This window comes from Prionailurus bengalensis, chromosome A2 (assembly GCF_016509475.1).
Source record: "Prionailurus bengalensis isolate Pbe53 chromosome A2, Fcat_Pben_1.1_paternal_pri, whole genome shotgun sequence".
NCBI classification, from domain to species: Eukaryota; Metazoa; Chordata; class Mammalia; order Carnivora; family Felidae; genus Prionailurus; species Prionailurus bengalensis.
The window spans coordinates 118,712,997-118,857,175 of NC_057348.1; the positions used below are offsets into that span (position 1 = coordinate 118,712,997).

At 40.1% G+C, this 144,179-nt stretch overlaps 2 protein-coding genes across 3 annotated transcripts; one reads left to right on the plus strand and one right to left on the minus strand.

Moving 5' to 3' along the window:
* Positions 1–3,525: 3,525 nt before the first annotated feature.
* HIBADH (3-hydroxyisobutyrate dehydrogenase) lies at positions 3,526–120,118 on the minus strand. Of its 2 annotated transcripts, none has more exons than XM_043589158.1 (8): positions 119,849–120,066; positions 107,091–107,251; positions 97,323–97,432; positions 94,394–94,515; positions 23,775–23,908; positions 21,641–21,717; positions 14,122–14,278; positions 3,526–3,863 (listed from the first exon to the last, which is right to left on the minus strand). In XM_043589158.1, the coding sequence occupies exons 1-8, from the start codon at positions 119,937–119,939 to the stop codon at positions 3,789–3,791; spliced, it is 927 nt and encodes a 308-aa protein (XP_043445093.1). In that variant the 5' UTR covers positions 119,940–120,066; the 3' UTR covers positions 3,526–3,788. The 2 variants fall into 2 exon arrangements, with proteins under 2 accessions (XP_043445093.1, XP_043445092.1); XM_043589157.1 differs by lacking the exon at positions 3,526–3,863 and adding an exon at positions 8,472–9,435 and having other exon boundaries at positions 119,849–120,118.
* Positions 120,119–129,924: 9,806 nt separating this feature from the next.
* On the plus strand, positions 129,925–130,486 carry LOC122488044 (peptidyl-prolyl cis-trans isomerase A). The gene has a single exon (XM_043589159.1). The coding sequence runs from the start codon at positions 129,966–129,968 to the stop codon at positions 130,458–130,460; it is 495 nt and encodes a 164-aa protein (XP_043445094.1). The 5' UTR covers positions 129,925–129,965; the 3' UTR covers positions 130,461–130,486.
* Positions 130,487–144,179: the final 13,693 nt, after the last annotated feature.

The window sequence follows — 144,179 nt, forward strand, 5'->3', positions numbered from 1 at the left end:
CCTGATGGCGTTTGTGAACGTTCACCGCTCGAATCTCCTTTGTCTAAAAACACGGACCTGGGACCTCTGAGACAAAGGGTCAGTTCTAGGCAAAAGTAAGAGCCAAATAAATGAGTTAGGACTTAACTAGGAGAGCATACTTATATTAGCACAAATAAGCTATCAGGCCTCCCTGGCCATCTTGGCTCATTAAAGGGACAAAACTAAATCAAGCAAGGAGAATGAATCATGTTTGGCACTTATAGAGAGCAGACCTGGGGTCAGGGTTCAGGTCATTGAGAGGAGGAGAGAGACACGGATTAAAGCTACATTCGCTCTTTAGGGTCTCTGAGATTGGAACTCTAAGGTGACATTTCTGGGAAAGGCCTCGCATAGTCTAAAATTACCGTAAGATATTTCAACTTTGATCCATAAATGGAATGAAAATGAAGTTCAACAGGCCCAAAACAAATGTAAAAGAAGAGTGAACTTGATATCATCTGAACTCTGCTTCGAGGGGCTGAAAAGCTCCGTCTGGAAGTGGATTAACTCTTTCGGGGCACAAGGCTATCTCTTAATGGTGGCAGGAAGAATAATTCACTTCCAAAAGGCCCAGACCGTTCCTTTTTATAAGCAGTACTGGTAACAATTATGCCCAATTTCACATGATCTGAAAGGAAAATCACGAAGGGTTTTTTTTTTGTTTTTTTGTTTTTTTTTTTTTAATTTTCTGGCTTGACAACATCAGCGAGAAGTTTTCGACTCTGAAGACACTGACGCAATATTTGTTCTAACCTACAACAATCGCAACTCTGAAGCATTTTAGGCATTTATCATTTTTAATGACTATGGCAAATGCCAAATTTTGTCCTTTGGAAGATAAAATGCTACACTCAAAAAGTCATGGGATTTGCATATACAGCCAGGGTTGGGAAATACACCCCAAACCTGCCCTTTGATTTTATGAGTCTGGCTGTGAGGAAGGTTTCCATCGTCTCTCCCTCTGCCAATGTCATTATTTCACAGAGAGGCCTGCCAAAATGCAGCTCGTAGCTAAGCTTGTGTGTCAGGTTTATTCAAGTGGCTCATTCTAGATGAGCTCTCTTGCTGTCTCTTTACCAGGCATGACGGACTATCATTAATAAAAATGTATTGATCTCTGAATCTATTCCGGCTATAAAGAAAAGAAAAAAAACCCTAATAGATGAGATGGCTATATGACCCATAAATAATACCTAAACAGAGAGAATCCAAAAACTGTCAGAAGCACATGCCTCCCATTTTCTTAAACCCTTAACTAAGAGGCATCAGAATTTTAGACCTAAAACAAACTTTGGAGAAGCCACCCACAATATTGCGCAGGTTAGTGTTGACCTAGGGCGGGTCTCCTGTCTCCTAACCAGGACAGATCCGGTAACCAAGACACCCGGAAGCACTCCCTGCCGGCTGGTTGCAAAATGCGTCTGCTTTATTGTATTTTCCTTTTCATGTGCTCAAAGAGGCTGATTCCAGCCTGAACGGAGAAGCCTACATCCCTTTTACGTGTTCCTGAATTATTACATGGTGACCACCATTAAACAGCAAACGGTGACATCTTCCGTCCCTTGGCCACCGACGAGAGACGATGCCACGCACGCGTTGGGTGCAATGGACACGCTGGTTTATGGGCCTGACGTCTTGCAAGGAACATTACAAATCCCTACGATGTCCTTAAGCTTCCTCTTCAACTGAACTGAAGGACGGCTAAGAACCCACTCGGGCACACAACTCCCCACCGGCCGGCCGTTTAAGAATGCTCGAGGGTGCGGTTAACTGAGGCTGAGGCTGAGGCTGAGGCCCGCAGGAACACGGGCTGTTTTCCCGAGCAGCAGCAGGCTTCTGACAGCAGCCTGGGTAGAACTGATGTGCATGGATAATGCTGCCCCGTGCCCTGCTCAGGCTTGCCTCTCCCCCTCGCCGCCCGCCCCCCCCTCCCCCAAGACGTGGACAGATCGCACGCATCCCTGACTGCCTGCAAGAAAAGTCAAGATCAAAATTCGCGCAGTGAGAAAAGTGGCCGAGGAGCAGGCCCGGCCCGCTTGGAGTCCACTTAAAGCTGGACTCAGCCGTGGCTGGGCATACGCTTCGTCGTCATGATATCGGGTCAACAGGATAGCAAAAGATTCTCCCAAACATCTAACGGTTCGCGGAATCCCTTGAATAAGCCCAACCCGTGTGGTCATGACATTCACTGCACGCCTCAGGGTCCAGGTAGCATGTTATCGAAGATGACGTTTGAAACTGCTGTGCTTCCTGAAGGGGAAGGTGTGCATGCTTTACGTGCAAGCAAGTCGGGGTTTAAAGCACATAGACAAAGATGGGCGCCTGGGTGGCTCCGTCTTGGTGAAGCATCTGACTTCAGCTCAGGTCACGATCTCACGGTTCCTGAGTTCAAGTCCTGCATCGGGTAAGCTCAAGCTCCGCTTCAGGTGAGCCCCACTTCTCTCTCTCTTCACCTCCCCCGACCCTCGCTTACTCGTGCCCTCTCTCTCTCTCAAAAAAAAAAAAAAGGTACATAAACCAAAAGACAAAATATTGCTACCAAAAGTGCGTATTTTTCCTCAGAAGTTTCTTCAAACAGTGTAAGCTAATCTTTTCTTTTTAATATTTATTTGTTTTTGAGAGAGAGAGAGACAGCATGAGCAGAGGAGGAACAGAGAGAGAGGGAGGCACAGAATCCGAAGCAGGCTCCGGGCTCTGAGCGGTCAGCACAGAGCCCGACGCGGGACTCGAACTCACAAACCGTGAGATCATGACCTGAGCCGAAGTCGGACGCTTAACTGACCGAGCCACCCCAAGCGCCCTAGTGTAAGCTAATCTTTCGACTAAGAAAACTTTTTCAAAGTTTCACATTCTGCAAAGACATCTTGGGCAACCATGTGTAACAAACTGCATCACTGATAACACAAAGTAAAACAAACCTGACATGCGGAGGAAGAATCTTATAAAAAAAAAATTTTTTTTAAGTTTATTTATTTAGAGAGGTGGAGGAGGCACAGAGAGAGACAGAGAGAGGGAGAGAGAATCCCAAGCGGGCTCCATGCTGTCAGCGCAGAGCCTGATTCAGGGCTCCATCTCACAAACTATGAGACCTTGACCTGAGCCGAAATCAAGAATCAGACGCTTAACCGACCGAGCCACCCAGGTGCTCCTGCTGAGGAAGAATCTTTAAGAAAAATGTCTACGCAGTTAGTTCACGAATGCAATGCCATAGCTTCCACGACTCAGTCATTCACACAGCCACACATTTACTCTGCTTTTACTCGATGCAAGGCGTTGAACTCAACACGGGGACTCAAAGCTGAATATGATACATTCTGTGCCCTCAAAGAGCTCATGGACTGGTATGGAAGACAGACAGGCAAACCGGCAAAGACAGTGTAACAGGGCAAGTCCTATGATACAAGCGATATCGTCAAATAGCTATGCAAACAGAGGGGAAGTGACTCAGCCTGAAGTGGATGAGGAAGATATGGAAGATATCTTTGGGAAGATATGACACAATTAGGGGTGGAGAAGGGCCTTTCTGGTGAAGGCAGTGGCATGTGCAAAGGTACTGGGGTGTGAGAAACGTGTCGTGCTTGAAAAATGGCGAGTGGTTCACAACCTTTGACACCCGGGATGCCATAAAGAAAGCCAAGGGCAATAATGCTGGTGAAGTAAAATAGGAGCCAGAGCATGAAGGGCCACGAATGCCACGCTGAAGAGTTCAGACTGCAACCGAGGCTAAAGGATTTCATGCAGGGGGATGACTGGACTAGATTTCAGTCTTAGAAAGATCTCTCTTGCAGTGTCGTGAAGGACGAATTGAAGAACCAAACGGGTGGCCCAGGAACAGCTGGAATCTATTGAGACAGAAAGATGAGAAGTTGCCTCTGGCTGGAGGGTGCGGGGTGAGAACAGTCAATGACAGTACATGGGCACAAGAAGAGCGGGCGGGGCGGTGATAGAAACGTTCTAAAATTGGATTGTGGCAATGCCTGTCCAACTCTGTAAGCTTACTGAAAGTCATCGAACTGTACATTTAAAACGAGCGAGTTCTGGGGCGCCTGGGTGGCGCAGTCGGTTAAGCGTCCGACTTCAGCCAGGTCACGATCTCGCGGTCCGTGAGTTCGAGCCCCGCGTCGGGCTCTGGGCTGATGGCTCAGAGCCTGGAGCCTGTTTCCGATTCTGTGTCTCCCTCTCTCTCTGCCCCTCCCCCGTTCATGCTCTGTCGCTCTCTGTCCCAAAAATAAATAAACGTTGAAAAAAAAATTTAAAAAAAACAAACAAACAAACAAAAAACGAGCGAGTTCTATTGTATATAAATTATACCTCAGGAAAGCTGTTAAAAACAAACAAAAAAAGGAACAATTGCAAAGATACTCAAGTATCCTAGACAAGAACCAATGAGGGCCTGACGTAGGCGCCAGAGGTATAGATAGACCTCACCGTGGAGAGCGGGTGGAGGGGACAGGGGAGTCAGGGATGCTTCCTGGGAACCTGGATGGGACAGGGACCCGGAGGAGAAGCAGGTCTGCTGGGTGGGAGAATGGGGGAGCTTAGGTCTCGATACACCAAGTTTGAGGTGCCTATGGAACACACACCTGAGCAGAGTTTCTCAAACCCTGCATTATGGACATTTGGGGCATATGTTGCGGGGGCTGTCCCGTGCACTGTGGGCTGTTTAGCAGTGTCCCCGACATACGCCCGCCCGCAGCCCCCACATGACAACCACACATACGCCCAGACATTGCCATACGTCCCCTCAGAGCAACATTGCCCCAGGCGAGAACCACTTGGGAAGAGAGGCTGTAACTCGTGACTTTTTCTCCTTAGTTTTTCTTTTGCCTAGAGATGCGATTCACACACCATAAACCTCACCATTTAGAAGCGTACGATTCAGTGGTTTTTAACACACTCACAAAGTCATGCAACCATGGCTATCTAATTCCAGAACGTTTTCGTCACCCCGAGAAAGCAACTCCACGCAGAACAGCAGCCACTCCCTACTTACCCCCTCCCCCGTTAGTCCCTGGAAACCACTCATCTACTTTGGGTCTGGGGATTTGCCTGGTCTGCCATTCTCCGCAGAATCACACGGCCTGTGGCCCCCGGGGTCTTGCGTCTTTCACCTGCCACGTTGCTTTTCGAGGTTCACCCAAGTTGTGGCCTGGGTCAGTACTCCATGCCTTTTGATGGCCACTCTTCCACGGCATGGATGTGCCACTCTGTTCGCGCAGTCATCAGTCAGGGGACATTTGGACCGTTCCTACTTTTTGGCTCTTACGAATAATGCCGCTACGAATATTCGTGTACAAGTTTCCGTGCGGACGCATTAACTTCGTTCCTCTCGAGTGTGTATGTATCTATCCTGCGGAAACGCTGTGTTTACTTTCTCGAGGAACTGCCACGCTCTTTTCCGCCACTGTATGGTCCCGGCAGTCGCGTATGAGGGTTTTAACGTCTCCACGTGCTCGCCAACACTTGGGATTGTCCCTGACTCAGATTTTTTGCTTTCAAGTTTCCGAGTAAGCATTTACTATTCAGCTACGTTGTTTATGCCAATGTGATTTGTTTTTACATTTCTTTGCGAAAGAGAGAGGCCGGGAGAGAGAATGAGAATCCCAAACAAAGTCTGCGCTGTCGGCATAGAGCCCAACCCGGGGCTCCAACTGATGAACCATGAGATCATGACCTGAGTCAAAATCGAGGGTCGGTTGCTTAACTCAGCCACCCAGGGGCCCCTGTTTATGACAACTTTATAGATGAGAAAACTTATGGTCAGAGGAGGGGGACTGCAACGTGCTGAGAGGTGGGTAAGATCCTTTCCAGCACTAATGTTATTTTATGCTGGAAACTACACAGGGGCGCCTGGGTGGCTCAGTCGGTTGAGTGTCCGACTTCGGCTCAAGTCATGGTCTCGCGGTTGGTGAGTTCGAGCCCCGCGTCGGGCTCTGTGCTGACAGCCCAGAGCCCGGAACCTGCTTCGGATTCTGCGTCTCCCTCTCTCTCTGCCCCTCCCCCACTCACTCACACTCTCTCTCTCTCAAAAATAAACACGCATACATAAACGATAGCCCTTGGCGAGCATCCTTTCTTCCATGCACCACTCCTTCTCCTTTACTGGACCATTCCACTTCCATCAGCATGATCCCATAGTATCTCCAATCTTAAAGACACACCAACAAATTTTCCCTTGACCCCACATCCCTGCCAGTATCTATCCCATGTTTTTTCCTCTTAACAGCAAAACGTCTTGAGAGCTGTCTCTACTCAACGTTTCCCATTTCTCTTCCCATTCCCTCGTGTCCAATGTCATTTCCCACGTGCCCCAGAACACCCGTCAGAGGCACTTATTTTGCCAAGGCAAATCACTAATTCTCAGCTCTCACATTTGCTACTCAGCTTCTCAGTAGCTTTTGATACAAACAATCATTCTTCCTTCCGACACAATCTGCATTTGGCTCCCACCGTCTTCTCCCCTTACCGTTACCCCTCATCTCATTTGCTGGCTCTTTTTCCCAGCCACTGAAAGTGAGAGTAACACAGGGTGTGGTCTTGGACCTTTGCCTTTCCTCCCCCTGGGTGGCTTCCAGGCCACCTAGGAGTTTTCTCCTCCTAAACTTCCCACATCTCCCCCAGAGTAAATGGTAAGCCTGCCCTCCACTTTCTTTTTTTTTTTTTTAATTTTTTTTTTTCAACGTTTATTTATTTTTGGGACAGAGAGAGACAGAGCATGAATGGGGGAGGGGCAGAGAGAGAGAGGGAGACACAGAATCGGAAACAGGCTCCAGGCTCTGAGCCATCAGCCCAGAGCCTGACGCGGGGCTCGAACTCCCAGACCGAGAGATCGTGACCTGGCTGAAGTCGGACACTTAACCGACTGCGCCACCCAGGCGCCCCTGCCCTCCACTTTCCCCACCAACCTTGGAATCGTCCCTGACTCCTCCCTTTCTCTTTCACCCAATCCATTAGTTAGTGCATCTGTCTTTATGTTCCAATCTGACCATTTCTTGCCCGAGGAGACAGAAACCTCTTCATTAACATCCTGGTCCCAGCCCTCACTGCTTCCCATCTGGATTATTACCATCCCCTCCTAACTGGTCTCCTTGCTTCCAGCCTCGCCCTACATTCTATTCTCCACACAGCGGCCACAGCGATCCCTTTAAAGGCTAGGTCAGACCACATCGACCCTCTTAACAAAATCCCTAATGGGCTGCCCGTGACAGGATATTTGCAAAATGGCCACCGTAATGCCTTGGCGTCCACTCTCTTATGTCATCCCCTCCAACACGGGCTCTGGGCTGGGCTATGTGACTTGCTTCGGCCAAGGGGGCAGTACAGCCACGAAGCAAGCAGAACCCAGCCAAGTGTCTGCTCGTTGGTCTTGTCCTGCGTTGCCGCTGAGAGCCCTTCCGCCGCCACGTGAAGAAGCTCAGATTCGCCTCCTGGACCCTGTGGAGAGAAGCCCCAACCGTGCCAGCTGTCCCAGCTGAGTGAGGCCAAACTAGACCCTCCAGCTCCAGAGGAGCCGGCCCAGGGGAGAAGAATAATATAACTGACCTGGAGAATCTTGAAAAATAATAAACACTTGTTATTTTGAGCCGCTGAATGTTGAGGTGGCAACGTATCATCGGTCAGCTTCCACTCTGGCTAACTGATACACAACCAATCCCACTTAGGATAAGAGCCAGTGTCCTAACAGGGCCCTACAAGATCTGGCCCCCCTCATCTTGGGGCTTCACTTACAGCCTCCTTGTGTTTCCTCATACCTAGCGTTTGTACTTTCTGCTCCCTGTTCCCGGGATGTTCTTTTCTCAGGTATCTGCATGGCGTGTTCCCTCACTTCCTTCTCTCTGCTCAGATGCCAACCTGACCACCATAACAAAATACCCCTGGGCACCTCCCATCCATCCCCCTCGTGCTGCTTTTTTTTCCTTATTATTACCTGACGTATGCAGTAAACATTTATTTTTTGTCTGTCACATCCCCTCACACACACACACACACACACACACGACACCAGGATCTATAGTCTACAAGGGCAAGACTTTGTCTATTCTGTTCGTCACCGTAGCCCCAGCACTTCTAATAGTGCCTGGGATGTTTTATCACCAGGAAACCGAGGGAAGTAGTTGTAGTTCCGCCAGGTTTGGCACCGAGGTCTATCACCAGGAAGACTTCTAGGCGCTGTGGTGGGGACAGGCCACACGGTGGCATATTCCATTTTGCGCAGGCTGAATTGCGATGGCGCCCACAACCGAAAACTTTCCAATGAACGCCCGTTAAGGATTCAGATGAACAGCAGGAAGCCGGCTTGCCACTGGCCAATTCAGACTCGGTTCCTTTTGACCTCCCCTCCCTTCCTCTTCTTCCCACCCGTTCCCCCCCCCATCAGTCTGGAACACCAGTCTGTCAGATCATTTAATTGCTCGCCAAATGGCTGCGGAGACACGAAAACTCCAAGAAAGTATTATCAGCATAGAAATTTATTTGATTTCAAAATAATGTGGTTATATTTAGAATAATGTAATAGTTATCTAAAGCAAATATCATCATTGGCTCTGAAACAGTTCTAAAGATGTCATTCTTTTGAAGTCAAAAAAATATGTCGTAAGAATGTAAAAGGAAGCAAAAATATAAAAAACAAGTTTGCTGAGTATTGGGAGTTGTAACAAGAAGGATACACAGTAAGATAATGTAACAGAGTCCAACTTATAAACATGCAGCAGGGAGTTCCGTCAGCTTTACCGACTCCCTGGAAAAGAAATCAGTAACCTCAGCAACCCAAGAATACCACCACTTGGCTAACAGGACAAACTTCCCGAGGGACACAGGTAATAATTCACTATGCTTCCCCTTTTTCTAACTCCTTTCCCCACACCAATTTCTTTAAGATAGGTTTCATTTGTAAAGTGACAATATTTGGTTTTATTTGTAAAGTGGAATAAATACTATCCTGATTGAAGTATGCCACGATTTCGTTGAAGATGCTCAGGAGTCAAACTTTTGAAAAAGGTCAATCAGCTACTTAGCAGAGACCATCAGTGGCTTACAGGGAAAAACAAAAAATGGAGAGAACACAGGTTTGCTAAAGAGATAAAAAAAAAAATAAGCAGTTAAAAATGGGTGAAAAATCCTAAGGTTTACTGGGACCTAGACAGTCAAAAGCAGACAGGTGACCTTTGATTAAGCCCATTTACTTGTGGAGTGAGCTATAAGGAGGCTCCAAGGTGGAGGTCGGTTTCCAACAGTGTCCACGGCCAAAGGGCAAACTCAGAAGGTCTCCTCTTCTCGGAGAAACTGGAAGACGGACGAGAAGTCTTTCTTTGAGTAACCCTTTGCACACATCATCCTGTAGATCTGATGGGCTAGGCTGCCCAGAAGGATCGGGCTCTTTGTGTTGGTGGCGGAGTCTTGGGCCAGCCCCAGATCCTAAATCAAACAAGGGCAGGAAGGAACACATTGAGACTGGTAGCGAGGGCTCACTTTGCAAATGTGGCTCCTAATGCTTTGCTTTCAAAGCAGGAGGAACGAAGTCTGAAAAAAATAAGATACTTACAAACACTGTGGCGGGTTATATATATTTTTGTGAGTACTTTCGCGTAGGGCAAAACTACTCTGGACAGAAACCTTAATTTCTGAGTCTCCTCCCCACTCCTCCACCCAGACCTGTCTGTTTTGACTGTGGACAAGGGTTACTAGATAAATGAGATCACACAGGGAAATGCTTTTTCAAATCTGCAGAAGCCTGTAAGCCTAAGACAAGCCCCCCATCATGGAATCACCGAATATCCATGCAATCTCTTTATTCAACAAGTATTTAGCACTGTCCCAAGCGCCAGTGGCACAGGCATGATGAAACCGAGGCACTGTTCTTGTGACGCTCGGGGAAGACAGACAACAAATACTACAATTTCAGATAGGGACAAGGACTATGAAGAAAAATAAAGCAGGGGAAGGGGCTGGGAAGTGGTGGACAGCAAGGGTGGAGTGGAAGGAAGGAGTTCTGATAGGGGAGATGTTTAGGGAAGGCTTCTCTGAGGTGAAGACACTTGACCTATGATCTGAATGTCAGAGAGCAGTGGGTTCTTTGGAGAGCTGGGGGAACAGAGACGCAGGCAGATGGAACCGCAAGGTGCTGGGACACGGCTTGAATATTCGAGAAACAGCAAGCAGGCCAGTGAGGTTGAATGAGAGTAAGCAAGGGGGCTAGGGAGAGAAATGAGCCGGGCACGGGCACACGTAAAACACGGAAGCTTTAGTATGTTTAGGAAGGAGTGTGGGTTTTATTGTAAGTGCAATGGGACATCCACCCTCATGACAACCCTTTAACATCTTGGCGAGCTAATGCTTCATCCTGAGAGCTTCAGAAAACGTTTAAATCTCCAGCCTCTTAAATATGTATGATGGTATAACTGCAAACATTATTTTGTGCTTATCTGTATAATTTCCACATGTAGACAACAGATCTGAAAAATCTGCTTAACCTTAAATTCTTCTATAGTTTTCTAAAAATAGAAAGCAAGCTGAATTGTGTCCTGCACAGTTAACAAACATACAGCTACACTATTGTTGATACCCAGACAAACCTCTCTGGTTGACATCATTTTGCAGCAAATCTGCAAGATATATTTATTTTCAAATGACAGAGAGAAAATCTACATAGACTGCATTTAACTTTTAACCTAGTTAATTGGAACACAAACTAGAACAGAAGAACTCAGAGTTAACATAACATACTAAAGAGAACACAGTACTATCGAGAAGAAAGGTCTAGAGTTTTTCAAAGGGGCAACTACACACCCAAATAAAATCTGTCCAAACCAAAAATCAGAAAGTGAAATTGCTTTGGTGGCCACTACCTTAAAGGGTGGACATTCTAAAAAAACGAACGGTGCTTAGTCTCCGAAAACCTGAGAGGCTTTTGTATCTTGAAATGTTAGAAAAAGAAGGCATCCCTTGAAGCTGATAATGTATAATTTAAAATAAATAGATTTTCCACATCATTCATCAAATAAAATATTTATGAATCCATGAGCTAAGTGGGTAGTTCAGGAAAAAAATAACACAACAATGGCAATAAGGTTCAACGAGTTAACGGAGGACCAAGCTGTTATGTTTTATGAGGAAATGGGTACACTGAGGGAGTACCAAGAATCATCGTGATTTTCCATATGCTGTTCTGTAGCGGCCATCACAAGTAGACATCTAGGTTGGAGAGCTCAGAAGAATGATCTAGTTTTCCTATTGACTATGTTCTGATTATATACACACAACATATTAGAATTTTATGATGTCAAGACCTAGAAACAAATGCACAAGCCTCTACTTCGATGACATCCCCTAGCACAATAAAATTTAATGGCAATTGAACAAAACCTCTCTTAGCAGCTAAGCCTTGATCTGTCCAAGCAGAATCACAATGCTAAGACTGCTTTAATCAACGCTGCATCGATGGGGAGTTCTTTAATCTCCATCAGTTTCTCTACACAAACCTAATTAGCTATGGTGTGTTTTTGTTAACAGCAATCTGAGGTGATGAAAGATTTTTTTAAGTTCCTTTCTAAGTACTCTCATTCCAAGCAAAATTAAGAAGTCTTCCTCTTTGTAAGGGAGACCACGACTGCATTTCACTGAGGGAAGGACACCGGTAACACCCATATGTTTGACTCCTGCACTGTCTCACACTGTTAGTTGAAAACACTGTGATTCATGATCAAGAAAATCATTTGATCTATTTTTGAAGTTCACTTATTTAATTTTGAGAGAGTGAGAGAGAGAGAAAAAGCACGAGCGGAGGGAGGGGCGGACAGAGAGGTGAGAGAGAGAATCCCAATCCCACTTTGAGTGCAGGGCCTGACACGGGGCTTGAACTCACCAACCGTGAGATCATGTCCTGAGCCGAAGTTGGATGCTCAACCGACTGAGCCATCCAGGCGTCCCAAGAAAATCCTGTCAAAGGAAGGACTCTGACAGTGGGCAGGGCCACTGCAGAAAATGGCTAAAGCACAGGTGTACCACAGAGTGAAGGGCAGCTAGGGCGGAGTCCCCAGACAAAGCCAGCACTACAAAAAGACAAATCCATCTGATCCTTTTGATCAGAAGCCTCCGACTTCTTATTACACTCTTCTGTTTGAGCCATTAGCCGTATTAGTGGAACCGAATAAGCTAACAGCTCACAACCCACTTCACACAGACACAGAATGGAAACTGAGCATAAATGTGATTCTTTCATGTTTCCGTGTGCCCTAATAAATCACCTGCGGCTTCGATGAAAACAATACACTTAAGGAGCTACTTCCTGTTTCTAGCAACAGCCACACAGCACAATTGCAAAATCCTAAATTATATGCAAACCTAAATACAGGATACGGATTCGCATAAAAATAAATATTTTCTTAAACGAAACATGAGGAGAAATCAAACTGCAAAATAAGAAATGTAGTTTCAAACACTGCTTTATCCAATAAATATTTAACGTGTGCTGGCAATATGCCAGGTACTGTGCCGGAAGCTGGGATGGAGGGGGGCGGCGGGAGGCAAGGACAGACGACGCAGGCAGAGGGAATAGTGTGCGTGGAGGTTTGCAAGTAAGAGACAACGAGGGGCGCCTGGGTGGCTCAGTCGGTTGAGCGTCTGACTTCAGCTCAGGTCATGATCTCACGCTCCGTGAGTTCGAGCCTCGCGTCGGGCTCTGTGCTGATAACTCAGAGCCTGGAGCCCTCTTCAGATTCTGTGTCTCTCCCTCTCTCTGCCCCTCCCCTGCTCATGCTCTGTCTCTCTCTGTCTCAAAAATAAATAAATAAATAAATAAATAAATAAATAAATAAATAAATAAATAAAAAAGAGAGACAACAACGGGCAGAAAGGAGTTCACTATGGTGGAAGCAAAAGATGAGCTGGGAAGGCTGAAACGAGCTGGTGGGACGAGCCAAGGCCAAATCATGGAGGGCTTCGTGAGACAACTTGCAGAGATAGACTTTATTTATTTATTCTTTTCAACATTTATTTATTTTTGGGCAGAGAGAGACAGAGCATGAACGGGGGAGGGGCAGAGAGAGAGGGAGACACAGAATCGGAAATAGGCTCCAGGCTCTGAGCCATCAGCCCAGAGCCCGACGCGGGGCTCGAACTCACGGGCCGCGAGATCGTGACCCGGCTGAAGTCGGACGCTTAACCGACTGCGCCACCCAGGCGCCCCTGCAGAGATAGACTTTCAACTACAAGTAACAGGAACCGGTGAAAGAGACTTAGTAGGGGAAATGGCACACTCCGGTTTCTACGTGTCCAGAAGCCCGCTCCCTCCCCCGGGGTAGAAAATGAACCAGAGAGGATTATGAAAGGATAGGACACCAGTTAAGGACTGATTTGGTATGATCCAGGGGAGGCTCAGCCAAGGTACTGGTGGTGGCAGAGAAGGGAAATGCATGGATTCAAGGCACAGTCAAGAAGTAGAATGGACAGAACGCCATGGGGAATGAAGGAAAGTAAACCGAGTATGGTGTCCAGGTGTATGTTTTTATTACTTTTGTAATCAGGAAAAAAGTCAACTATGGGGGCAGAGTGGGATGGGAAATAGCTCAAAGTCTGTTCCTCTTAACAGTATTTTCTAAAGTTGAGATCACAAATAGGAGGAGGCCAACAATTTGCTTTTCAGATGACTTTGCGCATAAGTACGTACGTACTCTTAAAGCGGGAAGGCGTATTTAGAAATCTAGTATCGTGAGAAAGATATTCTCTTCTTCTGTGATAGGTGTACCCAATGTCAATGTATTATCCAGAAAATTCTTACTCCTTCCATTCTAAGGACTTGGTAAAATAATGAAAATTTCTATGAAGAACAAAATCTTGCCCATCTCATAGTACAAACAAACCCAAGCACAAAATAAAACTCCCAGCCTATTCTTCTCATCTGAAAGGGCAGGAATATAAACGAACAAAATAAGGATTTTTATCTAAGCTAAGTTTTAACTCACTTCCAATGAGTAAGTGAATCGCTATTTTAGTAATCTTGCCATCTAGGGTAGACATATGCTTTGTTAAAGGGGAGTGGGGGATTAGGCCATTAAACATCTGTTCCCCTCTGTCTTGGGGAGGGAGTCTCTGCATTTACCATACCTTGGCCATGAGTGTTGCTCCAAATCCACCCTGATAGTTATTAGCCGACGGCACTCCATCCATCACCCCGGGTACGGGATTGTAAGTGTCACTTGACCAACACCGTCCTGAGCTCATGTTTAGGATTTTAGCCAATAGTTTTGGGTCAAGCCCTAACCTGTCAAAGGTCAAAGAAAAGCAGTGTTAAATGTCAAAATGTACAAGTCATGCGTGACTTATTTACGTATGAGGATGCTCTATCTTCCTTCTCCATTTATTGTATGTCTTCAAAAATCAAAGCAGATTGATGAGGGCAAAGAACCCAGTCTTAAATTACAGGGTATTAAAAGCTCGTGATTAAACACTTCTGAGCCAGGACATTCTGCAGTGGGAGAAAATCCCCTGTGCTATACCCTACTTTTAAGAAATAACACATAATTGTGTAGTTGTTGGTTTATCACACACATGGGTTTTCTAGTCTTTTGGATATCGTTGCATTTATGTGTCACATAAGAACCTTAAACCAATACGATAACCTGAATTCTACATCCTTTATTCACAAATGATATATTTCAGAAAGAAATACTGACAGATAAACCATGCATCATGGAAGTCCGTGTGGATGCATTTATATGTATGTTTATTCTTTTAGCTTTTATGAGAATGAATACAAGAGATGAGCCACGAGCAGTAAAACGAGCTTAAGAGAAGTTATCATTATAAAAGAAGACATTTCTTGCTGCAAACTTTTCCTTATTTATTAAATCTTCATTAGACGGTCTTGCTTATGAAGCAAGTCTGCACAGAGCTGTGACATATGCTATCTATTCAGAGACATGCATTATAGTTCTGGGTCAACTGCTGATAAGGTTACTGATCCTGATAAAACAAAGCTTGCCCAAGCGGAAACATCATTTGTTCTATCACTGAGCTGAGGGCATCAACGGCTGTGCAGTGTGGACCCAGAAAAAAAATAGAATCAAAATGCTATATTATTTTGATTCTGAGAATCTGAATGCAGTTTGGGAAGCACAGTTTGGCTAAGTTGCACTGAACCAAGTTTCAAATAAAACTTTCTACCCAGCAATTGACTCGTTTCTTTCATACAAAGAGACATTATAAAATAATTGTCATAAAAGCTTTCTGCGTTTCCTTAGAACCAATCTCTTCCAGAGAAGAAAAAAAAAAAAAAAACAACTGAAAAGAGACACGTATCAGTGTGAAACAAATTACGCATTTTGCCTTGCTTAAGCTCTTGTTTCCTCTGTGTTTGAAACCTATGTCTGTTTATTTCCCAATGTGAGTATCATGACCCAGTACACATTTTTCCAGTACTGGGGTAGGGGGCGAAGGCTGACAGCCAGCGTATGTCTGGACATAGCACATAATACAACTGTTACGTAATCAGGTTTTCAAGAAGTAGCTGTGGTGCGAGGAATATATATGGCATGCCACATGTGTGAAATCAAGTGGTGGCCCATGTTACAATGGGGAGTCTTCTTAAGGATTATAACAGACAGAGAAGATTCACTCTAATCGGCTGTCATACATTCCGTTCAATGGTAGACTGCCCGAAAGAAATCCAACAGTTTCATTCATTCCTTTACAAAATTCCAAGTTTGTTACGGGTGTAGTTTAGTACTGATGCTTTCTTTCCACTTTTAAATAATAAGAGGCTATCAGTATGCTGTTAGAGCAGATGACTTGGGAAAGAGAAAGCCAATGTACATACTATGAAAAGTAAAAATCACACATTAACAATTAATCTGCTATAACTGCAAATATATTCCCTAAGCACAAAGGTTCAAGAATGTCTATGTCTAATGTACTCCATGAGTAGGGAATATTTTTAAGACCCCCAAATATCGCTCTTCCCTTCCATTTGAAATATAATTCAAGGGCTTCTGAATTTAGATTTTTCTTTTACAATGGTTCATCACATTTAAAGCAGCAGAGTTACTGTTCTCTTTATAACCTACCTGGTTATACTCAAGAGAACCTCACAACAGCCTTTACTGCTAAAGCGGTTCGTGCTCTATGTACAGTACTCACCAAAATGGCGGGCAAAGCTTATTATCCTTTGTAAAACCCTACATTTCATTTTTCTTGAGTGTTCAAGGAAAAATACTGGCACTGATTTATGGAACCCTGTTTGGTGAACATATTACTATTTAGAAGCATCCTGAGGGGCACGCAAAAAAGCGAGGTGGCAGTTGTTACGTGCTCACTTTTCAAATCTGATGCTTCCCCGCTGTGCTGACTCCCCTTTAGGAGATGGCTACTCCCTCACCACTTTTCCTCTCCCGACTCCCCACCCTACAGCAAAGTGTATCATTAAAAAGAGCAAGTTAGAAGTGTTTTGCATTTCATCTTTCTGAGGATTCTTTCACTGGCACATATATAACTGACAGTTAAAATTAGACATAATATTAAAATCAGTTACTGAAGTCCTCTGTCTTCCACTGTGCCTAAGGCTTGTAATGGTCTGAAACCAGCTAGAATACACAGTAATTGTCATTCAGAGAGTCTATCCTAGAACGTCATGCTTCACTGGAGAAGACTGAGTTTCCATTTGAAATCAACAAATTAATCCAAGACAGGTATCTGAAAGGGCAAGTTTAATAGGAAGCAGCTACTGGGCTCTCAACCATGATAAAATGTTATTGCTGTTTCCCTGTAAATTGGCTGGGAACATATGATACTTTCTGCATAAGAGCCCCATCGCTGTTCAGGAGATATACAGCTCAAGCCATCAAAAGGATGACAGTCTGTCAGTCCCCATAATAACTTGCCACTGGACGTGGTTCGAGAGTGTGCGCGTGCATGCATGTGGCTTTACAATTGCTGGAATGTTCTCTGATATAAACAGAGAATGAATTCATTGCTCCGACCGCATATATAATGCAACTCAAATAAACGTCACTGTGTCAAATCTACTCACCTTTAAAACACAAGAATTTTAAATGAACTTTTGAGAGAAGTAAAAATGATGCATACACCGTGAAAAAAATTAAACAGAATCCAAATGTTTGCCTTCACTGTAACCAAGGCTGTTAAGGGCCAAAAAAGTTTTTTCACTTTATATTCTATAGAAGTATCTATACTGTCTTTTTTTACGTAAGAACAAAGCAGATTATGTCACTAAACTGAGATGTTTGTATCACAGGATGTGAAAATCAAATACCTAAGACTATGTCAGTTTTTTTCAAGTTTATTTATTTTTGAGAGAGAGTGTGCGCACGAGCAGGGGAGGAGCAGAAAGAGGGAGAGAAAGAATCCCAAGCAGACCCCACACTGCCAGCGCAGAGCCCAACGTGGGGCTTGAACTCACGAACCCGTTCGTGAGCCGGGATCAAGAGCTGGATGCTTAACTGACTGAGCCACCCAGGTACCCTAAGACTATGTCAGTTTTAACAGACCGTCCACTTATTCATCAATGTTTAACAGATTTGCCACGCGCAGGTGCTGTGCCTGGAGCCAAGGAGACATAGTAAAAATCTAAGAAAAGGCTGTGCCTGCCATCCAGGAATGAGCCAGTTAAGACACACACACACACACACACACACACACACACACACGTACGTTAACTTTTACCTGAGGCAGGAGAAGTGCCTCCCTCCCCCTTCTCGCCCCTTTATCCATTTGACAAGTCTTCACTGAGCGCCTACTATGTGCTAGGTATGTTCTTAAGACACAGCAATGAGCAGACAAAGCCAATCCCCTTCAGGGAGCTTGCGTTCTAGTTGGGGAGACAGGCAATAGACAAACACATACATACACACGCCAGCTGGTGAGAAGTGTTATAAAGAAACCACTTTTAACGTTACAATTCAATTCAAATACTAACCACCGCCACCATCAATAACTACCACGCTGAGCCTGTACAATGTGCCGGGAACTGTTTTAAAAGATTTACACAGATTAACTCATTTCGTTTTCACAAAAAACTCTGTGGACAGATACTATTATTTTTGTCATGTTATAAACGAGAAAAACTGAAGTCTATGGCAGAGCTACGACACCAAACTCCCACCACGCTGAGTCTCACTGGATCACGTGGGTGGGCAACTTAACAGTCAATAAGCCAGAATGACAGTGCTTTACCAATCTAGTAAGAAATTTGGTCAGGGCGCCTGGGTAAGCATCCGGCTCTTGATTTTGGCTCAGGTCACGATCTCGTGGTTTGTGGGTTCGAACCCCGCACTGGGCTCTGGACTGACAGCACGGAGCCTGCGTGGAATTCTCTCTTTCCTCTCTGTCCTTCTCCCTGACACACATGTGTGTGCTCTCTTTCTCTCGAAATAAATAAATAAACTCAAAAAAAAAAAAAAAGAAATGTGGTCAAATTTTTATTACAAACCTTCTGCCACTTGTTATCTATCGCATATGTATCAGGGTTTACATCATCTATTCCATATGTATTAAGTTTACATCTATTGCATATGTATTAGGTTTACAGCTAAGGGGACTCAAGTCATCACCTAAATGAAAACGCACCACCGTCTCAGGGCAGTAGCCAAGAAACTAAAATGACACTTGTGGGAAAGTTCTCATCTTGAACAGCCTGCCAGAAAAGTTCAACTGTCCGAAGTTTCTTTTAAGGTGGAAGAAGACAAGACGGTCATTGCTAGGGGCCTAGGTGCTGACTGGTGATGCAAATGACCTGTTACAACCACCAGTACTGAAAAAGAAGACAAGACAATTCCCAGTGGAGCAAAATTTTATGAAAACTAAACAACAAAGCTTCCACTATCAGCACCGTTCCTTTGTGACACACGGGAGCAAAACGTCTCTAATGGAAGCAGGACACCTTCGGTGCCAATAAAACTATGTTCCGAGTCCTAATTAGAACCCAATTAGAAGGTACAAAGGTCTGATAAAAAAAGAATTTCAAAAATATGTTGTATACCCATATTCTTTATGCTTTACTTTTTTTTTGTAGCGTTTAAAATTTCCCTCATATCCATCTTGACTGTAAAAGAGCATAGGGTCAATAAGAGTTCTAAACTGTAGGATTTTATTCTTCCATTTTTAAAAAAAAATGGGAAACACTGTTCTAGAAAAAACACTGACTTATGAGAATGAAATTAATCAGAAATGATCACTTCATAGGAATAGGTGACTCAATTTGTAAATGTTGACATTAATGCTTTAAAAAAAATTCACTTCAGAGTGAACAGAATATAAATGTGGCTGAGCCACTTTGATGCTGTACTACTTTGTGGGAATTTACTACTTGGGAATTTATGCTTGCTGATGCCAATTTTCTCTTTCACCTTGCAAAGCTCAATAAATCGTGGTCGCTCTCTATACTCTATTAGAGAACAATCCTGTCACTTTAAACCATGTCTGTAAACCATGGAGAAAAGACAATAGCAGAGGCAATCATTTTTAGGACTTTCAAGCCACTGAGAATCTTTGTCAAGATAAACTAATAAAATCCTAATGTTATGAAAATAAGCAATTCATTAGTATAATCTGAAGCACCAGAAAGTTGTAAATTATTACCAGTTAAGTAAAATTAGGGAGTTCCTACCCTGTGTTCATTTTTCATATATGATATATGCAAATATTATATATGTGATAGCAATATATGTATGTAGAGTTTCAGAAAAATTAAACATTTAAAGTTTCATCTTTCTAAACATTATTTTTATCATAGTGGATCAAGACCAATAATAAGGGAAGTTATTGCTTTTCCTCTTAACATTTCTATTTGGAATTCTATCACTTTTCATCTTCTCTTTGATCACAAACTCTCTGTAGTAGTCCATGTACGTATTTCATTGTATATATTTTATTCCATTCACTTGATTCAAGTGACTTTCATACTATTCTTTATTAGCTGGTGTTTGGAGTTAGACTTCTATCAGCACTAACCACACAAAAAGTTCATTTTAGAATAGCAAATGATCATCTGGTAGGAGGTTTGCTAGGAAAATTAGCTGAGGAAGGCCAGAGGATACATCGCTAGGCCTAAGGAATATCTCAAACCACTGATGCTCAGCGTAAGAAGCAGGATATAAAACAAACTAGTAAAGATGAAGAGGGAAATTTCAGTAGAACATAGCCTAGATTATCTAGGCTTTTGCTTTTTTGTTTTTATTATTATTCATTTATATCCAGAAGAATGGAGATAAAATTCTAAAGATGCATATGCACACTAATGCTCCAATCCTATTGTCAACACCAATTAATTTTGTATGCAATTTTGGCTCCAGAAATTTACATCTTCCTCTTCCGTGAAATTAGTCTAGAGGATGGACATGAAAACGAGTCACTAGTAACACGTTTTTCATTTATGATTAAGTGACCCATAGCCTAAAACTGGCTACAGTACAGACATACCACTCTGAACAGCTCCCTGTATACTACCGGTTTTATTAAGGCTTTGTACAGATATGCCTTAGCATCTTACAGACATTCAATTTTAAAATGTAAATGGTACAGGATATTGATAAACCAATTAGCACTGATGCAAAGCAAATTCCTCTTTTATCTCAATTACAACATGACAACTTAATAGGTCAAGATAGTTTAACATCTGAGACAAGGGCAATTCAATAAACAACAGCATCTTGATATGGTAATTAAGAGGAAATGTGAATCCATTACTGTGTTTTAAAAAATATCTCAAGCACTTTGGCTCTTTTATTGCTGTTATCAAAAGCTGTGAGATGAAACACTACTCTGATTTGTGATATCCCTGGTAAGCAGTTTGGGGAAATGTGAAGAAAACACCTGAATAAAGCATCTTGCTAATTGAGCATTTTCTAAAGTAAGAAATGTCTATTTATTATATTCATGAAATACCGAACATTCAAACAATTAATTAGGTGATTAATCATATGTAACATTCCTAACCCAAAAGATTAAAGGCTAAACTTAAGACATTAACCTTAAGCATTCTAAAAGATGATCCTTATCATAGGAGAAACAAAATTCCTGCATCACTTTCAGCAGAGGATGGATGCATTTTATTTTAATGGAAAGACATATCCTTAATGTAAAGTAACAAAACCACAAGCCAGTTAAAATGAAAGAGTTATGTACATGAGTTGCAGCTTTATGAATGCCATCCAGTTTATCCCAAGACTAAACAACCAAGAGCCCTTGCAGTGAACAGATACATAAAACCAGTCATGTGGTAGCAGAACACTTGAATTCGCCATACATTAAAACGGCGTTTTACAAAAATTTGTCCTACACTGCCAAAGTATGTTTAAATTTTACAGTAAAAGTGTTTCTTGCATTTCAATACAACAGAAGAAATGGAGCTCCCATATAAAAAGGATAATGCAACTTCGAATATACAGCACAACACATTTTATGGCTATGGCAAAGAATATTCATGCTCTCCAGGGCCCAGTGGTCGTCAAATAAGCAAAGTCTATTAAAGTTCAATAATGAAGTACTTTCAAAATGTTCCTAGATCAACTCGTTCATCTCTCACGGACCCTTTTTTTTTTTTCAACATCAGAAAATCAAATAGAAAAGCTCATAAAAATTGTTAGTACATGAAAATATATATTCGACAAACCTGATTCCAAGATTCATAGCTTCAGCAGTCCCAATCATACTAATGGCTAACAGCATGTTGTTGCAGATCTTTGCAGCCTGAAAATAAATGGAGTACATATTAAATATCTTTATTTTCAAGCTGTAACTCACGGGAAGTTGTTCTTCACCCACCCCACAGGCTTCTTTCTAGAAGAGTGTGTAACTACTGATTCTCTCAAATGGGGAAAGGAACATGGTGCTGCATGCCTCCTCCTGAGTCTGCCAGGCTATCTGGGAGCAGACTGGGGAGTCTCTTCCATTGGGTAAGAAACCTACAGTGGTGCCTGAGCTCCTCCTGTGGGCACAGTCTATAGGGAATACTGACCTGTGTGGCATGACTGCTTTTTCCCCCCCAGTTTCACTGAGGTATATTTGACCTACAGCACTGTATAACTTTAGGCCGTAGAGCACAATGATCTGACTTACACATATCATGCAATAATTATTGTAAGTTTAGTTAAAATCCATCATTTCATATAGATACCAAAATATATACGTTTTTTCCTTGTGATGAGAATTCTTAGGATTTGCTCTCTTAACAGCTTTCATATACATCATATGGCAGTGTTGGCTCCAGTCATCATGTTGTACATAACATCTCTAACACGCCTGCTCCTTATAGAATGGTGCTTACATTCTAACTGGGGCAATGGAGTAACACACTGAAGATAAACGCAACAAATAAACAAAAACAATTAAGTGGAAAACTGTACGGCCCTAAGACAGAGACAGTGAGAATTGAGAGAAACAAGATCACTGGGGAGAGGAAGTAGAACCTGAAACCACCTCTTGGAAGGCCAGGCAGGAATTTAAATAGGCAAGAGGAGAAAGGAGAGCATAGGAAAAGGTAAATATGTAAGAGGGATTAAATATATCAAAGCATGGGAGAACAGTAAGAAAACTGACTCATGCGCCTATGTTTTAAGGAATGGTAAGAAATGTGGTAGTTAAGACTGGGGTAGGAGCTATGAAAGCTAGGGTGGAGAGGTAAAATTTGACACGGCCGGAAACAGGCATCTCTTCCAAGTTTCAGAGTTGGGAAGTGTATGATGATGCAAATATCTTGATGGAGTTGGTTTTGGTTACAGTGTTGGCAGAGTGGTAAACCTGGCATCCAGGCTTTCTAGCAGTACGCAAGGTAGGAGACAAGCGGAGAAGAATGGATCAGGTAATGTGAGGGATGGACAAGACTGCCAACAAGGAGAGACAGTGAAGCAAAAATCAGTAGAACCTGGAGACTGGATAAGAGAATGGAGACAATAGGTATATCTGAGACAATACCAAAGTCTCGAATAAGATAAAGAGGGTGCCAGCGACCAGGACCAAGCATTAAGAGGAGGGGAGATTGAGGGAGAATGCGTGTGGTGGTGGTGATAGGGGGATAACTAGTTTGATTTCTGAGTTCAGGGTTGCCATTCACCTCTCTCTGATTAGAGAACTGATATATTTCTAAATGAAAATATTTGCTTTTCTTTAAAAAAAAAAATTAACGTTTATTCAGTGTTGAGAGACAGAGAGAGACAGAGCAGGAGCAGGGGAGGGGCAGAGAGAGAGGGAGACACAGAATCGGAAGCAGGCTCCAGGCTCTGAGCTGTCAGCACAGAGCCCGACACAGGGCTGGAACCCACAGACCGTGAGATCGTGACCTGAGCCAAAGTCAGACACTTAACCCACTGAGCCACCCAGGTGCCCCGAAAATGATTCGTTTTTCAAGAAAAAGATAAAAGTGCACAGATTACTTCTTCCTGACTATATTACAAACAGAGCTGCAGTACATAATTAGATGGAGGAAAACAGCAACTGAGACACCATGAGCACTTCCTATGGAAGCACTTTTAAGGATGATTTCTGTGGTCAGTAGGATGATATATCAGAATGTGAATGATGAAATTTTCAGTATCTTTTTTAATAAGTTAATTGGTTGATGTCTGCTTAATTCCAGCAGGAATGATGGAAAACTAATTTATCCCAAATTAATTTGAGAAAATCTGAGCAAACAAAGAATCCACAGATTGAACAGAGTGGGGTTGGAATAATAGTATGGTCAGGAAAGACAAATGAACCTTAGCCAATTTTATATCATCAAGTCAGGGTCATTAATGTGAAAATGTTACCTGCCCGGTCCCAACAGCTCCACAATACACCACATTGGAGCCCATGCACCCCAGCAACTCCTGGGCAGCAGCAAATTCATCTTCGACTCCTCCCACCATAAATGTGAGGTTCCTAGACCGAGCAGCTCCCACACCTGAATAGGTTGGGGGTAAAGGGACAGAACAAAAGGAGACATTTCTTCAAGTGTTTAGGTAGATAGTAAAACTAGAGAAAAGCCCCAAAACAAATGAAAACACCTTGCCTCCAAACTGTATTTATGTCAGGCGTATATAAGATGCCCTAAATCTCTCCTGGAATGTGTGTGTGCGTGCGTGTGTGTGTGTGTGTGTGTGTGTGTTATCATATACATATACACATTTTTTTTTTTAAGTAAGCTCTACACCGAATGTGGGGCTTTGACTCATGACCCTGAGATCATGAGTTGCATGTTCTACTGGCCGAGCTAGCCCCTCTCCTGGAATATTTTAAAAATCAAGTATTGTGGAGTTTAATAATAACCCAAAAGAACACACAGATTCAAACTCTTATTCTCAATTCATCTCAAGTATCTGGCATAATCATAGCACGAGACATATTGTAATTTGAAATGTGCATTTTATTATTCACATGCATCTTTTATTCTTTTTTTATAATTATTTTTCTTTTTCTTTTTTTTTTATTATGAAATTTATTGTCAAATTGGTTTCCATACAACACCCAGTGCTCATCCCAACAGGTGCCCTCCTCAATACCCAGCACCCACCCACCCCACCCTCCCACCCCCCATAAACTCTCAGTTTGTTCTCAGTTTTTAGGAGTCTCTTATGTTTTGGCTCCCTCCCTCTCTAACCATTTTTTTTCTTCCCCTCACCCACGGTTTTCTGTTAAGTTTCTCAGGATCCACATAGGAGTGAAAACATATGGAATCTGTCCTTCTCATGTATCTTTTATTCTAAGAAACCTATTCAAGCAATAGAAAGTATATGAAAAAGGCCCTTGTGCCCTGACCAGCACAAGAGCCAGAGGGATCTGCTATTCTGGGGATTTGGGTGTCTTTAGTCCATTTGCTTGCTCCCCACATGCTATCTACCGATGAGATCTACAAAGAGGAAGACCTGGCTCTTTCTCCCGCACACAAGTAGGCATTTCAGATGGTAAGAGTCTTTTTTTAAGTTAAAACAGTCGCTTATTTAGACCGGTAATTCTGATGTGCACTTTCCAGTATTATTTGATTTTTCTTTTCCCTCCTCCTATACACCGTTTGGGCAATTCATTCCTAGTGATATGAGCAGGGAGAAGAAATGAGCTGTGGCTGGGCTACTCCTTCCTAGCTCTTTAGAAAGGTCTGATGTTGGGGCGCCTGGGTGGCGCAGTCGGTAAAGCGTCCAACTTCAGCCAGGTCACGATCTCGCGTTCCGTGAGTTCGAGCCCCACTTCAGGCTCTGGGCTGATGGCTCAGAGCCTGGAGCCTGTTTCCGATTCTGTGTCTCCCTCTCTCTCTGCCCTTCCCCCATTCATGCTCTGTCTCTCTCTGTCCCCCAAAAAATAAATAAACGTTGAAAAAAAAATTAAAAAAAAAAAAAAAAGAAAGAAAGGTCTGATGCATGGTCATTGATTGAAATGATTGGTTAGCACACAAAACATGCCCTAGACTTGTCCCTAAAAAAAAGGAGGGGAAGCTTCATTCATCTAACGTTTTATCAGCTATAAAAGAAAACCAAGAGTATTATTGCTGCTTTTAGTATTAAAAAAATTTTAATTCATAATTTTCAAGTTGGGTTTTATTGGCCAAAACCAGGAAAGTGTGTGGAAGAAAGCTAGTACAGTTTTTGCCTTTACACTTGATTTTACAGTGTGGCTAGGAATAAAGAAACCATCATTGTCTATTTATCAAATCTGGCCATTAGAATCGATAACTACAAATAATGGTCTACTTTTTAGTTTAATTTAGTCAATGAAATACACCGTTTTTATATATAAAAACCCCAAGTGAAGAGATTCCTCTTTCACTGAAATTGTGAATATTTTGCTATTGCCAGATCAAGCAGCCTTTCTATTACAGTTTATGCTATTTTAACTAATTATCAAAAGCGAAAGAGGTCAGCATTATGTTAGCCAAATAACTGTGGAAGAGGAAGTGCCCACATGTTAGGAAAGCCGAGGATACTCACACATAAGGTTAAATTACATTGTTTCACAGTATTTTCAGACACACTTCGGAAATGATTATGTACAAAAACCCAATTATAACAAATGCTTTTAATTAGCCAGTCTGTGTCCTTTGAACATTCTGATAATGTTGAAGTTTAAGTGATTGTCACTTTGTTAGTTTCTAATTTACTTCACCAAGGTGGTAGATCATTACTCTTTTACAATTATTTTGCTCAATTTCTATAGCCATTTTTATTCAAACCACATAACCATCTTGATTCCTAATCCTGTTGATCTGACCTAGGAAAATTAAGTAGACGATTTAAGTCAAAGCTTACAAACAAATCCAGCACTATCCATCATAGGTCAATAGCTTTGTATCTAGATTACGGATTGCTAAATAGCTTCAGAGAGTCATTTATTAAAGGAAAATTAATGCTGACAATGGTTCTCAGCTGGTTAATCTTTTGACAGGTGTACTTTCTCACTTGTTCAAACACATATTTCAAAAAGAAGAAATAAGTTACTTAAGCACGAGAAGATCACACACACAAAAGAATAATTCATCTTCTAACTCAGATGTCTGTGGTATTTCTGCTCTCATCTCATTGTGGTGGCATAATTGTTAGGACTTTTGCATAACCTACATGCCAATGTAAGGGTCTAACCTGGGCAATTCTAAAGCTTTGGCATTCCTTGGGACCAAACCCTGTCTTTCCTTACATATTCCGTTAAGCGTGTGACACTATGAAGCCTAGTCCCATCGTGAAGGCAAAAAATTAAGACCTAAGTAATCCTAAAATAAACGTAACCATTTTAAGCTTAGGAAATAATATCTAGGAAGGTGGAACTCTAAAGGATGTAAGACATCCTACAGATTTCAGAAGACATTGTACAGCATTTGAGGTCTATCAATAATAAACAATAAATTTATTACAGTGCCATGCCATTTTAATTCAAATCCACTTCCCCGAATAGGAAAAACCTAGAACACACACTCAGGCAGTTTCTAGAATACTGGGAGAGGGATTTATTTTAACCCTACATTTTACTAATTATGTATACGAAATCAAAACATATCCTGTGCTTAATTCTATTACAGCATTTATAACACCTTATTACAACGTTTGATTTTCTTACCTGATGCCTCCATTACACTACAAGCTCCCACAAGATCAGCACTGAGGTCTTGTTTCTGTCAGCATTCCCATTATCTACCACAGTGCATGATACATTCAATAGATGGCTGTTTGATAAATAAATTCATAAGAAATTCATACAAATTCATAGAAAGAGTAATTCGCAAGTTCATAGAAAGAGTAAAAATCTGGAGATGGAATATGTGGTTTAGGGGATGTACCATTCACTGACTGTGTGATTCTCAGCATATAACGTGGGAAAAGCATTAATAACTTCTTCACAGAGTGGCTGTGAATATATGAACACATACATGCTGTAAAATACGGCATGCTACTTGAATGTCAGGCCTCACTACTTTATGCCATGGGTTTGTGGAGTGGGAGTTTTATCTTTACCTACACGATACCTCAAGTCCTTTCCTATCTGGTCGTCTTAGTCGCTGTCTTCTCTAGGAGAATTTTAGCCTCTCTGGCTAAACATGAGTGGGTTTGGACAACACCTATGAACACTGGAAGGAGGCTGGCCCAGGTTAGGAAGTACTAAAGTGGTCCACGGACAGTGATGTTAAAATTACAGCGCAGACCTCTAGTAAAACCTTTCAGCGGCAGCAGGGTATATGGGAAGGTGACAAAAATGCCGCATTTGTTTCACTCGTTCAACAAAACTGAGAACCTATTAAGAATCAGGTCCTGGGGCGCCTGGGTGGCTCAGTCGGTTAAGTGTCCGACTTCAGCTCAGGTCATGATCTTGTGGTTCACGAGTTCGAGCCCCGCGTCGGGCTCTGTGCTGACAGCTCGGAGCCTGGAGCCTGCTTCCGATTCTGTGTCTCCCTCTCTCTCTGACCCTCCCCCCATTCACGTTCTGTCTCTCTCTGTCTCAAAAAGAAATAAACGTTAAAAAAAAAAAATTAAAAAAAAAAAGAATCAGGTCCTGTGATAAGTCCTAGAATTACACATGAGTGTATGCATACACATGAGTGTATGTGCCTTGCTCCTAAGAATTTACACCCATCACTGGGTGATCCAGCCACTTGTCTCCTCACCCATCACCGCCACCCTAGACTGAGCCATCATCATGTCTCACCTGGATTACTGCAACAGCTTCCCACTTGCTCTCCCTTCGGCTCTTGCCTCCATAGTCTACCCTCCATAGGGCAGCCAGAGGGAACCATTTTTTTTTAATGTTTATTTATTTTGAGAGAGAGAAACAGTGCGTGCGCATGCAAGTGGGCAAGGGGCAGAGAGACAGAGAGGGAGAGAGAGAATCCCAAGCAGGCCCCGTGCTGTCAGCACACAATCTGATGCAAGGATCGATCTCACGAACTGTGAGATCATGACCTGAGCCGAAATCCAGAGCTGGATGCTTAACCAACTGAGCCACCCAGGTGCCCCCAAGGGAACCTTTTAAAACATAAGTCTAGTTCACGTTTCTTTCCTACTCTCAAGCCTCCTAATGCTTCCCATCACTCTCGGTATAAAATTCAAAGTCCTACAAAGCCCTACAAGGCCCTCTAGGATGCAGCCCTTGGCCACCTCTCCCATCTCATCTCATACCATTGTCTACATCGCTCAGTGCTTTCCCACCATCCTGAACTCCTACTGTTCCTGAAACAAGTCAAATACACTCCCATCTCAAAGACATGCACTTTGCCTAAAATGCTCTTCCCCTAGATATTCATCACTTGTTCCCTTCACCGCATCCAGATTTTTTTCTCAAAATTTACCTCTTCAGAGAGGCCTTACCTGACCACTTAATCTGACAATCGAAAAAGGCACCCCACCATTCTCGATCCCCTTTTCTGCTTTAATTTCATTCACACTATTTATTACCACCTATTTATTTTAACTCTTCTATTTATCTGGTTTTGGTCCATATTCCCCACATGAACATTGGCTCCATGAGGGCAGTAGCTCTACTGGCTTATTCACCCCATATGCACGGTGTCTGGTCCATCACCAAACAGAGCATTTGTTCAAAAAGAGAGACAGGAGGAGGCAATGACAGAGGGGAGAGCAAGGAAACAACTGAGCGCAGTACTGGGTGGTAACTGTTCTCCCAGAGACACAGAAGAGGCTAGCGACTACAGACCAAGCAGCTGCCATTCTAGCAAGTCATTAAATGCTCCTAAGTTGTTTCATCTAGAAAGGGAGATGATGAGATAAAATTATCACTGAATTGCTTTTAAGCTTTTGAAATTCCATCATTTGAACTTGCCAAGTTCACAAAATATCTACCCTCCCACCACATTTATCATGTTAATGCATAAAACCAAGGCACGTGTCATTTTATACGCTATATGAATGGTTCCGAATTAGAAAATGAGTTTTCTCGTGTAACCACATTAATTAAATCTAATAAGCCTACATATTTGTGGTTGTCTTTAATGCTTTTATCTGACACTTTCCTGTGATGATGCCTCTTTCCTGTGATGATGCCCCTCGTGCTTTTTTCCCATGACTCCAGAATCAGAAAGACTGAACTCATCTGTACAGATGAAAAGGCAAAGGCCCAAACCATTCAAAATAGGTGCCCGGACCACCCTGTTTTTAAAGGGACAGGCGTCTACCACTTCTCTTGGAAACTGTTTTAATTTCGATCAACCTTAGAGCGGAGAAACACTTTAAATCTAATCAAAGTCTCAAAGTCAGCCTCTCTTTTTCTCTCTCTCAAAGGCATCACAGGAAGTCTCCATTATCGAAACTATCTGCTTTCTTTCCTTCCACTCCTACTTATGGTTGACATAAAAAAATCTGACCACTGGAGACCCATTTGTCTGTGGGGAACAAGAGGAAACCCTGGGGAATAAGAGGAAACAATCCTTGTCCTCAAGGAGTTTGAAACCTAGTGTTTGTGGTGGTGGAGGTGAGTGTGTACGTGTATATGGAGATGGGAGAAGAGAGAAGGCAAACAATTATAAATAGTAAAAGACAGATGCATACTACAGGAGAGGTCTACACATAGGCACGTGGAGGTGCAAAGAAGAAAAGTATCATCAGCAGTTAACTGTTCGGTGCCTTTAACAATTTCCTCGATCCCATGGGCTTAGGAGAATATCTGAAATACAACTATTCCAGAAAGTCCAGAATATAAGGTCACAGTAGGTATGAAACACCGTCTTTGCCCTCAAAAGGTCGAAACCATAATTTGGGAAAAGGGACATATACTCAGAAATAAATGCCAAAAGGTAGCATCATATACCAAGTGTCATGGATGAGGACAATCGCCACCAAATCCTGATTCCCTCTTTTCTTCCATTTTTTGACCTCTGTCATTGAAAGAATAATGAGTTCTCAGAAAGAGAAAGGGTGGAAAAAGAAACAAATTGTTCTCAAAGAGTAACGGTCTTGCCATCAACTGTGGGTAGGCTTTGAAAGCTTTGATAAGAATACAGGTATCCTGAATCTGTTTGCAAATCAAACAGAGCAGTTTAAAACATGAGCTGAGCGGGGCGCCTGGGTGGCTCAGCCGGTTAAGCGTCCGACTTCAGCTCAGGTCACGATCTTGCGGTCCGTGAGTTCGAGCCCCGAGTCAGGCTCTGGGCTGATGGCTCAGAGCCTGGAGCCTGCTTCCGATTCTGTGTCTCCCTCTCTCCCTGCCCCTCCCCCATTCATGCTCTGTCTCTCTCTGTCTCAAAAATAAATAAACGTTAAAAAAAAATTTTAAAAAAAACAACAAAAAAACATGAGCTGAGCAAATAATTTTGTATGTTTTATACACGGACACTGAGTTCTGCCTACTATCTAATTAAATACACACACATAAAAGCCTATCTCTCTTCACAACCAATGTGAGTTTGCTTATTAGAAGAAAACAATCAGAAAACTGAGAATCAGAATTAAGAATACAAAAATGAAACCATAAGATTTCACAATAAATTTCAAATATGGGTCTGAGTTTCTTCGAGGTCTTGGCAAACACTATTTGGGAGAGGAATAAAGGAGCCTCATCAAGTTACGTGTTTTAAAAAATTCACATTTGGAACTTCAATCAGGAGACAGTAAGTGAAACAATAGACGATGTTCGTCACATTTTCACAACAAAAGAGGTGGTAATTTTTTCAAAGGAATTCAATTCTTGTTTTATATCTCTTTCTAATCTTAGCCCACCTGCAACAGAGCTCATTAACAATAATCACCTCAGCCTAATATTTACGTTTACCTGTGTCCCAATGTCTGGCAGTTTTGTTATGAGAACCAAAACAGGCTTAAGTTTCAAATTATGCATCAACATGAACATAACCAGCAGCTGAAGACATTATTCACTATCACTCAGCATTTCTACATAGCGCCTCACTGTTGTTTTCTGCTAAGTAAAAGTTCTTCTTTCTGAAATATTCGCATGTTCATGTTCACCAAAAAGAACTACATAACTCACTGTATCTGTCCTGAGTCCTGGGAAGCAATGAACTTTCTCTTTTTTGTCCTTAAATGGTTTCTGATTTTTTGAAGTTTTACTTCTCTTGTCAATGGACTCTAACTGGACTCTTCTCTGGTTTCCTATCTACTCCCCGCAACAAAAACCATCATGCTATGCATACTGAACTATTTACAGTAGCTGGCATGTGCAATGATTTTTTCCTTTTATGCATCCACATCTTTCCTAGGTGACTCCCTTGTATGAGATTCCCTTGCCTCCCTTTGCCTGGCTAACTCCTGTTTATCTTTCAAGACTCAACTCATGTGCACTCTAAGAAGCAATGCATGACCATAATCCCCTTTCTCTATTTTTTTTTATAACATTTCTAGTGATGTTTGTAAAAAAGCATGTAGACTACTCTCATCAGTGATTTTTCTGGTATGTCTTGTAAGGATTCTCATGGGCAAGCGCTGTTTGAATCTTAGCACCCAGCATATATCACATGTGTGATAAATGTTCATTGTCTGTTTAGGAGGTAGGCAGAGAAGAAATCAATGGCTACTAAAATAACCGAGAATACTAATTAAGACTAAGTAAGACAATGTTCTCTAGCTTATCAAAAAAGCTCAACTTTGGAGAACCGTTCTCCACATGTGGCAATGGTACGTTCACTTACTGCTGCACAAACGTGCAGAAGCATAATAAGGGTACATGCATACAGACATTATTAGGAAGGCACAAAAAAACTGAAGAACATGTATTCTGAGTTAAGAGACCTGGAGCGAGGTCACAATTGAAGGCTGCCCCACTTGGAGAAGTTAGAACACCTCTCAATCTTGGTTCCTCCATCTGAAATTGCTGATAAAACCACCTGCCACACTTACCTTGAAGCTCAAATGGAAGAATACTTTGGAAAGGTATTTTACACGGTTATCACACAAATGCTATAAAAATTTTAAATATAACAACAAGTAAATCTACTCAGCTTGAATACCGCGAGGTCTTTGGCCTAAACAGCAAAGAAGTGAAATTTGGAATTTAGCCTTACTGAGAAGCTGAACCAAGGATTATGATAGAAAGTCCATTACTCAAGTGCTGATAACTTAGAATAACCATTTACAAGTCACAAATAAGGAGATCATTTTCAATTCTAGAACTACCAGAAAGAGGCCGTCAAATCTAGAGAGGGAAGAAATCTAAAAAAGTACATTCAAATTATATTTGTTTATGATACTGCAAAAATCCTGCCACCAAGGCGCTCTCATTGATATATAGCAAAACGTAGTAAATCACTTAATTTACTCAAAAGAACTTAAATGTTTTAACCAGTCTGCCATCAAAAGAGATCAAGAAGAGGACCAATGGGACTTGGGCTGCAATGTGAGCCGTCTTTAAAATGCAATTGTTCTAATCATTTTCTACAGATGCAGCCTCACAAGGGGCTGCTGTCACAGGGACCATTTACGACTTGTTATGGTGTCTCTATTGTTTACCAGCGACATTCGCTGAAAAAGGCGACAGCTGGGACAGAAAGCTGCTACTCAACGAACAATATAATCCCGTGAAAGTAATCAACAAATTTAAGGGTGTTAATTAACTTTACACTTTATCATGTTCAATTAGTTGTCCTTTCTAGAAAAGATTGCCGTGCACAATCAGTTTAGAGCGTGCCATGTTTGATTTGTAAGTGATCACTGTTTCTGTTTCAGAGTCCATGTCAGATGTTCTCTTGGGTTTTGGTGACACAGATGAATGGCTCTGCACATGTTAGGGGGTGATCTGGTTTAACATAAGCCAGCATAACATAACCCCTTGTTAACACTATTTCTGGCATCATCCATGCTGGAAACAGAAAAGCAAAAACACTCTCAACACTATTCTAGAGTCAGATAAACAAAGTTTAGTTAGTTTTTCCTGAAATAAACACAGACACAAATACATGGGAGAAATAAGCAATTTTTCATCATTATTTTTCAAAGTAAGACTTGTCTTTCAGGGGCATGTTTGGGATCATTTCCTCCCAGCAAGATCTCGAAGCTCTGCTGCATTATGCACAAAGCGCCACCGTGTCCTCGTGCTTTACATAATGCAGATAGCCTTTTCCGTGGCAGGTGAACAAATGCTACAGATGTGTCATTAAGTACTGGCTGGTGTTAAATTCTAGAATGTGACTTTGAAATCCAGAAGCTATATTTTACAAGTGTGGGAAATCTGCAGTAAAGTGTATTAATCTATGAATACAAGGTGCCCTTTCTCTTACTTTTAATGCACCTGTCCCTACTTGCTAACAGGACACGGAAAAGCTCATGATGGAGTGACGATACATTCAATATCGCATGGTAATGAAAGTCACTGAGGTTTCTCCATATTGATAGAGCTTTGCACCAAAGTATTTCAGAAGTCAGTGGTGAGGTGAACAAAACGCAAAACTGAGGTGTGGCAGCAGGTGTCTATCTTTAAGAAAATAAAGCAAGGGACGTGCATCTAGCTCCTAAAGACAAAAAACAAAAACAAAACATCTACACAGGATTTTGAAACGTCTTCATAAAGCTATACCTTGTTCTTCTAAGACTAGCTGTTTCCTGCATAATATAAATGAAACACACATAAATAAACCACAGCTGGTTAGCTAGTGATAGCATGCGTAAGGACAAAGCTGAACTTCTTCAAAATAGAAAAGTTGTTAACTCTGAAAGCTAATAATGTCCTAAGTTAAATATTAAAGAAGGAAATTATAGGCTATATCTGAAACAGCTGAAACCACAATACACAGCAGCAGAAAACATTAGTTTTCTGCAGAAGATCTGCAGGGAGAAGGGAAGCGGTCGATAGATCCTTAAATTGGAAGCAATAGCCGTTCTTCTATCCCAAGTTGGCAGCTGCTACATTTGCAGGCCTGGTTCATTATTTACCCATAATGACCATCAAGCTGCAGTCAAAGTCAGATCACAACAACTGTCAGCAGCTCTTTTAATTAGCCTTGTTTGAATTCAGATAAATATCACAATAGACCTGCTTATGCTGAAAGAGCAACAGAACGTTCCGCATGGAGCTGGGCTGGCTTGAGAAGGACCAGTGAGTGCAGTACGGAAGCCATCAGACAGAAACAGTGGGGTTTTTAAAGGGTGGGGTAAACAGAACAAAATGGTTTGCTTTCATTTTGAAAATCGCTGTAAAAACCAGCTCCCCGACATTCACCCCAGACGAAGACGGTGCACGGTGTTGGAGCGCAATGAAACTCTGGGCTTCTGAAAGCTTGATGCCTGGTGTCCAAGGAGAAAGTTAACTTAATGCCTTTGGAGAATGTGATTTTAAAAACTCCATTTTGTAGACAATGTATCTTTCAGCTTTCAAAATCATTTCTAAAAGCCAAGTAAAAAAGTCCGTTCGTTAGATAAGCTCGTAACTTTAATGTCCTTCTATTTTACCTTCTTGAGGAGTTGCGTAATTTGCAACATTTTTCTCTGACAGGAATCTGCTATTTTCCATCCCCTCCTTGCATTCAGCATTAACAGTCACAAAGTAAAACAAGGCCAACAACCAAATTCTGCGTAATTCAACGGCTGCCACATCCCACACCACGACTCTGGGGTTGTCTCCCTCCAGCCTGCTTGAGAGGAAAAACAAGCGCCAAGATCAGCTGCCCTCTATTTACAGAGGGCTGACTGTCCGCATAGACTATATACTGTTGCAACTTTGGGGGTAGGTAAAAAGAAGTGATGGCCGAGAGAGAAGGAGGGTAGAGAATAAGAAGGAGTAAGAAAAGGCAAGATGATAACCTCACGGCAAACTGGAGTAAACTGCGGATAGCAAGAAACTAAAGAGAAGCTAAAAAGCTCCACTCAGCTAACAAGGAATTATTATCTTTGGGAACCACGCGGGAGTCCCTGTGAGAATCTGGACTCGAACTGTGGAGTGGGCATCGTTGAAGAAGTGGCACTTCTAAATGTAAGCTGGACTTAGTCCACTCTCATTCTTTCTAAGTCCTCAGCTATTACATATCTTGGTGCAACCATTTCTGATGCTGCACAACATAACATTAAGGAAAAGTAACTAACTAGATTTGCATAAGGATCAAGGACATGTTGCTGTTTACACAGGGTTTGGACCTATTTCCTTATTGAGTAGGAAAACACTCCTATAGGAAGTAATAAAGACTCATTATATTTGTGGTCGACTTCAAGTACTAAAACCTGCATAATAAAACTCTTACAAAGTGTTGTGAGACCAAGTATGTGATAAAGGCAACTACTGAATGTTGACAATATAAGCAGGGAGAACTCTTCATCTGGTTTCATGAGAACGAATCATAGCAAAAAGGAATATTTCTTGCCCCTTGTTTTTTAAATAAAAAATAAGCCACGTGCATCACCCTATCCTAGATGACGGCCTTCCCTCCTTACCCTTTAATACATCCTATCTCCTGTCTACATGAACAGCCAACGGCTGTAACTTGTTCAGTGTGTCAAGTACAAAGACAACAGTCAACTTGCCATTCCAAGTCTAGACTCAGGCTCAATATATATGAATCAGAATTTATTGTGTAAGAATACCAAAGAAAACTTCATACCCATTACGATGACTACTCTAAAGCAAAACCAATCATATAACAAGTATTGGCGAGAATGTGAGAAATTAGAATGCTTGAGCACTGCTGCTGGGAATATAAAATGATGCAGCTTCTATGGAAAACAGTACGGTAGCTCCTCAAAAAAATAAAAACAGAATCATCATATGGTCTAGCAATTCCATTTCTGGATATATATATCCCAAAGAACTAAAAGCAGGGTCTCGAAGAGATATTTATATACCAATTTTCATAGCCACAATATTCACAACAGCCAAAAGGTAGAGACAATCCAAATGTCCATCAAAGGATGAATGGGTAAACAAAATGTGGTGTATACATAGAATGGGGTATTATTCAGCCTTAAAAAGGAAAGACATTCTCACACATGCTAAACGTGGATGAACCTTGAGGACATCATGCTAAGTGACATAAGCCAGTCAAAAAAGGACAAATACTGCACGATTCCATTTATATGAGGTACCCAGATGGTCAAATTCACATAAAGACAGAAAGTTGGGGCTCCTGGGTGGCTCAGTCAGTAGAGCATCTGACTGTTGATTTCACCTCAGGTCATGATCCCAAGGTCATGAGATCAAGTCTTGCACTGGACTCCATGTGGAACATGAAGCCTGCTTAGAATTCTCTCTCTCTCTCTCTCTCTCTCTCTCTCTCTCTCTCTCTCTCCCTCTTTCTCTAAGATGAAATAGAAAAAAAAGTAAAATTAGAAAGTAAAATAGTGATTGTCAGGGGCTGGGGGGGAGAGAAATATGGAGTTGCTATCTAATGAGTACATAATTTCAGTTTTGCAAGATAAAAAGAGCTCCGGAGATAGATGGTCGTTAATTGTTGCACAAAAAATGTGAATGTACTTAATACTACTGAACTGTATACTAAAAATGGTTAAGATGGTAACTTTTTTTACTGTTTATTTATTTACTTTGAGAGAGAGAATGTGCGCGTGCAAGTTGAGGCAGGGGCAGAGAGAAAAGGAGAGAATCCCAAACAAGCTCCGTGCTGTAAGCACAGAGCCCGACGTGGGGCTTGAACTCACAAACCATGAGATCATGACCTGAGCCTAAGGTGGACACTTAGCCAACTGAGCCACCCAGGCACCCCTAATTATAATGATTTTTATGAACCCTTAATGTAGTTATCTAGAGAAAATTGAGGAAAGCCATACTAGTCTTATAACCTCCATTTAAAAAATAACAGTTCATACACAATAAGCAAATATACCCAGTTTAGGCAAATTGGTAAAATTAAGATCCTCCAATTCCCAATAGTATGCTCACTGCACTAGGCCAGGTTGCTTCCCCAAAGGCAGGAAGGATGCACAAATTCTGCGGACAGATCATCTAGGAGTTAAGTTGAAAAAAAACACGAGACTAAACAAAGCACAAGACCTACAATCAAGAATTGGTTAAACCAAAAGCTTAGGCTAAAAAAAGAAGCAAATGATGATAAAGCCATAATAAATGGTATTTAAACTTAAGCCACAAACATGGTAGTAGCAAAAAAAACCCCACATGTTATATGTGCCACATACACACATGCCAACGTTCATAAAAATGAGACACCGCCTAGGGTCCTGGCATCGGTTGGGGTGAAAGGTGGGAGTGTAAAACGAGAGGATGTAAAGCGAAGTGAAATGGCTCAAAGATATAAGAGAAGGCAATAATCCCAAGATAATACTTGGGAACAAAGTGAGGGCTGCTGGTCTGCCTAATTACAAAGCCAAATTTAGGCCAAGAGGCTACGGTTATTTAATTTCCTCTTTCCCTTACAGTCATGAGAAATGGTGGTGCCTTTGTATGAACTGTAGAATGTCACAATTCAAGGCAGACCAACCACAAAAAGGCAGCCCCTTGCATATAAGCAGATCAGAAAAAGGCTCTACCCTAAGCAGGCAAGTAGCCTCGAGGAGGTAAGAAGACCAAGTCTGACATATGGAGGTCAAGCTGAACTTCACCCTCAATTCAGGTCTCTTCAGAGAGGCATGGCCTGCACAGGTGAACACAGTAGACCTCAGTTCAAGCTCCGGTTCTGACACGAACAGTATTATTTTGTGCAAATCAGTGGCTTGGAGCCTCAGGGCCGTCACCTATAAAATAAATCTCATCTCCAATTCCACTCATTGGTAAATCAATACACTTATCTCAGCTAATTCATATATCCATTCCACCTTCCTGAACTCCTACTACAGCACACAGCACCAGGCCAGGCACTTCAAGGCAGCACTGTAATAGTCTCTAGGCTCAAAAGTCTCCCAAACCAAGACAAAACAAACAAAATACACCGGTCTAATGAGCTCCACATGTTCCAACAACTTCTATCTTCCCATTCTCTCCTCACGCAGACCCCAAACTGGTTCTTCCTCCTGCATTTCCTATCTCAGTTAAGATAGTAATTACTATTATCCACAGACACTACGAATCCCGTGGCGGCATTTCTCAAGGTCAGTTCCCCAGAATATGACTGCCACAAGATGTCTGACTTCGGCTTAGGTCATGATTTCATGGTTCACGGGTTTGAGCCCCCCAGTGGGTTCTGTGCAGACAGCTAAGAGCCTGGAGCCTGCTTCAGATTCTGTGTCTCCCTCTCTCTCTGCCCCTCCCCTGCTCTGTCTCTATCAAAAAATGAATAAACATTTAAAAATTTTCCTAAAAAGGTGAATTTGCTTACATTTATTGTGATTAGACATATTTCTAGCATTTTTGGTATTTACTTTCATTTTCCCTTGAATTTATTTTTCCTCCTCCCTTACCTTCTGCTGAACTGATAAAAGTTTTCTAAGTTCCTTTTTATTTTCCTGTGGGCTTTGGAATCTATCGATCACTTTTCTATTCTTCTAAATGATAATCCTTAAAAACTTTAAACATGTATCACTAACTATAAGTTCCTCCAGTAACATCTAAAGTTTTTCAGGATTCCATTCTCCTCTCAAACATGATGTGAACCTTAACATGCATTAAGCCAGAGGATACCACAAGACTCCCCCCTACGCTGTAAATCTTATTGTCCAGAGTTTTCGTTTTGTCTTTTTAACACACAAAACAGGTTTTTTAAATAGTCAGTACTTAAAGTTTTTAATTTTATTTTACAAATCATTTTGTGCTCATGATTATTTCTGATATTCTTTGCCTTTCTCCTTAGATTGAATCTTTCTCCTCACTAAAGTATATCATTTAATAATTCCTCAGGTAGGGTTATTTTTTAACTATCTTTTATGTGTGTAGAATTTCAGGATGCAAGCTCATTGTAAATGGAGAAATTTTGTTTACTCCCTACCCCCTACCCTAGCCATCTGTGCTCACTTCTCCCTGTATATGATTTTACAGTTGTCTATTCTGGCTTCCCGGGCCCCAGTTTAGGATCGGTTCTTACAGTGGCCGGGGGTTCGGTGCCCGCTCTTAAGGGATTTTAGGGAAGCCACAGATCCAGACATGGAGCCAACAGATGGCTTGGTTCAGGGCTTGGTCTTAACCACTGTAATGTCTTTCCGTGTCCTAGGTTCAAAGCTTACTAAAAACCGTAGCCCTGGGCCATGGTCAGCTGGGGATTTGAGCTTCCCAGTCTGCCAGCTGTGTGCCTGGGACCAGCCCCCATTACTCACATGGAGTACTTTTTACCCCGGAACAGAACTCCCAGCCACTACCGGACCCACAGTTTAGCTAGCTGATGGCTTTAGTATCACTCGATGTACTATATTTCCACTCTGGTTTTGGTGCATGGAGACAGGTGTCTTACCTTGGAGCACAACTGTGTCCTATTTATTTTCTTATGTATTCGATTGCTATATTCTATGATTTTCATGCACTTAGAACAGAAAAGGTGCATCAAAACATGAATTTACTATCTTAACAAAACATATTTTTCTCCAATTTTTCTTTTCTTTCCATATCCAGCTATTGGCTCTGGTTGTGGCTCTGCTCGTCCTTCACCTAAAATATTGCAATACCTCGGTTGGTTCTCCTCTCTCTGCACACTCTCCCTTGAACCCAATTCTCACCAAGGCCATGAAAACCATTCATCTTATCTGTCTCCTTGAAATCTTTCAAGATCTCGACCTTACCCCAAGATTAGAAGTTTTTCAGCATGGCATGCAAGGTTCTTCCAAGCTTGATCTCAGCTCGCCTTTCTAGATTAATTTCTCAGCCCCTGACACCCAACACCTGGCACTCTAGCCAAACAAGATGACCCCTTCTTTTCCCCGCATGCAAAACATGAACTTCATCTTTCTTGCTTTCCTACACTCATGCTGTGTCTTTCTGGTATGCTTATCCACATTTACTCCCTACTCCAGCACCCATCTCAGGCTCTGCTTAGCTAGCAAAAATCCACTTATTCTTCAAAAATTCGGCTCAGGGGCGCCTGGGTGGCGCAGTCGGTTAAGCGTCCGACTTCAGCCAGGTCACGATCTCGCAGTCCGTGAGTTCGAGCCCCGCGTCAGGCTCTGGGCTGATGGCTCAGAGCCTGGAGCCTGTTTCTGATTCTGTGTCTCCCTCTCTTTCTGCCCCTCCCCCGTTCATGCTCTGTCTCTCTCTGTCCCAAAAATAAATAAACGTTGAAAAAAAAAAAAAAATTCGGCTCAAATGTCATTTCCAATCTCCATCCCACATTCTGTGCATCCTCCATACACATTTTATCTGTATCCCTGTTACTGATCACATCACTATCATAGCTGTTTGCCTGTTTGCTTCCCCTAGACCCTGAGTTCATTGCATAATAGCCATATAATAAATTGATAGTAAGAAATTTCCAGCAAAAAGAGAAGTAGAGGAAGTCTAATAGTGGAGAAAACGAACAGCATTTTGTTAAAAAATTTTTTTCCTGATTTGTTAATGAAAACAGAGGGTGCAGAAAATCAGAGAAATCTGTACAGTATGACTTACAAAATTCTATATAAAGAACTTCTACAACTCAACACCAAAAAACCAAATACCCCAATTTAAAAATTGGCAGAGGACCTGAAAAGACATTTTCCAAAGACAAAATACAGACAGCCAACAGACACATAAAAAGATGCTCAACATCACTAATCACCAGGCAAAAGCAAATCAGAACCACAATGAGTTATCACCTTACACTTGGTAGAACGGCTAAATAATAAAAAAGATAAGAAATAAGTATGGGTGAGGATGTGGAGAAAAAGGAACCCTCATGCACTGTTGGTAGGAATGTAAATTGGTGTAGCCACTGTGGAAAACATATGGAGATTCATCAAAAAGTTTAAAAAAAGAAATACCAATATGATCCAATAATTCCACTACTGTGTATTTAACCAAAGAAAATGAAAACACACATCTGAAGTTATAGACACCTCTACGTTTACTGCAGCATTATTTACAATAACCAAGACAGGGAAGCAGCTAAGTGTCCACTAATAGACAAATGGATAAAGGAGATGTGTGTGTGTGTGTATGTAAATACACACACACACACACACACACACACACACACACACACACACACACACAATATGGAATATTATGAAGCCATAAAAAAAGTCCAGATCTTACAACTTGGGACAACAGGGATGGACCAAAAAAGTATTATGCTAAGTGAAATACATCAGACACAGAAAGACTAATACCATATGATTTCATTCATATGTGGGAACTAAAAAACAAATGAATAAACAAAAAGCACAATGAGACCTATAAATACAGAGGACAGACTGATGATTGCCAAGGGAGTGGGTGGTGGTGGGGAGAAATCATACAATTATTTTATCCTTTTATGTCTGGCTTATTTCACTTAGCATAACATCCTCAAGGTTCATCCATGTTATAGCATGTATCAGAATTTCACTCCATCTTAAGTCTGAATAACTTTTGATTGCATGTATACAGATTTTGTTTACCCATTCATCCATCAATGAACATTTGAGTTGTTTCTACTTTCTGGCTGCTATGAAACTTGTTGCTATTAACACTGGTATACAAATATCTTTTCAAGTCCCTTCTTTCAATTATTTTGGGTATATACCCAGAAGTAAAACTGCTAGATCATATGGTACTTCTATGTTTTTTTGATGAACCACCACACCATTTTCCACATGGGTGCACCATTTTACTTCCCACGAGCACTGCACAAGCATTCCAGTTTCTCCACATCCTCACCAATACTTGTTGTTTTCTGTTGTCTTTTCATAATAGCCTAGATTCTTTTTTTTTTTAATGTTTATTTCTTTCTGAAGGAGAGAGAAAGAGTGTGATCGGGGGAGGGGCAGAGAGAGAAGGAAACACAGAATTTGAAGCAGGCTCCAGGCTCTATCAGCCCAGAGCCCGACATGGGGCTCAAACCCAAGAGCCGTAAGATCATGACCTGAGCCTAAGTTGGACACTTAACTGACTGAGCCACCCAGGTGCCCCATAATAGCCTAGATTCTAATGAGAGCAAAGTGGTATCTCATTGTGGTTTTGATATGCATTTCTATATGATGAGTGATGTTGATCATCTTTTCATTGTTTTATTGGTATTTGTATACTTCTTTGGAGAAGTGTCTACTCAAGTCCTTTGCCCATTATTTTATTTATTTTATTTATTTTATTTTTTTAATTCACATCCAAGTTAGCATATAATGCAACAATGATTTCAGGAGTAGATTCCTTAATGTCCCTTACCCATTTAGCCCATCCCTCCTCCCACAACCCCTCCAGTAACCCTGTTTGTTCTCCATACTTAAGAGTCTCTTACGTCTTGTCCCCCTCCCTGTTTTTATATTATTTTTGCTCCTCTTCCCTTCTGTTCATCTGTTTTGTATCTTAAAGTCCTCATATGAATGAAGCCATATGATATTTGTCTTTCTCTGACTAATTTCGCTTAGCATAATACCCTCTAGTTCCATCCATGTAGTTGCAAATGCCAAGATCTCATTCTTTTTTATTTCCTTTGCCTATTTAAAAAAAATTTTTTTAACGTTTATTTATTATTGAGAGACAGAGAGAGACAGAGCATGAGCATGGGAGGGAGCAGAGAGAGGAGACACAGAATACAAAGCAGGCTCCAGTCTCTGGGCTGTCAGCACAGAGCCCAATGCAGGGCTCAAACTCACAAACCTCAAGATCATGATCTGAGTTGAAGTCAGACGCTTAACCGACTGAGACACGCAGGCGCCCCTTTGCCCGTTTTTTAATTGGGTTATTTGGGTTTGGTTGCTGATATTGTTTGATATTATCCTTCAACATGTATTTTATTTTTATTTAGGAAACCTTAATTTTTAGAAGTTTTTTGTTATACTCCACTTGCTTCCTTGTAATATACTTTCAACTTCCATTCAAAACTTGGATTTACTTTTTCCTAAAAGTCCTGTGTGAGGTGTATCCCCATTTAATATATATATTTTATTAAGTTCTAAGTATTTTTTCTTATTTAACTTCTTTGAGTAAACAACATGAATTCTTTAGAAATGTGATTTTTAATTTCAAATATATTGAAGGTTTTATTTATTTTTGCTATTGGTATCTAATTAAATTGTATTGTGGTTAGAGAATGCAATCTATAAAATATAGATTGGTATTGAAGACTTGCTTTGTGGTATACTGTGTGGTTAATTTTTAATAATTTTTCTGAGACTTTTTTTTTTTTTTTAGTAATTTCTACACCCAATATGCAGCTTGAACTCATAACCCCTAGATCAAGAGTCACATGCTCTTCTGAGCCAGCCAGGTGCCCCTAATTTTTCCAACTCTTGAGAAATATATTTCTTCTTCGATGGCTGGGTAAGAGGTTCTATATACGTCCTCCTGACCAACTTCTTCGTGTTATTCAAAGCTATCTCCTTATTGTGTTGTTGTTTGATCAATTGCTCAAGAGAGATATACCAAACTGTCCCACCATGACAGTGTCCCACATTTGTCAATTTCTCCTTGTGGTTCTACACTTTTTTGCTTTATACGTTTTGAGGTGATTCTATTAGATGCAGTACCTAATGTTTTTAGAGCAGGTCTTCAGGAGATAAATTCTTGTAGTTTTCCTTTAGCTGAGAATATCCCTATTTCACCTTCAATCTTGAAGACTATTTCGCCATATATAGAATTCTGATTTCAACACTATAAAGTGTTGTTCCACTGCCTTCTGGGCTTCATGGTTTCTCTGAAGTCATTCCAATCATCGTTCCCCTGTAATGCATCACTTTTCTCTGACTGCTTTCAAGAGTTTTTTTTTCTTTTTCTCTGGTTTTCAGCAATTTGATTATGATATATCTGGGCACGGGTTTCTTTGAGTTTATCCTTTTTCAGGCTCACTGAGTTTGTTGGATTTATAAGTTTGTCTTTTGTCAAATTTGGTGAGCTTTCAGTCATTTTTTTCCTTCAAATAACTTGTTCTACACCACACTCTCATAACCTTTTAGAACTTCAATGGCACAAATATTAGACTTTTTGATATTATCCCATAGGATCCTGAAGCTCTGCTAATTTTTTTTTAAGTTTTTCTCCTCTGTATTGTTCAGAATGGATAATTTCTATTCACGTCATTTCTGCCTCCAAATTCACGGACTCTTTCCTTTGTCATATTCACTCTACTTTTATACACAACCAGTGGTTTTTTCCAAATTTCTAGTTAACTGTATTTCTCAGTTATAAAATTTCTACTTGGTTCTTGTTTATTGCTTCTATTTCTTTGCTTCTTAGAACACATTTATAATAGCTGTTTTATTTTTTATTTAATTTTTTTTAACGTTTATTTTTGAGACAGAGAGAGACAGAGCATGAATGGGGGAGGGGCAGAGAGAGAGGGAGACACAGAATTGGAAGCAGGCTTCAGGCTCTAAGCCATCAGCCCAGAGCCCGACGTGGGGCTTGAACTCACGGACTCACGGACCATGAGATCGTGACCTGAGCCGAAGTCGGATGCTTAACCGACTGAGCCACCCAGGCGCCCCTATAATAGCTGTTTTAAAGTCACTGCCTGGTAATCTCAGGATTGGCATCTTGATTGTCTTTTCACTTGAGAATTTATCAGACTTTCCTTGTTCTTCCTATGTCAAGTAATTTTTCATCATAGACGTTTGGAATAGTATGTGTTATGAGACTCTGGGTCTTGTCCAAATTCTATGAAGAATATCGTGTTTGCGGTTTTGTCTGTTCGTTTCACCAGGCAATTGACCAGATTAGGGTCAAACAAATTGCAACATGCCTTTTGTGGGCTGTGGTCCCAATGTCAGTTCAGTTTTCAAAGTCTTAGCAATACTATTTGAGTATGTTCTACATGCGCATCAGTCAGGGGCCGGTCTGATACTCAGAAGGCTGTCTAACCCGCAGTTAAGTTCTTACCTCCCTTGGTATGCTGTTTAGAATGAAATCCATGCTGCCCAGCGCTGGGAGATCCCAACAGTTGATACAACATACGGGATCCCTTTCTTGAGTTCCCTCCTATGAACTGCCCCCTACTAACACTCCAGTACATCCACTTCCAATCCTCCCTTTATGGCCCTCTGACTCTAAAGTCCTACAATTCCTGAAACCACGTATGTACCTGGGGCCAAGGAAAAGAAGAATAAAAAAAGTAAAAAGCAATTGGGATTCCTCCCCACTCTTTGAACCACAGTTCTTTTAGTCAGAGAGGATTCCCCTGCTCAGAATATTAAGCGCATGCCTGCCACACTTGTAAAACCACAGCTTTGCAAGTAAGGCTTGTCAGTGTGGCAATGCTGGGAGTGAAAACGGTGAATTTCCATAGGGCCCCTCTTACTGCTTCTCACACTGGAAAGATCCTTTCTCTTAGAACTTTGTTTGCTTGTACCCATGCACGGTTCCAGAACTCACAACTGCCCTTGAATCCAGGCTGGGAGACACAAAGGTTAGGGGAAGGGTTTCAGGGAGTTTGCTAGCAGAGCTTTTGTACCTTCTCCAATCCACCTGCTACCACCTACTTTTCGGAGGTCTCAAATAGCTGCTTCATGCATTGTGTCCAAGGTTTTCAAACACTTTCAGTAGGAGAGAAAGGGCAGTGTTTTTTATTTTGTTTGTTTGGTTTTTAACTCCATCTTAACCAGAACTGTAACCTACCCCTCATTCTTGAAGAATAGTTTTGCTGGATGCAAATTCTAAGTTGACAAGTTATCTGTCAGTACTTTGACAATACTATTCCAGTCTTCTGGCTTCCCTTGTTGCTCTTAAGAAGTCTGCTATTTAGGGCCACCTGGGTGGCTCAGTCAGTTAAATGTCCAACTGTTGATTTCGGCTCAGGTCATCATCTTGCAGTTTGTGAGTTCAAGCCCCGTGTCAGGCACCGCACAGCCTGCTTAGGATTCTGTCTCCCTCTCTCTCTGCTCCTCCCCTGCTCTCTTTCTCTTAAAAAAAAACAAAACAAAACAAAAAAACATTAAAAAAAAAGGCTGCCATTCACACATAACCCTACATATTGTATGAATCCCTCTTACTTTATATTGTTACATATTATGGAATAGACAAAAACTTAGTGAAAGAAAGGCATTAAATGATTTCCTAAAGCTGGGAGGAGTGACTACACAGGGGCATGAGGGAGGGGGCACCAGACTGGCTCAATCAGTGGAATGAGGGAAGGGGCACTAGGTTGGCTCAGTCAGTGGAACAGGCAACTCTTAATCTTAGGGATGTAAGTTCAAGCCCCATACTGGGTGTAGAGGCATGAGGGAACTTTCTGGGATGATAGAAATATTCTATATTTCACTGTGATGATGATTGCATGACTATGTGTAATTGTCTAAGCTTATCAATCTCTAAAATTTAAAATAGGTGAATTTTATTATACACAAATTATACCTCAATAATGCTGGGAGGAAGTCTGGTATCAGACTCTTGTTCTTTTGTAGGTGACCTGTCTTTTCTTTCTAGCTGTTTTAAATCTTTTTGCCTTCATTATTGGTATTTTATACTTTTACAACGATGTAGTAAGATTTCTTAAAAAAAAAAAAAAAAAACCACTCCTATTTGTTGTATCTTGTGCTTCCTGTTTCTGTGGATTTATGTCAATTCTGGAAACTTCTCAGACATTACCATGTTGACCATTTCTCCCCATCATTCCATCTGGAAGTCTCCTCAGATGCATGTTTGACTTTTTCTTTCTAGCCATGTATACCTGTTTCTTAACTTTCATTCATATTTTCCATCTCCAAATCTTTCTGTATTAAATTTGGGTTATTTCTTTAGAGCTTTCTTCCTATTCACTAATTTTCTCTTTAGTTCCCATGTACCATTAAACTTATCTATTGATATTTAATTTCAATGTTTTTGTTTTCCAAATTTGATTAGTCTTTTCTGATATTCTTTCCTTCTTTGTTCATTTATTTTTGATTCCATCTTTTATTTCTTCCAATTTTTTTTGTATTGTTTGTAGAATTTCAGTATCTGTGGTTCTCAGGGATTAAATTCGTTCCTGTTGACACTTGTTCTGGTGACTTATCTTCTTATGTGTCTTGGTTTTTTGTTTTTGTTTTTTTCATTTTTTTCCTTTCTCTCCGCCCTCCCCCCTTCTTGGTGAGCTCATATTTACTGTGCTTAATATTTGTGAATTCTGAGAGTCCTGGATTGAGGATGATTTTCTCCAGAAAGGGTTTTTATTCTTTCTGTGGGTGACAGGGCCTACCAACTCAAAAGCCCTTAAATTTATTGGTTGGGTGTTCTCCCAATTAGATGCACTGTTTAAATCTTAACTCTATACCCACAAGATCCGACTTACTGTTACAAAGATTCAGGGGAGACTGATGTATTTTATTTCCTACAACCTAAAACCAGCATAGACAGATTTACCAATTAGTCCCCTTTACCGGCAGGCAGATTATCTGCAGGCCACCCTTTTCCCTGAGGGAACAGCCTCTGGGGATTTTGGCTTTGTGGAGGGAGAGAATAGGATGCAGGGATCAGCCTACTCACTTCGTCTGAGCACAAGGCCCAGTTTTCCATTAAACCCATGATTCTTCGCCCATGAACATTAATACCCAAGCCCCTGGTTCCTGGAATCGACACTGCCCCCAGAGCAGCCAGAGCTTCTGGGTTTATCACCCTGATTTCAGGTTACTATTCAATTATTTGGTCATTGAGGATTTCCCTTATTTTTTGAGGAATCCAAAATCCATTTAAGAGTATGCTTTTCATACTTTATCCAGCACCTGGGTGTTTTATGATAGGAAGGTATTTTAACATATCTAAACCACCATACTGCCAGAAGCAGTAGATGGTTATGTAAAGAAACAAAATGGGTCTTTAAATGTCAAAAGAAAGATTGATTTCCACCTTATTTTTATGCCAGGATATCTTTAACTCTTTCTGATAATAAAACAGGTTTCATCTTTACCATTAGTACCTGTATTACACTAAAAATTTACAACAGAATGTTGCTTTTATGGCATCTACTTTTACAAGTAAAATCAAGAAATTTCATCCCACTAGATATAGCAGTCAATCAAGTTTATGAATACTTTCTGTGAAAGTAATCTAAAAGGAACATTAGGGACTGGGAATCTCTAGATCACTTTAATTTTGTGCTTTACTTATTCATTTTTGTTTTAAACATCTCATAAAAAATATTTACTATACACAAATCAACATATTTACTGAGTATCTTCTATATAGAAGGGACCCATTCTTGGTTCTTTGGGTGTACAAAAATAATTAAGACAGGATTCCCATTCAAATTAAGTTTTGTGATCCAAACAAGAGTTACGGCACTATAAAATTAACTTTAATACTAAGAAAATTAATTCCATAAAAAGTGTTCAAAACTCAGAGGAGGAAAACATCACAGTCATTTGTGGGTTGAAACTAGTAAAAATGAGTAGGCAAAACTTTACTAAAAAGACCAGATAAATATGGGCCATGAAAGATGATTAAGATCATGACAAGGTGACAAGGAGTGGCTTGGGGCAGAAAGAGAAATTCCAGGCAAAGTGAATCAAAAAGGTATAAAAGTATGAGACCTGTTTAGAAAATATTAAGCAACTTGGGGCACCTGGATGGCTTAGTTAGTTGAGTGTCCGACTTCAGCTCAGGTCATGATCTCACGGTTTGTGAGTCTGAGACCCTCATCAGGCTCACGGCTGTCAGCATAGAGCGCACTTCGGATCCTCTGTCCCTCTCTTTCTCTTCCCCTCCCCTGCTCATGCTCTCTCTCTCAAAAATAAACAAACATTTGAAAGCAATTTTTTTAGTTAAAATAAAATAGTAAGAGCTGAATTAGGAACAATTAAAACTCCAGATATACTGACTCTAACTTAATCTTCTTCAAATACGCCATGTGCTTTTCTAATTCTAAGCCTTGAAAACTACCTCTTTTTCTTGGAACATCCTCACCCAACTCCACAATGCATGAGGTTCACCTCTCAGTCCTTCAGGTAAGCAACTGGCCTAGAAGTCAGATGCGATAAATGCAAATAACCCAAACTATATCATCAGTTTATTGTGGAACTCATTTATGCCTCTCCTATGGCAATTATCAATCTGCATTGTAATGCAGCATCTTTTTCCATGTTCACCTCACTTACCAGAGTATGAGCTCCTAAGGTCAAGGACTATGACTTAGTATGTAAGAAATATATAGCACAGTATATAAAAAATCCTCACAACAGGAATAGAAGAAGCATAGAAGAAGGGAAGGATGACAAGCCTGTAAATTGGTAAATTTCCATGCCAGCGCTGAAAGAACTATGGCAGACAACGAAGAACCACAACGCGCCCCTGGCTGATAAGAAGTCTATGGAACAGGCTCTAAGGCTATATAGTGTCCAGTATGGTAGTTACTAGCCACCTGTGACTGTTGAGAACTTGAAATACAGTTAGTTCAAAATAAGATGTACCTTAGATATAAAATACACACCAGATTTCAAAGACTCATTATGGACAAAAAGGATCGAAAATATCTCAATCATTTGTATATTGATTACATAAGGAAATTATAATAAATTAGATATATTGGGTTAAATGAAATATATTACTAAAGTGATGTTCAGGGTACCTGGCTGGCTCAGAGGGTAGAGCATGTGACTCTCGATTTCGAGGTTGTGAGTTCAGGCCCCACATGAGGTACAGAGACTACTTAAACATAAAATCTTTAAATAAATAAATAAATAAATAAATAAATAAATAAATAAATAAACAAACAAATAAATAAATAAAATTATGTTCAGCTGTGCTTCTTACTACTTTTTAGTGTTGCTACTGGAAAATTTTAATTTACCCACGTGGCTTACATTACATTTCTCTTGAATAGTGCTGATTTCAGAGTTCGAACCAAAAAGATCAGAACATTTGAAACTGTAGTACGTTATAATAAGAGAATCAAAAAGGAAGAACTGGTTTCATAGAAAAGATGAGATTGCTTAGAGAATGAGTTTAACTTAAGGGGTCCAAGAGATAAAATGCAGGTCTAGGGGGCACCTGGGTGGCTCAGTCGGTTAAGCGTCCAACTGTCTTGATTTCAAGCTCAGGTTGTGATCTCGCAGTTCGTGAGATCGAGCCCTGTGTCAGGCTGTGCGTGGACAGCATGGAGCCTACTTTGGCTTCTCTCTCTGCCCCTCCCTGGCTCTCTCTCTCTCTCTTTCTCTCTCAAAATAAATAAACATTTTTTTTAATTAAAAAAATGCAGGTCTAGAAAGTAGAACAGTCTATGATGGGACTATAGTATGAGGAAAACTATACAGGGATGAGACGGTTGAAATTTTCAAAGAGTAGGTGAGTCCCCACAGGAAATTTTACAGCGTAGAAGAGGAAAAAAGAGGGTATGCAGGTTTTCTCAAAGGGTAGGGAGGGCCAGCAACCTAGCTGGAATCCCAAGTTGGAGCTCTGAAATGATTACCTGCAGCAACATAATGTTAATAGCATCATCATTTCGGGATATTCGGAGTTGAATATATTTGAGGTTGAAAACAGGGACCTAAATATATTAGAAAATGTTGCCAAGGAAAAGTACATTCTGAATTCAAACAGGTAACTCTCTCTGTGTTTGATTTATAAACAAACACAACCACTGCAAGTTAGTTTCTATTAGAATAAAGTGCACACATAGGTTTAGGCACGGGGCACTCTTTACTTATTACTCTGCCACGACAGATACTTCTCTAATATTACGGAATTTACATACCACATTCAGCCACTGGAAATAATAATTGAAAAAGAGCTGGAAAAAATGGTTCAAGTTCAAAATCCATATGTTCTCCCCATTTTTTTGTTTTCATAGAAACACAAGAAATTTGTAGCATTTATAAGCAAAAGGTTATTGTTAATTAAACTCTCAATTTCTTCAAAACAGAATTATGCAAATGTAAGGAGCATCATTTCAAAGTATAAAACATATTTTTCTCCCAGGAGATTTAATAAAGAACTACTGTAGTCCCAGTGATATTATAAAGTGGGTAATCAAGAAAGGCAAGTTGATTATTAGTTTACATGAGTTCAGAAAGAACTCACTTTAATGGACAAAGGCCTGTGTTTTGTGAAAAAAAAATTTCCAGCGAAGGATATCTCACAACTTACAAACCTTATAAAAGCTAGACACCCTGCCAAATGGGTTTTTTGGTTGGGAATTGTAGTATTTTTAATTTAGTTGCCAAGAATCCCTGGAGTTAATGGATATACAATGTAGCTGAAGAGACAATACAGGTGCACATATCATTACCATCCGAGTGGGGTGGTAAGTGCCTTACACGTAATGGTGATTCATAAGAAGGATCACCTCTGCCTCAAGAGGAAATCACAGGAAGTGGCATCTGTGTGGGCTGAGTTTGGCAGATAAAAAATGAGGAAGAGATTAAAATCCTAATAGAAGAAAAGCATAAACAAGAACCAGAGACTTGAGTGAATGAGAGATGCATTTCAGAAATCGTGAATGGTCTAGTTTCGCTAGAAGTTAAGGCATGAGGAGAAAAGCGGTAAAAAATAACAACAGAAAACTAAGTCGGATCCAGACTGTGGAGGGCCTTGGCTGGCAGGCTGAGGAGACTGGGCAGGCCTGGGGAAACAATGCATCAGCTATGTGTCTGATGCAGAGAGTGACATAAGCACACAGCACAGGCCTAGCAGCAGGCGTGGTAAAGGCAGCAAGAAGCGGTGGAAACCCGAGCAGCAATGTGCTGATGTGCCTGCTTTCTCAACAGAATGCATAATTGTGTCCGCAAGAAAAGGAAACACATGTGCACGTGTTCAGTTTCTCCCTAGGTTTCAGAGGCCTCCTCTTGGGCAACCAGCCTAACCTTTAAGGAAGAAAACAAATTTTTATCACATGAGTAGGGAAATCTGCCTTTTCCTGAATGAATTCCAGGCGGCACAGGCTGAGGAGAGCCATCTGCTCACGGCGGCGGCGGCGGCAGCGGCGGCGGCGGCGGCGGCGGCAGCAGCAGCGGCGAGAACGAGGGCAGCGCACTTGATTGCAAGCATCCAATCTTCCCTTGCTGGCTCGCTCGGCCCAAGCTGCCTGCCCTGGGATTCCTTTAAGGTGTGCAGTAAGAGTCACATTCTACTACTCACTGAATCAAGGCTGGGAAACTTGAAAAGAAACATTCAGTCTCTGAGAAAACAAGGCAGCTGATTCACACTAAAGTGGAAAAAGAACCCAAAGGAGGGAGGAAAGAAATCGGGTGAAACACAGCAAAGAGCAAGAGAAGCCAATCAATATGAAGACTTTAGACGAGGGAAAAAGGGAGGAATGGACCAGAACCATTACACCTGTGATCGTGAAAACGTAAATTTCATTTATAGTGAGACTTTATTTTTAAAAGAACTTTTGGCCCATGAAAGGGGTGGAGGTGGTAACAAAGTTAATTACGTCTCATAATTAGTCATTAGGACTAGATAACAAAGCCTTAGGCAATGTACTACTCTAATGATGGAGGACCAGCCTCCGAGAAATGTAATAGTATATTAGCATAACCACATATGCAAAATACATAGAACCACTGCCACAGTTAACTTGTCATTGAATGATTAAATATGAATTCATAATTAGAAAAATCCACAGTGTAATTTATTGGCTTTCCCGACTGTTCTGGTTCATTAAAAGTTGATTACTAAACAGTGACCTCTAGTGGCCCATAATTTTCTAATGCTATATTGTTTCTCTTAAAGAATCAGTTCAGCATACATTCCAAGAACCTGTTTACCCTAAATAAGGCTGTTACTTTGAAGATGTTAATATCCCTTTCCTCTATAAAAGGAAATAATGCATTCACTCAATCTTCTCTCTTTAAAATAACATCCTGTGTCACAAAAATGGAAGTGCTAAAAAAGCTCTCTTGCTTCCGGAAACACATTCGTTAACAAATCATGACTGAGCCCCTATGTGTAGGGCCCCAACCTGGATGTTCGGGTATTTTATTAATCTTTGGACACTGGCTTCATTCATTATATATTATCTAATTAGAAACTAAATCAAAATTACCAGGGCAGTCATGCTACTATCTACTTACTGCCTATACATGGGACATGCTGAAAACACGTTTTAATTTCAAATTCAAAGATACTGGTAATTCTAGATCACCACATACCATACTACTCAGGTTTATCTTGAAAGGAAATTGCCTAATAATTTAAAAAAAAGAAAAACCTAGCTCATTTCTTAAGTTTTTCTTAGAGTTTTAAAAAAAATTTTTTTTAATGTTCATTTATTTGTGAGACAGAGCACGAGTGGGGGAGGGGCAGAGAGAGAGGGAGACACAAAATCTGAAGCAGGCTCCAGGCTCTGAGCCGTCAGCACAGAGCCCAATGTGAGGCTCGAACCCATGAACTGTAAGATCACGACCTGAGCCAAAGGCAGACGCTTAACTGACTGCACCACCCAGGTGCCCCTAGAGTTTTTAAAATAATGACGTTTCTCAAGAAATCTACCTCTATAACACAAAGCAAACTTTCCAAGCATCAACTCTCTCTTAGAGTGATTATCTTTTTAAATTATTCAAATGCCTATACTAGTACTTTAAGTTAAACCCAACTTAGAATGCTGTACACATATCTGATTTTATTACTTGCTACCCACGTATACTCATTGTTAAAACAAGGTTTCAGAAAGGCTTACAATATGAAAAAGAAGACTTTGGGTATGTTATTAAAAGCATTGTATGTATATACCTTCATCCCCCCCAAATAAGTCATGGTGATGATCCTAGTTCTCTAAAATAGTGGCAATGCCATAGCTTCCTTAGATAATGTGATTAAGCCTCCAATAAGTTTCAGATGTAAACAAAAGAAACATATATACTGCTTCATGTACTATTTCTGCAGAACACATGGGTGAGGAGTGCCCGTTGTTTCCTGTGATGATTTAAGATAGTAGCTGGATAATGAGTTATTATACCTTCTGGAAGAACCGAATCACCATTTAAGGCTATTATCAACAGTTCATGACCCACCAGTAAGAAATGTCAACCTGATTAATATAAACACTGCTGACCTCAAAAGAAAAAAAAAAAAAGAAAGAAAACTCACTCCTAAATGTTATTAACATCCACTGTTCTTTAGTATGAAAATATAAAAACCAAATCTTTAAGTAAAAACAATATTTTTAGAAATTTCAGTATGCAAAATTTGCTAAGAGAGGTGGTAAGGTTCTGAAAAGGTAGAACCGAAGACAATACATTTAAATACACACACTGGTCATAACTAAGGAAAACATTTTTTCTTTTGGAGATACATGATTTTATAAGTTCACTGCGCCATTTAAAATATTTACTTTATCTTTTTAAACAGACAGCATTAACTAAGGTTAGAGTAAGATATCATTTTGGTTACAAAGCTCACTGGTAAACTTACTTCTTAAACACGAGTTTCAAAAATAACCAGAGATAAGATCAGAAGGATCTAAAAACAGATTTCGGAATGTCCATACTTCCTTCCATGAGCACTCGTATAAGGATGTTAGTATGAAAGATTCCTTTTTCTCGGTGCAACTGTAGTGTATCACTTGTAATTCAGCCTGTTTCTGTTTTACACAATGAGCCATTCCTGACTGTATGTGACCCTGAAAACCTGGAATTTCAGAAGAGATTATTTAATGCTGTCATTCTAAGATTCCTGTAAGGCAAGAGAAGAGAAAAGCACACATTCTATTAATCAGGTTTCAGGAAAACTCATCAGATTGTACAATGGACAGCTGATTTTTACTAAGAACAGGACCAAATTTTCCTCATTACAATAGGCTAGGTTTTCGGCATCTACAAAAAGTAAATCAACTCTTGCTTCTTTGTACCTGGTTGAAAGGTTGGGACTATAAGAAAAGCATCTGACAACAGGCAGAAGAAGTCAAGATTCTCTACAACTGAATGTCAGCCTTTCAAAATTTTTATTTAAGTCAGGCTACGGTAACCAAAAGAGTTTAACCTGAGACTAATATTAAGGAAATTACTTGGCAAATCCAGAATAAGGAAGATTCCATAAGATAATTGATAATTGACTCCAAAAGTGTCAGCATCAAAGATTTTTTTAAAAGGGAGCATATGGGAATTGCTCTAGATTAAAGAACATTGAAGAAACATGACCACGAAATGTAATGCATGAACATTTACTAGACACTGGATCAAAGAAATGAAAAAAAGCCCACTTATTTGGAGGATAATTGAGAAAATATGAATATGGATTCTTTATTAGATGACACTGAATCACTGTCAAATTTCTTGGCTAATGATAGTAGTCTTGGAGTTACATAAGGAGCATGTCCCTGTTCTCTGGAGACTTATTAAAAGTATTTGGGTGTGGGTGAATGTTTCAGCCAAAAAGAAAAAGTTTGAGGAGTTGAGGGGAGAGCCTATAAATTGAAATTAGAAACAGAACAATTAATTAGATAGCAGAGCACTGATCCACATATAAATGGAATCTCTATATATTGGTTATTTAGAAATGTTCCATGAACTCTACTTCCACGGTCTTTTATAAAGGCAGGAGGTAAGGGAGGAAAAAGTCTCACCCCAAGACCAATGTAGATAAATACATACAGCTTGACTTACAGAAGATACTTTCTTAAGAAATCTGAGTCAAAGTCCTCTACATTGAATAAGCCTTCATTAACTTACATTATTGTATTGCTGAGCTATTCTGTATCTCCCTTTTTACAGTCAGGTTTATATATACGCTTTCTGTCTCTAGTAGCTCTGAGTTTTCCCTGGCAAGAGCTGCCCAAGCAAATGAGTAACCACACTAATGGTATTTGTTCTTGGGTTATCTACCAGGGCATTATGTACGGAAATGACCTAGCTGAGTTCCATCTAATAAAAACTCAACCACCAAAAAAAGAAGCTAGGTATTTTTATCCTACTACTATCTGAGTCACATTAGTAAGAAAAACTGGAAGGCTGACAGACTGTTTCTATGACACACGGCAAGCTACTGAGTTACAGCTCATGTAAATCCATAATGCTCACTTCCATACTAAAACTACACTGCGTGTGTACATTTTCAAAATACACAGAAGTCTGTTTGAATAGCCACATTTCTATAAATTAGGGTTTGGTGACAAGTGATAGAAAACCAAATTAGAATACATGGGGTTGCTTTTCCCGTGACTTTTCCTCAGTAGGTTAAGCATCTGACTTCAGCTCAGGGGGTGATCTCACAGTTCGTGAGTTCAAACTATCAGTGCTTGGGATTCTCTCTCCCTTTCTCTCTGTCCCTCCCCCACTTGCACTCTGCTCTGTCTCAAAATAAATAAAAATAAAACTTTAAGAATAAAAAAACCCTAAACTCTTCCCCAGATTTTAAGAAATGCAATGCAATCGATTATACTAAGACCACAATAGACATAACTCAATGTAAGAATCATCATCCCTTGCCTCCTTAATAGATGAGATAAAGGGATAGAGCAGGCAGTTGCATCCATTCTGAGCAGCAGTGCTGGGTAAAAAGAACATTGGGATTTCTACAGATCCACTCATTTGTGAAACTGCCACCAATGAAATCCATCTGAAGAACTTGCATCTTCGTTCCCAGTAACCAGAAACTATGCGGATAACTAGAATTATGTGCCTTAAAAATTCTGGGAAAAACTCTCAGAGAGGCATGTTTGTAGGAATTCAGTAGAAAAGTCTTTAAACCAGATTTTTGGTGAAGAGATTTTGGCTTCCAATTTGGCAAAATACAGGAAAAGTGATTTATTAGGCATGTTTTGGGTTCTTCAGAGTTCATACTGTAATTTATATCTTTTCTTTTCAGAAAGATTCATTTATCCATTCACTCATCTAGTCGACCCAAGTCTGCCTACTATCTTTTAGGTACTGATCTAGGCACCGGGAATACGGCAGTGAACAAAACAGAACCAATCTCTACTTCTGTAGAGCTTGTAGTCTAGTAGAGTGGTTACTGATTCAAACTGCATTTGAGACACAACTTTTAGACATTCTGATTTAAGTGGGGAGAAGGCAAGAGGGGTAGAAAACACGAGTGAAAGAGGTTAGCTCTAGATAAACCCCAGATAAATCCTGGTTCATGCAGGAACGGGAAGGAAGGCAGAGTGAGTACATGCAGGCTAGTATTGTGGTGATAGGATCATGTGGACGTTCTTTGAGGACTCTTTTCTCGGTGAAAGTAAGAAGGAAGACCATCAACTGACAGTGGCGAAGGGTACCAGCGGTTTGAGGAGAGAAGAGAAGGCGTGAATGAACAAGGACATGAAGAGCTGTCCAGAGCCTTAAGGGCCCACTTGAGATCAGTGATCATTAATTTACAAGGGAAACCAGGCCAACACGGTCACCCACTTACTCCACCATGTTCAGTTACTCAAGGGCAGGTACAGGACAAATGAATGGCTGGATTCGGTCAGGGATGGGGTCAAATTCAACAAGGGGAAAGAGGAACACGAGAGCTAAGTATTTATAATCGCATCACGGGACATAAAATGGATAGGAAAGGAAATGGGGAAGACAGGGATAAAGAAGAGGTGTTTTCTCCTTCTCCCTCAGGCACTGATGTTAACTATATTGCTTATCCTTCTAACATCCGAAATCCCCTCCTTTCAAAATCACTCCATTCTTTTTCTTTTACAAAAGGTGCCGTGGCTGCTTTTGTTCAGGAATGACTGAGGACAGCCTGCAGTCCTATTTTGCCTTTCCTCGTTCAGGACAAGTTAGCATGTGTGGGGCTCTCAGCATGTAAAGACCAAGACACGCAGTATCATTTTTCCACTTTCGCCACGAAGGAAGAAAAGTCTATTCTTAGTAGAAATCTGGAGAAACAGGCCAAGTCAAACAAATTTGGCCTCGTCTGGTTTCTTTGATAAAGGTATAATCCTTTACAAGAAAAAAAAAAAAAAAAAAAGGTACTTGATTTTGTCCCCAGCTTTATTTAAAGTGAAGCATATTCATTTGAGAGAAGATGAAAGAACAGGTACTTGTCTCCTCTCTTTGGGTACAATTAGTAATTGAGATTAGGGGCCAGAAAGACTTACCGCTATGATTTAGGATTTAGAGTCTCTCTTGAACAGAACTATCACTTGACTCTCTGTTCCTCGACTGGCAGGTAATCTGTGCCTTACTTTCCTTGAAACATTACCGTACACCTTATGAGTCCACAACCCCTTCCCTACAACTGTTATATGAAAACCTCCAGAAGCAAAAGCTTTTTCTATACTCTACAGCAAAACCTCACCTGAACTGTTGTGAAGCTATTTTTATTTTTTTAATGTTTTATTTTTTATTTTTGACAGAGAGAGAGACACAGAGCATGAGCAGGGGAGGGGCAGAGAGAGAGGGAGACACAGAATCCGAAACAGGCTCCAGGCTCTGAGCGGTCAGCACAGAGCCCGACGCGGGGCTCGAACTCACAGACTGCGAGATCATGACCTGAGCCGAAGTCGGACACTCAACCAACAGAGCCACCCAGGTGCCCCTGTTGTGAAGCTATCTACAGGCTCCACTTATTCTTAGTTAGAACATTCATTTATTTCACTGTAGAAATCATTAATATGTCTGATTACAGGGGGCTGTCCTGGACCCTACTGTTAGGGATGTTACATGATATATGGTAAATAGAAGGTTGGTATCTTTCCTAAGAAATCAAAAAATTCACGTGGCTCTAAGAGTTTTAAGTAAGGGATCATAGACTGATGGTGATTTTTTTTTTTTTTCTTATTTTAGGAACAAGAACCCAAACTTCTGGCTTTGTCACAGAATTAATAATAATTCACCTCCATTTACTGAGTGATTTTGATGTACCAGGCACTGTTTTATATAAGTTATTTTAATTTAATTGAACATGGAGGAACGAGTCTTTAAGTCCTAGAGATCTTAGAATTTATGAACCTTAATCCAGGCTTTTCCCCACCTCAGACTCCATCCAGCTGGTCTGCCAGAGTGAGGAGCTGGGCCAGCCATTCCTTGTGCCTGTGTGGTGGTTTTCATTTCTCTTTAATCAGAGGTAGCGTATTATTACATGGGTAAAAAGCACAAACCTTACAGTCAGCCAAGCTTGGGTTTGAATTTGCCCACCTCCACAAATGCCTAGGGCATGTTCCCCAACCTCTTTGTTTAGTCTTTACGTTAGCAAAATGGGGGGGAAAAACAGTACTTACCTCACAGGATTGTGAGAATTAAATGACAGGATGTCAGTAAAGCACCCAGCTATTTTATAAAAGTACCTGGCTGAGGACTTATCATGTAACTGCAGCTCATGAAATTAGTTTCCCTTAACCTATCTCGACCAGAAGGCAGGTATAAGATGTTACTTACTTCCTGTCTTACAGCTGTTGTTCCATAAAACTTTTTTTCACCAAGATAAAGTGATATTCACGTAATATATGCTTTTCTTGTTTTCAAAGGACCCTTATTATGACTTCAAGAGGAGCTTTACTGACCACTGAATGTCACAGACACACTGCTGGCATACAGAATTTAGAGCTGAGACAGATGTTAGAGCCAAGTGTGTATACTGATCGACTTTTACATCCCGGACATAGTACACCTCAATTCTTTTAACAAGCCTGACAGGTAGCTATTGTTGTCTCAGTTTTTAAAATAAGGGGAGGGGCGCTTGGGTGGCTCCGTTAGTTAACCATCTGATTCTTGCTTTCAACTCAGGTCATGATCCCAGGGTCGTGGGATCGAGCCCCATGTTGGGCTCTGTGCTGAGCATGGAGCCTGCTTAAGATTCTCTCTCTCTTTCTCCCTCTGCTTGTGCCTCTGCTTGTCCCTCCCCTGCTTGTGCATGCTCCCTTTCTCTCCAATAAATAAACAAATAAATGAGGGGAGAATTTTCAGTTTAAGCAATTTGGACAATGTCACAAACCTAGTAAAGAACTAGATGTCTTCATCAAGAGCCAGGAGGAAAACAGTATCTTGTGATACAGCCTAAGCTTCCAACAACAGTCTTAAAACCTTTTCTACCTTCTTCCCCAGAGAAAACTACTTAATACCTTAGTGTCGTAGAATACATTCATAATAAATACGGTATCTATAATAATTTTTTACAAAAATTGAATCATATTGCATATATTGTTTTATAACCCCCTCTTCCTAACAAAACACTGTAAAAGTTTTTCATGTCAAGTGTTTATCATTTTGGTTCTCATCATGTAATTGAATCCCTAATTATTAATTCCCTCCTCTTGGGCATCAGGTTTTTCCAAGTTGCCATTACTTTAAATCAGTGGTTCTTAAACTTTTGGGTCTTAAATATTATTGAGGACCCCAAAGGTTTTGCTTATGTGGATTATATCTGTCAGTATTTACTGTATTAGAAAACGTAGAAAATTTCAAAATATTTCTTAATCAAAAATAATAAACCACTACATGTTAACATACTTTTATGAAAAAATAACAAGCATTTCCAAAGCAAAAGAATAATTACCGAGAAGAGTATCTTTGTCTTACAAGTTTGGAGATCTTTTTAATTCTGGCTTAACAGAAAACAGCTGGATTTTCATAGCAGCTTGAATGCAGCAGCAGATCTATGTTGTTTTGGCTGAAGTATATACAGTAAAAGCTGGCTTCATATGGAGATGAATGGAGGAGTATTTCCATAATGTTTTCAGATAATTTGGGATAGCTTTGACATTAAACCAAAGCTTGACATGTGGTGGTTTATTAAAGACAAGTGCAGTGGGCAATCTCAAATGGTTATCAATGAACTTTTTTTTAGTCTGTTACATCTAAATAGATCTATTTTGCACTTTGAGTGCATCTTTTGTTCAAGCATAATTCTGTGACATAGTCCAATGGTCTTTTGGCAAATAGTGGTTCAGTGAGTTACACAGATCTTCCAGACTCCTAATTTGTAATATTAGGAATTCACATTCTTTAACAGCACACACAACAAATCTCATCATAAGTCTTTACCATTAGGAAGCCATCAGGCTTAAAGCATCAGATGCAAGTTGTCAAAAATTCTGATTTTTGCTTAAAACGTCCAATTTTATCATTGGCAACCAATACTCTCGGCTGCTTCCCTTGAAGTAAGAGGCTCACTTTGTTCTTTTTGTATAAAATGCCTTGTCAGTTATTCTTTTAAAAATAAAAACGGAGTTCCACAAAAAAGTGATGCTTCCACTGGCAAGTCGATCACAAAGTACTTTCTCAAGACAACCACAGTACCTACTGCAGCAGAAGTGTTTGGTGCATACTTTACTTTCCATTTCTCATGAGAAAAGTAAAAAAAAAAAAAACCACGTATATGCCAAAGTCAAAGGCCCAGATTTAATAAAATTAGTACATTTTATGGCTTCATCAAGGACATTCTTAAGTGCAACTACATGCGTGTGACGGTGAAGAATACGCTGACACTGTCTTGATTCATGCTAAGGGCCTGTAGTTTTGCCCAGCATCCCGTTTGTCCTGTGCGTAATGTTAGTAGGTTGACCTCACGGCCCCCTGGAGGTCCACGAGAACACAGGAGAACCAGAGAACACATGGAGAACCAGTGTTCTCAACAATGCTAAAAGGACATTCATAGAGCTACCTCTTGATACACATTCTTAACTTGGGGGGTGAAGTCTTAGAAGCAGAATTATTAGAGGAGTTATTTTTTTTTTATATATATAGTATATGTTTTTAAGTTTTGATGCACACAGCCGAACTGTTCTCTGCATTGGCTGAAATAATTTATATCCCCAATAGCAGTCTATGCAGCTATATATTTCCCCTACCTTTGCTAAAAACAGACTTCTGTACCTTTGCCAATTTGAAAGTTAAAAATGGTAACTCTTCTGGACTGTTCTTGCTGCCACGAAGTCCAAGTTGCTCCAGTGTGCACTATTGTGTTTCACCAGAATTTGGCTGTACTAAAAGTGAGCTTGGCGCTTGTAACAGCAAGTTTCTCGCTTAATTGGAAAACGCTTCTAAGTAGTGTTTTTTCCTGCCCTTAAAAACAGTTGTCCAGTTACATGATTTTTTAGAGTAGCAATGTTATCAGATGGCAAAATTCTCATTTTAAGAATACAGATGTAAACTTTTTAATAGCAATCACAAAGCTGGCCTCCCTCCATGTTTATTCCAATCTGGGAAGACGGGGTGGTTACAGAATTCCTCCACATAAATTCAGTCCACCTGGCCACAGGAGAGAGGGTAACCTGGACACATTGACTTCATACCAGTTCACTTATTTTCTTTGCAGTTTATTCTTTAAACAAGTCGTTTTTTTTCCTGTGAGCAATAAATCTGAGATAAATTATTAAGTGATGACCCATGTTTCCCAAAAAACAAACATGCCCTTGTTGCAAATATGCAAAGACCCGGGGAAAACATGAAAAGCAATCTTCTTTTCCATCTCAACTGATGGATAACATGGGCTCTCGGGAAGGTGGCCAACTTGGTTTCGAGGTTTAAGAATCCAACATGATCCAGAATGACTGCAGTCTAGAGCAAACGTGTAAAAACAGGCCCACCGGCTCTCAAAAGGAGCGGGATCACTCTGGGTTAGCTTTGTGGATGTCACGGTGGGTGACCACCCCTACTTCCCCGGGGCAGGTTTTTCCAGCTTAACAACCCTCGCTGGTGACTCGTGACATTCTCCTGCCAGTCCCCGCAGGTCCAGTACCCTGACAGGCCATTATGAAAAGGCTCTCTAACAGGGCCACTGGCTGTCAGAAGCCACCAGCTGGCCTGCCACAGCCCTGCAGTCGCCAGGGTCCAGCTGCCAGTCTGGGCGGTGCTGTCCATGCTGACGAACGTGCCACCCAGCTGCTGCGTGGTCACGTCCATCTGGAGCTCTCTAGCTAGACAAATCTCTATGCCTGTCAGATCTCTTCAGCAAGCCTTGTTATGCAAATTCAATTACTCAAGTGTGCCCTATTACCGCTGGCTAACTGCTCCTAGAACCAATCTCACACTGACAGTCAGTTCACATTTTTTGCTCACCAAAAAGTACCTCATTTATTCTTGCTTTGCTATTCCCTTGTATCATTAAGCTGAACAGCCAAAGTCCACAGCATTCTAACCTCTCTGCAGTGGGCTACTGTTCTCCACAAAGAGCGCAGAGGAAAATTAATTGCAAAGGAAAACCTTCTAATCAGACATGAGGTGGTGTTAAAGCTGCAGCCTCCCCACGCTTGACAGAGATGGTTTTACTAGCAGAAAGAGGAAATTTAAATCTTAATGACTGAAAGGAAAATCTGGTATTACAAGTTATACTGGACCAAAAAAAAAAAAAAAAAAAAAAAAAAGAATCATTAGGAGAAAAGTGCTGTAGTAGTACTTTTACTAATACCCACTTTTAAATAAAAAGGAAAGAAGCGACAAGAAATTTCAGGTAAAGTTCATGTTGGTGGCGCACTGCCTTGCCTACGTTCCCCACTCCCTTCCGCCCTCCCCAGCCATGCACCCCCCACATACACTCCCTCCAGGCACTTTTCCGCCCTTTTTTCCAGGTACCCTCTTCACCTCCACCCTACAATTGGGTTTCTTTCTCTTTCAATAATTCATCTTAACCAACGAATAATTTGGAGATTGTTTGGACAGGAGTATTCAAAGGCATTTAACTATTTCTAAATGCAGCTTAGGAGGAAAAGAGTCTAAGTAAATGTTTGCTTATGAATCATGCAATGATACAAATACCAACACAAATTTAGCTAAAACAGGTATTACAGAGTGGCAGAATGATATCTGGACCCCAGTCCCCAAGGAATGTTTCTAGCACAGGAATGTTTAGAATCGTTACTGTGAAAATAACAACTCATCGTTGACTGCAAAAGTGAAAGAATGAAGACAGCTGGCCAGGCAAAAGCCAAATTTGAACATATTTCAGGTTTAAAGTCTGTAAGACAAGGGAAGGAGGATTAGTGGTTTTTTGGTTTCCTTCATTTTCTAACTAAACCTGGAAAGAAATAAGGAAAGGAAGTCCAAGATAAATACAAGGCAAAGAATTTTGTTAAGTCAATATATATACATAATATTTTTAATATCAGTGCATACAGTATCTTCGTATCTATATATAGCATTTTAGATACCTATGGTAAAATATATAGCATATGCAAACATATCACAAAATCATCTTGTTACCTGGTAATTTACTAGTTCATATTTCTTTCATTTTGCTTCTAGAAATTACTAACATTTCCTCAATTACATCCAAGGAATCAACACTCTAAAAGCATAAGGTGTTATATTCTCTAATTACTTTTACTTTTTTACCCTGATCTTGATCAAATAAGAAAAAGTGTAGTGCCTATATGCTTACCCTTATACCCCTAAAATCAAATTTTTTTAAAAACTGCTTCTCAAATGCTTCACTTGTAATGATTTTAAAAACCAAGTATCTTTTAATTTTGGGGAGATGAAGGTTTAACTATAATTTACACAAGTTTTAAAATTGAAATAGAAAGTAAATTATTCCACTCAAGTATGTAAAAGTATAAATATACTATGTATACAAATCAGGAACCATTCATATTTGTAAGAAAAAATAGCTATCTCACAGTAACACATTTTTTTTATTAAATTTTTTTTTTTTAATATTTATTTATTTTTTGAGACAGAGAGAGACACAGCATGAACGGGGGAGGGGCAGAGAGAGAGGGAGACACAGAATCGGAAGCAGGCTCCAGGCTCTGAGCCATCAGCCCAGAGCCCGACGCGGGGCTCGAACTCGCGGACCGCGAGATTGTGACCTGAGCTGAAGTCGGACACTTAACCGACTGAGCCACCCAGGCGCCCCAGTAAGACATTTTTTTAACGTGGGAATGACAATATTAGGAAATGAGGTAATATTGAAAACGTGTTTTTAGCTAATGAAATATTTTCATCAGCATGGCATATTTCTATATACTTCTACTTCTAAATTCAAATTAACAAAAAAAGGGTAAGTGAAGTATACTTCTGTTACATTTAGAAATCACTAAGATGCTTATATTTTAATTAGGAGAAACTGAAGATTTATTTTAATTGTTTAATTTTTATGGTGGTGATAGAGCTCAAAACACACTCTCCCAAAATATGGCACCTTGACATAGGACGAAATTGGAGAACCCGCAGATGCAGGGAGAACTCTCTGGCCTTCCCCTTCTCCCCTGAGGTAGGTTATAAGACCCTCATGTGAGAGGTACCCTCCCTATACCTAGACAAACGGAACATCCTTATCTCCAAAGACAGAGGGACTCTGAGAGGAATCCCAATGAACAGGCCTTGTGAAGTTTCGCCCAGTTTACTACCCTCACGTGATACCGTTTGTCCTATCATGTTTTTCCACTTCCCACTTTTTGCCAAACGTGGTCTAAAAACAGCTTTAACCATGCAGGGGGAGGGGGGGTTGTCTTCCTTATGAAGTCTCCCTATTATATAAAACTCGTATTAAATAAACTTGTACGCTTTTCTCTTGTTAATCTGTCCTTTGTCAGTCTCCTTTACAGGGCCCCAGCCCCAGGAGAGCGGAAGGAAAAAAAAATTTTTTCTTTCTCCCCTACAGTGAATAAAACCTTTCTCCCAAATCTTTTTATATAAAGTAGAAAATCAGTAACTAGGACTCATCCTTAAACTACTCTGCTAGATTCTCAAATTCTTGTCAACTGAGAAATTCATTTTTTTCTCCTTCATAATTCCAACAGTGATCTAAATAATAAGAGTAGGGGCGCCTGGGTGACGCAGTCGGTTAAGCGTCCGACTTCAACCAGGTCACGATCTCGCGGTCCGTGAGTTCGAGCCCCGCGTCAGGCTCTGGGCTGATGGCTCGGAGCCTGGAGCCTGTTTCCGATTCTGTGTCTCCCTCTCTCTCTGCCCCTCCCCCGTTCATGCTCTGTCTCTCTCTGTCCCAAAAATAAATAAAAAACGTTGAAAAAAAAAATTTAAAAGAAATGACACCTGTAAAAAAAATAAAAATTAAAAAATAAATAAATAAATAAATAAATAAATAATAAGAGTAATTAACACTATTGAAACCATACTATGGATCAGATAGATACCTTTCTCTAAAGGCAATCCTATGAAGTAGGTCTTATTTATAATGTCCATTTTACAGATGAAGAATCTGAGGAACTGAAATATTAAATAACTTGCTCAAGGTCATATGGACAGTTTGCAGCAGGGAAACTAACTTGAACTCCTCTGCCTCCATTTTATTACAGAAACTAAGAGAAAACTAGAAATCAACCAGTTGGTGTAAGACCATCACCAGATTTTTTTTTTTTTTTAAACCACTAAGCAGCTGCCATTGACAACCTATGCTGACACAATAGTAGGCTTTTTTTTTTTTCAACGTTTTTTATTTATTTTTGGGACAGAGAGAGACAGAGCATGAACGGGGGAGGGGCAGAGAGAGAGGGAGACACAGAATCGGAAACAGGCTCCAGGCTCTGAGCCATCAGCCCAGAGCCCGACGCGGGGCTCGGACGCGGGGCTCGAACTCACGGACCGCGAGATCGTGACCTGGCTGAAGTCGGACGCTTAACCGACTGCGCCACCCAGGCGCCCCAAGACCATCACCAGATTATAAATGTAGTCTTGGGAAATATGCCTCTGAATACAAATTAAACTGAGGACAGTTATGACAGCGGCTTTTCCATGGCAGGGATTCTACAGTTCATTTCTGGAAATGAGTGAACTTGCCCACCTCTATACATGTAGTCAGCAACGTAAACTTGAGTCCTGACTCCAAATCCCATGACCCTTTCGCATCACACCGCACTGCCTCACGTCAAAGCTCTAAAAGTCCTGTTTTGCGAATCAGAGTGCTGATTTGGGTTTCCACATTCCTAAGTAATGTATATTTTTCCACTCCGATTATATTCTGATTACCAGAACATTCTGGTAAAGTCAACCCTGAAGGTGCGGTTTTGGTGAAAAATAGAAAAGGAAAGCTAGAAATCCCATTATTTGATTTTCACAAAAAGGAAAGGCCTTAAAAATGGCATCACAGTAAGGAATGTGCTCACTAGGGAGATTCAATGGTCGTCTTTTTACAGATCAGTAAGAGTTTTCATCTTATAGGTTACTTCATTTAAGCCTCAAAATAACACAGATAGACTCGGTATTGATATTCTAACCATCTTTAGCTACACCTAGAAAAGTCAAGGCTCAGAGAAGTTAAATAATTTACCCTAAGCCACACAACAGGTAGTGGGAACAATGAACTCAAATCTGTCTTCAGATTCCTACTATAAAGTGCTCTTTTGACTATACCCAATTTGCTTTCACTCTGTAATTACTTTGCTGCCCCATTAGTTAATCAGAACTTCCTTCCTATGTAAATGTGCCCACTTTACAAAGCACCAAATACCGTTTGCCAGATTCTAAATCATCTGGATAGTTTCCTCTTGATTCTTTCAGAAGCATAAAGCACAAACGCACAGGTTCCCCACGCAACAAAGTCAGCCCAAAACAAGCACAGCACTTCACAGATTTGAAAAGGAACATCTGCTATCACTTAGCCACCACCCACCTGATCCCTTTAGAGCGCCACACCCACACCTCAGCTGTTTAGTTCTGAAGGTTATCTGTGAATTCCTTCAGAGTCCTAGGTAAGGATCTCACGTAATTCTGTACACCAGAGCGATCACTTTCTTCAAAGGCTGGTTGTAATACTAGCACCTGGAATTAGAACAGCACTTTCTTACCATAGTTAAAACACACTACCAGGAATGGCCAAGTGAAATTATATTTCCAGCCTTTCGGTGAGGCAGCCTGGTGGTTTCAGTCCTTGAATCATCTCCCTCAAGGAACAGAGAAATGGTTAACGGAAGGAGAAAATAGCTCAGGGAAAATGCTATTACTGCAAGGGAGCCGAATTAGTTTTTCTTTTCAGGGGACTAAAATGATAACACCATCGTATTTTGGTACCAAGTGGTCTCACTGAAGTCTTCTATTTTCAATTTTAAGCTTAGCTTTCAGCTTTTCTAATCTGAGACAGTATATAAATTCTACTGAGTACAAATCACAATTATCATTTGAACACTTCTTGAATCTCAGGTCTCTCCCTGGAAGTAAATTATAAGTTTGGTGAGGACCTGGGCCCTGTCAACTCATTTCTGTGTCACTGAGCTGCCTGCAAGTTCTGGCTGCCTCCGTGAGCAACACAGGTGCTTTCATCATTTACTTTTATTACCTGCAAGTATTTGCATAAGACACAATGGAAGGCATTTACAAAGATGGCATTTTTCTAAAAAAGTACAACTAAATCTGCCTTCTTGAAACAGTCTAACAATTTGCTTGTTAGCCTAGGAAGAGAGACATTACCTTTTTAACATGCAGTTAGGGGCTTCCAAATACTAAACATATTACTCCCTTAATTTCTCATACGATCCTTTTCTACCCACTCCCCCCAATCTATGTAAATGCTTTTGTGAATACAGTGATTCTGGAAGAAACTTCCCGCGTCTCGCCAATCTGGCCCATCTCATTCTTGCCACTTCCCCCTCCCCTTGCAACCAGAAATGTCAAAATTCAGAAGTATCAAACTGCCACAGTTAAGCAAAAACATCATGTTACTGCATGCTTCTGTGTCCTTGCACATGCTGTATTCCTGCGGCCTGAAAACAGGCCTCCTTTTCTCCCCTTAGCAAATTTCTATTTATCTTTTAAAATGTAATTTAGACCTCATCTATTCCAAAAAGTCAATCATGAGATGTCCCTAACTAGATCAATAACTTCATTTTGAATGTTGTGTATGTTACATTTAATACAATGCGTTGCTTTATGAATATGCATCTGCCTCGTCTAATACATTATGATGACCTTGAGGGCCCATTCATATCTTTCCCAGCACCCAGCAGAGTATAGGACATACACAGGAACTGCTCAATAAATGCTTGCTGGATGAAGGGACATGGAAGAATAAAGAACAGAAATATGATGAAAAGGGAGTGGATTTTTAGTCAGGAAACAAAAAGAGAAAAGATGGGAAGAAATGGCGGACAGGAGTAAAAACAATAAAGCAAACTATTGGCACCAACTTGTATATTTTTTATCCCAAAAGCTGCACCTCTACCTGGCTCCGTCCAAGCTAGGAGTTACTCTTAGTGTAGTGAATTTCATAGGCTGACCTTGTAATGCCTAAATCTAAAGTACTTGGAGGAAAACAACCGAATACACAATCATATTACCACTTTTCCCGAAGCCATGACTCTAGCTCAAGCTACCATCCTCCTGTGCCTGGCCTATCGTAACAGACTCCCAGTTAGTCTCCCAGCTTTTACTCTCTTTTAGAAAATCCAAATCTGATTACGTTGCCTCCCTGCTTAACGTGTTCAAGGTTTCCCAGTGTTGTTAGTGTAAAGAACAAAATGAGTAGCAAGACTCAAGGCCAGCCCAACTCTTGAGCAGCGACAACACCACGCTTCCCTGCAAATGTGCCACCCTCTGTTTGGAATATTCTCCTGTGCCTAATTCATTCCCCCTTGAAGGCCACAAATCAATGGTTACTTTGTCCAACAAGACCTTCCTGACCCCCAAGAGAATCTCCCTATCTATATACTCTTTAGCCCAATGTATCCCCACTGTATCACAGTAACAAAAATACTGTACAGTTTTTCATGATAAAATCAGTATCTGTCTCCCCTCAACTAGATTATAAATCCCATTAGGGCAGGGACCGTGCCTGTGCTGATTGTTCACTTTCCAGTGCCAAGGTAGTGTCTACCCATACTAGAAACATAGTAAGTATCTGTTGAGGAAATGAATAATGAAAACACCCATGAAGTAAAAATCATGGCATACTTCCTTAACATATTTTTTTAAATCTCCCTCAAACCAAATGCTACCATTGTGTTTTGATCAAAGCTATAAAAGCATTCTTATTAATATCGGGAACATGACAAACATTATTATCACTACTATTATTCAACATTGTTCTGGAAGTATCAACCAGTGTAATTAGTTATGTGAGAAATAAGATCTAAAATTTAGAAAACAAGCAAAATTATCATTTTTAGAACTGGAAAATCCAAGAGAACCAACTGAACAACTACTAAAACGTAAGAGAATTCAAAAAGGAATTTGAGTTCAAATTAATATGTAGAAATCAATACTTCTCATATTTGCAAACAACAGTTGGAAATATTTTTTAAAAAAGGGAAAAGAGAGGGCTCCGTGTATACCAACAACAATAATAAAGATAAAAGACTTTGGAATAAACTGCACAAGAAATGTTTAGGATACACATGAAGAAAACTTTAAAATCCTAGTAAGAGACATAAAAGATACCAGTAATGAATAAATGTTACTCTTAGACTTGCTTGTGTAGATATATCAATTTTCCATAAGTTAATCCATAAATTCAATGCAATCCCAATCAAGATATTAATAGAATGTTTTGGGAAGACCATGATAAAATGACTCTCATGTCTATTTAGAATACACAAGCAAAAATAGTCAGAGAATTCTGAAAAGGAGAAACGACCAATAAAAGACTACCCTCCCAGGTAGGGTAAACAGGAAAAGAAAGCGACACAAAGTAAAAAATGTCCTGCTTATGAAAGAATCAACAAGGAGATATAAATATGAGTAGAGAGACCTTAGAATAGGCCCAAATATATGTGGGAGTTGAGTATATGAAATTAATGGAGTTTCTAAAATTAATGGTGAAAGATGGGTTTTTCAATACATTTATTTTTTTTTATTAAAAAAAAAATTTTTTTTAACGTTTATTTATTTTTGAGACAGAGAGAGACAGAGCATGAATGGGGGAGGGTCAGAGAGAGGGAGACACAGAATCTGAAACAGGCTCCAGGCTCTGAGCTGTCAGCTCAGAGCCTGACGCGGGGCTCGAACTCACGGACCGCGAGATCATGACCTGAGCCGAAGTCGGCCGCTTAACCGACTGAGCCACCCAGGCGCCTCTCAATACATTGATTTAAAAAAGAAAAAATAATCTGAGGGTGCTTAGGTGGCTCAGTTGGTTAAGCTGCCAGCTCTTGGCTTCGGCTCAGGTCATGATCTTGCGGTTTGTGGGATGAAGCTCCACATCGGGCTCTGCACTGACAAGTGCTAAGCCTGCTTGGGATCCTCTCTCTCCCTCTCTCTCTGGCCTTCCCCCACTAGCTCTCTCTAACTCTTTCTCCCAAAATAAATAAATATTTTTAAAAGATAGAAAAAAGAAAAAGTAAGCTAGATCTTCACCCCATTCCTTCCACCATAATAAATCCCAAATGAATCAAAAATTTAAATTTTTAAAAATAAAAACATAAAGCAAAAGAAAAATGTGTAAATCTTTTTTTAATTTTACAATCTTGGCGAGGATAAGGCCTTTCGAAACAAGTCATAAAAGTCAGAAGCCCTTACGCTGAAAACTATAGAAAGCTAACGAAAGAAACTGAAGAAGACACAAAAAAAAATGGAAAAAGATTCCATGCTCTTGGACAGGAAGAACAAATATTGTTAAAATGTCGATACTACCCAAAGCAATCTACATATTCAATGCAATCCCTATCAAAGTAACACCAGCATTCTTCACAGAGCTAGAACAAATAATCCTAAAATTTGTATGGAACCAGAAAAGACCCCAAACAGCCAAAGCAATCTTGAAAAAGAAAACCAAAGCAGGAGGCATCACAATCCCAGACTTCAAGCTATACTACAAAGCTGTAATCATCAAGACAGTATGGTACTGGCACAAGAACAGACACTCAGATCAATGGAACAGAATAGAGAACCCAGAAATGGACCCACAAACGTATGGCCAACTCATCTTTGACAAAGCAGGAAAGAATATCCAATGGAATAAAGACAGTCTCTTCAGCAAGTGGTGCTGGAAAACTGGACAGCGACATGCAGAAGAATGAACGTGGACCCCTTTCTTACACAATACACAAAAATAAACTCAAAACGGATGAAAGACCTGAACATAAGACAGGAAGCCATCAAAATCCTCGAGGAGAAAGCAGGCAAAACCTCTTTGATCTTGGCCGCAGCAACTTCTTACTCAACAGATCTCCAGAGGCAAGGGAAACAAAAGCAAAAATGAACTACTGGCACCTCATCAAAATAAAAAGCTTCTGGGGCGCCTGGGTGGCTCAGTTGGTTGACCATCTGACTTTGGCTCAGATCATGATCTCACAGTTCGTGAGTTCGAGCCCCGCGTCGGGCTCTGTGCTAACAGCTCGGAGCCTGGAGCCTGCTTCCGATTCTGGGTCTCCCTCTCTCTCTGCCCCTCCCCTGCTCATGCTCTGTCTCTCTCTCTGTCTCAAAAATAAATAAAACATTAAAAAAAATTTTTTTTAATTAAAAAAAATAAAAAGCTTCCGCACAGCGAAGGAAACAATCAGCAAAACTAAAAGGCAACCGACAGAATGGGAGAAGATATTTGCAAATGACATATAAGATAAAGGGTTAGTATCCAAAATCGATAACACCAACTCAACACCCAAAAAACAAATAATCCAGTGAAGAAATGGGCAAAAGACATGAATAGACACTTCTCCAAGGAAGACAACCCATCATGTGCCAACCGACACATGAAAAAATGCTCCACATCACTCATCATCAGGGAAATACAAACCAAAATCACAATGACATACCACCTTACACCTATCAGAATGGCTAACATGAACAACTCAGGCAACGACAGATGTTGACGAGGATGCGGAGAAAGAGGATCTCTTTTGCACTGTCGGTGGGAATGCAAGCTGGTGTAGCCACTCTGGAAAACAGTATGGAGGTTCCTCAAAAAAACTAAAAATAGAACTACCCTACAACCCAGCAATTGCACTACTAGGCATTTACCACAGGACACAGGTATGCTGTTTCGAAGGGACCCATGCACCCCCATGTTTATAGCAGCACTATCAACAATAGCCAAAGTATGGAAAGAGCCCAAATGTCCATCGATGGATGAATGGATAAAGAAAATATATATACATACATACACACAATGGAGTATTACTCGGCAATCAAAAAGAATGAAATCTTGCCATTTGCAACCATATGGATGGAACTGGAGGGTATTATGCTAAGTGAAATTAGTCAGAGAAAGACAAAAATCATATGACTTAATTCATATGAGGACCATAAGAGACAAAACAGATGAACATAAGGGAAGGGAAACAAAAATAATATAAAAACAGGGAGGGGGACAAAACAGAAGAGACTCATAAATATGGAGAACTGAGGGTTATGGGAGGGGTTTTAGGAGGGGGAGGGGCTAAATGGGTAAGGGGCATTAAGGAATCTACTCCTGGAATCATTGTTTCACTATATGCTAACTAATTTGGATATAAATTTTAAAAAATTAAAAATTAAATTAAAAACAATGACATGGTAACTCCATAAACAAGCAAAACAATATAAAAGAAAAGCTCTTTAAAAAAAAAAGGTCAGAAGCCCTAAAAAGACTGACAAATTCAATGACATAAATATTCAAGACTTCTGGGGCGCCTGGGTGGCTCAGTCGGTTAAGCGTCCGACTTCGGCTCAGGTCATGATCTTGTGGTTCACGAGTTCGAGCCCCGCGTCGGGCTCTGGGCTGACAGCTCGGAGCCTGGAGCCTGCTTCCGATTCTGTGTCTCCCTCTCTCTCTGACCCTCCCCCCATTCATGCTCTGTCTCTCTCTGTCTCAAAAATAAATAAACGTTAAAAAAAATTTTTTTTTAAAATTCAAGACTTCTGTATTTCAAAAAGTACTATAAACAAAATGAATACAGAAAAAAGAACTGGCTGAATAGATTTGTAACATATATATTTCCCTACACATATTTTCATTAAAATATAAACTCCCTAAGAGCAGGAATGTGTATGTGAGTGTTGGGGGGTTACTTCTCTTTGGTGTTTTCCCAGGCTTTGACTAATAGTAAGTACATGGTAGATAGTTGATAAATACTTGTTGAATAAATGAATGAGCATTTGACACTCATACACATCAACTGGAAGCAATCAATGCCTAGCACAGTGCCCAGCACACCTAAGTACTCAACAAATATCTGCTGAATGAATAAATCCAATAAAAACATATTCAAAGGATAAGAAGACACAATCGCTGAAAAAAAAACAACAAATGGTCAGGAAACATTCTTAAAAAGGTCAAACTCATAATTTGGAATTAAAAAAAGGAAAGAAAGAAAATCAAAACCACGCTGTACCATTTTTTCACTATCAGACTGGAAGAGAAATGTAAAGACAGTGTCGACAAGAACATTAATAAATAGCTTCCTATGCTGTTAATAGATTAAACTTTGGTGAAAAAATTGGCAACATCAACCAAAACTTAAGATACACAAGCTTTTAACCCAGTAATTCCATTTCTTAGAATTTCTCTTACTGATAAATTCATACATATACTGTACATGAAAAGATGTATGTTCAAGAATATTCAGGGTAGCCTTTTCACAATAGCAGAAGTCTGTCCACTTAATAGAATGCTTCAGAATAATTAAAAAGCATCAAATAAATCTTTTATACATGATGACGCATTAAGCTACATTAAATGAAAAACAAGTTGCAAACAAAGAATCCCATTTTTGTCTTTTAAAAGTGTGCATACGCAGAATCACATAATGAAATATTTTTAAAATACAAAGATGCGGTATTCAACTAGAATATAGAAAAGTTTTAGGAAGAAATGGGAGATAAGAGTATTCATTTCATGAAAAAATTCTGAAGGGAAAAACAAGCAAAGAACATGAAAACAAAAGCAGGAGGAATACAAGCATACAGAGGAAGATTTTTTTAAATAGAGAGAAGTGTGACAAGAAAAGCTGATGGCCCTGGGAACCCATATTAATTAATATTAATCCATATTAATGCATATCCTTTCCTCCAAAGAGGATGCTGAGATAGTTTATGACACAAACACGTGGACTGTAAGCACTAAGCGGAAGGAAAGCGGGTCCTTCACACTCACCATGTATCCCAGTGTCTGGCAGACAGTAAGAACTAAATAAATACACGATAAGTGAAAGCTACGAGTGAGGATGGAAACCATACAGTAGGAGGGAAGGCTGGGAAGATGATGATTATTACTGGGTGCCAAAATCTACCTTTGATTTCCTAGCGACCTCAGTAAAAGGAAAAACTTGATACTGCAAGCCAATCATCTTCCAACAGGTACACATGCTACTAACCCCCCACTGTGGGAAGCGTTGCCAGAATAAACCAGATTCATTCGCATCCTCTACCTCAGGTGTTGTAACCACAAAGACCTGAGTGCGCTTCAGACACCACTGAGACTACCCAGTATTCCAAATATGGTTCACCACTTTTCCTCACCACTAGTGAAAAGAAGGGGCTCAAGACTGTGGACACTCCTACTATCCTTCACTATGTTGCTTCTATAAAAGCAAAGCTAGAACATGAAAGATAAAGGAGTTAGAAAAGGAAGTTTCAGATACAAAAACGAGTCAGCTTTTAATTCCCTAAGTTAACACTTCATTAATGCAAATAACTGAAATCGAGGATGATAATTATCTACAAATCACCCCACAGATTCAGTTCAGGTTACAACTTTATACCCAGATTGCATCCAGTTGATCTAGAATGAGAATCCCTCAAGAAAGGGGAAAAAAAAAAGTCTTCAAAAGCCAGGTAGTTAGGTTAGGATTTCCTATGTTTTTAGAGACAAGTTTATTTGTCAAAAGGATTGGAGCAAGCATTTGTTTTAATACAATATCTAAGTGGTGGCTAATACCTCTCAACTCCAGTGTGGATAAACCACAGATCTGCGTAAAAGCTATTAGAAGTAGATATCATAAAAGTTGTACTAGTCAAATTAATCAGAATTAAACTAAAAAAAAGTATGGCCAAAGAGAGACACGCCTCTTAGAATATTAGAAATGTGCACAAAGAAGTCTCTTTAGCAATAAAACTAAGGACACCATATCCCTTGAATAATCTTTCTGGAAACACAAGAGAACTGCATAACCTCTTTGCTTCCATTCTTATTTTGCACACTAGGAACAATTCTTCATCATGTAGACATCTTTCCCTGTACGCTCTGAGGGGAAAGGCTTGATAATTTCTGCCATTTATATTATTTCAGACCAAACTGATCATTTCTCATTTTTACTCCTAAACCCTTTTAAAAGAAGAGGAAAAAATCACAAGCATCAATGAAAAGTACATGTTATCATTGCTGATCTGTTGATGGGCTTGTTGCCCTCCAACAGTCTGAGTACTAGGATTCCATTTTCTTCAGGAAACTGAAACAAAACAAAACAAAAAAAAACCCAGTAATCTTTCCAGATCAAACTTCCACCAAGCAGTTTTAGTACAACATTTATCATACCTAGCAAAACCACCAGAGGACAACTCCATCTGCTACAACAAAACAGAGAAAGATAAAGGTCTCCAAACGCTTAATAGCACTTTCCAAAAAAAGGGCCATAAACCTAACACCACTGCAAGAGAAATGCAATCTGCACTTTGCAGACCTCGACAGGAATTGCTTCAATACTATCTTTTTCCCTCTTCCTTGCCATAAAAACTACCCACCCCTAGTTGTGATGTACAGATCTACATCCCAAGACTCTTAGGAGATTAAGGACCCACAGTGCCAACAAAGACAGGAAACGAGGACTTCTTTCCCACACAGGCTTTATCGCCATTTCATTTCAATAATTATGTACTGGGTGAACACTGAAAAGTAAAGCAAAGAGTATGCCCACTCAGAAACACAATCAAGAAAAAGTAAGTACAACTCAAACTAGACATACAACAACACAGTCACCCCTGTCAAACCAAGATCAGATACAGAACACCTTAACAGAATATGAGAATGAGCCCGTTCATTCATTTTAAATCATCACTGGGAAAGATTAAGGAGCCCATCATAAAGCAAACACAATATCAAAGACATGAGTTCACATCTGAGTAGATGACCTTAAGAGTCCATCAAAGCTGTGGTTTGGGGTCCAGGAAAAAAAGTTTACTAAATGCCTTCCTTGAGTCCAATTTAAAGAAGGGTTGAAAGGAAGGAATTTCAGTAGGAAACACAGAAAACAAACAAACAAGCAAGCAAACAAACAAAACACAGAAGCAATTAGATAAAATTTTTCATCCTAAACTTCATTTTGAATCCTTTACATTTCCTTTTTTTTTAGTTTTTAAAATTATGACTAAAATGCAGCAGGGAAAAGTAAAATAATGCAAATAAAAATTAAGTACCAATGACTCAAAAACTGGGGGGTGGATTCAGAAAGGTTTTTTTCTCCCTTCAAAAAAAATGTTTGCATGAAAAACAAAAGATTTGCCTGAAAAATTGTAAGTAGGTATCTGTTGGTCCTCTCTTTGTAACTGTGCATACTGTGGTATCATATAAAAAATTCAAGAACATTTAATATCAGACATAAGTAAAAGGTTAAGTCTATCAACCTTCATTTTTGTTAACGATTGGAAAAAAATTCAACTGAAGTTACTATGGGATGTGAAGGAAAATACCAGAAAAATAACCTCCCGTTTCTTACATGCTAACATTTTGTCCGGCAGGGTAGAGGAGAAGTGCCAGGTGAAGATTCACACCCACACAGATGCACGTCTATGATTCTCAATGGAAAATAAGTAGGAAATACTAAATGGTTAGAGCGTGAAACCACAAACAGCTCATTTCCACAGCACCTTCTCCCAAAACTCATTCCCCAGTTGTGAACCTCATATCCACAGGACACATACTGCAAATTAAAATAAAAACCAGCAACTCCTTACTTGGGAATTTATTTCGAGTTGCTTTTGGGGTTCAACTGTTTTGTAAATATACTTCATAAGGATGTTCAGCATGGACATCAAAATTAGCATTCTAAAGCGCTTTCTTTCCCCATTTTTTTAAACTTTACATCCACATATAATTGAGAGTACTTATAAATTCTCTAGTTCTCTCCCTTAAACAACAAAAACAAAATGGGTATTTTTCTTTTGGGGTCCTTACTTTTCTTCACCCTCATTACTACAGATTCCCCATTATCATCGGAAGAACACAAGAACACTGCTGTATGCTCACATTAGCATGCTTCTTGAAATATCACAGTTCATCCTTTTAAAAATTACAACCTCAATCTTCAAAAACCACATCACCATTTAAAACTGATACACAGATAAAGAGCAAGAATTGCTCTTTTTTTTTTTTTTCTGATGAAGAATCTCATTATCATTGGCCACTTTGGTTAGAAAGATAACATCACTGAGGTTAAGCAAAACTAAATCTGAACTTCATCCTGTCATAATCAGATGACCCACAACCAAAAGCAGGAAAAAAGGAAAACCACACAAAAATACATTTGGCTAAACTCCAGTTTTCATCACTATCCAGTTGGATGATTTGCTGACCAGTAATAATCCTTACTCTCTTGGAACTTTACCCCAGTAAGGGCCAGAGTCAGAATAGCGCTTTTTTTCTTGCCAGAAATTTCTTGCCACTATTCTCTGCTCTGCCTTTTCTACCCTTTCCTTTCACAACAATCTATCTAGTAAGCATTTCTAGAAACAATTTGGATATAACAAGTGGGAAATATTAAGAATAAAGACAGCAAGGGGTGCCTGGATGGCTCAGTAGGTTGAGCATCCGGCTTTGGCTTAGGTCATGATCTCACAGTTTGTGGGTTCGAGCCTCGCATGGGGCTCTGTGCTGACAGCTCAGAGCCTGGAGCTTGCTTCGAATTCTGTGTCTCCCTCTCTCTCTGCTCCTCCCCCTGCTCATGCTCTGCCTCTCTCTCTCCTTCAAAAATAAATAAAAACATTAAAAACAAATTAAAAAGAAAAAAAAAAGAAGAAAGAGAGCAAAGTGAAATAAAAGAAGCTTCACACAGGACTACCAAAAAAAAAAAAAACCCCTGAGAATTGGTATGAGGCTCTTCTTCACTGCTGTAAGCTACAGTAACAAGAGTAGTGGTTTGTTTTTCCCTGTTGAACATGCCACTATGAGGGAAAGGGCTCCACCTCTTCATTCATCTTTCCAAACTACCGCCAATCATGTTTGGAGCTAGAAATCTGTAAGGATGAAACCAGACGTATCAGACCATTTAAACACCTAAAATTCTCAGGGTTCCGTTTATTCTCCAAATACGCACTAGCATTTCAGACTTCGGCAAACTTGATTTTTTTTAAAATTCAGAGAAAAAGTGGCAAAGCAAAATGTCATAAACCTCAGATCTCCTTACAGCCTTCAGTGAAACCTGTGTCGTATAGTTAAGACTATGATGAGTATGGGTTTGTTCACTGTTTTTAACATAATCTGAACTAGGTGCAGAAAGTATCTTTCAGAGTTACCTTCAGGATAAAACTGCTAAAACACACACAATACAAACACACACACACACCCGCACTATTGTTAAAGGTTTTTTGTTAAAAGCTGTTGAGAGGGATTTCTTTAGTAATATGACTGAAGAACTGTGCATATTGAGAAAGGTAAAAATATTGAGAAGATAAAAATCATCAATTCCCAACACATTATAATTCAGTAAAACACCAAATGGTAGGTGTAATGTCAAATAAGACTAAACAGTATACTTCATTATTATTATTATTATTGCACAATAAGCTTTATACACTACCGGTCTTAAGTCTTAATGTTGAATACTATAAATATACCAAAAAAGGTTACAAGCACACTGAAAATGGATATTTTACAAAGGCCAATTTCTGGTATTTAAAAAGTTGTGACTAAATAATTTATTTTGGAAAATAACAAATTTAAAACACAAGTTAAAAGAGAAAGCATATGTGAAACTGTCCTGAATAAGATACCCTTTGGCTCTTTTTAACACCCAACTTCTAAAAGACCTTCCAAGGAAGTTATTTTAGGTTTAAAACTTAATGGCTTTTACTTCCGGTTCCACATTTTCTTGTCTCTTATTCCTGTGGTTGACTAGATTCAAGCATATGAGACCAAAAACAAAACTGCTTTCAATTACTTGCATGGACTTTTTTAGTCGACTACTAATTCCTTCTATATTTTGATTTGAGACGGAGTATGTCACTCAATGGTGCTATCAATGGAGCATGAAAAAGCATTTCTACTGATTCCATTTTTAAATAAACAAATCAAAGCCTAGCTACCTAAACAAGTGCCACACTTGAAGTTATCAGTCCTATCACAATATTCTAAAATCTTCTACCTAAAATGCCTTCTTTTTGCTACATCAGGCTAATTCTTACAGTAAGTACATGTTGTCATGTGGTCCCTTCCTAAAAAAGCCTCAACTTCCTCACTAAAAAATAAGGATAATCTGCATTTCACGAGGCTGCTATAAGGATTAAATGGTATAAAATACATAAACGACCCAGCATCATAGCCTGAAACACCAAAGGTACTTAATAATAAATTATCAGTTGCTTTCTCCTAGAAAATTCTATATTATGAAACTTTTTTAAGGTGTTAAATTAAAGTAATGCTATTTTGAATCCATTTATTGATAAGGCCATGTACAATTTTACGCTTTCCACTCTAAAACGGTCAGATTTTTTTTCTCAAGGAAGCTGGAGGATGGGGGCGGGGCTGGGGGGGCAGGAGACAAAAACTGAAAAACAACACAGATGTGTTTGCTGTTACTTTCATTCTCTTATTTTGTTGATAAGCTTGACTTTTTATCACTTTTATTATCTATTTTTCCAAGAAATGTATTTTTCTTGTTTTGTTTTAAGAAGTCTAAAACTAAGCAGATACCCGATGCCAAAGCACACCTCAGAGTGGGTATCTTGGTTGCTGAACACTTTGCAGATTAAGGTCTCAGTCTCTTTAAAAGATTATTGACAACTAAGCATTCTCTCACAGTTATGAATTATTTCATACCTCTTGAAGGTTAAACTGGGTTAACTTTATATGCAAACATACTTTTTCATTCTTTGCGCTCAACCCTGTTGTTTTCTATGCCATAGAATCCCCTGATGACTAAACTCGTCGCCACCTCTTACTCTCAACTTCTCAACACCCTCGGGTCCACGCCAACACCCACGCCTCTGGAAGAGATGCCCGGCATTGTTTGCAGAGTTGGAAACAATACACTTCCACTGGGGTTAATTTACATCAGATGCTGCCTGGCCTGGGGAGCGGAGTGCTGTCTTTTTTAGCCTCTTTCTTCTCCGGCTCCCGCCTCCCTTTTTTAATTTAAATTACTCTTTTTATTTTAAAAACTTCTGGATGTTTTATTACCTTGGCAGCTTCACTTTTTCTCTGGACTGACTAAAAAGGTAAGTTTAAACAGTTTTTCCCAGGTTAATGTCTTTTCTTTTTTTACACGTGTATCTGACAACCAGAATCCATAGTGTTAAAAGTACAATGATTATGGTGCGTTTTTACCACGCTAACTCATGTTGGGCACAATTTCACTGTTCTTTGTAACCTAAATATACAAAAAACAAAAATGTTATTTTATATGCAGTTAAATTGGCTGTTCTCTAACCATCTTGATTAATAGCAACACATGCGCTGCTAAAAGGATAGGAAAGGATTTGATGCTTGCTTTTGCTGGTTCCATCCTTTTTTTTTTTTTTTCCAGAAAACCATACATTATACATGCAAATACAGTAAGTCATTGTTTCCTTGAGTAATATTTAAAAGTATTTAAATGTTGAAATCTAATATTAAAAATATCCTAAAGCCAGCTTTCCTTTGAAAGCCAAACGTCTCCAAAAATTGTAGATTTAAGAAATTGTTCAGATATCTGAAAAAGAACAAAGTATGATAATTATCTTTAATAAAGTTACAATTAAAACCATCTCAGAGACTAGAATCCTAACCTTCCAACCAAATTTCACTTTATTAAATATTTTATCTAAAATCACGTTAAGTTAAACACGTTTAGTCAACACAGTTTAAAAATAAGGTATGCAAAGACTCCCAGCACACGCAAATGACACAAATCATTAAGAATCACATTTCAAATTTACAACACTTCCAACTGTGCGATTCCATAAGTATGAGTACATGATTTTAACTTTTAACATTTACTTTCTGCACCACTTTTTCTTCTCTTCTCCAACTAGCTCCCCCTACACCCCCCAACATACATATAAAATAGATCATTTAGGCCGGTGGTATTTTAGTACATCGCCCCTCCTCCTCCACTTAGACAGTCTTGCCTTTTATATCTATGTGGAGGTTCCCATGGCAACACTCACTTACACCAATACTATTTCCAACTGAAATGAAAGAAGCCAAAATCTAAATGCTCCATTACCAAATTACACACACCCTGAAACGAGTAAGGATTTTTTTCCTATTATTTTTTAATGAAAAAGTAGGTTTCTGGAATTTCTGCAAAAAAAAGTCATTTAATATTACAGAAATAACTAGAAAAACAGAGACATTGTAGGCAATTTTATATATGCATATTATTACATGAGATTTGCATGGGCTTTCATTACATAAAACTGATATGCTGATCCAAGAGGTTTACTCAGTTACCATTATGAATAGTAAGTATAATTTTTACTAATCCAGTCTACTGTATCAAATTCTTTTTTTTTTTTAATGTTGGCTACATAGCTCACAAAAACCCTGGTGAGAAATTCTAACAAAACAAGCCAAGAAGCAATTCATGGGCAGCAGGAGGCAATTCCAGAACACAGGCACAATCTATAAAGAGAAACCACTACAGCTTTTTGATGTTAAATAAGTAGGAATATCAGCATACAACAAAGCTAAGAAACAGACTGTTGTATCAAGTTTAAAAGTAAAATATTCAGGGTCAAATGTCTTGAGTACCTTTGTCTAGACTATTTTCAAATGTGCCACTTTTAAATTTTTATAATTGTTAAAACACAATTCTCTTTTTGTAATACTGAAATTTGTATATATTTAGTTTTAGTACAACACACATTTCAATCAAGTTATTCAAAATATAGAGAAGGGGGGGTATGGGTGTGTGTGTTTAAAAGCAGGAACATCAAGGTGGGAGGTCAAACATTTACTTTGAAAACATATACATTTCTTAAACAGGTTGTGCACACTTCTAAGAAGCCTCGACAGAAGAGGCAGGAATATAAAATGAGTAAAATTTCATAAAGCTTTTTGATAAATGATCAAAGCTAAGCATTAAACATCTCTGCATGGTGAATACACTTTTTAAAAGGGTAAAAATCAACAGAGTGCACACTGAACCTTATTTATTCTGACAACATATCATAGCACCTAGATAGGTTATATTAAATAATTTGTTTCTGTACGGTTTATTAATATATGCAGGTTCATAAAAAAAAGAGCAACGTATATTTTAATTTAAAAATTATACTTTTATAAAATTTATAATGAGGGGTTTTTTTTCTTGCTTTTACATTATCACTTTCTTAAAATGAGCTGTTTTCGAAAGACTATAAAGACTCCCTCAAAACCAGTACAGGAAACTGCAAGAATTTACTTTCCCAAAAGCAGCTTTTAACACATGAGCATGGACTGCCTAATGAATCTCATAGTTAGGCTTGTGAGAAGGACCCACTTGCACCTTTCAGAGGTCTTTCCCTCTTTTTAAAAATTCCCATACAGGGAAACCTGCTGACACTTTTTTTTTTTTTTTTTTTTTAATAAGGGCTGGGGTGGGTTTGAGTGTGTGTGCGTTGGGGGAAGGGGTGACTTGCCGAATTGGGGAGTCTCTGCAACATCTGTGAGGGTTTTTATAGTCAGGATCCTCTCTCGAGTGTTTAGAAAAGCAAAACAAAAATAACCAACTGTTAAATGTTCGCTTTACCTAAAAAAAAAAAAAACTAGCAATCCTCTGCACATGTATCAACATTTTACTTTCAATATTCACCACCTAAAAGCAAACATTTGCAGCATTCAGAAATCTCTTCAGGTCTTTGGAGACATTTAATCAACCTTGGTATCAGATGTATTTTTAAGCCAACTTCAAAGGCAAAATCTAGAAAAGCGATTATGACCTCTCTTGAACAAAAAAGAATTTATTTTGAAAACCTCCCTTTATCACAAGCAGGTTTGGATGCAATGCCACCTGGTGGCACAAAAAAAACTCTTAACTAGTCTTAGGTTTTTAGAAACTGAGCTGCTGAAACTCCAACCATCCCTTAGAGTACTCTACCCTCTCCCAAACAAGTTATTCATCCCACAGTTTAACAACAACGATCATTTTTATTTAAAAAACCTTAAAATCTTCAAGGAATTAAACGCAAGTGACAATTGCTTCAATGTTTAAATACCATAACAGCAGCAAAATATTGCTTCAAAAGCCTAAATTATACCAAAACTTCAATTTTTAAAAGATGAAATGTTTAAGGACGGGGGTAGGGGGACGGCAAGGATGGAGTAACCGAGCTGCTTTGTAAAATTACACTGTATAATTAATTCCATGGTAAGAATGTTTTTATGGTGTGTTTTGGTGACCTTTTATTACCATCAAGTTCACAATGCTGGTGGGCTGCCTTTTAATCCCTCCGCAGACAAAGGCCCTAAATAAACACAGATCCCTTCCTGGGAAAAAGTCCACTCTGGTTAAATGGTAAGGAAATGAGTAAATCATTAGTAATCTTTAAAGCCAAAGCTATAAACTCAAGTTACCTTAAGTTGAAATGAAAGTGTCCTGCAAGAGTTTCAAAGTTCTGTCACAGATAGAAATCTCCAGCTCTCGACTCCAGACTAGGCGCCAGCTGATAAACAAACAATTTAAGTCAAGAGCTGGAGAATTCCCAGCTTTTTCATTTAATGGCTTTGGCCAGGAGTATTTATTGCCTCCAGTTTTATTCTCACTTAGCTCTAAGAGGAAATTTAAACTCATCATTATCTTAAAGCCGCATATGGGTAGCAGTCAGCTCACCTGACGGAGCTCCCCTTACTCTGTACCAGTTTGAGCCTCTGCTAGAAGTGATGTAATAACGTAAACTAATTAACTATAGTTTTAGGTGGACTCTTTAACGGGCTAAATAAATTTTGTTCAATATAGTTTATATTCCCACTCGGGGTAGTAACAATTCCAAAAAGTTTAACTTGACAATTTTACTCCGAACTACCAGCTAAAATGGAAAAGGACAATGTAATTGCTCTCTCGTCCCCACGTGCTCCTGCCTTGCCTGCCCCTCTCTCCTCTCTCTTGCCCTTGTCCACTCGCCCTTGAATGTCATATAAAGTAACTTTTCTGAATCAAATTTAGGCTATTCCTATTAATTTTAAAACACCCAGTGTTGTTCCATCTATTTCTAATAGAGCCGTATGCAAAATTTAACATGTAAATGCCTTATCACGAAAAGCTGTTGATTTTACACAAGTACTAATAAGAATATAAAAATACAGCCCAATTAAAGATCATGAGAAATCATCAAATATTTCTTAATGCTGTTTTTAAAGGTTTGCTACAAAAGATAAGACATCTCAAAGTCATTATTACGCTGTTGCTTGGATTCCTTTCTCAAAATTATCATTCGCTTTTAGAAAAAAAATCTCATCCCTACTTAGGATTTTATGTTAAAATAATTCTTTTAACTACTGTAATGTTTGCAGATATCTGACAATCACAAGTAAATCAACTATTCTTCCTCTAGCTGCTTGTCTAATGAAAAAATGCTGCAAGAAGATGTTTATGGCCTAAAACTACACTTTATAGGTAAAGGGTTAATAAAAATATGGCATTAATGAAGAGAAAAATTCTTTCCCTCCCATTTCTTAATTTTCAGAAAGTTTTACAAACCTATCTTGGCTGGAAAAGCCAATTAACCATTTCGGTGTCTGCCAAGACTGTTTTTCTACTCTTTTAATATATGTACACAGTACATTAAAAATGTTGGTCACTTGAGAACAAGTATTACCCTAACACGTAAGAATTAAGGGAAATGAAATGTAATTAATGATAAAACTATTTGTATGCCCAACCTCATATTATGTTTCGTTTTTAAAGACCTCCCTAAGAACAATGCCGTCCCAGAGACCACGAGGGATAAACATTCCGATGACCATAACTAACAGTCAATAACTCAATAAAAAAGATGTCAGGGACAAATCTTAAAACTCTTAATACTCCTCTAAAAAAGTCCACATCTCTCACAGTGATACAAGTAATCTGACCTATATACGAAACAACAACAAAAACCTTCTACCTTCAGGTCAAGTTTAAATCACTAGGAAGGAAGACGAGAAGGTAAGTCTGCTGCCATCCCTTCACTGGCCCTCATGGAAGGGTCCTTACTATGAAATGGGCCTCTAAATTTAAAATTCTCACAACTGAAACACCCAAAGCAACGTAAAACAAAATGGAACCATACAGCAAATATAGAGAGGGAAGGATTTAAATTCAACTTACTATACTTTTCATTTGCTAACATTATCAAGCTATCTTTAAGAAAATCAGACATCTAAAAAAGAAAAGAAAATCAGACGTCTAGAAAACCACAAATAAGTCTGATAATGGTCTGATGGCAATGACAAGGCCCTCGTCGAATTCGTAATTCCGTTTCCTCCTCCCGCTTTACCCCCAGTGCTATCCAGGGATCACAAGCCAAACAAAATAAAGACATAATACACAACGTATACTGGAACTAATTTCACACTGCTTAGCCATCAACAGATGTTAATAAAAAATAAATTATATAAGGAATAGCTTCAGGGGATTTATTTGCTAAATATACTTTACCTTTATATAAACACCACACGGCAGTTCTGAACTGTGACCAGACCCAATTGTGTCTGGTCTGACTTACATCCTGAATGGCAATTAAAGGACATTAAAAATACCCTAGGATTACTTCAGACAGGACCCCTGCCTTATCCATGCACTTTCCAACATAACCATGTGAAGAGAACACAGTGTCCCTCCACCACAGGACAGAGCCTGGCAGGATCGACCCTGGTAATGGTTACCTGACTGGAAATGTCAATGCAATTAAATGCGCGGCAATTAAAACCTGGCCTGCAGATTTGGAGGTGGGGAACCTGCAAACTGCAAGAGCGTAAATTCTGAGAAACAAACTAGGTTGTTGTTAGCAATAGTAATTATTACTCACAATAAATGATAACAGTAACACAAGCACTGAGTGAACTGATCACCTGGCCTTCTCTAAGCCATTCTTCTACTATTTTCTTAGGAGACGGATTATTAAAGCTGCCTCAACTATGCTACCTTGGGCAGGGAGTCAGCAGTCTTCTCTAAACGTGTTAAGAACTCATTAACACCTTATATAGGGACTCCTGTCCGTGACATGTTGTAGGGAGTCTTAAGCCTGCCAGAGAATGTAAAAAGAGGTTTTTATGGGCACCTCTTCTTAGGGACTAATTTCAAAGAAATCCTTGGAATTTATTTACCAAACATTTCTGAACTACTTGTGCAAACTGGAGAAAATCCTAGGAAAAAAAAAAAAAAAAAAAAAAGGTATCCTCCAGAGGCAAAAAGGATACTTAATGAATATAAGGCGATAAGTAAAATTGTGGGTAAATGTAAACGGCTGACATAATTAACCCATTTCTAGTGTGCTGGCATTGATGAATTTTAGGTCACTTTTAAGGAAATGGATCTGTCCATCGAACAAAGTTAAGGAAAATTTTTAATTATTTGAGTTACTAAAGCTTTTTTTTTTTTTTTTTTTTTCAACGTTTATTTATTTTTGGGACAGAGAGAGACAGAGCATGAACGGGGGAGGGGCAGAGAGAGAGGGAGACACAGAATCGGAAACAGGCTCCAGGCTCTGAGCCATCAGCCCAGAGCCTGACGCCGCGGGGCTCGAACTCACGGACCACGAGATCGTGACCTGGCTGAAGTGGGATGCTTCACCGACTGCGCCACCTAGGCGCCCTGAGTTACTAAAGCTTTAAATACCACGAAAACAGGCCAAGGAAAGGCTTATTTTAGCTAATATTTTTCAAGACCGAGTAATTCAAGTCTCTCCTACAAAAGTCAATGCCATAAAACGCTCTTTTTAAACTTTTTTTTAATGTTTATTTATTTTTGAGAGAGAGAGAAAAAGAGAGAGAGTGAGAGAGAGTAAGCGGGGGAGGGGCAGAGAAAGGGAGACAGGATCTGAAGAAGGCTCTCTGTACACAGAGCCCAGTGCAGAGTTGGAACCCATGAACTGCAAGCTCATGGCTTGAGCTGAAGTCATCAGATGTTTAACTGACAGAGCCACCCAGGTGCCACTAAATTTTTTTTTTTCTTTTTTTTTAAGTAATTTCTACGCCCGACGTGGGGCCATCGAGAGTCAAATGCTCTATCGACTGGGCCAGCCAGGCACCCCTGCCACAAAATGCTTTCACATTTTATAATAGAAGCCAGTCATGTAAAAAGAACTAAAAATCATAGTAGTACCATTCTTTAAAGGGAAGGACTCATGAAAATGAATTATCTTAACCATGTTAAATCAACCTATTTCCAAACATTAAAAAATAAAATCTTCCTGAGGTAAGACTAAAATGTAAGAGTAAATGCCGCACACAATACTACTGTTTAATCGAACAGCTTGTGTGACAACTTAAAAAAAGACCTCTTGGGATAGCCCTTCCCTCTCCACACATCATATACCCACGCAAATTCAGTTGTATGAAATTTGGTGAAAGCATTTACTTTTGGACAGAAATAGCAATGCTGCAGCCCAAAGGCAAGTAAATCTGCCAAGTTATAAACCTCTCTAAGAAAATGTTTTAATGAAATGCCAACAAATCCTTAACTATGATGGTGTTAGGTGCCAAAATAGAAATAAGTTTTGTTTTTGTGGTCCCTTTACCCTAAATTAGATACAGATCTGGTGGAAAAACAGTAGATGCCCAGTTCACTGTTTTAAAAACAAGAATGGAGTGTGTGTGAGACTTTCATTGAGGAATTGAGCAAGCAAGTCCAGGACTCTAACAGAAATCCCTTAATAGGTTTTGTGCTCACTACTCCGTGTTCTAAGAACACCTCAAACAAATTACTAAAACTTAACCCAGCCAAATAGAGTATAAAATTTGGGTTCCCGGTAGGGAAACACATACACACCAGTTCAATTATTTAATTTTGACATTAATCCCTAACTGGAGCAATCCGGTGTAGCAAATCAATGAGGCTTGCAAGCTCAGACAGCCTTGGGCTAAGCACAAGTGCCACCTCAGAGTCACTTCAACTCAAGGTCTCTGGGCAACTCTACAGACAGATTAGGCAATCAGTGAGTTTCTTCTTCAATTATTCAAGCACAGTTAAGTGCTGTTAATTACGCCCTTGGAACACACTGAACAGTATTTGGTCATTAGTCACAAACAATAGTTTTTAATTTGCTTTATGTCTAGCATTCATTATACACGAGAGCTGATCAAATTGGAACTAACCTTACAGTAGCAGACCCTCTCCAAAAACAAACAAAAAAGCATGTATCCAAAATGGTGTGACAAAACAACATTTGACTATTAAAGGATTACAACTTTCATACAGACGTGATTCACACAAGACAGAGAAATAGATTAAGGCATCATATCTGAGGCCAGTGTCATGGGCTAACTTACATAACAGCCTAGTTAGCTTTACTTTGATAACCACAGATAAACGAAGGCATGGCGTTAGACACACGGGGAGTCAATTTATAGGTGAGTCAGTTCAATGAACGCTGAATACAATTACCTGCCAAGTCCTGGTGATACAAAGATAAATGTTCCACAAACCTACCAAGCTTGTTCATACCTTAGAGCCCTTCGAGCAGCTTCCTCCGCTGAAATACCCTTCCCCCAGACTTGTGCCTTCACGTCTCTGCCTAACTGCCACTTCCCCAGAGAAGGCATCCTGTCCACTCTATGTAAAAAGACCTTCCCCTTAAGTCTGTGTCATTAACTGTTTACTCTGCCTTTTTTTTCTTCATAGGACTTACCATTAAAATTATTTTTGTTCGTTTACTCTCTCTAGTCCTACTAACTCATAAGCTCCATGTGACAAAAGACTTTTCATGTTTTCAAAGCACTAACTCCAGCACCTAGACCATACCCACCACATAAAAGTACTCAATAAATGTTTGTTGCATGAAATGAAGAGTGAAGCATGTCCCTTGCAATCAAGGTACTGTCAGCATAATAAAAAGAGTGTATAATCAGAAAACAGGATATAATCTTGCAGGAATTGTATAATAATTTTAAGTACATTTCACTGAAAAAAAAACACAAGACCTTCAGTTTTTTTAAACCTTCATTTTTAGAGTTCCTTTCTTTCCCTAAAAGTTGTAGGCTACCCCTAATATCAAGTGAACTTTTTTTTTTAAATTTTTATTTATTTGGAGGGAGAGAGAGAGACAGAGTGCGAGCAGGGGGGGAGCAGAGAGAGAGGGAGATACAGAATCTGAAGAAGGCTCCAGGCTCCAACCCGACAGCACAGAGCCTGATGTGGGGCTCGAACTTGTGAACCACGAGATCATGACCTGAGCTGAAGTTAGACGCTTAACCAACTGAGCCTAATATCAAGTGAACTTTGAATTTGTTAACAGTATAACAAAAACTGAAACTAAAGGTGATAAGAGAATTGTATGAACTAACAGATTTCCTTTTTTCTTTGCTTAAAGAATAGTCACTAACGAACTGTAAAATCTAATTCCAAATTCCACTAGTTCGTTCCCGTGGATGTAACTGGGAATCAATCACCTATGGGGTTTGTAGTTAACCTTTAACATAAACTTTCCATTTCCAGAACTAAAACTTCTTCTGTTGCCCCAGAATCAACTGTCTAAATCGAATCTGGTATTATTCTTTCTCTATATATCCATACAGGTAAAAGTCAAAGTATTAATAGCCACCCCAGAAAGGACAAAGACAGTATTTCTTTACAATGCCCAACATGTTGCTATGATCAAACTGTTAGTGAAGAGTTCCCTTTCTGGTTGCTAAGTACTGAGAAGACTGCTGTGCTACATTATTTTGCACTGTGTAACTATTTATACATCATTTTTATTAGTGTATTTTCCTAAATCCTAAACTTCTAATGCAAGAACTTCCTCTTTAAGTTGTTCTGAATTACTATTCTACTTCTTTTATCCTACCCCCAGCCCTGTGATCATAATCACACTTCCCAATGGCATCTAATATTACAATATAACATTTTGAACACAGTAATTACTTAATATCTTACTGATGTTACAATGCAAGGCAGATACTTGAACTTCAGAGAGAGGTCAATGATCTGGAGATAAATAAGCTGGAGTACAGCCTGGGAGTGAGGAAACAACTGCAGGAAAGCTCAAAATATTTGACATTAATCTTCAAATTAAAAAACTAGAAACCAGAAGATCTTTAATGCAATCCATCATACTTTATTACATGCTCGCCAGGAGATATACACTGGAGATAGAAAGTGGAGAAAGACATCTGCCCTCTTCACAGTCTAGCAGTGGAAGAAACGGGCACAAACAAGAATCACACCATGGTCCTTGCAACGGCAAAGATACTATACTATGGGGACACAGAAGAAGGGCATGGAAAATAGCTTCACTGCCTTCGGTTATAATCCTGTCAACTCCATCTCCTTAAACCTCAGGACAGATCCTATCCCAGTCACATTCAAACATGTTAGGGATGTGTCAAAATATTACTCGACTTTCTCTTTTTCTGGACATTTATTTGATTAAACAAAACATTGGATCCACATGAAAGACATGAAAGACCCAAAAAACTCTGGTTCTATCCCAACTCATCAGCAGAACAAAAGACTCCTGAGAAGCCAGTTAATAAACATTTCGGGATGGGGTGAATACAATAGGACTATTCTGATCTCTGCAGAGGTCCCCAGATTTGAGAATAATGTCCTCTCAACCACTGCTTCTCAAACGACTGGAACAGAAATGTTAGGCCTCTTCCAGGTTAGAGGCCAACCTCTGTGAGTCAGAAAAGAAGGCAATTCTCCCTTCACCTCCCCACCAAAGGTTTTACTACACGGCAGTGCTAGTTAGTTAGCAAGACAGAAGAGAGAGGACCAGCCACTAGGTAAAATTGTTAGAAATGGTGTTAACAGTAGGCCACTGCTTTGAAAAAGAGAAAGGCCACCACGGGGTGGGACTAAAGGGAGAAACGGTCTAACAGAGTGTGGGAAGATCCTCAGATTGAGTTGGGAGAGAAGACTCTAGTCTAGATTGGCTATCAAGCTAGAGAACTCTGGGCAAATCACTTAACCTCATTTCGATCTCAATTTCCCATCTGTAAAATAACAAAGTCAAATTAAGTTATTACTGAAGTCCCTTCTACTAATAAAAATTCTAAGAGCACAAAAGACACTTAAAAGCTATACATACTATTTAATATTGAACTCCAGCAAGTCCATGAAAACACCATAAGATTTACTGAAGTTTTACCAACTTACTTTTCCAGATCTTACGAAATAGAGGTATCTCATATCAGCCCACCAGGGTGGCTACTTCAGTAGCATTTAGGCAAACGTTCTCCTTTGTAATCGGGAATACAGAGATACAAGTCGAACCAGTTTGCAGCAAACAAAACTCTTTCCTGGACTGGCTTAATAATAAACTTCATTTTAGCGTCTTAGCTTTAGCATTAAAGTTGGCCTTTATGCTAACTGTGGTACTATCATTCTCCTTCAGAAGGGGTTTATGACACTTAAGACTATGTAAGCACAGGCGGCACACTGATCGATCCATTAGGCAACAAACACTTCTACAGAAGAATGGAAATATCAACTATATTGGCTCCATCAGTTATTTACTGCTACGTGACACTCCAAACTTAGTGGGTTTATTTGCTCACAATTCTGTAGATGAGCAATTTGGACAACTGTAGCTGGGCAGTTCATTTGCCTGAGCTCAGTAATACAGCTGCAGTCATCTGGGAAGGTGACTCTGGCTGGATGGTCAAGATGGCCTCACTCGTACGCTTGGTGGTTAGTGCCTGTCTCTAGGAGGCTAATCCAGGCTTCTCTATGTGACAGCAGAAAAGTCCCCATGAGCAAGACAGGGCCAAGTGCTTTTCAAGTCTATCCTTGTGTAACATTTGCTGACATACCACTGGCCAAAGCAAGTCAGATAGCTCAACTCAGAGTCTATGAGTGAATGGATACACAGAGTGGATTCAGAGATGTGAGTCATTAAAGGTCATTACTCTAACAACGTACCACACTAGCTGTTAGCTATTTTTTAACACTGTAAGGAGATGATGATTTTATAAAGGACAACTTTCCATTTAGCAATCTTTATTTTCCTCCTCAGATTACGTTAGAATTTTACAGAAAATAATAAAAAAAAAATCTAGTCTTGGTCTTGAGCAAATGACTGGTTTCTTCAGTCCAGCCTTTCTAGAAAGTCTCCAGCTAGAAACAAGTCTTCAACTAATTACATATATACGTGTATATTTATGCACACATATGTATGTGTGTGTGCATGCATGTATGTATATGGTATCTGATTACACAGTAATTTTGGAAAATTTGGAAATTATGGAAAATCATAATACCTATAATCCTACCATTCCAAAATACCCAGATCCCCACTATCAATATTGGATATAATAATATGCTTTTAGAATCTTACTACTGAGAATCCTTGTCCTTTGAGATGATCATATGATTTTTAAGTATGTTAATGTGGTGAAATATATTTACAGATTTTCTAACATTAAGTCATCTGTGTACATATGAGATAAAACAAACCTGGTTGTAGTGTTTAATCTCTTTTACGCATGGTTGGATTTAGTTTGCTAACACACTTTTTAAAAATTTTTACTTCTGTATTCATGACTGATATAGACCTAAAATTTTTCTCTCTCATTTCTCTCTCTTTCTGGTTGAAGTATCAGAGTTACACGGGTCTCCAGAATGAGTTGAGCAGTGTTTCCTCTTTTTCTATTGTCTGGAAAAGTTCATAGAAAAACGGAGATGATCTGCCCCTTGAAATTCTAGTAACATTCACCTGTAAAAAATCATCTGGGCCTAAAGTTCCCCTTGCAAAATGATTTTTTCTTTTTTACCATTTCCTCAACTTCTTTAACAGTTAAAAGAAGATTCAAGCTAGTTACTTCTTGAATCTGTTCTGAAAAGTTAAATTTTCTAGGAACAGCTCTAGCCCAACGCGTAGCAGTTTGGACCAAAAATTCACAACTCTTCAAGGTTGTGACATCCTTTTGTCTGAACTTAGAACAAGCAATGTATTTTGAGCATACGGAATAACAGAAGTGATTTTGTTTTGTTTTTGTTTTCAGTGAGGAAATGGAGACTCCTATAACAGGCCTAAAAATATGTGGATATGTCTTGGGTACCAGAAAATTGTAATTGCTTCTTCTGACAAACAGAAATAGGTGTGCATAGATTTTAGCTGCCACTTACCACCAGAAACAGGGGCATCCATGAAAACTGCTCCCATTTTCTCAACTTCTTTGGCCAATTCTTTTGAAACTGCAGGATCAATAGTACTGGAGTCTATTAATAGTGAGCCCTTCTTCACTTTTCTAAGTAAATAGATAAAAGTAATAGTTTAATTATAGGTTTATAAAATATAAACCTATATGAAATAAAAATATAAAAATAAATAAAAATATATATTATATATATTATATAATATATTATAAAAATATAGCTTGCAATTCTGCATAAACATTTCATGCAACTACCTATAGAATTAGAATCTACTTAAAGTTGCCAGATATCAAGGAGGTCTTTGGTTTAATATTAAAAACATTATTAGAACTGGTTAAAAATCTCAAATTCATTTTCAGATCAATTAAAGTTCAAAGTAAACCCAAACTCTTTCAAACAAACCTAAATAATCTAATAAACTACATGTTATAAATTCTGGTTTCAGGTGAAATACACAATACCATAATAATATAGGTAAGCAATTTAAAACACCTGTTAACTTTAAAAGGTCTATTTGGTAAGATTTAAATTTTTGTTTGTAAAATAGCCGGGCTCTTTAAAAAGTATTTTATTTGTCTTTCATAAGCCACGTTGCCAATTTCACATATCCATGTCCTTTCCACTAGGTAGACTAAACACAACATTGAAATTCAGCCATTTGCTCGAGGGTGGCATATTCGTTAATAATTACAGCTTTTTAAAGATAAAATAAAACATCAAAGAGGCAGAAAGGAAAATATAGGAATGAACCTAGAAATCTCACAAATACAGTTTTTTTGCTCTTTATGGTAAATTTATACATATACATTGGCAAAGCGGGGAAGCAGTCTTTTCCTCTATCATATTTTACATCAATACTAAATGGCATTCTTATAATAAGACAATTTTGTTTGTACTGTAAGTACAGATTATATCTATCTACATGGTTCCCTTATAATCTATGTCTATCTTCACTGGCTAGGAAACTGACCTAAATTGTAAATTTTTTTTAATTGTAATTTATTTAAAGAGCTATGGCTTACCTTGAATTCAAACTTCCCAAAGTCCTTACTACAGATCAACTAATCCAGATGACACGTAATCATAATTATGATTAGAAAATTAGAAATGAATAAATATAAATACTGAAGAAGAAAATAGAAAATCATTGCTAAAAAACCATTAAAAGAAAGAAAAATCTTTTCATAGAAAAAATAGCATACAAAATGTGATGAACAACCATTTTAAACATATGAATTGATCTGGTCCAAATCCAATGGTATATTCCACAGAAAAGAAATAGCATGTTCTATTACAGGTCACTATAAGTATGTGGAGTTTCACTTGATATAACCTAAAACATAAGAATTATGTTTACCAATAATTAATTTTAATTATGTGATATTAACATTCCTTAGATCTGAAATATATTTTCTTTAATTTGACAGAGAGAGAGAGAGAGAGAGAGAGAGAGAGAGAGAGAGAGAATGCAAGCAGGGCAGAGGGACAGAGGAAGAGAGAGTGAGAGCCCCAAGTAGGTTTCACACTCAGCGCAGAGCCTGATGCAAGGCTTGATCCCAGGACCCTGAGATCATGACTTGAGCTGAAATCAAGAGTCGGATGCTCAACTGACTGAGCCACCCAGGTGCCCCAAGGGTCTTAAATCTTGAAGCAAATGGGAAAGTGTCTCAAAAATTACATATGCACTGAGTGTGGGGAAATGACCCTGACCCAGAAGAAAATAAAGAACCACCCATAAAAAGCAAATTATAGTTCAATGTAAAGCCACAATATATGAAAGCACTCCCTAGACAAAACTGCTCTGCTAGTTGGCCACCATATTCCTTAGCAAAGAATATTAATAAACAGTTGGTCACCACACAAAAGTTTAGTAACTTTTCCTGAAGAGGCAAATAAGCAGGCAATTAAGCAGGGCCATAACTGGAACAGACTAGATAATGAGACCACTAAGTCACCTCAGGACCACACACACCATGGGCCTCAAGGCTCTGTCCAAAATGAGCGTCTTTCAACCTTCCCTGAAATCTAAACATTTATCTTATCAGTTTTCTGTCTAATAGCCAAGTGTCTCTTGCTTGCAAGTTACAATTCAATTTCCAAAAGCCTCAAATTTCACATATTACAGTTTCATGAAATTAAACACTTTCTTTTAGCCCTATGTCTGTCTACAGGACCTACCAGTTTGTTCTCTCCTTGCTGAAATTCAACATCAAAACAAGTTAGAAACAGGAACCATAGAGACCAGCAAATTAAATCGGAAATTCAACCACTGTCATTCTAACACAACCACAAGGATTTGGCAATAGGCAGAAATTAACCAAAAGGTTCTCAAAGCCAGAGAAGCTAAGCACTGGCTAGAAGACTCTGACCCAAATTATATTTTATTTAAAGAGCTACTGCTAACCTTTAATTCCAACTTCTCAAAGTTCTTACTACAGATGTACTAACCCAGAGGACATACAATAACTTTTTATAATATAATAAAATGTTAAATAATAGTGTTCTTTCCAATGTTTGGTTTTATTTTTCATAGAAACCTTTTCCTGAATTTCTATAAACCATAAGAAAATTATGCTTGTAACATTTGTACAGTTTAAAATGCAAGCTTTAAAAGTCTCTTAAACATGTTAGCAATGAAAGCATAAGTTTGATCCAAGAGTTAAGGAAAGAAACAGAAGCAAAAAAAAAAAACAAATTATTCCCAAAAGTCACATTCTTGCTTTCAGTGAAAAAAGAAACCCTTTACAATGAGAGAGAAACCACACCATTCACTTTTCAGAAACAAGAAAACAGTATAGAGAGTCTTCACGAACATCATTGTAATTTCCTAAAGTGTTAACAAATACGAAATTCATGAACTACGATAACAGGAAAATTTCCACAGTTGAGAAATACATACTTGAGAATTCCATTTGCTCCCGAATAAGCTTCTATTGCATTCATACTGGTGGGCAACATCGTAATAATTCTGTCAGCTTTTTCAGCTACATCTGCTGGGCAAGACACTACCTTTAAAAAAAAATTACAAAGGCACATTGTTTCAATTAAAACGGAGGCAGTTGCAAGAGCCCGGGTAGGATTCACTTTTTATGCATGCTGACAACAGTGACAGTGAATGAAACGAATTTATTTCCAAATGACAAAAAAAAAAAAAAAAGCTTACTGCCTAAAATAGAGAAGCTATTCCTTACACACATATAGATGCAGTTTCTATGGAATCAAATCTACTGTTTATTTTAAAAAGTGTGAAGTGAGTTGAGGGGGAAAGGGCAGAACCCAACAGTCCTGGGAACAGACGCACTTCTCATGGATTCCTCCAACTTGGGTTCTCAAGCAGCATACTTTTTGGTAGATGCTTTGACTAAGAAAAACATCCTAGTGCAACGGGGATGGCAGCTAAAGTATAGGATTCACCAGTGATTTCATAGGCAGCAAAATCCCCCAGTAAAATTTCAAGTCCCGTTTACCACCAGTCTCTAGTCTCCATTTTCAAGGGGCGGGGGGGGGGGGGGGGGGGGGGGGGGGAATGAAGCCCGTACAGAAAAGAAAAGGTCAGGACAAGGACATGAGCACTTAACTGTACCAGCTCTAAGTACCACCATAAAGGCTGAGCGCGCAAGCTACCAGGACACATGTGGAAACTATAGACGCAAGACATACAAACGGGCATCAAGGTCCGCTCTCTCACTTTCACCCTCACTTCTGCCTTATGATGACTACAAACATACCGTACAGGAAGGTGGCCGTCCATCCTCTGTACGTGTGCATGCATGCACAGATGTACACGCCCTCACCCACGTTCCCCCAAACCCTTGCTCTCTCTCCCACGTGCACCCTGATATGCCTCGCCAGCCAGCTGGCAACCCAAGAGGTCAGAAGAGACCGGGAGTTCACTTCTTGAGTCAAACTCTCCTTTAACAGGAAGCATCCACCACCCCAATTGTGACAAAAGCTCCTCTAAAGGTTTTTCTCTCTTTAACAAAAGACAAACGGCTACCAGGGGGATAACTGCAGATTTCTCTGTAGAATGGTGTACGCATGTAGTAAAAATGGACATATTTTCTGCTAGAAAACGTGAAGGAAACGTAAGCATCCTGGAAATGGGAATGCCTCTGCTTTGCGTATGGCAGAATTATACCTAATGCTTTCTTTTCGTCTTTGATGTGCAGTTGATGAGAGGGAAAGAATGGGAAGGCAGTGTGTGATTTCAATATTGTGAGCTACAAGTGACCACAATCCAATTTTCCCTAGAAGACTATTAGCTCCTAAATCAAATTCTAGATGCAGTTTTAACATAATTTCCTAAGTCCTATTTTAAAATTGCAGGCGGTCAAGTATCCTAGCATTCTGTATATTAATATCAAATGATAACATAAAATATCTCACACCCCAAGACAAAAAAAACAGATATTCTCTCCCTTTCAGTGTTTCATTCTAAAGGCAATATGGCATTTTAGAGTCTACAGTGCAGCACATTCAACATGTACATTTTGATACCTCATCAGGATTTGCCCTAAAAGTTCTGAAAGAAAAATTTTTTTTCCACGCAATTACGAAGAAATACCCCAGTTACGTAAAAACCTTTCCTACGCCCAAACAAATGCTGAGATTCAAAAGAAGGAGACTCTTTGCTGGCAAACGGTTCACGTGTACTCAAGAAAAACAGCTCAGGAAGATGAGTATAAAAAAAGGAAAAGCTGTAGGAGTCCTATTTCTCTACTCCTGGACTGCATCAAAAAGACGGGTTCCACAGACAGCCTCCTCTGTTCATCCCTCCTTGAATGAAGTAATACAAACAGTGCAAGACGATGGCATACCTTTCAGTGGCCTTTCCTTCCATGATCAGCTCCAACTCTCTTGATCTTTCAGGGACTGCGGTAAGCCCCGAGGTCTAAGAGCCCATTTCAGACTCTCCCTTAGGAATTCGGTGAGTCTCTTCCATTGAAGGAAAGTCGATTTCACCTAGACAACTCCTTGAGAGGTGCCCTCAGGGACACCAACAATTAGCTCACAGATCTAAATGTACTTCACACCTCCAAGCTTCTCATACCCATGAACTGGCAGTGCCTATTCATGCAACTGCCAAGTGCATGGGGTGCCCAATCAGCCCCCTGCATCCCTAGCATCTGCTTCTTGGGATGCCTGGGTTGCCAGAGTACTGCTAACCCCTCAATTATATAGGAGAGTGGTGTCAAAGCTCACAGGTCCGGAAAAAACACACAATGATACTGATAGCTGGAATGTCACCACTGCACTGGCCACAACTGCTCCGTATCTAATGACTATCTACATTTGGTACATTATAACAGTCTCTAATTTGCACTACAGAAGGCGTGTTTATCAGACAGATAGACAGACATGTGTGTCCAGCTATTCAAATCATCTTGACTTCCACGTGATGTCTTCAAGCCTCTGAAATAATTGACAAAATTTGGCCATGACTCAAAAGCTGGGGGGCGGGCGGGGGGGGGACGACAAACCTTGTTGCCAGTCTGACACTAACCACAGAAGTCTTTAGGAGCCAAACTAATTAGAGTCCCTTCAATTACATTTACTAATTGAATGGATAAGCAAAGACAGCATGGATCACTGAAAGGAACACTAATTTGGGAAGCTAGAGACCCAAGTTTAAATTTTTTTTAATGTTTATTATTTATTTGAGAGAGAGAGAGAGGGCGACAGAGGGGCAGAATAAAAGGGAGACACAGAATCCAAAGCAGACTCTAGGCCCTGAGCTGTCAGCACAGAGCCTGACAAGGGGCTTGAACCCACCACCCGTGAGACCATGACCTGAGCCGATGTTGGATGCTTAACCGACTGAACCACCCAGGCACCCCAAGAGACCCAGGTTTAGTTGCAGCTCAGCCACTAAGCCAATGTGTGACTTTGTGCAGATAACTTAACCTCTCTGGCTTCAGTTTCTGAATCTACAAGAATAGTGATTTGGGTTCTCTTCAAGGGCTTCTATCCCAGAGTAGAAAGGAAACTTAGGCAAAGAAATTTTCACATTTAGTAACCTTAGGTTCTTGGAAGGTATAGCCTCTGTGGAAGAGGCTGGATAGGCTGCATCTACAGTGGTCAGTACAAAGGTCCAGCATTATTAGCAAGATGCTTCTACACCTCCCTGTCTGACTCTGGGCCATGGCTCTGCCCTGCCATAACCATGTAGACAGATCTCTTGCTAATTCCAACTGCCTCACTCTTAAATTATTATGAATTAAGATGCCTCTATTTTTCCATTATCTCAATTTTAAGTATAGGAGAGTTGTTCCCATGTGTATCACAATATCTTTAGTCTTTAAGAATTTTTGTCGCCTGGGAATGCAAGCTGGTGCAGCCACTCTGGAAAACAGTATGGAAATACCCTACGACCCAGCAATTACACTACTAGGTATTTATCCAAGGGATACAGGGGTGCTGTTTCAAAGGGACACACGCACCCCAGTGCTTACAGCAGCACTATCGACAATAGCCAAAGTATGGAAAGAGCCCAAATATCCACTGATGGATGAATGGATAAAGATAATGTGGTATATATATACAATGGAGTATTACTTGGCAATCAAAAAGAATGAAATTTGCCATTTGCAACTACATGGATGGAACCGGAGGGTATTATGCTAAGTGAAATTAGTCAGAGAAAGACAAATATCATATGACTTCACTCACATGAGGATTTTAAGAGACAAAACAGATGAACATAAGGGAAGGGAAACAAAAATAATATAAAAACACGGAGGGGGACAAAACAGAAGAGACTCTTAAATATGGAGAACAAACAGAGGGTTACTGGAGGGGTTGTGGGAGAGGGGATGGGTTAAATGGGTAAGGGGCATTAAGGAATCTACTCCTGAAATCATTGTTGCACTATATGCTAACTAATTTGGGTGTAAATTTAAAAAATAAATCAGGGGCGCCTGAGTGGCGCAGTCAGTTGAGCATCCGACTTCAGCCAGGTCACGATCTCGCGGTCCGTGAGTTCGAGCCCCGCGTCAGGTTCTGGGCTGATGGCTCGGAGCCTGGAGCCTGTTTCCGATTCTGTGTCTCCCTCTCTCTCTCTGCCCCTCCCCCGTTCATGCTCTGTCTCTCTGTGTCCCAAAAATAAATTTAAAAATAAATAAATAAATAAATAAATAAATAAATAAATAAAATAATAAATCAATTAATTAAATTTTTTAAAATGTTTTTTAAAAAAGAATTTTTGTCGCCTATTTCTCTGGATTTAGGTTCATCTGTATGCCAGGACCCATCAATGGCATGTAATGGTATGTAATGCATAGAAGAAGGGATGAACTAAAGACAAAATCTGCTTTGCTGGATTGGGGGAAGGAGGGAGGATGAAAGCATGAAGGCCCAGAGTAATCTAAAGGAACAGCACCTCCTTTTCACATATCCATCGGAAGCAGACAACTATTCACTCCGCGTTTTTTAATCTTTCCAAAAAGAAAAGCATACTGTTACTTCAAAATTACACTACACTTGAAAAACTGACAAAAACAGTTTGTGCCTACATCTTGAAACATTTGGTCAACCATGATGGAGCCCACTCAGCAAGAGGCTTTTAAAGTTCTCATTTAACAAGAACCGAGTGGATGCCAGCTTACATCCCAAGAGAATTACTTAACCAAACATGCTCGGCCTTACAACCCAGGAATAACAAGATGAAGTTTCCAAGTTTTTAAAGAGAAAACAAAAGAAGAGACCATCTAATTAAGCCTCGTTCATCCAGCAGAAAACGCACACAGAAATGATATAAGTCCCAAGCCTTTTGGCATAGATCAGCAGCATCTCCAAGGAAATTCCTAGACAACAAAAATGAAAATGAAGCACAAGTCGTATGCCCTTGATGCTACTGCTTAAAAACAGAAATCGGTATCTTTTGCAAAATAAAAGTGGGACGGAAGGAACAGACCAGAATATATCCTTAACCTGGGATGCTGTCAACTCACTTTATCTCCTAGTTCGGTTTGAATTTTTTCCATCATTCTTTCATTTAAAAATATGTCTCTAGCTCTCTTCCAAAGCACTCTGGACTCGGTGATGACACCAAGGTGGTAGAGATATAACAACCACCATAACGACAGCAAAGACAGCACTTTCTATGTGTCAGGTTCTCCAGGACCAAAGTCACACAGCCAGCATATAGTAGAGCCGAGATTTAAGCCCAGGCAGAGCTTAAACCCTCCAGGGTTTATATTTTTATATCACTGAATTCACAATTTATCAATTCATGATTTCTAACATACAAAAGCTTGATAACTACCATGGGTTACATTCTCATAAAAGATTCTAAAAGCTGAAATGATGTATCATTGTAGGTTAAACCTGAGTTTCCAACAGAAATAGGGATATGATAAAAGGATATTGAAAGAGGAATGCCCACATCTTTATGGAAATGACCACAAATAACATATTTAACCCATTATAAATGCCCTTTCAAAATAGGTCAACCTTTTTTTATTTTATAAATTTTTTTTTAATGTTTATTCATTTTTGAGAGACAGAGAGAGACAGAGCGTGAGCGGGGAAGGGGCAGAGAGAGAGGGAGACACAGAATGTGAAGCAGGCTCCAGGCTCTGAACTGACAGCACAGAGCCCAACGTGGGGCTCGAACTCACGAACCGTGAGATCATGACCTGAGCCGAAGTCGGACACTCTACCGACTGAGCCACCCAGGCGCCCCAAACTTTTTTTATTTTAGTGAACTCTGTGCCCAACGTGGGGCTTGAACTCATGACCCCAAGATCAAGAGTCGCATGCTCTACCGACTGAGCCAGCCAGGCACCCCTAGAATAGGTTAACATTTAAGGGCACAAATACATTAATAAAATACCATCAAACATGTCAAAGATTTTTATCATGTCAAGTTTTTATTTCCTTCATAACCCATCTAGGGTTCCTTCATAACCCTTCTACCACTAGCTAAGGCTTGAAGCAGGATCAGAACATTCTAAAGCATTTCTTCAGCTGATACAGCAGGTGTCCATCTTGCACCTTGAGGAGAGGGGTGAGCTACTGAGCAAAGCAGAGACAAGAGGCAGACAGAAAGGAATCTGATTACACCCGTGCCCAAAATTCGACTGTGCCTCGGACCACTAGCCCAACTCTGAGGTTACATCAAATACCAAATCCCCACTTTTTGCTTTTTAAAAAAGAAAAAGCACTTCTTCGAGGAAATGTCCAAAGATCGTTAGAACCAGCTGGTTGCTTTCTGATCCAGATATCTCTATTTTGGGACTTTCTCTCCCTGCAAATTTCCCACTGAAAGCACAGTCAACATTAGAAACCAACTAGCCAGTCTGTGCAATCTTTGTGGGGGGTGGGATGGGGGGGGCGGGGAAGACTTGTTTTCTTTGGCTGCCATTTTATCAGCTTCACCTGATACAGCAATATTGGGAGAAGGGCAGGGGACACGTGTTCTCAAAACGGAAGCGTCAACACAAATAGGCTCTGAACTGTTGAACCATTAAACCTTCCGTTACACTGTTGTGCACGGCGGCAAGAAGTTTCAAGATTTTCACCTACGTTTTTCCATCCCGTTCCAGATCTGGCCTTTGCTTTTTTAGTAGCAGAATGAAACTCATTTTTTCTTTTGCCCAACATTTTACAAATTTAAATACAGCTATGAAATAATAACACTGACACTTCAATATACCAGAACTTATTCGTTCATATTAACATTACCTTTCAAAGTAGTGCTCTTAGGAAATCACACTTGTTCAAAGGACACTGCCACCATTCAAAATGTTGTTTAGGCTGCCGGCACAAATCACTTATCAACAACCGTCTTCATTTTATTATGGCATGGTTATTTTCCTCTCAGGCCCAAAGCTTTCTTAGCCTTTATCTTTCTCCTTTCTTTCACCGAAGTTTCACATTCTCCTACCGTCCACTGCTCTTACAATCAACACTCAGAGGACCTCACAGAGCCAAGGTCTTAGGGGAACCTGAGATGTGAAGGAGAGGAGATGTGGGAACAGAGCATTCTCTCTTTCGGGCTGTTGCCTCAGTGTGAACCATCCACAGAACTTTTCCCACCGTGTGCCGGGGGCAGGGATGGGAGCTACAGACAAGAGGCTGAGACAAGTCTTCACTCTTCACTAATCTGGGAGGAGTAGCTGCCCAGAATCCATCTTCTTTCCTTCCTCACACCCACTTATGTATCTCAAGGGAGGGGGGGGGGGGGGAGGAAAATCCAATGACTAGTCTCTGTCCTAGAATCTGCTGGTTTCTATTTAGGGATCTGAGAGATCCTGTCTCTGTGACTTTCATTTCAGTCTATGCCATTTCTGTTTGGAGGTAAGCAAAGATTATCTACAGTACTTTTATAGTTCCTGTGTGAAATGAAAGGACTCTTAACAGTTAATTATTCGTTCCTCATCAAAAACTGCTTCAGTACTTTATTAAAGTCCAAACACAATTTTAAAGAAACTCCCTTGTCATATTATTTAGTCTGGCCACCTGAGACGCACCTAATACCCTGCCACATCCAACTCAACCTGTTTCATTCTCCACAGCACTACGTGCACGGCTAGAGTAGGTATTCCACCTGTATGTGCTGCCCTAAGGTAGAAATCTCCAGAAACCTAAACTTGCTCTGTGCATAAGCATTACATTTCTTAGCATTTCCATCAAGTCGATCATCCAGAAGTGAGCTGTTTAATTTTATTTTTCGTCTCGCTGTTTTCTGTATCTCTCAGGAAATTTTTAGTATTCTCCCAATTCTGGGATTACACTCAGCCCTTAGTTACCACTCTACAACTTGTACAAGAATTTCCTTCATATCTCAAAAAACAAAACTCCAAATTCATGTTACTAATACATGATCTCCCGTCACGTGAGTTATTGATAAACTTTAACAAATCCAAATGAGACCTGACCAGTGGATGCTACTATCATCTAACAGGATATATTCTAGTCCAAATATTCTTTTTTTTTTTTTTTTTTTTCAACGTTTTTTATTTTATTTTTGGGACAGAGAGAGACAGAGCATGAACGGGGGAGGGGCAGAGAGAGAGGGAGACACAGAATCAGAAACAGGCTCCAGGCTCTGAGCCATCAGCCCAGAGCCTGACGCGGGGCTCGAACTCACAGACCGCGAGATCGTGACCTGGCTGAAGTCGGACGCTTAACCGACTGCGCCACCCAGGCGCCCCTCTAGTCCAAATATTCTTGAAACGATAGCCTAAAAACATAACACTAGAGGTCTGTCCTAACTCAGCTCTGTAATCCATTAGGGCACACAGTGTTTCTAGGTTGTCTCCTGGTTTATGGCCAATAACATATTTGTTCATAAAGTGCTGCCATAAAATATTTATGAAGTACATTCACATATATTCTCTCCTTTAAGCCTCACACTCTAATGACACAGGTTGTCCACATTTCCATTTTACAGATGAGGAAATCAGCGGAGGTGAACTAACTTGCCCCCACTAAGACAGCAGGGAAGTATCTAAGCTGGGATTCAAACTAAGTTTCCTATCCCTAAGCCTATTTTTTCTTTATTGCGAAGTTATTGTTTTATTTTGTTTAAGTTTAGTCTCAGGTTAGCTAACATACAGTATTATCCTGGCTTCAGGAGTAGATTCCCATGATTCGTCACTTGCATACAACGCCAGGGTTCATCCCAAGTGCCCTCCTCAATGCCCATCCCCCATTCCCCCTCCCCCCCCAAACCCCACCCCCATCAACCCTCAGTTTGTTCTCTGTATTTACGAGTGTCTCATGTTTTGCCCCCCCCCTCTGTTTTTATCTCATTTTTCCTTCCCTTCCTGTATGGTCATCTGTTAAGTTTCTCAAATTCCACATATAAGTGAAATCGTATGATATCTATCTTTCTCTGACTCATTTAGCTTTGCATAATACCATCCAGTTCCATCCACGTTGTTGTAAATGACAAGATCTCATTCTTTTAAATCACTGACACGTATTTCCATTGTGTATGTATATGTATATACACCACATCTTCTTTATCCATTCATCAGTTGATGGACATTTGGGCTTTTTCCATAATTTGGCTATTGATGATAACACCTAAGCCTATTCTTGTCCTAAGATAAATTATGCCCTCAATAACATAGGAAGCTATTTCCACCAAACTATCTGGTTTCACAGCACAGTCCATAATGCTACTGAAAGAAAACTAATACAGAGCCAAAGCAAGCCCCTTTGACCTAACCTGGGAAACGCTCCAAGTCACCTGCCCAAGAATAGATCCCCCTCAATCTTTGTTGCACACCTGGATGTTGGATCAAAGTTAACAACAATATATATATATATATATATATATATATATATATATATATACACAACAACAATACATAATACATATAAAATTAACAGTGAAATAGGTTTACAATCCCATTGGGTATACTCCTAAGTTGTCACTTATTGAAACATACATTTATTTTTAATTTTTATTTATTTTTTTAATGTTTATTTATTTTTGAGAGAGACACAGTGCAAGCGGGGGGCAGAGAGAGCGGGAGACACAGAATCTCAAGCAGGCTCCAGGCTCTGAGCTGTCAGCACAGAGCCTGACGTGGGGCTCAAACCCATGAACCATGAGACCATGACCTGAGCCAAAGGTGGACACCCAACCAAGTTATCCAGGCACCCCTATTTTTAAACATTAAAATCTAGAACAAATATAAAGAAAAGGCCTTACCTGTTCACCTGCATCTTGAAACTCTTTGCATGCATCAGGGAACACATCATAAATAATGAGTGGATAGCCATGTTTCATGAGATTTTTTGCCATTGGATTCCCCATGTTGCCCAGTCCAATGAATCCAACTGGAGTCTTAGATGCCATTGACCTAGAACACACTGATTTCAATAAATTACTTTCAACAGAGGCAGTGACATTTTTTTATTGTAAACATTCATTCCATATCAGAAAGTCAATTGTTTTTATTTTGTTTTAATTTTTTTTTTATTTTTTTAAGGTTTATTTATTTTTGAAAGAGAGAGGGGGTGGGCAGAGTGAGAGCTGGAGATGGGCAGAGGGAGAGACACAGAACCAAAGCAGGCTCCAGGCTCTGAGCTGTTAGCACAGAGCCTGACACAGGGCTCGAACTCACGAACTGTGAGATCGTGACCTGAGCCGAAGTCAGATGCTTAACCGACTGAGCCAACCGCCCCTATATGTTTTCTATTTAAAAGAATTTTTTGGGGGGCGCCTGGGTGGCGCAGTCGGTTAAGCGTCCGACTTCAGCCAGGTCACGATCTCACGGTCCGGTCCGGGAGTTCGAGCCCTGCGTCAGGCTCTGGGCTGATGGCTCAGAGCCTGGAGCCTGTTTCCGATTCTGTGTCTCCCTCTCTCTCTGCCCCTCCCCCGTTCATGCTCTGTCTCTCTCTGTCCCAAAAATAAATAAACGTTGAAAAAAAATTTTCTTTTAAAAAAAGAACTTTTTTGTTAAATGCTAGTTTTAACTAATGATCTAATCACATTTAAAGACATCAACCATGGGGGCCGCCTGGGTGGCTCAGTCAGTTAAGTATCTGACTCTTGATCTCCGTTCAGGTCATGATCTCATGGTTTGAGAGTTTGAGCCCCACAGGGGGCTCTGCACTGATAATGTGGAGCTTGCTTGGGATTCTCTCTCTCTCTCCTTCTCTCTCTGCACCTCCCCTGCTTCCTCTCTCTCTCAAAATAAATAAGTAAACTTTAAAAAATAAAGACATCAACCATGTACGGACACACTTCTTATTTAGTTCTGCAGGAAACAACTACATAGTTTTAAGCACTCTCTCCTGCTTTCTACCTCTATAACATCCCTTTATCATTTTTAACAATAAATTTTAAAAGGTTATCATTTCTAAAATGTTAAGTACTTTAACTATTACATGAAGTATTCTAGATTCCCCATATCTATATTATCTCCTTTAAATGTGTATGAAACACTGAAGATATTCAATAAAACATCTATCTTGGACAAGGTCCAAGAATGGAAAAGTTTTTTACCTTCCTACACCCACATTGATGGAAACCACCCCCTTCGATGGTATTTTAAGAACCTTAGTAAAATGTTAAACCCAGGAGAATGTATTTCAACTAAGTCACCAGTTTATGAATTGGGTTCCAGGAAAGAAGACAGGGATGCTTCCATGGGCCTTAAATGGCAAGGGTAACAGTTTCAGTGGCTGGGGTTAACAACTCCGTGCACTTTCAGAGGAGTGGCATTTCCATTTATAGGAAAAAAAAATTGTTTTTAAAGAGCTGCATGCAAGTTTTGTTTCAGTTGATTTTTTTTTTTTTTTTTTCACAAAAGGCCTTTGGAAACCATACTGGGGCCACACAATTCAAAGTAATGCCTTTGGAAAGAGAGAGCAAAGGGACTTTGCATTGCCATGAAAACATCCTTGGACACTCTTTCTTCACTTCTAGATTTAGGACTCCGCTCAACAAATATTTACTGCATGAAATACTACGATAGAGTTCAAAGATAGACAGAAGCGGGACACATCCAGTCCTTGCCCTCGAAAAGCTCCCAGACTACTGAGAGAAGAAATAACTCCCCTCGCCCCTTCCCTGGTCATTCCCAGCTTTCTTTCTCCTGTCTCCCCAAGACTCCCATGATAAAACTGTGTAGCGTACCAACTAATCACTGTCACCCTTTCAGTTCCAGGTCCTCTCAACTGATGAATCCCTGCTCTTCCTTCGATTTAATCTAAACGCAATTAGCCTGACTGAAAGCAAATTATTTGAAGCCCTCAAGCTTAAGAAGCAGAGGTCTTCCGGGGCACCTAGCTGGGTCAGCTGGTGGAGGGTGTGACTCTGGATCTGGATCTGGCGAGTTCAAGCCCCACATTGTGGAGATTGCTTAAAAATAAAATCTTAAAAAAAAAAAAAAAAGAAAAGAAAAAGAAATAGAGGTCTTCTTGGGTTAGAAGCTTATTTAATTCCTACACTTGATGATTGACTCTAACATTTCTGTTAAATATGGGCATTATTCTTGTGCAGCATCACCTTAGCAGTGCTAAGTTTAACACAGTGGGGATAATAGGAGTCCTGTGTCTGACTTTCTGGTCCACCAGGGGTTCAATGACAGAGAAATGACACCTAATTGAAATTTTATTTTGATATTAAATAGATGAGAAGTATACTTTGTATGAGAACTCTAACACTGATAACTAATAATGCTAATAACTATTGTGCCACACAATGGTATTAAGCTTAGAAAGGTGCAATTTAACTACAAACATTAGAAATTAGGAAGACTGTGATTTGTAGACAGTCCATTTAACAGGCACCTCACTCTAGGTCAAACAATAAGTATGGCAGAACCACAATTCATTCACACACTCAACAAATATGAAGCACCTCTCCGATGTACCATGCCAGATGCCACAGGAGACACAATGACATACAGTCCTTGCTTTCAACAAGCTTAAAATCCAAAAGGAGATAAACTACGTACATGAACACTAATACAAGAAAGTCAAGGATGAAGTATAAAAAACAGTGCTGACATAATGGAGAATTCATCTGGTTGGCACTTAAAGAAGACAGCAGTTGACCTGAGTATTTTAGGATTTCAAATGGAAAGGAGAGTAGGAAGGAAGGGAACTCCATATAAAAAAGGAACATGAGTATATGCAAGGAAATAGGAAAGCCAAGAAAAAAAATTAGTAACAGTAAACATTAATATTCTTGGCAATTTGATTCCTTTCCAGATACTAAACACTTTATAAATAGCACTGTCATCATATCTTATCATTATGCCTTTCAGTTGAAAGCCGTGACACTTAGTGAATTTAAATAAAATGCCCAAGACCTTACTAAACTGCAATGCCAAGACTCAAATCCAGTCAAATCTGACTCTAGGTTCTTCACTTTTAACCACTGTATGACACTGCCCTCCGTTCTTCCTAGAGGATGCACAAAGAAACAAAACAACAAAAATTAAGATTGAAACAAACAATGCAACCATAATGTGGAAGGCTGGGAAGCATGCTAAACAATCTGACTATATTTTGTAAGCAAGAAGCAGTGCCACAGGGAGCAATCTCGTTGACACTGTCGGCCTTAGCAACATTTTTCTAGATATGTCTCCTCAAGGGTAACAATAGCAAAAATAAACTATTGGGACTAATACAAAGACTAACATAAATATAATAGTAATACTACTATAGGTCGGTCTGTGTCCATTTGAGCTGCTATAACAAATATACCATCGACTGAATGGCTTAAACAACTAACATTTACTTCTCACAGTTCTGGAAGCCAGAACATCCAAGATCAAGGTGGCAACAGATCCAGTGTCTGGAGAGAGCCCACTTCCTGGCTTGTATATGGCCATCTTCTTATATCCTCAAATGGTACAGAGCATAGAGTGAGAGGATGAGCTCTATTGTCTCTAAGGATACTAATCCCATTCGTTAGTCTCCACCCTTAGAACCAAATTACTTCCCAAAGGTCCCAACTCCTAATACCATCACATGGGGGATTAGGATTTCAACATATAAGGGGGGGGGGGGGGCAAACATTGAGTTCATAAATAAGGTCAGAGTTAATAAAAGATGGTGGCCATAGAAAAGACAGAAATGAGAAATATTTCAAGATGTTTCAAAGAAGTAAAAGGACATAGCAGTAGATTGGATTATGGACTAAAATAAGGAAAAGATCAAAGGTGACAGCAAGAAAATAATGCTATCAATAACCTAAGTGGAGAAATCGAAAAAGGACCATCTCCATTTTAATTAAAGTAACTGTGAACTGTCAATGCGCTGAAAGATGTCCCACAGACTTAGAAATATTATAACTAATTATAATCATCTCAGAGATAGAATGGGAAAGAGACATATTTGGTAACAATCTGCTTTAAGGTGAGAACTGAAATCATGGCAGTTGATAAAATTGCCAAATGAGAGCAGAGTTAAAGAGACTGAAGAACAGGGGAGCCTGCATGGCTCAGTTGGTTAAGCGTGTGACTCTTGGTTTCAGCTCAGGTCATGATCTCATGGTCATGAGATCGAGCCCCATGTCAGGGCTCTGAGCTCACAGTGTGGAGCCTGCCTGGGATGTGTATATATATGTGTGTATATGTGTGTATATGCATGTGTGTGTGTGTGTGTGTGTGTGTATACATATATATACATATATATACATATATATATATATATATATATATATAAGAATGTCAACATTTAGAAGTCAAAAAGAAACCAACCCTGAACTGACAAAGATATTAAAATTAGAGGACAAGAATATTAACAGTTGTAAGAACTGTAGTTCATATATTCTAAAAGTAGAGATAAGAAGATACAAAAAGACCCAAAATTGAATTTTGCAAGATGAAAATGACCATGTGTAAGATGAAAATGATTGGGGCGCCGGGGTGGCTCAGTCAGTTAAGCATCCAACTTCAGCTCAGGTCATGATCTCACGGTTCAGGATTTCAAGCTCCACAACGGGCTCTGTGCTGACAGCTCAGAGCTTGGAGCCTGCTTCAGATTCCGTGTCTCCCTCTCTGTCTGCCCCTCCCTGACTCGCACTCTATTCCTCTCTCTCAAAAATAAATATTTAAATTTTTTTTTTAATTTTTAAATGTCCAAATTTTATAAAACTATAAATCTTCACCACAAAATTCAACAGGTTCAATGAACCCCAACAGAAGAAACTTAAACACAACTATACCAAGATACATCATAATCTAAATGTTCAAAAGCAGCCAGAGGAAAAGATATTATATACAGAGGAACAAAGATAAGGCAGATTTCTTGTCAGAAACAAAGCAAGTGAGAACACAGTACAGCATCATCTTTAAAGTACTGAAACAACTGTCAAGGTAGGAATCTATCCAGTGAAAATACATAACTACAAGTATTTGTGTACGTAAAGGGACAGGAGGAAATTTGGAAGAGTGTTGACTATGTTCACTATCTTGATTGAGGTGATTTCACAGGTAAATACATATGTCAAAACTCATCAAATTGTGTACTTTAAATATGTACAGTTTATTATAAGTCAACTATATTACAATAAAGCTGTTTTTTTAAGTTTTTTTTTATGTATTTTGAGACTGAGAAAGCATGAGAAGGAGAGGGGCAGAAAGAGAGGGAGGAGAGAATCCAAAGCACGCTCCACGCTCAGCACAGAGCCTGCCACAGCTTGATCCCATGACCATGAGATCATGACCAGTGCCAATGTCAAGAGGCAGACACTTAACTGACTGAGCCACCCAAGTGCCCTGCAATAAAGCTGTTTTTAAAAAATCAACATGTTTACAGAACAAACAAGACAATTCTCAAATAAAAGATATTAAAGTGATACATCAGCCAAATGCAATGGGTGAAGTTTGTACGGATCATGATTTGGAAAAAAAGAAACGAAAAAGCTATAAAAGATACTCTTCTTAAGAAAATTATGGAATTTTAAATACGAACTGGGTATAAATGCATATCATGGAAATGCTAATTATCTTCAGTGATGGTTTCGTTATGGAGAAGACCGTCCTTCTACGGAGATTCACCCTGCGTTATTTAGGTTGAAGTGTCATGATATCTGCATTTTACTTTTAAATGATGCAGGCAGGATATGAATATATTTGGAAAAAAATAAAGCAAATATGGCAAAATGGTAGCAATTGTTGACTCTAAGCAAAGAGTACATAGATATACATGGTATTATTCTTTGAATGCTTCTGCTTGAAACTTTTCATAATAAAACAAAGGGGAAAAAAACTTAGCATAACTATATGGAAAAAATACCACAAACATGACAAAATAGAAATAACTAGGAAAAACACTTGCAACACAAAATAGACATAGCATTACTTTAGTTTATATGCAAACAGCTCTTTAAAATCTAGAAGAAAATTATGAGTAATCCATTTTTATTTTTTATTTTTATTTATTTATTTTTTTTTCAACGTTTATTTATTTTTGGGACAGAGAGAGACAGAGCATGAACGGGCGAGGGGCAGAGAGAGAGGGAGACACAGAATCGGAAACAGGCTCCAGGCTCTGAGCCATCAGCCCAGAGCCCGACGCGGGGCTCGAACTCACGGACCGCGAGATCGTGACCTGGCTGAAGTCGGACGCTTAACCGACTGCGCCACCCAGGCACCCCGAGTAATCCATTTTTAAAGTAGACAAAAATCACAAAATAACAACAGAAAATATGTAGATGACAAAATTTTAAAAGTACACTCGATTCTGTCATAATTGGAATACTATAAAACAAAGCAATGTAATACTGTTTTTCACTTATCAGATGAACAAATTTCTTTCTCTGGTAAAACTACTAGCAAGGAAGGACTGAAGAAAACATGCACACACACTGCAGAATTACATATGAGGTTAGCTTGCTGGATGGCAATTTGAAAAAAAATGATCTACAACTGAATTTTATTATGAAATTTAAATTTAAAATGCATGTACTCTGTCGGGCTCTATGCTGACAGCTCAGAGCCTGGAGTCTGCTTCGGATTCTGTGTCTCCCTCTCTCTCTGCCCCTCCCCTGCTCACGCTCTGTCTCTCTCTCTCTCTCTCAAAAATAAACATTAAAAATTTTTTTAAAAAGGAAAAAAACCAAAATGCATGTACTCTGAGGCAGTAATTCCACGTCTAGGAATTTATGCTATACTGAGGGCTCAGCACAGTTTTTCTTAAAGGGTCAGGTAAAAATTCAGCTTTCTGGGCCAAGAGGCCTATGTCACAGCTATTCAACTCATCCACTCTAGTTTTAAAGCAGCCAGAGACAAGCTATAAACAAATGATTGTGCTTGTATTCCAATACAATTTTATTTACGAAAACAGGGGCCCAGCTATAGGCCATGATTTGCTGACTCATACTACATATAAACTCTGAACACAAAAATGTATTTTATCGTAGTATTATCTGTAACAGCAGAAAAACTGTAAACTAAAAACACATTAACAGGACACTTAATTCATTAAAAACTAAATATACATTAAGAGGACGCTTGATAATCCACAGAAAATCGATACAATGACAGATTATACAGATGTTCAAAAGAATGTGTTATCTAAAAGTATAATGACAAATTCTCCAGGATAGGTCATGTAGCCAAAAAAAGAGAAAGAGCATTATACATAATAACATGCCATGTACAAGGAGAGAAAAGAATACATATGCATTAACTTTTACTAAATTTCTGTAAGAGTATGTAAGAGACAGTAGTTACATCTAGAGAGGTAGAATGATGGGTCAGAGTTAGAGAAAAGACTATTTTTTACAATCTTTTGAGTTTTTACCATGTGCATATAACTTTTGTAACTACTTTTATAATAAAGTAAAATAGATGAATCGGCATATAATGAGTGTTTAATAATGTTATATTAGTGAATGACTAGAGAGAGGTTTCATCAAATGGGCATATGGGGATAAAAGTCAGTTCTGAAGCAATTACAACATAAAGATTGTGATAAAGTAGATCCAGCAAAGATAATGTGTTACAGCAACCATTGAACATTGCAGGTTGACTCTCTAATATCCCTTCCTCCCAGACCCAGGGTCAAGTTCCAAATAACCTAAGCCAATCACGGGACATCTAGGTGGCTCAGTCGGGTAAGAATCCCAATTTCAACTCAGGTCATGATCTTGTGGTGTGTGAGTTCAAGCCCTGCATCAGGCTCGCACTGACGGTGTGGAGCCTGCTTTGGGTTCTCTCTCTCTCTCTCTCTCTCTCTCTCTTTCTCTCTCTCTCAAAATAAATAAATAAGCTTAAAAAAAAATAACTAAACCAATCATTGTGATGCCATCTCTCTACATCTGACTGGTTCCACAGACTGACAGCCCTGAATAAAATATTTGGAAATGCTGTGAGTAATCTGAATATGGAAGAGAGAATGAACTAGAAATTAACAAAAGGATTGTATCTAATCAGCAAATTTCTGTGACTATCAGTAACACTACTTAAGTGGCAGCCAAGAAGAACACAGACCACAGACAACAGAAGTTACCCAGAATAAGAGCAGGAGGTGGAGAAAAAATAATACCCAGAATGCTGTTAAAGGCATTGCTGAAATCCCTGATTATAAATAAGTCTGAAGTCTCAGCTGGATAGAGACAAACCTAGAGAGGGACTTAACGAAACGAGGGAGCAGAAAAGTGTCTATGTATTTGGGGGAAGAAAAGGGGTCACAGGACCAAGTGTAAGGATGATGATATACAGCATGTTGGTTAACAGAATGGTGGGGGGGGGGGGGGGGGATATTAACCAGAAGACTAGTTCAACTTTTGAAACATTGACAGTATAGCAATTTCTAGCAATGATATTTTAGATGAGCTGAAGTGGAGTGTTGATGTAAGTGGTTCAAGTTGAGGCCCAGCTATGGCCTCAGTTGTTCTCTTTGCTTGGAGCAAAGACAGAAAAGGAGAGTATAATTATATGATTTAATGTCAAAAGAGAAGAGAGTATTTACTGATCCTATTTAAGAACTCTGAATTTAGAAGACCTAGGTTCCTATCTAGGCAAGGTCACTTCTTAGATGTGTGCCCTTGAACTGACAAGTTACTTAACTTCTCTAACTAACCATTAAGTTTTATCAACAAGAGTAACTAGTTCAGGTTACCTGAAGATACTTAAGGACTGCTTGAGATAATACATGTAAAGCGTCAAATGGTGACTGGCACATGAGAGTCAATAAGTATTTGTTACTTTCACTATCCAGTAGTCAAGCAGCAGCACTGGGGTACAAGTCCTAGGCCAAATTCCCATTTTGCCTAGCAGGTAAGGAGGGCCAGAGTGTTAGAAAAAGGGATAGAGAGTATTTTAGGGGATGCTCTCTATCTAAAGAAAGAAGCTCTTAGTTCAGATGAAGCATCAGGAGTGCTCAGACAATATTTATATATGCTTCCGGGGTGCTTGGATAGCTCAGTTGGTTAAGCACCTGATTCTTAATTTCAACTCAGGTCATGATCTCACGCTTCATGGGATCAAGCCCTATATCGGGCTCTGCGCTGACAGCACAGAGCCTGTTTGGGATTCTCTCTCTCCCTCACTTTCTGATCCATGCCCGCTCACACATGTGTGTGTGTGTGTGTGTGTGTGTGTGTGTGTGTGTGTGTGCTCTCTCTCTCTCTCTCTCTCAAAAGAAATAAACAATTTTTTTAAAAAAGAATATGCTCCCAAAAAGGTAGAAATTCAAATAAGTATAATAGAATCATTACCCTAAAAGCTTTCAAACTTAAATAATATATCTTCCTTTAAATAAGCCACACACATCAATGTGTAGAAACAGCAGAATTAGACCAAAGCTATAATCGGGCTGGCAGAAAATCAGTCAACACGATACACAGGTGACATTGGTTGAATGATAAAGAAACCAGCTACAAAATTTGGCAACATTAGTTTCTAAATCCACAGATATAAATTTATAAGTTATGTTCTTTTTCTCCAGTGAGACAGGGGCAAAGCTATCCATGTCTTGGTAACATTCAGTACTACCAAAAACCAGGCTACTCTAAATTTCAAAATGCAAAAATTGAAGAAAACTGGAAAATATGAAAAGTATCATGGTAAGGGGAAGAGCTTACCTCACTACACAAAAATAACCACTATTAGCATTTTGCACAGCCCTTCCAGTCTTTTAAGTGCAATTCCTCATTATATTGTGAGATTATAAGGTATACACGACTTTGTATCCTACTCTATCACATGATATTATGTCAGAACTATTTTATTTGCTTTAATACTATTACCAAACTAAGGGTGGTGACTTACTCTACAAAGACCTTTATCATTTCAGTCAAGACATTTTAGAAATACATATCCTCCCTACGTAATCTCACCAGCCTAAGGTCAACTTTCGGTCCAAGGACAACACGGAGCTTTTCAGAGTGTCGTGTACAACCCTAGAGGTTTAAGGGAAAAATGCCACATATTTCATTTATAGTATGTGTTCCTTTGAAAATAGAGAATATTTTGAAATTGAAAACCGAAAATAGATTTCATACATACAAAAAAGAGCCAGTAATCTTAAAAACTTATTCCCATTTCTGCACATGATGCTGGTTAATTTTCCCATTCCACCTTTGGTTAGGTGGTCATTTTAAGATGACCTGATACAAATTATTTTTCCATGTACATGCTGATGAGTCACAATAAATACAAAGGACCTATAATTGGGAGGGTTTTTTTTAATTTTTTTTAACGTTTATTTATTATTGAGAGACAGAGAGAGACAGACCGTGAGCAGGGGCGGGGCAGAGAGAGGGAGACACAGAATCCGAAGCAGGCTCCAGGCTCTGAGCCGTCAGCACAGAGCCCAACGTGGGGCTCGAACTAACAAACCGCGAGATCATGACCTGAGCACAAGTCAGACGCTTAACTGAGCCACCCAGGTGCCCCCCAAAACAAAACTTTTTAATAAATGGTGATAAAATAGTAATATATGTACAGCTTAATATTTCTTTTATTTTTCCTTTTTGATGCTTTAAACATTTTAAAATTAGGATATGCTATTAATCGGGAACATTTAGGTCTTTTTTTTTTTCTTTTTTTTAGTAAATAAATTGTATGGATCTTTCCAATGGTATCATCCATGATATAACCATCCTAAACATAATATGGAAACAAGTATCCCACATAATTCAGAACACTAAATAATGTTACTATTTGAACATGTTCTTTTTCTTTATGTCCCTAGACTCTAAATTTGCACGTAAAACTTTAAAAAAAAATTTTTAAGACTTCAATTTCAAAAAAAAATTAACATAAAAGTAAATTTGGTAAAGTTAACAGAAACATTTAAAACAATTCCACTGAGTAAAAACAATTGTTGAAGTTTTAAGTAATCACCAAAAAATGAAATATTTAAAATTTATCATCAATCTATATTCATACACCTTTGGGTCAAAGAACCTAAAGAACAAGATTATATGCCTAGCCAGCATTGTGAAGTAGACCCATCGAGTTTAGAGGCAAGTATGACAGTTTTAGGCCTCCGGCCCTTTTGAAAGAACTTTCATAACTCTAAAGGGTACATCAAAGGTTCATTAAAATATCATTAGAACACCTTGTAAAACCACTAAACAGCACATATGTCTTCCCTGGCTAATCAAAACTGAAAGAATAGCACATTCATGTGAAAACTGGTGCTACATTTAGTACTGTGGAGAAGTGACTAATATATATACTTTTTAAGTATCTCCAAAGTGGGAGGCATTTTTTTTGTAGCTCAATACATACATGTTAGCTCAAACAGTGGTTCCACTCAAGTTTAGCCGATTCTGTGAGTTTGTATCTTGTTACCGTGATTCTGTATCAGACATCTGTTCTCTTGAATCACATGGAGCCTGCCTGTCTCAAGCCAGATAGGAAATTCACTGTTCTTAGGTTTTACCCAGCGGGAGGAAGGGGAGCTATTAAGAACTAAGTTCCCAGCCTGCTACAGTTTTAAGTGATCAGAAAAAATTAATACCAAGGCTTTAAAAAAAAAAAAAAATCCTGGGTATGAAACTGCTCAACAATGCATTGTTAAAACTCTCAAACTCTTACTGAAAGCATGAATTTTAAGAACTATTACTGCCACTATTTATTACAATGGCAGTATCCCCACAAATCAACCAATTTTTCAATTAGTAGAACTGTGTAGTAGAAATGCAGGAATGAGGAAGAATGAAGAAGAATCAAGAACTACTTTCCAAATTCTGCTGCGATGCCCTAATTCATTCCAGCTCTTCACCAGAAAACTGACAAAGATTAGATCTCTGAGGATCTAAAACCTGCCTCTTCCTAAGCCGATGATTAGCCGTCATAACTTAAAATGGTATGCGGGGGAAGGAACAGAATAGCTTCAGGCCAAAATTTTGAGGACGCTGAAAGTGTCTTGGTTGATAATTTGACAGAAGTGCAAAGAAACGGCGGCAGGGGCGGCCCGCCTTGCTAATCAAAAGTGACTTAAAACTTTACTGGACTTGTCACCTGGTTTGTATACACAACCACTTGTGTAAGACCATCCTACGCGATTAAGGTGGTTAAACAAAAATCAAGCCCCGATGCCAAAGGTTCGCCTGCCAGGGTGCACCCTGGTGGGGGGGGGGGGGGGGGAGTTGAAAGGTCAACGGGAGCTGTAAGCCCAGGAGTCGCAGGGGTAGATGGCCGGTCGCCCTTGGGGTTGGGCCCTCCAATTGTCCTCGGATTCCTAACTCCAAAAAGCACGCCCCGGAGCCAAATTCTCCTCCCTTACCCCCACCTCTTCCCACCCCTTAAGTCTCGAAAAAAACACGCTGAACGCCAATCATCTGGATCCCGGGCGGGGGTAGTGGGGACGAAGCACTAGCTGTGCGAGAGATAGCCGCAGAAGAGGCCAGGCCTTGGGACCAGCCAAAATTGGGGGTTTTAAGCCCGGATCCAACCGCAGCGCCTCCCGTGAAAACACCTCTTCGGCCGTCAGGGAGCGAGAAGCGGCCAGCCAGAGGAGGGACTGGGGGAGAAGGCGCGAGGTCCTTACCCACTGCAAGGCTGGCCACTGCCGGACGCTGCCGGCGGCTCCAAAACCGGAGGCCGGAGGCGGCTCCACGGAGCCGTAAGGAGGCTGCCATGCTGCCCGGCCCCCCGCCTCCCCGCGGTGACCTCCGCGGCTCCCGGCTCGCCCACTGATTGCGAGTGTGCGCGGCGGAGCGGGCGGGATCCGCCGCGGCGTGGGGCCGCGCGCGCACGCGCTCTGCAGTTCGGGGTCGGCACCCACCCGCGAGGGGAGGAGCGCGACGCCGAGAGGCGCGGCCCGGCGAGCCAGGGGTCGTCAATCCGCTTATGAACAGGGGGCCAGGCCAATCAGATTCTCGGGTCCCCTCTCTTCGCTAACCACCAATAGGAAGGCTTTTCGAGCCCCACCCACATCAGGGGCCTGGCCCCGCCCCCTAGCTCCTCCTTCCTCTACAGACAGCGGGCGCGAGTCTCCCTGTTTATCAAAACGCAGCGGGTGTGTGAGAGGCGGTGACTGCCGCTCACTGCAGCCTCCAACGAGCTCTTGACCTCGCAGAACCGCCCCTCGGAGGGTGTAACGGCGTGAGTTGCTTCCACTGAGACGGAGACGAAATTTTAGTTCGCAGCTGCTGCAATTTTTAGGCAAGAGCAGAAATTCCTAGCTTTTCTTAAAGTATAGGGACCCATGTTTAACTTCAGTAATTTGCGGATCTCCTGATGTTAGTATTTGTATTTTGAGCATCTGTTCGTTGAGGAACAACAGAAATCTACCATAAATGTAGTAACTTTTAAATTAATTTGATTTTATTTAACACAACAGTTTCTCCATAAGTTTGAAAAAGAGTAGGAAAACAAGTTGGGAACCTTGTTCGCTTTGAAGGGTAGAATTACTGGCAACTTGTACTCTCTGATATGTATTTCTCTAATGTTTGAAAATTCTGCATTTCATAAGCAAAATCTAAGGATAAATGAAAATCCAGAAAGTTGTCTAAATGTGTTTGGGTCAAAGAGAGATATTTCTTCACTCTTCTGCCGGTGTTTGGTGTACATATTTGAATCTTGGGACCCTTTGGCAATAATTGCAGGGCTTTCCATCTCCACTGACCCCAGCGAAGGGTTGTGAGACATGCAAAGGAAGACTTGCAACCTTTGCTGGAAAGGTAGTACAGGAAGAAAAACAGTGAGGAGTGGCTAGGAGAATAGGAATCCCAGGGTGTCCACCCCCTCCCTAAATTCTTTCTACTTAATCATTTGCCCAGATTGTGCTCACGCAACCTTTTAATCTAAGTAGCAGAATCAACAGATTTGACTTTGACCTTCATTTTTGCTTCACTCCAAAGCAAAGAGTTGGAAGTGCCTACAGAAAGGAAAGGAACTGAATAATTTCCAAGCAGATTCTGTCATGTTTCTGGGCATGCTAGCAATATTTCCAGAACCTGGTACAGAGTGCAAGGTTCAGATTTGTAACTGGTATGAAAACAATTTCCCTTCTTTGGCTGTCTCTCCACCCCAACCCTCCACCCTACACCAACCAAAAGGAAGAAGGGAGGAAGCAAGGGGGAAAAATCATTCCAGCTACTGGGACAGTCTCCTAGATTTGGGTTCTCACCCAAATCGATTTATTGGTTTCTGGAGCATGTCCTACCAGATCCTCTCTTTGCAGTTTATTTAGGTTTTAGCTGGGATAAACCTCCTGCAACCAATAAACATAGCCCTACGGATTTCTATAATTAACTGCTGAAATGTGTTCTGCCTTTCAACTATGTCAGCCTACATAGCAGAGCTATGTGCAACACAGGACAACCTATCAATTCATCTCCAGCTCCTAAAGTTTATATCCCAGTCCTCTTGAGATTTTATATCCAATCAGATTGTTTTTGTCATTTTTATTGTGAGCTACTGTTTTTGTTTCTCTAGGTTGTTTATAGGGCTCTTTTCTTGAAAATGAGTATTTCTTTACACAAGGTTGCCTCCTATGAACAACATTTTACTAGGACTCAAAAGGGAGAAAGGGGGAAGCAGCTCAGAAAAAAAGAGCAGGCAGAACTGAAGCTGGGCATGAGGTCTTTTTAGTTTGTGCTTTCTTTAAAAAAAAGAAAACACTAATGTGATGGCTCTGAAAACGGACTGAGTGCATTAAAAATATTTGACTCTTTTTTCTTTAACCAGAACCAGGAGATAAGTCACAGTTTCTCCATATCCCTACATCATGTAGTTCAATGTCTCCTCCCAGAAGCCCGACACTGATTCACAAATTAAGGCTCTAAGATTTTCATAGATGTTTATGATAAGCATTATGATGCTTGCAGATATTACTGTAGTTGCAAAGGCTGTTACTGCCTTTGGCTGGCTTTATTTGATTGCCTTCCTGATATCTTTGTTTGAAGGACATTGCAACTTCTCCCTAGATCTCTGCCAAGTAGTTTTGTTTGAAGTTGTGTTTCAATACGTTACAGGCTCTTCGCTTCTGCTTCTGGGAAGATGGAGTAAGTCTACTTTTCTCTATCCCTCCAAAAAAGTACAACTAAAAACTCTGGACATTATATATAAAACAAATTAAAGAAACTCTGAAAAGTAGAGGAAAAACAGCATACTAGCTAGGGAACCTCAGGACCCAAAGAGGAACACAGAGGTAAGTTCCTGGGTGTTTGTTTAGCCTTATACTCCCATACTGGGTACTAGAGAAGCCAAAAACTAGAACCCTGGGGCACCTGGGTGGCTCAGTTGGTGAAGCGTCCCAACTCTTGATCTCAGCTCAGGTGCTGGTCTCAGGGTTGTAAGTTCAAGCCCTGTATTAGGCTCTACACTTTGTATGGAGTCTACTTAAAAAACAAACAAGCGAACGAACAAAAACCTAGGAACCCCAAAACGCCAAGAGACGCAGACAGAACTGCCCCAGTAAAAGGCTACCCCCTTTAGGCAGAGGATGAGAAAAGGACAGCCTACCAAGACATTAGAAAATAACTACTCTGCTGTAGATAAACAGCAACAGTCAAAACCTATGACTCCCCCCATTCCTACAAAGGCCAAGCAAGGAGCCTAGACTTGCACACTCTATAGGCTATAATGAAACACCCCAACATCCTAATACCCCAGTACCCCTGTACCTCAATCCCACTGGTGTGGTGTCGGAGATGGCCAAGTCGAGAGCCAGGACTTCTATCCCCACTGCTGAATTATAACAAGTACCCCTCCACACACGTGTCCCCATCCCGTTTCTCACAGTGCCGTTGGAGACTACATGGGGAACCTGGATTTCCACCCCTACCTGACAGTAATGAGACACCCCTCCTCCTCCCTGTTGAGATGCAGTCAGAGGAGAGCCTAACTGAGAGTCAAGAGTCGGGACTTTCGCCACTGTCTCCTGTAAGGAGGCCAAGCATCCCCACTGTAACACCAGTGGAGGCCACATAGGGAGCAGTAATGAGGCCCTCTTACCCCTCCCAGCTAAGGAAGTATCAGTGGAAGCCTAGTGGGGAGTTGTAGCTCCTAGTGGGAGCCTAGCCCACCAATAATGAGGACCCCCACCCCTACTCCCTCAATGTCTACATGGGCAGAAGAGGGAACCTACACTTCTACCCTTACCTGGCATTGACAAAGACCATGCACCCTCTATTCCTTTGCCAGGGCAGTGTCAGGGGAAGTCAGGCTCTGCTTTGTTTGTTTGGTTTCTGTTTAAAGATATAATTACCAGAGAGGCCCGTGACATAATTTTGGTAGCCTTCAAGCACTCTGATATTTCCCGTTCAGATGATTTCTACATCTGGCCCAGTTCACCTGTAAAGAGTATAAATCAGTGGTTTGCAATCCCAAATGCATGTTAAACTGTCTTCAGAATACCAAAGCTCAGTTCTTGTCCACAACCATTTTCTGGAGTAAGTCATAGAGCATTTGAATTTGGTTTTAATTTCTTCAAATGATTCTGCTGCACAGTGAATACTGAGAGCCATAGCCATAGTAAAACAAAAGCCATAAAAGATGCTTAGGAACTAATCATGCTGGCAGTGACAGTGGGCATAGAGGAAAAAAAGACAGGTATGAAATATACCTGGGAGGCAAACTGTTATTGCCAATTACTTCCGGAAGTTGAAGCATGCTTGAAAGAAAAATATTCTAGGCAGAGCCCTAGGTTTTTGGCTTGGGTGACTGAATAAATGAAAGTGTCATTGCCCCATGTGGGGAACTGGGTCATGTTGAGTTTGAGATAGATATGTCCAGGGGCAATTGGCCAGTTGAAGAATCCAAGTTAGAAACACATATTTGGAAATTACGGGCTAAAAATGAACAAATCAGGAGACTATAGATGCTGGAGAGGATGTGGAAAAATGGGAACCCTCCTGCACTGTTGGTGGGAATGCAAATTGGTGCAGCCACTCTGGAAAACAGTGTGGAGGTTCCTCAAAAAATTAAAAATAGACCTACCCTATGACCCAGCAATAGCACTGCTAGGAATTTATCCAAGGGATACAGGAGTGCTGATGCATAGGGCCACTTGTACCCCAATGTTCATAGCAGCACTCTCAACAATAGCCAAATTATGGAAAGAGCCTAAATGTCCATCAACTGATGAATGGATAAAGAAATGGTGGTTTATATACACAATGGAGTACTACATGGCAATGAGAAAGAATGAAATATGGCCCTTTGTAGCAATGTGGATGGAACTGGAGAGTGTGATGCTAAGTGAAATAAGCCATACAGAGAAAGACAGATACCATGTGGTTTCACTCTTATGTGGATCCTGAGAAACTTAACAGAAACCCATGGGGGAGGGGAAGGAAAAAAAAAAAAGAGGTTAGAGTGGGAGAGAGCCATAGCATAAGAGACTCTTAAAAACTGAGAACAAACTGAGGGTTGATGGGGGGTGGGAGGGAGGGGAGGGTGGGTGATGGGTATTGAGGAGGGCACCTTTTGGGATGAGCACTGGGTGTTGTATGGAAACCAATTTGACAATAAATTTCATATATTAAAAAAAAAGGAAATTACGGGCTAATAGATGGTAATGTAGGTCATGAGTATAGATGGCATCATTATGAACATTTTATTTTTTATTTTTTCATTATGAGAGTTTTATTTTTTTTAACGTTTTATTTATTTTTGAGACAGAGAGAGACAGAGCATGAACAGGGAAGGGGCAGAGAGAGAGGGAGACACGGAATCTGAAACAGGCTCCAGGCTCTGAGCTGTCAGCACAGAGCCCGACTCGGGGCTCGAACTCCCGGACCGCGAGATCATGACCTGACCGCGAGATCATGACCTGAGCCGAAGTCGGACGCTTAACCGACTGAGCCACCCAGGCGCCCCTCATTATGAGAGTTTTAAAGGAACATGGTTGGGGCGTCTGCCTGGCTCAGTCATTAGAGCAAGCAACCCTTGATCTCTGGGTCATGAATTCCAGCCCCATGTTATGGGTAGAGTTAACTTAAAAAAAATTTTTTTTTAATATTAAAAAAAAAAACCAATAAAGGAGCACGGTTGATGATAAAACTCCAGAGAACACCCTAAGGAAGAATTAGAGCTTGTGAAAACAGAGGGAGGGGCCAGAGGAGGAGAAAAACAGGGAGCAACATCAGAGAAAAGTCCAAGGCAGGAGAAAAATTCAAGGGGGGAGTATTTCACAGGGGGCAGTTATTATCAAATAAGTGGTAAGGCAAGTGCAAAGATAAGTCTTTGTAGGCTTTTGCAACCAAGAGTTTGTTGGCTTTAGTAAGGGAGAGCAGATATAGTGAAACCATGGAGCCAGATCACAGTACGTCAAGGAGAGAATGACACGTGGCAAAATGGAGAAATCAAGGCAGTGGTTACTGTCCACTTATTCAAGAAACTTGGCCTGCGAAGGAAGGAAGAAATGAGAGGGAAGTAAATTCAAACAGAGGCTTTTATTTATGTGTTTTCATTTGAAAGGGGAAAGACATCTGAGTACGTTTAAATGCTAAGAGGAAGAAGTAAGGAGACTGAGTTGAAGGAGGGGATGCCGGTAGATAATAGTTTGGGGGTTATCACTGAATAATCCCCAGGATTCTTCCTCTTCAATTAAAAAAAAAAAATTCTTTCTCGTTTAGTTTCTATGTGAGACCTGTAGTCAAAAGAAAGCATGTCGAAAGCCTCAGTTAATAAAGCTGTGGATTTTCTTTCCAGAACAATCCTACAAACACAAGTATAGTGAGGTATAATAACTTTTTTTTTTAATGTTTATTTATTTTTGAGAGAGAGAGAGGCAGAGCACGAGCGGGGCTCGAACTCACAGACTGCAGTATCATGACCTAAGCCAACGTCAGACACTTAAATGACTGAGCCATCCAGGTGCCCTAATAACTTTTAAAAATATAGATCAAGGGGTGCCTGGGTGGCTCAGTCAGTTGAGTGTCCAGCTTCAGCTCGGGTCACGATCTCACAGTTGGTGGGTTCGAGCCCCGCATAGGGATCTGTGCTGACAGCTCAGAGCCTGGAGCCTGCTTCCGATTCTGTGTCTCCCTCCCTTTCTGTCCCTCCCCTGCTCACACTCTGTCTGTCTGTCTGTCTCTCAAAATCAATAAACATTAAATTTAAAAAAAATTTTATAGAAAAAAAGAATTGATTACAGTTCTAATCAGAGGGACAAACTAGTTGCCAATTCTTGTTCGCTTGTGGTTCCTGTTTTCTATTACCCGATGATACAAAAATGACCATGGGTTGAGCAGAAGCCCCAGTCTACTCAATGACTTTCTGCCCTAAGTACTCATCCCTTAGGGAAATGAATCTTGACATAGGTAACATTCTGGGTGCCCATTCAGATCAAAAGTATAACTTTTGGTCAAGCATATATTGAGACTATATTTATCCATTGTTCCAATTTTTTTTAAGAAGCACTTAAAAAAAGCATGCTTTCGGATCCATAGGTTGTAAAGCTATAAATCTACCAGAAAGAAATAATCATAGAAGGATATGTTCATAGAAGTGTTATTTATAAAAGGAGGGACAATAAAAGTATACAAAAAGGAAGGACTAGACTAAACATATTCTGTTACCTATAGACTGTAGAGCCCTCTCCCCCAATATCTGCTCTTCCTTTCTTCCAGGATAATAGAATTTCTAGCTGGAGACGTGGCTAACTAGCATAAAAACTGAATTTCCCAGCGTCTGTTGCAGGTAGGTTTGGCAATATAACTAAGTTCTGGCCATTGGGACATAAGCATAGTAGAAACCAAGAGAATTTAACTTCTGTCTTGTTAACTCATTGTTATTTTGTGGTTTGGGTCACTCACAGACAAACCGAATGCTAACTTATAGATACATACACGTTTATGAAAACATTTACTTATGTATTTATGTATTTATTTCTTTAAATGCTTATTTATTTTTGAGAGAGTGCGAGCAGGGGAGGGGCAGAGAGAGAGGGTGACAGAGAATTCCAAGCAGACTCCCCACTGTCAGCACAGAGCCTGACATGAGGCTCAAACCCACAAACCGCGAGATCACGACCCGGACATTTAACTGACTGAAACACCGAGGCACCCCTATGAAAACATTTAAAATATTGTTTCCTAAAAATGTTTATTAGTACAGGAAAATTCCCCTTATATAATGTTAAGTGAAAAAAAAATCAAGATTCAAAACTGTTCTTGCAATGTTTTGCAATTTTGTATTAAGTATGTACATATATGCATAGGAAAAAAGTAGGATTAAGGATGTTTTTTTCTTCTCTCTGATTTTCTTTACCTTTCCAACCTCACCATCCACAAAAATCAATTCCAGATGAATAAAAGAGTTATGTATGGAAAGAAAAACTTTAAAGCTATTTGAAGAAAATATGGAAGAGTATCTTTGGAATAAGGAAAAATTTTTTTCTCTTTTTTCGAATGTCTACTTATTTTTTATTTTTTTTAACTTTTTTTAATGTTTATTTATTTTTGAGAGAGACAGACTATGAGTGGGGGAGGGGCAGAGAGAGAGGGAGACACAGAATCTGAAGCAGGCTCCAGCTCTGAGCCGTCAGCACAGAGCATGGCGCAGGGCTCGAACTCACGAACCATGAGATCATGACCTGAGCTGAAGTCAGAAGCTCAACCGACTGAGCCACCCAGGCGCCCCGGAATGTTTACTTATTTTTTAAAGAGAGAGCACGAACAGGGAAGGGGCGGCGGGGTGGGGGGTGGGGGCAGAGGATCCAAAACGGGCTCTGCACTGACAGCAGCAAGCCTGACGCAGGTTCAAGCTCATGAACCATGAGATCATGGCCTAGCCAAAGTCCGATGTTCAACCAACTGAACCACCCAGGCACCACAGGAGGAATCTTTTTAACAAGTCACAAAAACACAAACAATAAAAAATGTATTAATACATTCAATAGCATTATAATTAAGAACATCTGCTCATCGAAATATAACAAAAAATAAAGAAACAAGCCACTGGGAAAAGATGTTTACAACACATAAAACGATCAAAGGATCAGTATCCAAAATATAAATATATTTTTAAAAGTTTTTATTTTTAAGTAATCTCCACACCCAATGTGGGGCTCAAACTCACAGACCCAAGATCAAGAGTCACATGCGACACCAACTGAGCCAACCCAGGTACCCCACCACAATAAATTTTTTAAATCCTACAAATCAACATGAAACACATAAACAACCAATAGAAAAAGAAGTAAAAGATTAAAAAACGGGCATTAATAATCATGAGATGTATATTAAAATCACAATGAAGAGGTGGAGGAACTGGAACTTTCTTACCACGGGTAGAAGGAGTGTAAATTAGGTCAACAACATTGGAAAATTCTTTGGCATTACCCAGTAAAGTTGCCTAAACTCAGTAATTCCTCTCTTAAATATTCAGTTTAGTGAAATGCATCTATATGTTCATCAGGAGTCCTATGCAGGAAAAAATCATATTATTGTTCCAGTGGCAAAAAACTGGAAACAATCCAAATATCCAACAGAACAGGGAAATACATAGTGGTATATGCATAAAAAGGAATGTCATTTTAGCAGTGAGAATGAATGCAAATCACTGTTCTCACTAACATGCATGACCCTCAAAAACAATGTTGAGTGAGTCGCAAAAGAAACAATACCTTTTTATTTTTTTTTTTTTTTAGGTAGGCTTCATGCCCAGTGTGAATCCCAACACAGGGCTTGAACTCATGACCCTGAGATCAAGACCTGAGCTGAGATCAAGAGTCCAACACTTAACTGACTGAGCCACCCAGGCACCCCGATAGAAAAAATAGAGCTCAGAACAGGCAGAACAAAAAGTATTTCTTTGTATGATTATATACACATGTAGTAAAACAATGTTAAAGTAAGAGACTGATTAACACCAATTTTGGTGTAGAGGTTACCTCTGAACAGGAGGAAGGGGAGGCAGGATGATTAGGAAGAGGCACATGGCAACCTACAAAGCTATTAGCCAAATTCTGTCTCTTTTTTACAAGGTTATTTATTTATTTTGAGAGCGAGAGAAAGAACAAGTCAGGAGCTGTCCACTGTCAACACAAAGCCTGACTTGGGACTTGAACACAGCAACCGCGAGATCATGACCTGAGCCAAAGCTGGACACTTCGTCGACTGAACCACCCAGGTGCCTCAGTGAAGTTCTGTTTCTTAAGCTTGTGATAGATACGAGCAATCGTTTTATTCTTCTTTAAATAATAATGTCATTGGGGCACCTGGGTGGCTCAGTCAGTTAAGCGTCTGACTTCGGCTCAGGTCATGATCTCACAGCTTGTGAATTCAAGCCCCAAGTTGGGCTCTGTGCTGACAGCTCAAGAGCCTGGAGCCTGCTTCAGATTCTCTGTCTCCCTCTCTCTCTCTGCCCCTCCCCCACTCACACTCTGTATCTCTCTCTCAAAAAAAATAAATAGGGGCGCCTGGGTGGCGCAGTTGGTTAAGTGTCCGACTTCAGCCAGGTCACGATCTCGCGGTCCGTGAGTTCGAGCCCCGCGTCCGGCTCTGGGCTGATGGCTCGGAGCCTGGAGCCTGTTTCCGATTCTGTGTCTCCCTCTCTCTCTGCCCCTCGCCCGTTCATGCTCTGTCTCTCTCTGTCCCAAAAATAAATAAAAAACGTTGAAAAAAAAATGAAAAAAAAATAAATAAACATTAAAAAAAAATAATAAGGCCTTGCAGACGCCGCCGCCCCGGAATTGCCCGCACCTCTTAGCCATGGTCAACCCCACCGTGTTCTTTGACATCGCCGTGGACGGCGAGCCCTTGGGCCGCGTCTCCTTCGAGCTGTTTGCAGACAAAGTTCCCAAGACAGCAGAGAACTTTCGTGCTCTCAGCACTGGGGAGAAAGGATTTGGTTACAAAGGTTCCTGCTTTCACAGGATTATCCCGGGATTTATGTGCCAGGGTGGTGACTTCACACGCCATAATGGCACTGGAGGCAAGTCCATCTACGGGGAGAAGTTTGACGACGAGAATTTCATCCTGAAGCACACAGGTCCTGGCATCCTGTCCATGGCGAACGCCGGACCCAACACGAACGGTTCCCAGTTTTTCATCTGCACCGCCAAGACCGAGTGGTTGGATGGCAAACACGTGGTGTTTGGCATGGTGAAGGAAGGCATGAATATCGTGGAAGCCATGGAGCGCTTTGGGTCCCGGAATGGCAAGACCAGCAAGAAAATCACCATTGCTGACTGTGGACAAATCTAATAAATTTGACTCGTGTTTTATCTTAAAAAAAAAAAAATAATAATAATAATAATAATAATGCCATTATTAAACATGTATATATCATACACTCTTGTGGGTATATTTTATAATTTAAAAGAGTTCTATAAAAGGAACAACTTGGAGCTAATTTTTTTTTTTTATTCTTTTATTTTGAGAGAGATAAAGACAGTGAGAGTGGGAAAGGGGCAGAGGGAGAGGGAGAGAATCCCAAGCAGACTCTGCTGCCAGCACAGAGCCCGACACGGGGCTCGAACCCACGAAGCCGTGAGATCATGACCTGAGCCGAAACCAAGAGTCAGATGCTCAACCAACTGAGCCACCCAGGTGCCCCATTGGAGCTAATTTTTAAAAACCTAAGCACATATCCCTAGCGTGCCTGAGAATGTACATTTGTTAAGGTTAGGACACCCTTCATGGGGATCATTTACAGGTTCAGACAAATTATTCAAAGAAATCAAGGTGTTTTATATATTCTTGGTCACAGAGCATGACGATGAACAGAAAACTTCCCAGTCTCATTTGCAACTAAACATGGCTATGTGACTAAATTTGGGCTAACAGGCTATGAGCTGAAGTGCTGTGTGCCACTTCTAAATCTTTCATTAAGTTGGACCTCCTTGCCCTGGACATTTTCTTTCTAATTCCCCCATGTATTGAGTTTGAACCATGTGGTTGAAGATAATACTCAGGGAGTGATGGAAAAAAACCTGCATCTCTGATGGAACCTGGGCCTCTGTTCTTATGGACCAGGATTACATGGATAGCCCTGTACCTCTTACCTAGACTATACATTTAAGTCCCTATACCCGGAAATCGTTTTTTGCAGCAGGAAGTTGTCCCTTGATTAATAAAGCCATTGTCCTTCTTTATATGTTCCTTGGAAACATCTGTAAATAAGGCATGACTCTGAAAACGGAACAGTGCACGTGTGGTATCATCATGGAAAAGAGCAGCTGCTTCCACGCCTTAGAAATTTCACTTTCTCACTTCCTAGGAGTTCCAGGCCCTGACACCCTGGGACAAGTTGGCTAAAAACCACAAGAGACCGAAGCTGACACCAGAATGCACATTGATTAATTTCCTAGGTAAATTAAAACAGCAACACCCACGCAGGCATAATTAGCACATTCCATCCCCTACAACCAAGCTACACGGAAAGCTAAGTCATCAGAAGTTGTTTCAGTGACTTGGCAGAAAATTGTAAAGTTCATGTGGTAAACTCGTTCTCTCCCCCGAGGGAGACCGGACGGGAATATAGAAGATGGCTTCCTGAGCATAAAATCAAAACAAGAGGAAACAGGTGAGGTAAGTGTATAGCGATGATCCTTTTACCTTGGAAACTGGAGTGACAGGAGTAAAATAAAACCCCCAAATCTCTTATCTTTATCTTTACATCTGAAATGGCGTTGCAGCTGGGAGCAAAAATAGGTCAAAGGCAGAAGGTAAGGCTTCCTTTTCCTGACCCTAACCCTATATCCTCCCACAGATGAACAACTGACACATTCTTTTTTTCTTTTTAATTTTTTACTTTTTTTTCTTTCCTTTTCTTTCTTTATTTTCTTTTTTAGAGAAAGAGAGACAGTGTGCAAGTGGGGAAGGGGCAGAGAGAGAGGGAGACACAGAATCTGAAGCAGGCTCCAGGCTCCAGGCCCTGAGCTGTCATCACAGAGCCCGATGCAGGGCTTAAACTCACAGACCATGAGATCATTGGTAACCGACCGAGCCACCCAAGCGCCCCATTGACTGACACATTCTTAAGATGTGATAATAACTTCAAACTGGTTACACTGCAGTTTTCTGAGCCTTCAAGCTATCCTTCAGGTTTGTTTTATAGCTAAACTCCTGGATTTTTTTATTTTATCTCCTTTACTAGTTATCAGGGCATATCGTGATAGCCCTGAAGTATGTAGAACAGCCCATGAATTCACTTTCTAAGAAAACAGTAATTATATCTTATAACAGTAATAATAACATCTGTAATTTTTTGAATGTGTACCATATGCCAGGCACTGTAAGTTCTTTACATGGATTAATTCAGGTTTTCCTTTTAACAACCCTAGGAAGTAATTATAATTATTATTTACATTTTAAGATGAGATGATCAGAGCATAAAGAGGTCATTAATTTGTCTAAGATCACACTGGACTCAAAACCAAGCAATCTGATTTTAAAGTCCATGCTCATTTTCTGTCTCAAAAAAATCAGGTCACCTTCCCATTAACAAATTAAACCCTGCTTTTTTTTTAATGTTTATTTATTTAAAAAAATTAATCTTTATTTATTATTGAGAGACAGAGAGGACTGTGAGCAGAGGAGGAACAGATAGAGAGAGAGAGAGAATCCCAAGCAGGCTCCATGCTGCCAACACAGAGCCCTATGCAGGGCTCGAACCCACAAACCACGTGATCAGGACCTGAGTTAAAATCTAGAGTTGGATGCTCAACCGACTGAGCCACCCAGGTGCCCCTAAACCTTGCTTTTCTGGGAGACAGAAAAACTGATGAGGCCTCATAGGGCTTTGTTTAGTATATTTTTGAATATTTGTTACTTAAAAAATATTCAGTGCTATAGCTAATCTACCCTGTCCATAAAAATACACAACTTGCATTTTCTAGGGTTGAAAAATGAAAATCCTTCTTAATGACTCCTTCCATACTTTTTTACTCCTCTATTTGTGAACATTTTGCCCCTAAAATGATTCCTGACTGCTGCTGTATCAAGAATGGTATTCTGGTGCACCTGAGTGGCTCAGTCAGTTAAGCATCCAATTCTTGGTTTCGGCTCAAGTCATGATCTTGCAGTTCTGTGAGTTTGAGCCCCTCATCAGGCTTTGCGCTGGCAGCTCAGAGCTTGCTTACGATTATCTCTTTCCCTCTCTCTTTGGCCCTCCCCCACTCATGCTGTCTCTCTCTCTCTCAAACAAATAAACTTCAAAAAATGGTATTTCTTAAGACATTCATTACAGCAAAAAGATACAAAGCAAAAGCAGTGAAGGTAAAAGGTACATGGGCAAAATCCAGAGGAAACCACATGCAAGCTTCTAAGAATCATCCCCCAACGGAGTCACATGGGATACACTTAATTCCCCAACAATGAGTTCTGATTACATATGTAAAATGTTGTCTACCAGGGAAGCTCATTAGAGATTCAGTTCCCAAAGTTTTTACTGGAGGCTGGTCACATAGGCATCCACTACCTAGGACAAAATTCTAGACTCCAGAAGGAAAGCAGGTGTTCAGCATTAACCACATCATCAGTACAAGCACTTTAGGTTCAGTGAGCCATTCTTATTAGTTAGGATGGTGGGAACCCTTCCCAAATCCAAGATCCCAGGCACTCAACCAAGGGCTAACCTTGTAAGGATACTTTTCAAAGGATAGCATTTGGTCTGCGGAATTAACGCTTTTTTGAATACCTAAGGAAGCACAAATAAAGGAGATCTGGTAGAACACGTTTAAGGCAAAGTCCTTGAGGGAGAGCCAGGAGTCTGAATCTGCAGCTCCCAGATATATTGTCAAGTCCAAAGGTTCTGCAGCCAGACAGTGAATGAGAAAGAAAACCAAAGATGGGAAAGCAAGCAGGAACCTGATTGAATTAAAGCCCACTGATGGTTTTGATCAGAGGCAATTGGTCCCAAATGCCGCTGTGTGCCCAGGGTACCCCTCCTGGTGCACAGCTGAATCAACTGCTTAAAACTACAGAGTCAAGTCTGGCAAATGCTCTCCAGATGCCCCAGACCATGGCAAAGACACATCAGGGAAGAAAGCCTGAGGCTGGTCACTGAGGTGAGTATTGTCTTGGAAAGCCAGGGTCATGCCAGTTTTGGGGGCCTCGCCCTTCCCACTGTTCCAACTTCTTTGGTACCAGGCAGAGTCTAAAGTCTCTACAGTGTTTGACACATATCTAAGCAACCGTTCTGAGTATCACAGAGGCTGACTTCCGTGGACAGTATTCCCATAACATATAGCCAACTGTTCCTACATCTGTCCGTGCTTGGCAAAGCTCTGGAAAAACTCTGACAGCAGTGTGATCTGGGAGAAAGGAAGTCCTCCCATACAACTCTAGCCAGTTATATGTCCCAGCAGACAAAGCTTGGATCCAGGCCTTTCTGCTGTGCCAGGATGCAAACTGAGAGGGCCACTGGGACCCTTTCAAGAGAACTAATTTGACTCATTAGGGAATCTAATAGTCCCATATGCAACATAACTTCTTTCATTAGTCAGACAAATAAAGGATACTCTTGACCAAAAGATAAGTCAGTGATTCCCAGGGAGCTCTTATTCCTTTTCCTGTCCCCTAAGCCTGCTAGGGATAGTGTCATACAATTTAATCATAAGCCATCTTTTTTTCTGTGGGCCTATCTCAGGCGTGATGGGGCTGCTGATAAAGATAATTTATCTGTCATCTGTTCCCGCTCATGCTTGGCACTCGACACTCAACCATGCACCTGCAAGATGCACCTGAACCATGTACCTGCAAAATATGGTGAAATAGCATAGACCACCAAATGGTTTCCTTTCCTACAGAGCCCTTATACTTGTAGCTCATACTTGTAAGGCATTTTAAATCCAGGTCCAAGTCGATTTCCCCCTACCCTACACCGATGACGAAGGATCCATGAACCAAGTGCTAGAATATTTCAGATTTCAGCCATCATCTTCTTTTTTTTAATAGGTCATCTTCTTGGGGCGCCTGGATGGCTCAGTCGGTTAAGCGTCTGACTTTGGCTCAGGTCATGATCTCACGTTTCATGACTTTGAGCCCTGCGTCAAGCTCTGTGCTGACAGCTCAAGAGCCTGGAGCCTGCTTCAGATTCTGTGTCCCCCTCTCTCTCTGTCCCTCCCCCTGCTCACACTCTGTCTCTCTCTCTCTCTCTCTCTCTCTCTCTCTCAAAAACAAATAAACGTTTAAAAAAATTAATAAAAAGAAAAAAAGAATTTAAAAAAATAGGCCATCTTCTTAATAGAGGTGGCACCACTCACTTTAAAAGTATTTTGACGCTTTACAAAAATTTTTACAAGCATATGGTAAAATTCAAGCAGCATGAAAGGACAATGAAAGCGAATGTCCATCTCATTTCAGGTATCGTCCACCTCTCTAGAGTCAACCGTGGACTCATTTCACACATGTATATGTATATGTTCTTGTTTCTATTCAAACACAAGCTCAATATACACATTGTTCTATTGTGTTCTATTGTTCTATTGTTTTTGAACTTTGGGTATATTTCACGGAGATCATTTCAAATCACATGTACAGATTTATCTCATTCTTTAAAAAATTTTTTAAACGTTTATTTATTTTGAGAGAGAGACAGACAGAATGTGAGCAGGGGAGTGGCAGAGAGAGACACAAGCACAGAATCTGAAGCAGGCTCCAGGCTCTGAGCCGTCAGCACAGAGCCCAAAGTAGGGCTCCGACCCTCGAGCTGTGAGATCACGACCTGAGCCAAAGTTGGACGCCCAACCGACTGAGCCACCCAGGTGCCCCTATCTCATTCTTTTTAAAGGCTGCATGATATTCTATTGTATGGATGCACCACAATTCATTTAACTAATTCTGATTTTTTGCCACTGTGAATAATGGTGAAATGAACATCCTTAAATTGACATATTTGAAGAAGATGTGAGTACACATGTGAGGATAAATTTCTAGAAATATAATAAGTGGGTCAGAAAGTATATACACTTTAGAATTTAATGCTTATTGTCAAATTGGTAGAATCCCTTCACAAGGGCTTTGGCAGTAGCCAGTAAAATAAAAGATGCATACGCTTGTTTTTTACACGGCAGAATATTTAATGTCTGTAGATGTGCCTCATCCTCCCATTCTTGTTGTGATTCAACAGCCTCCCCTAACTGGCAGTACTAGAGAAAACATGGGTACTTTTTCTCAGCAGTATTAAGGCCCTGGTTCTCTTGACTTGGAAATGATTGCAGGTGAGATCATTCCACAGCATGCCTCAGGCCCCTCTGCTCAAGGAAAGTAGCCCCCCAGTTCTATAGGACTCCTGAGGTCTCCTGTTCTTCTGCAGCCTGGCACTGGGAGCGGTGCCACTGGAGATAGTGGTAGGCTTGGGCACTGCAGAAGTAGTCCCCATGTACAGCGAAGAGCATCATGGAGGTAAAGAAGGTCTTGTAGCCAATGTCAGCAGGTTGCTTGGCAGTTGATATGTTGTCCCCACCTAGGACTCAGCTCTGGACATGAGAGTGGGCACCATGTGCCCAGCACAGCACAGATCCACTCCACTGAGCCAGATCCACACATGTATGTATATAAATGCGAGTTAGTTAACATATCGTGTAATGATGATTTCAGGAATAGAATTTAGTGATTCATCACTTACATGTAACACCCAGAGCTCTTCCCAACAGTGCCCTCCTTAATGCCCCTCACCCATTTAGCCCGTCTCCCCACCCAACACCCCACCAGCAACCTTCAGTTTGTTCTCTGTATTTAAGAGTCTCTGAGGGTTTGTCTCCCTCTCTGTTTTTATATTATTTTTTGCTTCCCTCCCCCTATATTCATCTGTTTTGTTTCTTAAATTCCACATATGTGTGGAGTCATATGATATTTGTCTTTCTCTGACTGCCTAATTTCACTTGGCGTAATATACTCTAGTTCCATCCACATTGTTGCAAATGGCAAGATTTCGTTCTTTTTGATCACCGTGTAATATTCCATTGTATATATGTATACCACATCTTCTTTACCCATTCATCAGCCGATGGACATTCGGGCTCTTTCCATACTTTGGCTATGGTTGATAGGATGCATACACTTTTTAAACATCATAGTCAAGTGGATTGTTTTTCCTTATCCTCTTCCATTAAAATAAAAAATGCCTGCATTTTTTATATCATAGTCAAATAGATTTTTTTTCCTTATACCACTCCAGTTGCTCAAAATTATACTATATTTTAGATTGATTAACAGACTGTGGCTTTATGTGAGTTTTGTTTATTTTCCTGGAGTTTCTAATTGCCTTGCTTTCTATTTTTTTTTTTCCTTTTTGAAATGGAACATGCCTTCTTCACCACATCCAAATATCTTCCAACACCTTATTTATTCTATGTGTAGCATAGAATTTATTCCTTTTTAATTACATTTTTTAATATATATTTTTTTTAGTTTCCACCGAATAGTTGCTCTAATTTGGAAAAACTCATTTCTAGACGTGCAGCATTAGCAGTCATTTGGGGTTTTTGTTGACTAAAGACTGGGTAGTTCCATGTTTTCTGTATTCCAGGTCATTTTCTTTCTGATTTCCCTCTTTGTTTTTTCTCAGGTACAATGAGTAACTTCTCAAGAAAGGGAGCTCTGAGTCCTTGAATATCTTTATCTTGTTTTATTGCTCACTTGACAGTTTGACTCCAAGTTTCGAACTCCAGAACGTCTCTGAGATTCCACTAGACAGATTTACTCCTCCTGCCACTGATTGTATCTGGGTTGTGGCTTCCTTCCCTCTGTTTAATCCATCACATTGTTCCATCTCTTTTCTGACTTCCATAAATTAACAAAACAAAACAAAACAAAACTGTCATCCGTTGGTGAGTCTCATCCTACTCTCTTCCTTCTTGTGATTTTATTTCCTTTTTTGATTTTTATTCCTTTACTATCATATGAATTGCATCCAGATCAAACAGTGCGGTTTGCCATTCGAATGGGAAGCTGCTCCCTAATCCTTCTGATTTTTTTAGAGCCTCAAAATAACTGCGTTGGTTGTTATCACGGACAAGGATTCACCTGTCTACTTTTTCGACGAGCAAGTAGCCCGTGGTGAGATCTAACCACTTGTGTAGTCATGTAAAATGGAACTATACGGGTGGGAATAAAATGTCATCTTTTGGAAATATTAAGCACTTAGCATTTCACAATTGTTTTAAAGTATTACCACAGGAGCACCTGGGTGGTTCAGTGGGTTAAGTGTCCAACTGTGGCTCAGGTCACGATCTTGTGGTTTGTGAGTTTGAGCCCCCCGTTGGGGTCTGCACTGACAGTGCAGAGCCTGCTTGGGATTCTCCCTGTCTCCCTTTCTCTCTGCCCTTTCCCTGCTTCTCTCACTCTCTGTCTTTCTCTCTCAAAATAAATAAATAAACTTAAAAAAATAAAGTATTACCATAGACGTTATAGGAATCTACTTGACTATCAAAACATTCAAGGAAATAACTGAATGAGTATTCCTTTTAAGCATTAGTAACAGCCTGACCTTGTTGTAGCATTGATAGTGTATGATTAGGGATGAAGTCATATTAGTGTGGAACTAAGTGGGCGAGTGGAATGAAATGATGCATTATTTATGTTTTGTTATTATTAGCAATCCATTATAAACATATAACCTATGAGCAGTGGTGTGCTAGTAAATATTTAACAGCCAACTCTTCAGGGGTAAAAAAAAAAAGTACGTATAAATATGTTTATTATAAATGTGTATAATATAAAGGATGCATGGCATACAATTTATAAATAACAATAAAATCATAAATAACAAAAACTTTTATTGTAACTTCCACATAGCCAATGGGTTCATAGAGAATGCTTTTGTTGAGTTTTGCTAAATTTTTGTATCTGCAGCCAACCTATGGTTACGGTTGGACTATGATTTGGCAAATGGAGTTGCATCTCAATCTGCTCTTTTCCTAATAAATCTATTGTCATTAGATCTGAACCATGTCACCAATTGTTCATTACAGCTTTGCTTAACAACTGGCTTGCAGAATTATTGCAAATGTAACAATCAGCCCTTGCAAATTGGCACAAGTCAACTCCAGTACACCACTCCCTATGACCTCCACTTCTCTGACCCAGGGATCAAAATGAGGACCCATCTACGTTTGTTATCCAAATAATTCTTCTGGGATATTGTGAAAATATCTTTCTTCTCCGTAATGCCTGCTCTCTAACCATTCTCCATCTCCTACCACAAGAAATCCATACCTCGGGGATTGGATGGTTAGCCCTACTTAGAGACCTCCAGAAGAGAAAACTAGAAATTCAGCTGGTTGATCAAGGTGGCATATTGGGCTCAGGCTAGGCTATTGCTGGTGTCACAGCCACATGGTGGCACTATTGAAACACAGGTATCACAGCTGCCTCAGTACCCCTCCATATACCCATCCCATCCCCCAGCTTGCTCCTAGCCTTGCAAAACTTGACCGTGAACCAGCCTACATCTCCTCTAAAAACCTAGCATCCCTCTCCCCTTGCAGACATACTTCCCTTCAGCACAGGAAATTCCATCCATGCGAGCAAGAGCAAGCCTGTTGGCATGCTGCCTGCCTAAAAGTGACATAACAGGCCTTTCCTGTTTCATCCATCCCAGCCACTTCTACTTGTTGACCACTGGTTTTTAGACCCTGTCATCTATATGTCACGGGGAGCCTCCCTGTCTCAGATTTACCTGTGATGTAAGTAAATATTTGAATACCAGTCCAGGGCCTGGGAAAGCTCGTGCCCTTTTTATAATTTATATGTCCTTACTTGTGTCTTTCTACCTTTCACTGTCCACTGTTTATCCACGTGGGCTGCTAGGTTCTGGTCTATATTAGACCCCAGTGGGAAAACTCCATTCTTTATCACCTTCCAGAAGAAACTGAACAAAACTGAGGACTTCTGTATTTGGGCAACGTCATCGAAGTGATCCCAATTTATATGAATTGGCCCGCCATGGGCATATGCCTACCATGGGCCAGCGTATGGTCAGGAGGATGGGGTAGTATAACCAACTAGACCTATACCGCATGCCAACTTCTATGATGGAGGAGTGTAAGTGGCCGCCCAGAACTGTGAGAAGTGAGGGAAATGGAAATTTCCTCCAGAGGAAATGGGGAAATAGTACCCGAAGAGGAAAGACAGCAGTGCCGAGAAAAACAAAAGCAGCAAACATCTGCTACCAGTAGAGACCCGGCCCTTCCTCCGGACTAGTTCTCTCTTTTGGGGTGTTTTTACACAATTCCTGGAGAATAACAGGGAAAGTTACACTCTGTGGGAAAGAATTGTAAAATGGAAACTTACTTAACATAGAGGAATCCCGAAGGATGTCCTTCGAAGCATTCCTTTGACGTATTAGCTTTTCTTTTACGAAGCTTAAATTTTCGTACACTTGGCATTCTCTAAGTCGGGCACAATTTTTGCATGCTTTCAGCCCCTCTGACCTGTGGCAGTACTTTAAGTTTTTGCTTAACGTGATAGGATAACTTAGAACCTTCAGTGGAAACATCAAATCAGAAGATGACTCGTGCTGCTTAGGCAGAGGCAAAAAATAATAATTAAATAATCTCATTGCCGTTTCCTCGCTGCCACTATTCTAGCTTTTATAATGTTGTGTCTTGCAGGCTTTTTCATCTCTAGAAATTCTGTGTCCAAATATGAGACTTAGGCCTTGGAATGCGAACTACTCCGATAATGGGAAGCATTAAAATAGTTCCCTTTGACCTACTGAGTTTGTGGAATACCTACGGGCTGTTTGAGTGTCTCACCACTGGAAGGCTACCTTGTAGGTTGTATCTTTGTAGCACAGACACTTTTCCAAAACAGACTGCGCGCTGGGTACTCATACTCCTGGCATAGATGAAGAGTCTCCTTTTAAAAACACATGGCCGGGCGCCCGAGTGGCTCAGTTGTCGAGAGTCAGACTCTTGGGTTTGGCTCAGGTCATGATCTCGCGATTTCATGGGTTCGGGCCCCATGTGGGGCTCTCTGCTGACAGCACAGAGCTTGTTTGGGATCCTCGGTCTCCCTCTCCCTCTACCCTTCCTCCACTTTCCCTGTCTCTGTTTCTTTCAAAAAAAAAAAAAAAAAAACTTAAAAAAAACCACACATACACACATGGCGTGGGGCACCTGGGTGGCTCAGACAGTTAAGCATCTGGCTCCTGATTTCGGCTCAGGTCATGATCTCATGGTTGTGAGATCCACCAAGAGTCCTGCGTGGAGCTCTGAGCTGGGCACTGGGCGTGGAGCCTTGCTTAAGATTTTCTCTCTCCCTCTCCTTTTGCCCCTCCCCCATGCTCTCTCCCTTTCTCTCTCAAAATAAATAAACTTTAAAAAGATGGCGCTTAGATTGTTTTAATGCAATTTCCAGATTCTCCCCTTCCACTTGTCTCTTTCCTCAACAGACCTCCTCCAGAGGCCTGCCAGATCTTTCCATGTTCAATTCACCCATTTCCCACCTCACAGAAGAGTTCTCTTCCAACTTGAGTCTTATCTTGGCGCATTGCTCTGGGCTCTAAAAAATCCGGGAGGAACCTCCAAGTGGATAACAAAACTTGTACTGCCTCTGAGGGGGCAGCCTCCCAGGAAAAAGCCCTGAAGTCTTACTTTATCTAGGCAACAAACTCTTGGCAAGTCTCCACGCCTTCTCTATCTCTCCTCTGTCTCTGTCACGGTGAAATTAAGATTCAAAATGGTATTATCCCAATCATTTAAATATTATAATGATAGACAGGAAGTCTGGTTTAGCTGATTGGTTTGACCACAAAGACTGGCTTCAAAAGCAATACATAGTGGCCCCTGGGTAGCTTAGTTGGTTGAGCGTCCAACTCTTGATTCTGCTCAGGTCATGGTCTCACGGTTTTGTGAGTTCAAGCTGCCAGCACAGAGCCTGCTTGGGATTCTCTCTCCCTCTCTCTCTGTCCCTCCCCTGCTCACACTGTCTCTCTCTCTCTCTCAAAAAGAAATAAACTTAAAAAAAGTGATATATATGTATGACTTATCCTCAAAAATTATATATATGTAAATAAATATATGAATATATATATATAATAAATATATGAAGAAATAAAATATATACACAAATAAATATAGAAAATGACATTTCATAAACTGAGCGAGTGAAACCGACAGTTCCAACGACATGATAAAAAGTAAAAGTGTATATTCAAATTACAACACACCAGGAAGTACATTCTTCACAGTGACTTAAACTTAAGGTAAATATGTTTAGATCTCAATGTAAAATGTTGAAGGGACCCTATATTTTTCAAAACTCTTTCGGGCTTACATATGCAAAGAATGTTGAAGATCTGTGGTCTAAAGCACCAGGAAACTACCTCAGCAATTTAAACTCTTCATTAGGAAAATATAACCATATAACTTATAGCTATAATTAACTATGAAAAATGCCCTGTTTAAAGAAGGATGTAAAAGAATTAACATCTTAGTAAAAATTCATACTTAACTAAGCTAACATTTTTCTTATGTTGACTTAATTTTTTTTACTCTTGAGTCTAATCAAATGTGGGTTTCACCCTGTTAAATATAGAATTTGGCCAGAGGACATACTAAAGCTTTCCGTCCACCGTCTTTCAGCCTGTTTGTTTATGCTAGGTGGGAAGTGACTAGTGCTTAAACTCTATTTTCCTGATGTTTAAGCCTATGAAGCCTGTATTTGAACCCCCACAAGACCAAAACTTTCCAATTACAGTTCTCCTGGTGGTGGTCCTCCCCACACACTAAATATCAAAAGAGAAAATAGCAACTTTTCCAGACTCTGGTAGATCCCATGCCTTTTTTGACCCTATGGAAAAGAAAATTCCAAGAGCGCTGCTAACTTTTACCTTCCCTCTCCTATCTCTGTGGCTTAGATATCCTTAGGGTCGTTTAAACACAATACGATGCAAAATTAATTACTGAGGTTTGATTCTATTAAATTGCCAGATGGGTTTACTGACCCAGAGCCAAACTGGTTTCTCTACGAACTCGAATTTTCCTCTCTGTTTCTAATAACTGAAAGACGTTGGAACACATAAAGACATTGTAAATCCTTAGCAGCACAGTTTTCTCTACAAATGTACCCTCTTACCCATTAATTAGCTGCCAAGTGAGAGCAAAATTTAGCCAAGGACAGAGAGATCCCTGAGAGCAGGAGAGAGAGAGGAGGCGAGGTGGTTACAAAGGGCAAAGGGAGCTGTTTGGAGACAAGAGTGAGTGTTCCAGGGACACGCTTCTTATTGCCCAAGCTTGCCTCTGGCCTGGCCAGTCCTGGAGGACAAGGCCTTCTTTAGTTACCACATTTAGCCCGGTGTAACCTTGGTTTGGGGAGAAATAGTCATTTCTTAATATGCGTTTGGAGCCGAAGGTTTCCTTTAATTTTATTTTTCTTTGTTTAATTTTTGTTTTCTAGCTGCATTGTGGGCAGAGCCCTTAAAAAAGTAATAAATGGGCCCAACTGTATCTCTGGGTACAAAGATCCAGCTTTCAGAAAGATACTCTCGTTATAGGATTTGAGGGGTTTTCTCCTGGTTTCACAATACATTCAATGTTATGGCTGTTTCATCTACATTTTGCATTTGCATCGTGTAAAGATTTTCCTGTCCACTTATTTGGGGAATAAAAACTCCATCAAGTTTGTTTGTTTGTTTGTTTGTTTGTTTGTTTTCAAGAAAATAATCCCCAGGGGCACCTGGGTGGCTCAGTCGGTTAAGCATCCGACTGCGGCTCAAGTCATGATCTCACGGCTCGTGAGTTCGAGCCCCACATCGGGCTCTGTGCTGACAGCTCGGAGCCTGGAGCCTGCTTCAGATTCTGTGTCTCCCTATCTCTCTGCTCCTCCCCTGTTCACGCTCTGTCTCTCTCTCTCAAAAAATAAATAAACGTTAAAAAAAAAAAAAGAAAGAAAGAAAGAAAAGAAAAGAATCCCCAAAGGGTAATTACGTGTTTCCTGTGGTGACAGGAACATTTTCTAGTCTCACCAGCAGAG

Bases quoted from the DNA above. Each gene is read 5' to 3' on its own strand.
- HIBADH (XM_043589157.1), bottom strand. From the start codon at position 119,939: ATGGCAGCCTCCTTACGGCTCCGTGGAGCCGCCTCCGGCCTCCGGTTT. The intron at 107,252-119,848 runs GTAAGGACCTCG...TATTGAAATCAG, and splicing joins AGTGGCCAGCCTTGCAGTGG to TGTGTTCTAGGTCAATGGCA. The intron at 97,433-107,090 runs GTAAGGCCTTTT...TTTTTTTTAAAG, and splicing joins TTCAAGATGCAGGTGAACAG to GTAGTGTCTTGCCCAGCAGA.
- LOC122488044 (XM_043589159.1), top strand. From the start codon at position 129,966: ATGGTCAACCCCACCGTGTTCTTTGACATCGCCGTGGACGGCGAGCCC.